The 144179-nt window shown below is 33.6% G+C and overlaps 9 protein-coding genes, 3 long non-coding RNA genes, 3 other non-coding genes and 1 pseudogene across 24 annotated transcripts; 10 read left to right on the top strand and 6 right to left on the bottom strand.

Moving 5' to 3' along the window:
• Positions 1-3498: 3498 nt before the first annotated feature.
• On the top strand, positions 3499-9308 carry LOC146908523 (agamous-like MADS-box protein MADS3). Its single transcript, XM_085731108.1, has 8 exons — positions 3499-3755; positions 7367-7445; positions 7624-7685; positions 8032-8131; positions 8269-8310; positions 8564-8605; positions 8740-8891; positions 9031-9308. Exons 1-8 carry the CDS (start codon positions 3568-3570, stop codon positions 9116-9118), a joined length of 753 nt encoding a protein of 250 aa, XP_085587234.1. The 5' UTR covers positions 3499-3567; the 3' UTR covers positions 9119-9308.
• A 664-nt stretch (positions 9309-9972) lies between these two features.
• Positions 9973-16872, top strand: LOC146908524 (putative fructokinase-7). 2 transcript variants are annotated; one of them, XM_085731107.1, is made up of 7 exons: positions 9973-10144; positions 10451-10650; positions 11433-11648; positions 13225-13275; positions 13541-13681; positions 13867-13983; positions 16467-16872. In XM_085731107.1, the coding sequence occupies exons 1-7, from the start codon at positions 10054-10056 to the stop codon at positions 16602-16604; spliced, it is 954 nt and encodes a 317-aa protein (XP_085587233.1). In that variant the 5' UTR covers positions 9973-10053; the 3' UTR covers positions 16605-16872. The 2 variants fall into 2 exon arrangements, with proteins under 2 accessions (XP_085587233.1, XP_085587232.1); XM_085731106.1 differs by having other exon boundaries at positions 9974-10144; positions 13078-13275.
• A 128-nt stretch (positions 16873-17000) lies between these two features.
• Positions 17001-34453, bottom strand: LOC146908525 (MADS-box protein SOC1-like). Of its 3 annotated transcripts, XM_085731110.1 has the most exons (9): positions 34341-34431; positions 34133-34233; positions 33580-33775; positions 23550-23631; positions 19338-19399; positions 19130-19229; positions 18998-19039; positions 17508-17549; positions 17001-17390 (listed from the first exon to the last, which is right to left on the bottom strand). In XM_085731110.1, the coding sequence occupies exons 3-9, from the start codon at positions 33759-33761 to the stop codon at positions 17262-17264; spliced, it is 639 nt and encodes a 212-aa protein (XP_085587236.1). In that variant the 5' UTR covers positions 33762-33775; positions 34133-34233; positions 34341-34431; the 3' UTR covers positions 17001-17261. The 3 variants fall into 3 exon arrangements, with proteins under 3 accessions (XP_085587236.1, XP_085587237.1, XP_085587235.1); XM_085731111.1 differs by lacking the exon at positions 34133-34233 and having other exon boundaries at positions 34341-34453; XM_085731109.1 differs by lacking the exon at positions 34341-34431 and having other exon boundaries at positions 34133-34332.
• Positions 34454-43154: 8701 nt separating this feature from the next.
• LOC146908526 (RNA-binding CRS1 / YhbY (CRM) domain-containing protein) lies at positions 43155-47442 on the bottom strand. The gene is made up of 5 exons (XM_085725762.1): positions 46817-47442; positions 45749-45876; positions 45425-45650; positions 45221-45348; positions 43155-43660 (listed from the first exon to the last, which is right to left on the bottom strand). Exons 1-5 carry the CDS (start codon positions 47361-47363, stop codon positions 43475-43477), a joined length of 1215 nt encoding a protein of 404 aa, XP_085581888.1. The 5' UTR covers positions 47364-47442; the 3' UTR covers positions 43155-43474.
• Positions 47443-49263: 1821 nt separating this feature from the next.
• On the top strand, positions 49264-53732 carry XSP1 (xylem serine peptidase 1). Its single transcript, XM_085727929.1, has 11 exons — positions 49264-49393; positions 49530-49621; positions 49725-49822; positions 49908-50051; positions 50162-50267; positions 50454-50967; positions 51234-51331; positions 51410-51631; positions 51950-52058; positions 52137-52350; positions 52932-53732. The coding sequence occupies exons 1-11, from the start codon at positions 49280-49282 to the stop codon at positions 53462-53464; spliced, it is 2244 nt and encodes a 747-aa protein (XP_085584055.1). The 5' UTR covers positions 49264-49279; the 3' UTR covers positions 53465-53732.
• A 2705-nt stretch (positions 53733-56437) lies between these two features.
• Positions 56438-59792, top strand: SBTI1.1 (subtilase family protein). 2 transcript variants are annotated; one of them, XM_085727931.1, is made up of 2 exons: positions 56438-56565; positions 57292-59792. In XM_085727931.1, exon 2 carries the CDS (start codon positions 57297-57299, stop codon positions 59604-59606), a length of 2310 nt encoding a protein of 769 aa, XP_085584057.1. In that variant the 5' UTR covers positions 56438-56565; positions 57292-57296; the 3' UTR covers positions 59607-59792. The 2 variants fall into 2 exon arrangements, with proteins under 2 accessions (XP_085584057.1, XP_085584056.1); XM_085727930.1 differs by lacking the exon at positions 56438-56565 and adding an exon at positions 56676-56730.
• A 23464-nt stretch (positions 59793-83256) lies between these two features.
• On the top strand, positions 83257-89538 carry LOC146908529 (phospholipase D gamma 1-like). The gene is made up of 10 exons (XM_085727932.1): positions 83257-85537; positions 85944-86060; positions 86416-86610; positions 87061-87306; positions 87414-87482; positions 87592-87739; positions 87900-88048; positions 88355-88534; positions 88667-88864; positions 89028-89538. Exons 1-10 carry the CDS (start codon positions 83792-83794, stop codon positions 89319-89321), a joined length of 3342 nt encoding a protein of 1113 aa, XP_085584058.1. The 5' UTR covers positions 83257-83791; the 3' UTR covers positions 89322-89538.
• Positions 89539-91608: 2070 nt separating this feature from the next.
• On the bottom strand, positions 91609-95139 carry MEE50 (ARM repeat superfamily protein). The gene is made up of 2 exons (XM_085727933.1): positions 94446-95139; positions 91609-92882 (listed from the first exon to the last, which is right to left on the bottom strand). Exons 1-2 carry the CDS (start codon positions 95047-95049, stop codon positions 92011-92013), a joined length of 1476 nt encoding a protein of 491 aa, XP_085584059.1. The 5' UTR covers positions 95050-95139; the 3' UTR covers positions 91609-92010.
• A 1662-nt stretch (positions 95140-96801) lies between these two features.
• On the top strand, positions 96802-100282 carry LOC146908531 (uncharacterized). 2 transcript variants are annotated; one of them, XR_015019214.1, is made up of 6 exons: positions 96802-97314; positions 97403-97472; positions 97643-97922; positions 98522-98713; positions 99248-99360; positions 99512-100058. It is a non-coding gene; the product is annotated as an uncharacterized LOC146908531 (long non-coding RNA). The 2 variants fall into 2 exon arrangements; XR_015019213.1 differs by lacking the exon at positions 97403-97472 and having other exon boundaries at positions 99512-100282.
• A 999-nt stretch (positions 100283-101281) lies between these two features.
• TRNAL-AAG (transfer RNA leucine (anticodon AAG)) lies at positions 101282-101362 on the top strand. The gene has a single exon. It is a non-coding gene; the product is annotated as a tRNA-Leu (tRNA).
• Positions 101363-101583: 221 nt separating this feature from the next.
• LOC146908533 (16 kDa phloem protein 2-like) lies at positions 101584-103855 on the bottom strand (annotated as a pseudogene).
• Positions 103856-108745: 4890 nt separating this feature from the next.
• On the top strand, positions 108746-108826 carry TRNAL-AAG (transfer RNA leucine (anticodon AAG)). The gene has a single exon. It is a non-coding gene; the product is annotated as a tRNA-Leu (tRNA).
• Positions 108827-110073: 1247 nt separating this feature from the next.
• Positions 110074-112213, bottom strand: LOC146908535 (F-box/LRR-repeat protein At3g48880-like). The gene is made up of 2 exons (XM_085725079.1): positions 111741-112213; positions 110074-110718 (listed from the first exon to the last, which is right to left on the bottom strand). Exons 1-2 carry the CDS (start codon positions 112082-112084, stop codon positions 110172-110174), a joined length of 891 nt encoding a protein of 296 aa, XP_085581205.1. The 5' UTR covers positions 112085-112213; the 3' UTR covers positions 110074-110171.
• Positions 112214-113488: 1275 nt separating this feature from the next.
• On the bottom strand, positions 113489-142887 carry LOC146908536 (uncharacterized). Its single transcript, XR_015018364.1, has 4 exons — positions 142834-142887; positions 142378-142442; positions 136999-137056; positions 113489-113767 (listed from the first exon to the last, which is right to left on the bottom strand). It is a non-coding gene; the product is annotated as an uncharacterized LOC146908536 (long non-coding RNA).
• On the top strand, positions 116820-116900 carry TRNAL-AAG (transfer RNA leucine (anticodon AAG)). The gene has a single exon. It is a non-coding gene; the product is annotated as a tRNA-Leu (tRNA).
• Positions 117828-136422, top strand: LOC146908538 (uncharacterized). Of its 5 annotated transcripts, XR_015018360.1 has the most exons (6): positions 117828-119133; positions 120721-120800; positions 134818-134921; positions 135064-135239; positions 135837-135999; positions 136161-136422. It is a non-coding gene; the product is annotated as an uncharacterized LOC146908538 (long non-coding RNA). The 5 variants fall into 5 exon arrangements; XR_015018361.1 differs by having other exon boundaries at positions 117828-120439; positions 134818-135239; XR_015018359.1 differs by having other exon boundaries at positions 134818-135239.
• Positions 142888-144179: the final 1292 nt, after the last annotated feature.

The following is a 144179-nucleotide window of genomic DNA, read 5'->3' on the forward strand; positions in this document are numbered from 1 at the left end:
CACACTCTATTACTTAGAGAAAAAGATATGTGGTTCTTTTATTTATGTTATGGTATTTATATATATTTCTCTTTCTATAGACGAAGAAAACTGATAGGTGTCTCTCAAAAAATAAAAATTCTCATCTAAAAAAATATAACTTCTCACATGAAGAATAAAAAAAGATACATTTAACAAATATATGGATATATCAATTGGAGCTTGAATAAAAATAGAAGGTAAGAGTGATGCACATGAAAGCCAAATAGAAAAAATGCTGAAGCCAGGGGGGTTGTACTTGCACCACTTTGTTGCTGAAATTAAAGACTTGTTGTTATGTGTATGGTTATATAATATTAGAGTTTAGCTTGTGTGGTTGGTCCCTCGAACCAAAAAGAAAATTACTCAAAACAGAACATGTGCTTTTCCTGATAAAGGGAAAAACATTATCCTCGTTTTCTTTCTGTTTTTTCTATTCACAAGGGCACACAAAGCTAATTTTGTGTTTCTAATTAATCAATACCTCTTGGTGGCTTTTAGGTGAGGTAATGTCTTATACCCTCTACTTCGACGACTACTCAAAACTTTTTCTTTTTTGAAGAACGACTACTCGAAACTTAAAAGCAGTTTAAAACAATTGTCATTCCTTCGCTTGTAAGTAGAGATTTATTGCATTATTATTCATTATAATTAAAACGGTGACCCAATCGATGTTGGTTCTACAATAAGATAAAGAAAATGATTATTTATAAGGACGAATCTTTTAAGAGACCATAGGTGCCATGGCACCTCCCAATTTTTCATTTTTCATTTTTTTATATAGAAAATTACTAAAATACTCTTGATATAATTTTATTTTACACACATAGTCTCTATGATATCCCCTCCATTTACACATGTAAACATTTAAGTAAAACTAGTTTTGATTCTCTAAGGTAAAGATAGGCATTTTAGTTGGTAGATAGTATATTTCGAGATTTAATTTTGCTTTGAAGTTGTTGCGGTAACATTTTTTGGATGAAATTATGTACGACTTTTATGGATTTCAATTATACTTTCTCCGTCCCATAATACATGACACAGTTGACCCTATTACGCATACCAATGCATAACTTTGAGCTTAAATATGTTGAATAATATATTAGAAAAAATTATGAAAATTTGGTATTTTAAAATACTCATCGAGACGAATCTAACGACATCTTATATGATACTCCCTCCGTTTCAAAATGAGTGTCGTTTTAGGTGTTTACACACATATTAAGAAATGCAATGATTAAGAGAAAGAGAATGGTTATTTTACCAAATTATCCTTATTACCTATTGGTTAGTTTTAAAAGTAATACTTTGGAAGTGGTGTGCAGAGTATTAATTGGAGGGTACAATTGAAAAGAAAAAGTTATTATTGCATCGGAAACTGAAAGCGACACTCATTTTGAAACAATTTTTTTTGGCTAAAGCGACACTCATTTTGAAACGGAGGGAGTATTATTTATCTTTGTATATAAGTAGAAAAATATGGTCAAAGTAAGTTAGGTCAAAATTGCACATTTTCAAATAGGTCATCTATTGCGGGACATAGGGAGTAATATTTTAGTTAATATTTGTCGCTCTCCCCAATATTTTGGACAAGATCCGCCACCATTCTAACTTATGTTAAATTAACACCGATCAAGTCACTATGGACTTAATGAAACTTCCTCTTAAAGTTGGCAAGTGACAATAATATATATTCGTTAAAGTTTTGAACGATTTTCAACCATTAGTCCACCATAGACCACATGACAAACTTTACCACACTACAAATTCCCATAATTCTAACTTCAAAAGCAAAAGATACTAACCATGATTTCAACAAACTTGACGTTATGGCTCTGAATACAATGATTATAAAATCTCAGTGATTTTCTCTCCAATTTCATAGTCAGCCTGCAAAGCTAGCTGTTCTAATCAATTTTGGGCTAAACCGTTTCAGCAGCAAGTGGTTTGTGAATTTCCAAAAATATTGCTCTATGGTATTATAGACTATAGAGTGTAGACCCCTTCCACATGGAAAGTGAAACTTCTCTTTCCTCACCCTCTCAACTCAAAGCAATTCAATTTATTCAAAGCATGTAGTAATTGTGAGAAGGGAAAAAAAAAAATGAGACATGGTAGGGGCCAATGATACCTACCAAAATTAAATTGGAAAAGAGAATGAAATTAAATTAAGAATAATTGGGTTTCCATTTTTTTGTTAAAGAAGATCAAATATACCTCTTTCTATGTGTTGCATTGTCTATTTCTATAAAATTAAACTCTTACTTCCACTTCTGTGAAACAAGCCATTTATATCAGTCACACTTTCTTCGAATATTATTGCATTGCACTCTCTCTCCCCTCAGCTACTTTTGTAAGTTATAGTTTTCACAATTGTTTCCATTCTACATGATAAGGATTTTGGAATCCATGATGATATGATGACATAAGGTTGAAACAATCCTTCAAATGGCAATTTATCTCTTTCGTGTTCGTTTTTTCTCACACCTGTTCCCGATGACTATATGATAGAGATGCTTTATGAAAGAAATAGACATAACCCTTAAACATTAGTTAGTAATTTCCATCAAGTTATATATATATCTATATAAACTCGCTTGTACTCATTCATAAATATTTAAATGCTTTGACACGAGTCATCATAAAATAATTATGTTTTTCATCAAAAAAAAAAAAATTAATAATTATGTTTAATTATTTTTACAAATTTTTTTACTTCTTTATAGTAGGTACAAAACTTGACCCCTCAAACCTTGATGTTAGTCTTATTGAAGGTTTTAAATTGTGGTCACCATAATGGCAGCACACTCACATTGCAAATATTTATATTTGTAAACGATTATGGTCTAATGTAGTTGATACGATCTTTATACCCCCTTCGGTTTTATTTATAAAAGACATTTAGGTCAACAAAAATTAATGTATCAGGTCCAAATTCTTAACCAGATACATCACATTTTGTTGACCTAAATGTTTCTTATAAATATGACCCTAAGGAGTATTTTTTGACAAATATTATGAGTTAATTTGTTAAAAGGAGGAAGACATGTCAGTAGCAAAATTTGAACCCTTGATATCCCACTTATAACTCATTCGATGTCCAACGAAAATCACCGGACTACTAGAGACATAATACGATTTATTCAGTCTTAATTGCCGTTGCAAATATATAAAATAAACAAACATCGATGTCACGAGCTAGATTGCGACCATTGACGTTTCTAATATCTCGATATTTTAATATCAAGGATGGTTTTAAATTACGGCTGCATTTACGCTATATTCCAACAAAATGCCGGGAAATGTGACCATTGCGATTGAAATTATATTGTGGTTACGATACATGTACGTCAAAATCCTTTAAAGTTTGTCGCAATTATGGTTGTAGACCGCAATTTAAAACAACACTATCTAATATATGGGGGGTAAGAGAGTAACTACTTAAACAATATCACACACACACACAATTTCGAATATAAATACAAACTATTTGATCAGTTACTGTTTTTTTTTCTAGGCTGAAAGCAGAAGAGAGACTGATAAGGAAAAATGGGTAGAGGGAGGGTTGAACTGAAGAGGATAGAAAACAAAATCAACCGGCAAGTTACTTTCTCAAAAAGGAGAAATGGTTTGCTGAAAAAAGCCTATGAACTCTCAGTTCTATGTGATGCTGAGATTGCTCTTATCATTTTCTCAAGTCGTGGAAAGCTTTCTGAATTTGCAAGCTCGACTTCAGGGTACCATTCTCTATCTTTTTCATTGATTTGCTTTGTGGAAGTTTCTTTTCAATTTTTTAATATATTTTTTATATGCATATTTTGTTGGTTCAAATCCCAATAGGCACACCTCTCTTAGCTTTAGATCTTTTCAATTTCTGATGCTTTTAACTTCTGCTTCTTTTCTCTCTGCACTTCACTTTCTTCATTGCATCAGTTTCTTTCACCAAAATGGTCACTGGTTTCTGCATTTGAACTATTTAAGATTTTACTTTTCACACACCCCTTTTAACTCATTTTTCACTTCTTCGCTTAAATCTGACACTTTCATATTTCTCTTATACTTGCTCCTTTATCTGTATTTATGTGTGTCTTCTATGATTTTCCTGTATTTTGGGGGGTTCCACACTGTTATGAAAGAAGCTTTCATCAGAATTCAGAGATCAGAGAGAAGAGAAACATGATATCAAATCAAATCATATATTACCCCACATACTTCCTATGTATATTCTCAGATAAATGTTTTCAGCTTTGTTCCCTTACTGATGAAACAGTACAATCTATTTTTTTTAGTTCTCACAAGAAAAAAGGTAAGAAATTAAGAAGTAACCAATCATATGATAATTAAATGGACATGGTAAGGTAAAGTCCTAGGATGTTCACTCTCTTGTACCATATTGTGCAAGATCTAGGGTTTCTTTTAACATTTTTCTATCCCTAAATGGAGAATGAAAATTAATTAATTAATTTTCCCTTTGTTTCACTAACCTTTTAAACCTTGGTTTCTTCTCATATATTCTTCATGAGGGTTTTCTAAGTGTCCTACAAATATTTGGCATCTACATCTAAGGAAGGTGGATCAATAAAAAAGTTGAATGTTTAAACATAACAATAATGTCAAAGTTTCTTCAAAAACAATAATGTCAAAGTTAAATGTTGTTCCCTTTTCCAATCTCAAAAGAATAACACGTTTTATAGTACAACTGTAGTTTATGTACTTTTTTTATTCCGAAGGAGCAATGCAATGGTTTATGTATGAAGCATGAAGCACTATACTCATTTGTTGATTAGATCTAAGGGGTTTTCATCCTCTCTCTCTCTCTCTCTCTCTCTCTCTCTCTCTCTCTCTCTCTCTCTCTCTCTTCGGTTGTATAATTACATTTCCTGCTTCATGCTGAAAAATTGGTAGGGTTGTAGCAAAAAAAAAAATTGGTTAAAAATAAAATGATTTTTTTTCACTCTTTTTGCTAATTATTATCATTTATATGTATATAGCAGCTGTCTTGTTCAAGGTATAAGGAAGGAAATGTGTTTCACTCTTTTGTATTATTTAACCTAATTATTCTTTAAAAAGTTGGAATGACAAGCAGATGAAGTGTTCAAGATTTGTGCAATTGAAATCTATATGTATATGTATTGTACAAAATTAAAATTAGGAGTGTTTGCGAGAGTTTTCATTTTCTTAGCCATTGTCCTTATTATATTTATTTCAGGATTTTTTTTTCAAAAATTAAGTAGTAAACTATGTTGAGCTAGTTTCAAATGATACTTGACACTTCATCTATAGGCTAAAAAAGTAGTAAACCATGGTTCGGGTAACATACATCAATTGGATAAGCTAATTTTGCCACATTATACTTTTCTCAATCATATCTCTCACACTTTCGTTGTCAAATTAATGACATCCATATTGTGATTTAGCATGTGTTGTTTATTAATTTACATGTGAACACATGTTTCAAACGTTCCAAATGTATTTTAGGTTCAACAATTTATTTATTTTAATTATCAAGTGCTTAATTATGTATATGAAAAAGTAATATCACGAAGAGATATATGATTAAGTACTTTTTTTTTAAAGAAATCATTAATTACTTATTATAGGATATAATCATTAAGCTCTCTTCTTCTTTTTCTTAAAAAAAAAAACATTAAACTCTCTTTTTGAATTTCTTCTCACTTTTCTTATCTCTTTTTATTTTACCATCATATCCTTTACTTTCTTTCTTCTTCATCTTCTTTCTTTCTTACCATCACACTCCCTCAATCAAATATACCATCACACTCCCTCCATCAAATATAAGTCGTTTAAAATTTTGACACATGAGTTACTTAAGAAATACAATTAATATCATATATTTTTTTTGTAAAAGAATCTTATATTTAATAAAAAGTATGATATATCTTTGTACCAAAAAAAAAAAGCATGATATATCTTTTCTATTGGAGAAAAATGACATGTTTTACTAAATTACCCTTTATTGTCTCATATTAATTACAAGAATTGACAGATAGATATTAATATGATTAAAGGTATAATAGAAAAATAATTATGATTTTTTTTTATAAAAGAAAAAATAATTATGATTTTTTTTGAAGGAATAATTATGATTTATTGATATGCAAAATGATATACGAGACAAAAAATTTGCTTTCTTTCTAAAATATTAAAGGGGAGCATATGGTATGCCTCTCATGTCCTATATTTTGGATGTGATAGTCGTTTTCATTTTTTTTTTTATGGAAGTTGTTTTCATTTATTAATGATCTTCGGTCAATATTTTTACCTCCATTTGTTATAGGGAGAAACACTTTCTTGTTTATTTGCTGTTGAACAAAAAGTAAAGGCAGCAAAATACAAATCTATATTATAGTAGAATCCAAAAGTCCTTTCAATTTTCTTTTTTGATAGAGTCTTTTCAATTCTTTTTCGAATTTTATATAAGAGATATGTTACATACATACATTTTTTTTTTTAAGGATGTTACATACATATTTGACATCAAACATTTATTTGATTTTAAAAATGTAATTTGAACATCATGTATATGCGAGCTCAACAACACCTAAGTATGTAAATTTTACATGATCACGAATAACATTTAATTTATACGGGTTTGCTGACAATTCTCTCAACAATAAATATAAATCATAAAATCTTTCAAAAAAAAGTTAAAATCATAAGATACATCTGAAACATGAGAGGGAAAAAGTAATTACAATCATTAATATAAAATAATAAAAAAGGGTATATTACTACTATAAATCACCCTTTGTCCTTTAAAAAAATAACCACACTTTGTGTAATAAAACAATCACTCCTACCATAAATTCTCTATCCCTGCACATATATGATATCTCTATTTCTCTAATATCACTTTTCTATTTATTTTTGTTTCAATGATTGCTAATTTTTTTTCCTAGTGTATATGAGGGAAAATAATTCATATTTTTATTTTTGTATCATTGTTAGTCTACTTTTAGTGGAGAGGATCCGAATGCTAGCATATAATAAACTGAAACTCAGAAAACAATAGATATATATTATTTTCCTTCGTATATACTACAAAAAAGCATTAGAATTCAAAGAAACAAAAATAAATAGAAAATGGTATTAGGAAAATAGAGAGAACATATGTATAAAAATGAAAAGAAGAAAATCAAAATGTAGTATATGCGCTAAATTAATGTGAGGTGATTGTTATTTTATTATTATTATTTTTATAATAATTGTTTGTCTTAACAAAAGAATTTGGAGTATTATTTGGCTTTATATATTATTTTCAACTAGTTGCTTTTGTTATATTTATATACATGACGACAACTAAAACTGAGTTTGTTTTAATTTGCAGCATTGACAAAACCTTGGAAAGATACCAGAGATGCTCTTTTACTTCTCAAAATGATAATGTTAATGAACATGAAACTCAGGTATGTGTGTACATTTTCTAAATTAAATTACACACCTTGTAATTAAAGGTACCTTCAAGTGCTAATTGTATATACTAGCTAATATTTAATTTTCCTATCAACTGATCTTATGGTATTTTTACATTGTTGATGAGATACTACTTAAATTATTTTCATGAATTTCTATTTTGTCTATTAGAACTGGTACCAAGAGATGTCAAAGCTAAAGGCAAAGTATGAGTCACTTCAAAAGTCACAAAGGTTATTAATTGTGTTCCTTATATAACTCTTCTAATATTTAACAATCTCTCACACACATTGACATCCATTTAAATCGGATTGCACTTGTGTTACATAATGTCGCATAACATTGACCAATTCAAGTGTGACACGTGACAATACAATTTTTTAAACACAAGTATGTGAAACAGAGAGAAAATAGTTGAATTAGTTTATGTGTTACAATTGGATTGGTCACTGTGAGTGACATTTCCGCCTTAATGTCACATAAATGGAGTCCCATTTAAATCACAGTATAGTATGGTCATTAATTAATAGAGATTAAGATAACAATTTCTTTGCATTAATATTGTGATGTTTATTACAGACACTTACTAGGGGAAGATCTTGGACCATTGAACATGAAAGAGCTACAAAATCTTGAGAAGCAACTTGAAGGAGCTTTAGCACAAGCTAGGCAGAGGAAGGTACCTTCAAATGATTACAACTCTTATGTACTTTTCTACCAATGATATCATGTGATGCTTTAATTTGCTTTTGGCTCTACATGTGTACAAGTTCTAAGAAACACATATAAATGAAATTTTGTTTTATTTGCTTGCAGACACAAATTATGATTGAACAAATGGAAGAGCTTAAGACAAAGGTAAGAAATGCTAACTCACATTGTCTTCGGAAATGAAATTTTGACAACACAAATATTTTCCGACACCGTATATTGATAATATTTTGTATTTTTTATTACATTGTTTTTTCTCATGATAGTTCTATTCGATGTATTTTTATACGTTGTCCATATAAGGAGTCGGGTTTGTGATGTTCAAATAACATTGCGTACTTGTAACCATTTGGAGCACTTGCATATACTATATGTTAGTTTTGTCTCATTAATGTTGCAGGAACGGCATCTTGGAGACATAAATAAGCAACTTAGGTTCAAGGTATTGAACTATGCAACCAAACAAGTCTAAAACAGCTTGCATTAATTTCAACTTAAGATTTTTTTCTTCTTTCAATAATACCAAATTTTCTATTTATAATTTATTAATTTGATTTGATGAAACTTCATTTTCAGCTTGAATCAGATGGATTTAATCTTAAAGCTATTGAAAGCTTGTGGAGCTCTACTCATTCTGCTACTGCTGTTGCTGGAGGAGGCAACTTTCCTTTTCAGCCTTCTGAAACCAATCCCATGGACTGCCAAACTGAACCTTTCTTGCAAATAGGGTATTCCAAATTTTCTTCTTTCATATGTTACCATATATACCTCAAAATTTTAATTACATGATTATATCATCTTTAATCATGTAACAATAAAATAATTTATATGGTCAGAAACACTAATGTAGTTACTTATTTTGTGCAGGTACCAAAACTATGTTCAAGCTGAAACATCTAGTGCTCCAAAGAACATGGTTGGTGAGACTAGCTTTATCCAAGGATGGATGCTATGATTAACTTTATAGAGTACATATATTTATTACCTTATTGTTTATAGACTTTTTAGAATGGAGTTTTTCATTTCTTCAGTTATTGACAAAATATATCTTAATGATATGTGTAATGGGATACTGAGATAGACCTTAATTTTACTCTTTGAAGCAATGGACTATTGTGTGAATGAACCATGTGTTAGTGTGTTGACTTGGATGCTTTGCTAATACTATCATTAATTAATGGAACCTCAAAATGAATGTCAATTTTCTTTGTTGTCCTAGCCAAGTTATTCAATTTTTTGACCTTCAACGGTTTAAATTATCTATTTGTTAGGTGAGGGAAAGACTAAAACACCCTAAAGGATAATGCAAATGTAGGAACCACACGAAAATTGAATGCATGGAATCCTATTTCATCTATTTCACATTATTTTTTTTGGTTAAGTAGTCCACCGATTAAAAATTCACCTCTTAAAGGTGAATACATGAGATGTATGGGGTACGAAGTCCGATCTCTGTATTTATAATGCAATATCCATGTCAACCATGCTAAGCTCACGCGAACCAATCTTGCACATTTTTACTAATTTTTTTTTATTATTATTAAGACTAGCTTGGTTTATTTTAATACTTTTGAAAAGGTTATGGTAACACACATGGAGACTTTTCTTATTTATAAAGTGTCACAAAGTGGAGCCAATTTCCATATGTGACATTGCCAAGGTACGCTTAAAAGAATGTAATTGGAAATTATGAGACCAAAATTAGCAAATGAAATCAATCAATCGTATAAATAGGAGAATATAATAAACTTTTAACATAAAAGAAATTGAGAGTTCCAACTATATCGGAGGAATGTTAAAAAATAGTAACAACTACACATGTTTTTTCTTTTTCTTCAACTTTTGTTTAAACCTCCATGTCCATGGTGAATTTGGTGATAGGGTTGTATCATGCCCAACATGACAGGATGTTGCTTCCATGTGGCCTTTGATAGGTCACGAAGAGGTAGCTTAAGGCGTCTAACAAGTTCATCATCATTAGGTAATTCTTTTGCCTCATTTTTTCTTTGATTTCATTCATGCCCATGTTTTTTATGTTCTTTTTTCACAAAATGTTTTCTATGGTTTTTTTACAAATGTTTTTTTTTTGGACAAAATGTTATCATGCCCAACATGACAAAATGTTTTTTTTAGTACCCATTATGGTTTCTTTAATAAATTTTACTTATGAAGAGAAAGAATTGTAAATATTTTCCATGAACCTACCAAATTTCTTAATTTGAAATTCAATTGTAATTTTGTGTTTTTCTATAAACTAGTAATGAATAATATTGTAATTTATTTATAGGTTCATCAAAACATGGGAGAAAAATTTGTAAAGGACCACTAGTTGTTTGCTTTGGAGAGATGATGATCAATTTAGTCCCCACAATAGATGGAGTGTCCCTTTCAGATGCAGAGGCTTATAAGAAATCTCCTGCTGGAGCTACTGCCATTGTTTCTGTTGCAATATCTAGACTTGGAGGCTCTTCAGCTTTTATTGGCAAGGTGAAATTTTTATGAATATATATTACTACTAAGCAATAATAAATCATTCAGCAAAATATTTGTGGCAAATGCTTGGATCAATCGGTACATTTGGCCATAGTTAAGAATTTTATTTTTGTCCATATAAAATATATTTTTATTTAAGATTTGAATCTCGCTGAGATATGTGTTCATATTTAATGTCTAACAATGTTGTATGCAAGATTACCTCCGGTGAAAGAAATTAGTGGGAAACAAAAACAATCCCTCCCCTAATAATTGAAATGCATATCAATTTCAATTATATTACGAAATTCTACCATGTTTTTATGTTTCATGTTTGCTTTGCCAATTTGGTAAGGATTGTCCAATATATTTAGAGGCCTATAGTAAATTTATAGTAAAATAAGTTTTGCAAAATATGAAGTCTTCATCTTAACTAATTGAGTTGAGGGAACATAAGTAATTTCCTTATCAAATTATATATTTACAACTAAATTTAATTTGTTGATACAATTATTTTTAGTCGAAAATTTTGAGGTCTAAAACCCTAATTTGAACGGCTTGTACGATGGGCCAGAAGTGTTAATACTTCGGATTTTATATATGTCATAATCTCAATAATGCTGTCTACATCTACATCTACATGAATTCATTTTGTACTTCTAATCTACCTTAGTACTTTTGCCTGACAACAATGTTTGAACACCTTCGTGCATGTGCAACATACTATTCCTTATTGTACTTCTAATCTACCTTAGTCCTTTTGCCTGACTACAATGTTTGTAACGTTTGAATGGAAGGTTGGAAATGATGAATTTGGCTATATGTTATCTGATATTCTAAAACAAAATGGTGTTGACAATTCTGGCTTGCTGTTTGATGAACATGCAAGGACATCATTGGCATTTCATTCACTTAAGAGTGATGACGGGAAACCTGAATTCATGTTTTATCGAAATCCTAGTGCTGACATACTTTTTCGTCCCGAAGAAATTGATAAGAGTCTCATAAAGAAGGTAATAGTTATATGGGTTAAATGTGTTTTTATTTCTTATAATGGGTTAAATGTGTTTTTATTTCTTATAAATATGTTAACTTTTGTTTAATCTTTTTAAAAACTTATAAATATGTTAACTTTTGTTTAATCTTTTTAAAAAATTTCTTCAACTTTTAATCCTCCAAAAGTTTTGTATCTTCACTTTTTGATCCCTCATTTAAAGTAAACTCATATGTAAAATTCACATTTTTGAATAAAATTTTGCAGAAAAATTTATAATATTATAAGGATCTCTCCACACAAAAAATTAGAATTTTTTTACCAAAACATGAATTAAATAACAATTTTTATATTTTTGAAGGTAAAAAAATTCATATTTAATTTATATTTTGTTAAAATATTCTAAATTTTATTGGGAGTGATGTTTACAATATATTCAATACATTTCTGCATAATTTCATTAAGAAATAAAAAAAATTAATTAAAAGTACTGATTGAAAATTTTATAAGGATTAAAAATTGAAGAAAAAATAAAAAAAGACTAAAATTAAAAGTATATGAAAAACGGGTGTCCTCTCCATTTTGATAAAAAAATGGCAATGTCAATTTCCTTTCCTAAATTCATGACACGTGGAAAAGTTAACATCAACGGTTCTGCTTTACTCATTATTTTATTTTATTTTAATAAAAAAATCATATCCCTCCCTCTTTCTCTCTCATTTGGAGTTCAGATCTGAAAAAATTACGGAGAACACATCGTTGTTGCACCGACTCGCCTCAATAGTTGTGTTGCCGTCCTAGGGTGTCAATTGTAGGTGTAATTTATGAATAATTTAACCCAAAACAAAACAAAACAAAGGTTACGAGACTGCAGACACAACATAAAAGAATTGAAAGAGATTGAACTTTGAAGGAAGAATTTTACAGTAAACACACAACAGTCGGAGAAAGATGAAAGAAGTTCGTTCGTTCGTTCGGACAGAGGCGGTGTTTACAGAAACTGCACATGATGGTTGTTTTTGATTCATTCTATTAATCAAACCCAGAGTGGTGTCAAAGAATCTGGAGCGAAGGTAGCGGTGTTGAAGACGGAGGGCATGGTTGCTGAACGTCAGGCAAGGAAGGGAGATGATGAAGAAGTCATCTTCCATTTTTGTTTCTGAAATAAATCTATCTTTTTTAATTGATATATAATAGATAAATGTGAGCCATTGATTTATTAATTTGCCACATGTCATACTTTTATGAAAGGAAATTCAGATTGCTATTTTAAGCTACAATTGAAATTGAAATACATTATCTAATTAATACATGAACTACATGAAACACGGAACTAATAATACACGGGTGCATATCCTCTCCACGAGGATCTGCACCCCAAAAGCTCTTAAATTGACTATAAGCTCAGTATTTTAATTTTTTTCCATAAAGTATCTAATGTCATGCAGGCCACAATATTTCATTATGGTTCAGTTAGCTTAATTAAGGAGCCTTCTAGGTCAACTCACATTGAAGCAATGAATTATGCCAAAATGTGTGGAAGTATACTTTCTTATGCCCCAAATTTAACAGTGCCACTATGGCCATCAACAGAGGCTGCTAGGGAAGGCATCATGAGTATTTGGAATTATGCAGACATTATTAAGGTAAATGTTTTGAATATTTTTGTCATATGTGTGTGGAAATACAAAGAGTAATCAAAGTGTATATTAGATCCTCTAAATATACAAGTACTATATCATAAACATTTCAAATTGCCTTCCTAAAAGGACCATTGATGCCGAAAAAAAAAATTGAAATTGGAGGATAAATTTGGTGTAAAAAATTAAAGGACATAACTAATTACACTTTTTTTTTTATAGATGAAAATAGGTATTAACTCTATCTATGTATTTACACTCCAAACTGCAGGTAAGTGTGGAAGAAATTCGAATTTTGACTGAAGGTAATGATCCTTATGATGACAAAATGATCATGAACAAGTTGTTCCACCATAATCTCAAACTTTTGTTGGTCACTGAAGGAATAAAGGGCTGTAGATACTACACCAAGGTTTGATCCATAAACAAAATCTTTCGTGAATTTTTCCTCCACAGTTTTCGCGCGCCCTTTATTTTTCTTAATTTTAGAATCCGAACGTGTAAAAAACATTTTTTGGGCCTAATTGATTTTTTTTTTTTTGGAAGTTTGTTCATTTGGTCATGGTTAATCTTTAACATGTTTTTATTGTTGCATAGGACTTTAAAGGTTGGGTTTACGGTTTTGAGGTGGAAGCAATTGACACAACTGGAGCTGGTGATTCTTTTGTTGGTGGGTTTTTGAGCATATTGTCTGCACATACACACATTTACAAGGTAGGTGACAGTATTCCTATTTTATATTGTTTTTGTTTAGGGTAGTTGTGGTCTATCTTTAGATGATGATGATTGCTTTATTGGCCCCCACATTGCTCAAAAGCCCGCCAAATTTATCGGATTATAACTTATAACTTCCGATGGTATAAAATCTATCTGAAGTTACGACTTGATCGTTTGTTTTTTAGATTAGATCATAGCATAACTCTATCAACTTATTTTGGAAGTTGAGCAATATGAGGGCCTATAGAGCAATAACCTTAGACGTTGCCCAGGCCCAAGTCATGACAACAAGTTTACGAAAATGACTATTCTCACTTCTGAAATTGCTAAAAAAACATACTCCAGCGGCGGTTAACAACCGTTCGACTTTTCAGTGGTAGTTAAGTGTCGTTGGGCACTTTTTGGAGCAGTTCAATCACGTTTTAAATTGCTTTAACCAATCTAAAAAGTGTCCAACGATATTTAACTGCCACTAGAAAGCCAAACGGTAGTTAAGTGCTGCTTAGCTAACGACAGTTGAAAAAAAAAATACAATTTAAGAAATGAGAAGAGTAATTTTCTAAATTTACAACATATATTCTTTCTAAGGAGCCCAACGGATTATTACACACATTTGAATAAAGACAACGAATATTCCTACCCACCTTCCCTACAAAGCTTGTGACAATAATACGTTGTAGGGGTGGGCATGGTTCGGTTAATCCAAAAAACCGAACCGAACCAAAATTTTGAAATGGTTCGGGAAAACCGAACCGAACCGAACCGTTTCAGGTTTGGAGCTAACCGAACTGAACCAAAGTTATGGTTTGGTTAACCATTTGCTTACCTATTAACCATACCGAACCGAACCAAAACAAATATTTTTTATCCAATGAATAAAACCACTTTTATTATAAAAATAACAAATTAAAATTAAAAGTTAGTTTATTTCTTCAAAAACAGCTTATCTTATGCAAAACAGTTTATTTTAAAAAACAGCTTATTCAAAAAATCTTATTTTATGAAAAACAATTTATTACGATCTCTTTTTAAAAATAGCTTATTCAAAAACCACTTATTTTATGCAAAACACCTTATTTTAAAAAACAACTGATTCAAAACAGCTTATTTTATGAAAATACCTTATTTTAAAAAAACAGCTTATTCAAAACAGCTTATTTGATAAACAACTTATTTTATGAAAAACAACTTATTTTAAAAACAACTTATTCAAAACAGCTTATTTTATGCAACACACCTTATTTTAAAAAACAACTTATTTTATGAAAAACAACTTATTTTTGAAAACAGCTTATTCAAAACAGCTTCTTTTATGAAAAACAACTTATTCAAAAAAGCTTATTTTATTAAAAATAGCTTGTTACGATCTCTTTTTTAAAAACAACTTAATCAAAACAGCTTATTTTATGCAAAACAACTTATTCAAAACAACTTATTTTATGCAAAACAACTTACTTAAAAAATAGCTTATTTTATGCAAAACACCTTATTTTAAAAAAACAGCTTATTCAAACAGTTTATTTTATGAAAACAACTTATTTTTAAAAAAATAGCTTATTTTAAAACAGCTTATTCAAAACAACTTATTTTATTTAAAACAACTTATTTTATTCAAAACTTTTTTGAAAATAAGCTGTTTTGAATAAGCTGTTTTTTTTAAAATAAGTTTTTTTTTTTTTTTAAAATAAGTTGTTTTGAATAAGTTGTTTTTTAAAATAAGGTGTTTTGCATAAAATAAGCTTTTTTTGAATAAGTTATTTTTTAAAATAAGCTATTTTGCATAAAATAAGATGTTTTGAATAAGCTGTTTTTCAAATAAGCTGTTTTTAAAAAATAAGTTGTTTTCATAAAATAAGCTGTTTTGAATAAGTTGTTTTTTAAAATAAGGTGTTTTGCATAAAATAAGCTGTTTTGAATAAGTTGTTTTTTTTTAAAATAAGCTATTTTGCATAAAATAAGTTGTTTTGAATAGGCTGTTTTTTTAAAATAAGTTGTTTTCATAAAATAAGTTGTTTTTAAAATAAGGTGTTTTGCATAAAATAAGCTTTTTAAAATAAGCTATTTTAAATAAGTTGTTTTTTTGGAAAGATCCAACAAAGAGTTCAAGTGGTTTCCTTAAAAAAAAAAAAAGTTCAAGTGGTTTGGTTCGGTTCAAGATGGTTCGGTTATGGTTCAAGAATTGTTAATAAATTAACGGTTCGGTTCGTGAACCATTATAATGGTTCGGTTATTTTTGGTTCGGTTCCGTTCCGTTCGCGTGGTTCGGTTCGGTTCATGGTTCTTTTTGCCCACCCCTAATATGTTGATTCTTGCTTGTTGTTACAATTTCTCCAATATATCTTATACGAAAACAATTTAACTTTATTTTATCTTTAATTAATCTTCTTATCACGATCATCATTTATGAATCACGATCTATTTAACATAGAGAAATTTGAACTTTGATGACTTTAGTGTGTCATCTGCTATGTGATTTTCAGGATGAGAAAATATTAAGGGAGGCCCTTGATTTTGCAAATGCTTGTGGTGCAGCAACCGTGACAGGGAAAGGGGCCATACCTTCACTTCCCACAAAGAGTTCGGTTCTTAGAGTTATGTTCACTTTATTGAACACATAAGGGCAACCCGGTGCACTGAAGCTCCCACATACGCAGGGTCCGGGAAGGGGTCCCACCATTTGGTGTATTGTACGCAGCCTTTGCCCTGTTTTTACACAAGAGGCTGTTTCCAGGACTTGAACCCGTGACCTTACAGTCACATGACAACAACTTTATTGAACACATAGAAGAGTTCAAAATCCATATGGTAGATAATTTGATAAGCTAAAAGGTGTGGGTTTAAATACTCATTAATTAGTGAAATTCTGAGGCATGTCCTATTTTTAAATATATAGTAGCTTTTTTTTCCATAATTGTGATAGAACAAATATGATGCATTTATAGGGCCACTATGCAAAGAATTTCAAAAAAAGAAAAACATATTTTTTCAAGTATTTTCTAAATGATGCTTATAAATAGGGGTGGAGAAAGTATTATAGTGATATATAAACTACAATTGTGCCAATATATATCCGGTGCATCACATTGATCATCATACTCGTTATACATTAGAGACAATTTGGGTTTTTTCCCACTTACTTTATACTAGCATACATATAAGCAAAGGATTAAGGATATGTTGTTCTATTTATAAAAAATATAGGATGTATTGGCAAAATGTTCATTTAACTGCATTGGAATGTAAAACCAAACAAACACTACATAATTAGATTATCTTCAACAAGACCTGTGTAGTCCAATGAACAATTCAGTCACTACATCTGAGCTTGGACTGCTTTCAGCATAGGGTTGTTGATTTTCTCTTTGATGATCCTTTGTTGTTGGCTGTGGCTGTGGCTGTGGTGGCTACACACCATGTTGCATGGGACATTTTGTTAGTATTAGATTTCAAACTAATTAAAGAATTTCTAAAATAACAAGCAAAACAAATTCTAGAAAATAGCAACTATAGTTGATTTTTACCTGCTTAGCGAGCCTGGCATTTTCAGCAAGTAGGGTTTTTTCCTGAATTGTATTCAAAACATCGAAGTAATTAAGCATCAAGCACATTAGGTATTTTTATAGCACAAAAGTTTGAAAGAAAAATTAGTCATAAAACTTTCAGAATTTCAGATAACACAAGGGTTTCGGTTATACAGTTAGTCAAACAACTTACATATTAATTTGGAAAAAAAAAATAGTTGAAAGTAAATCAACCTACACCCCCTCACACAATTTAATTGCCAAAATACTAGGGTCACATTCAATTTTCAAAATCTGTTCTCTTCTCTACTCTCTTTTCAGACGTTACCTGAACTAAATTGCCGTACGTATCATTAACTGAGTTTACGTATGTGTAAGCAGTTAGTTTGCATATGTATACGTGAACTCATCATGTACAATTCATCCAGTTTATAGCATACGTACGTATCACCCAATTATGTACGTGAACTCATCATGTATACGTATGCGGAAATTGAGTTCACGTACATAACTGAATGATGCCTCTCTTTTCACCTAATTCACCCAATTAACTAAATGATGCCTCTCTTTTCAGTACATCTGTGAAACAGTTTATGTACGTATGCGGAAATTGAGTTCACATACGTGTAAGCAGTTAGTTTGTATATGTATACGTGTTTGCATATGTATACGTGAACTCATCATGTACAATTCATCCAGTTTATAGTATATATCCATGAACTTGTTTCACATACATACGTATATGACAACTGAGTTCATGTATGTTTAAACAAAATTAGTTTGCACATATGTACACGGAAACTGAGTTCACGTATGTTTAAGCAAAATTAGTTTGCATATGTATACGTGAATTCATCACGGACAATTCATCCAGTTTATAGTATATTTGTGAACTTGTTTCACATAGGTACGTATAGGGAAACTGAGTTCATGTATGTTTAAGCAAAATTAGTTTGCATATGTATAAGTGAACTCATCACGTACAATTCATCCAGTTTATAGTATATTTGTGAACTTGTTTCACATGTTCATGTATGTTTAAGCAATATTAGTTTGCACATATGTATACGGAAACTGAGTTCACGTATGTTTATGCAAAATTAGTTTGTATATGTTTACGTGAACTCATTTCACGTATAATTCATCCAGTCTCTACTCTCTAGTATATATGTGAACTTGTTTCACATACCTACATATATATATAAACTGAGTTAACGTTTATTCCTTCTACATAGAAAAAATGCAAATGCACAGAAACTCAAGGACTCTAAAAAACCGAGAATTTTCATAAATGAGAGAAAGAAGAAGAGAATGGAAAAAGAAGTGGATAAAGGAAATAGTGTACTTTGTAAATTGATATAAGGTTAGGAATATTTTCAAAAGTTATGTCGTTACCGATTCTAGTTTCTTATTACACTGGATATTCTACAAATTAAAGTGCAAGATGGGTTCAATATTGTACCACCTTGTCAACTATATGAACAACATACCTTTTCTTTTAGTTGGTCAATTTGATTCTTGTATGCCTGATTCTGAAAAACATAAAGTTCGGAGTCAAATATTTATTAAATTCAAAATATTAAAAGTAACTAACAAATTCAACAGGTTTGTGAAACCCTAACCTTTCTTGCTCGAACAACGCTCACACTCTTTTCCAACTGTTGTTCTATCTGTTGTAGTTCTTCCAAAGAGCATGATCCCAAACCTTCTCCCATGAGTTTCCTGAAGGATGAATAGTACACATACAATATATTTTTTTTTTGTTTATTATTGTCATGAATATATATATAAACTGTTTGTCAAGATGAATAGAAATTCAAGATGTTGAACCGTTTCGAAGCTTCAAGAAGCTCAATCTTCTTCATCAAACTTGCTGTTTCATGCTTCAAATTCTGTCATACATTAAGCAAATTCATTCAGCCTTTAAAGTTCTAATAAATGTCTGTCATAAGAAGTACAAAATTAAATAGAGATCAACGGAGTACCAATAGACCAAATTTAAATGAAAATTGTGAAAATGAAAATGATATTCCAAATTATTGCAATTTATGTTGGTTACTTGCTGTTTTTGAAGAAAAGGAGAAAATATGTTTTTTATCTAGTGAACTTAACTTGATTGGCCCATACACATAGGCATGGCAATGGGGCGGGGTGGGGATGGGTTTTGCCTTCCCCATCCCCATCCCCTACTCCCATATACTTACCCGTTACCCTATCCATACCCAACGAGGATGAGAAATTGAATCCCATCCCCGTCCCCAATAGGTTTGGGTATTCCCGCCCCATCCCCGTCCCCGCAGTGAATCAATTTTTTTAATGAAAAAAAAGAGTTTTTTTTAAGATTCAATGGTAATATTGTAGTGCATTATCCAAGAATTCGCGCTCATTTTAACATTTCCTTACCGAATAATTCGGCTGCTCCTTTAACCATCAATGAAAGTTCTTCTATCATGATAGTTATCAAACCAAATAACATGACATGTCATTATTAACCCCCTCAACAAAAACAAAAACATGACCTTTCTACATTCGAGTAGGGTTTGGGTATGGGTTCGGGGTGGGTACATATATCCCCGTCACCCGTCCCATACTCGTATTATGAAATCGGGGAAAACCCAAACCCAGTCAAATCGGGGAAAACCCGTCAAATTGGGGTTGGTTTGGGCGGGTACCCATGGGCTCAGGTTTTGTTGACATGCCTACATACACATTAGCATGCATAAGCTCAAGCAATTTTTTTGGATCTTGAACTCGACTCCTTTGAAAGTCTTGCCATGAACTGCTTTCCAAGTAAGAATCCTTCACATAGTTTACAAGTGTGGTTGATTGTAACATCATCACAAACAACTTTCATGATTGCAGACTGGCCCCAAACATCAACACGAGTCTTTTCAACACATTTTGTCCTCCCTCGCACGTTTTTCGGGAAACTTCATAGAAGGTCATCCATCCTAAAATTGCTCCAAGTAAAACACGCCTAACTATGAAGTTCTTATGGATTGGGCTACCAAGAAGAAGACGCATCTTGTTGGTATAGATTGTACAAAACAATTCTTATAAGCCTTCCTTCAACCATGTAGTCTCATACCTGCACAACCTCAGGATCCCTCTCATTCCGATGTTATTCAGTTTTGCCTAGAAGTTGCCAAGAGCCGCACATTGTCATGCATTGTGCACCGGTGTCCACTCCCTGTCCTCATCAGCCTCGGGCGTAAATGCCCACCATCTTCCGTTTGGTTCGTCCCCGAACCACATCGTCCTGGGAGAGGTCTGCTCTAATATCACTTGTAACATTTCAAACGACTTCAGAATTGCTAACCAACCCCACAAACCAATATAAGTCTTTTCAACGTGTTTTTCCCTCACTCGCACGCTTTTTGAGAAACTTTCCAGAAGACCACACATCCCAAAATTGATCCAAATCAATTACGCTTAACTGTTAAGTTCTTATGGATTAAGCTACCGAAAATAAGATGTGTCTTGTTGGTATAGGTAGTACCAAACAATTCTTATAATTCTTCCTTCAACCATGCAGTCTCATACCTTCACGGCCTCAGGATTCCTCTCGTTCTGATATGATTCGGTTTTGCCTAGAAGCTGTCCGGAGCCGTACACTGTCATGCATTGTAGACCAGAGACCATTCACCGTCCTCATCAGCCTCATACATTACATTGATAGAGGGCGGTCCTCTACTCATATTCCCCATTGATAACAAGCTTAAGTCTCTAAAGTTTAAGCGTCCAAATTGAAGATGTCAAATTCATAATGCATTAACGTAGCAAGATAATTTGAGACACTTTGCAGTATTACTTTGGATATTCAACAAGAACATCCTATTACTAAACAATGATATATTCGTGATGAGCTTATTTCTTCCATCTTTGCTAGAAACTTAAATATTTCATGTGAATATTTATAAAAAAATTTCTAAAAGTTGTCTCATACTCAATTTTTTTTCTCACATGTGGGACGTAGTAAAAGTTATGACTTCCATCTTTAAAATATTACCTTTATCCTTCAACAGAGTCAAGGAATCATTGTCACTTACTAATTCATCAAGATCCACAAAATGCCCCTTTTTCACATAGATGATTACTTACACCAGTGTCAAACAACAACAACAACCAAGCCTTATCCCACTAAGTGGGATCGGCTACATGGATCAAATGACGCCATAGTGTTCTATCATATACCATATTTGGATCCAACTCATTGACCTTTAAATCATTTCTAATGGTTTCTCTAATAGTTTTCATAGGTCTTCCTCTACCTCTTTTAACCTAACTCTCCTCCATTTGATCTACTCTTCTTACAACGGCATCTACGGGTCTTCTCTCTACATGTCCAAACCATCCAAGTCTATTTTCTACCAACTTTTCTACTATAGTTGCTACCCCCACTCTCTCTCTCTAATGGTGTCATTCCTAATCTTTATCCTGTCTAGTCTCACCACTCATCCAACACAGCATCCTCATCTCCGCTACACTTACTCGACTCTCGTGTTGGCTCTTACCGCCCAACACTCCGTACCATACAACATTGCCGGTCTGACTGTTGTCCGATAGAACTTTCCTTTCAACTTAAGTGGTACTTTCTTATAACACAAAACACTTGAGGCTCTTCATGAGTTTATCAGTGATCTCTTGCTTATTCTCCTCCTTCTACTCATAAGCTTGCACTAATCCTTGAAGTTGTTTTATTGTCATGGTTCACAACAATATGATCAAACTTGGGATCCAACATGTATATTATCTTCTCCATAATGACAACATCTTCTAACTTCTACCCATTCCTTTAATTCATTGAAACAACAATAACTCTTGAAAAATATTCAAAAATAGATTCTGAATCTTTCATATCCAAAGACTCAAATTCACCTCTTAGAGTTAGGAGACACCTTATTTACTATGCCTTCTCATGTCGAAGAGGTTTGAAGCTTCTCCCATCCCTCTCCTTAGCATATGTAGTATTTGAATCCAGTGCTTGGCCGGTGAGGAAGAGAGATTTTTTCCGTCTCTCAATTGAATCCATCAAAATATATCGTTGTGCTTGAGTTAATGAATCTTTATTGCCCTTTTTTGAACAATCGCCAAATCATCATGTGCTTCAAGATTAGCCTTCATTTTAATACTCCAATTATGATAGATTCTTCCATTTAAAAGTTGACTTGGAAGGATGTCGCTCCATTGCTTGTCATGACTATATAATGATTTTGTTTAAAACGAGAAGGTTATGGTTTGCTTTTGGGAAGAATAGAGGAGACAATGTTTGAGAGAACGTAACAACTTTTCCTTGAGAGACTCCTTTGGTTTATAGTTTACTTGCTTACTTTCATTCTTGGTTTACAAGTGAACATCTCTCCCCTTTTTATATGTTCCAAGAGAGAGTTTTATAAAACATCAAAAATATGATTCTTCATACTTTAAGTGAGAGTTACACGAACTTCTCTCAACTATTTGCTTTTAATAATATACCTCTTAACTACTCCCTCTTTGTTCCTAATCGTTGGTCATTTTAGGTTTGGGCACAAGAAATAAATTTTTTTACAAGTGTAGACAATTTTACCTTTAATTCATTTAGTAAAAGTAAAATTCATTTAATAAATGCTTTTGATTATTCATAAAGGTAAAAAGGAAAAATATTATTAATTGTATTAGGGCTCAAAAGGGGCTGAAGTTCAATGAAAAGTTAGGGCTTAAAAGGGACCACAAATGGAACTTGCTTTTTTATTTTTCCAAAAATACATGGAAAACTTTTTTTTTTTGAGCAAAATACATGGAAACTAAAATTATGAAGAAAAAGCATGTTTGATATTATAAAGCACTTGTTAGAATATACAGAGAAATGAGAATGACTCATTATTTTTTGGAAACTCGGTATTTGATCTTATAAATAGTATTATGATTATATCCTTTTTTTTTTTTTTAAGAAAGTATTATGATTATATCCTGATATTTTAATATATACCATTTCAATTCTAGATGATGAATAGGAATGTTGAACAATGAAAGATATTTATAGGGGTGCTAAAGAATAATTACCTGCATATTTTGTTCATCTGATCTTTGCATTGGTTGAGCACTCCTGGTATTCCTACGGTAGCGTTCAATTGTGTCCTGCATGCTGTTACATAATACCCAATATTACTACAATCAACTACTAATCCAAGATCCAAATAATAAGAATTTACTTAAAAAATAAAAAATATAAACAAATTAACAAAAAAGAAAATAATCGATGTCTTCCAAAGGTTGTTGCATATAAAAATGGCTATCTTAGTACTCCTTCTTTTCCACAATATAAAAATAGTTCATTTATGTAAAAAAAAACATGGTTAATTTTGTTAATTTTATGAACCCTTCATGAATGGTATGAGAAAAATAATTACACAAATTGAAAAAAAGTATATCACATATCTTTGAATTAACAATGTGATTTGCTTCAAGTGATTAATGAGCTTCAATTATCTCTCTTTCAAACAACGGATTATCATGAATAATTTTTTTTAAGAACTGAAGGTTGTATTAAGACAAAAAAAACGTATATATCCTTGAATTTCACCTTCAAATAACTTTATCCAGGGCCATTTTTGGGATATAATTCACACTTTGTCCATTTTAATCTATTTATTTTATTGATGATTATTAAAATATCATTCTTTTTTCTTTACAAAATATCAGCTATTTTTTAGAAAGGAAATGTTAACGAGTGCACCCGAGGTACTCTTTAAGCACTTTAAATAGTCTTGTTACGACCAAAAAATACATATATATCTTTGAATTTCCTCTTCAAATAACTTTATCCAGAGCCATTTTTGGGATATAATTCACACTTTGTCCATTTTAATCTATTTGTTTTATTGATGATTATTAAAATATCATTTTTTTTCTTTACAAAACATCAGCTTTTTTTAGAAATACTTCAGCTTTTCTTTATAAATATTTTTATTTTCTTGCAAATAATATAAAATATTTTCATTTTACTTTTTTTATATTTATAAATATATCTATATCAAATAGCAAAAACAATGTAAAAACCAATATTTTTCTTTAAGGTTAATTTTTTTTTTTAAAAAATAAAGAGAATATTTTATTAGACTTATACCCCACACAAGCACAAGATTTAAAAGTGACTCTTTGTTAACAATTATTGAGAAATAGAAGTAAAAATAACATTATTTGGGATAAAGTAGTTTATTATGGAAAATACAAGAAAATAAGAAAAAGAAAACATATGATATGTTTCATTATAGTTTAAAAAAAAGTAGGAATAGGTGTTTTAAAATATATATATATTTTTTTTAAGAAGTTAAAATGAAATTTATTCAAACGCAAAGAATCCTAGCTAGCACGAGAAATGCTAAGCTAGGAGACTTAAATAGCAACATACAAAGGAAAAGTGATTCGTATATACGCGCAACACTCAAACAAACACTCATACATTAAATAAAAACGTCTACAAACAAACCAAAAACACCCTCCACTGAGGGCCCCCGAAACCAATAAAAACAAAACACCAAAACCACAAAATCATCTCGCAAAACCAAAGTCTAAACGCCCTCCAAAATAACCACCAAACCTACTAACAACCCGTGCAACCACACCTTGCTTCTTTTCTGCAGTTGAGCGCAATTAAGCACAAGATCACCACCTAGAAAACACATTGCTCAATTCTTGAAACAAGCTACACCGTCTAACATCCATGTATTTGAAAAACCCCATCAACAACAAACTCATAAGAGAAATCCCACAAAAAACATAACCACCACTAGCCACCATAAGCACAACCACAAAAACCAGCAGCAGCAACACCATCAAAACTACCATTAACCACCACAAAAACCACCATTACTCCTCACTAAAAACCAGCACCAGTCACCACGAGCATCACCACCCCACACCACTATATCCACCACCAGCCACCACACTAACTTACACCTCCATTATTATTTGTTCTGAATATATATTCTTGTATCATACTTTTCGTAAAAAGAAAGCATAAAACAAAAGCACAACATACCAACCATATTCTCTCATCTCTAATTTTCAGTTATTCCTCATCATGGATATTTTTTATTTTTATGGTTTCTTTGAAAAAATTGATTTCAACTATGACATCATACACAATTCCACAAGCACCACAGATAGAAAATTTTCTAGGTTAACCCACTTGGGTTGGCCTGATGGTACTTGTTTGGGATCTAGGAGTGTGTGCAAGCCTTACAGTGAGGGTGGGTAGGTGGTAAGAGACCATAAATTTGTGAAACTGAGTTTGCTAGCAAGTGGAGGTGGTCCTAGAAGCAAAGTATGCTTTCGCAACCATATTATTCCCCCTCTTTGGAAGGGGTCAACCTTACTTATTATTATTCTATGCCATGGAAGAATATCTAATTTCTTTGTGTATTCTAATTTGAATTCTTAGTGGTTTATTGAATTTTTGGGGAAATCCATTAGAGATGGGGAATCTAGTCTCTTTTGGTGGTAGTTGTGTGATTAAGCTTCTCTCCTTTGAGTTAGTTCTTTCGTAGATTATTTTCTGTTTCAAGGTAGAGGAATATTAGGGTTTCTCATCTTTAGAGTTGGGTTGGATTGTTTAGGAATTAGGAGGATATGTTTATTTGTTTGAGAAGATCTTCTATCCCTTATTATTGACTCAATTTTCCATGATGTCCTTCTCGGTGAATGAAGATAGAAAGATGTTAAAAGTTCTCCACAAACAAGGTCTTCTAAGTCAAGTTGTCTTGCTCTCTTTTATAGACCAAGTTTTTTTTAGTCAGGATCACCTATTTGTCTTGGATAGATAGTGGAAGAGCTTTGATCTATCCAAAGTATATGCCTTTTATTGGCAACTTCTTATAGAGTTCCTAAGTGGAATAATCTATATCTTAGGAATGTAATTCTTGACATTGTAGACTCTGTGTTATATGTCTCGGAAATCAAGAGAAAATGATTTATTTGTTTGTTTTATGTGAGATTACCATCAATGTCTAGTATGTGATTTACCCATGGCTCCTGCATAGTAGTGTTGTCAAATAATCTCTTTCCTCATATATGTTCTGGACTGGCTAGAAGCCCACAAAAGTAAACCCCATTCAGACAAAGCCCAAGGAAACTTCATACACGGAGAAGGAGCATATGAAACCATGTGCGGATCACCACACAGGAGCACGCCTTGACTCAATGTCAACCGTCAAGATCATAACAAACAACCTCCTAAGATGGCACCACATCTTAGGGAGATTGTTAAACACCCTCTAGGCCAATATAAGGGTGACTCAGCATCACTGTCAAGGTACACTTCACCTTTACTACTTTCGCACATAACCACATCTTTCAGATACTGACTTGAGCGTTGAAGAGTTAATGTGCCTGCAGGCATTTTTCTCCTCCACCGTGAAGACTCGAACTTCCGCCACACTAGATCGCCATGAACAACCACTCAGATTCATCGAACTTCACCGGATCAATCAATTGGTGCTAGAAGGAGGGGATCGTTCATTGATTCCATGCAATTCAAACGATTCTCCATCGTAACCGTTTTCAGTTACGCACCCCTCAGTCGTAACCATTTTCGGTTACATATTCCTCCACCATAACAGTTCAATAGTCACCTCTTTGTTTTTGAAATTATGGTCGGGACTCGAAAGAGAAACATCAGGAGCAAGCCTTCCTCCACCGCAGGAGTGCGATTTGCGATTCAGACCTTGCAAGATCGTTCTATTCCAATTCTCACACTGGTGGGACAAGACGAGGACGACACCGATGGTTCTCCAACGATGGCGAACAATGTGATTTCTGAAGTGGCGTCCCCTCCTATGGTAGGACCAATGTTGTCTACTCCAAACGGAAATCGAAATCAAACGATTGAACAAAATCCTCCATCACCTCCTTTAGATTCATACACACTCTTAACGAATCTTGCCAGCCTCATCCAGCAGTAGAACGACGGATTGAGGCGGGTAGAGGAGAACCAAGAGAAGATTCCTAATGAGATCACTAAACAGCAAAACGTTACACCGACGGCGGTTGATTTCGCCATATCCTTTTTGCCAAGCCACAAAGAAAGAAGACTCAAACTTCCGTCACACCAGAGCACCATGAACAACCACTCATATTCATCAATCGTCACCGGACCGATCAATATATATATTTTTTCCTCTAGATTTTCTTCTTTTAGGGTCAAGGATAGGCAGTAAAATGGGATTGGCTTTGATTTGGCATATAGTTGTATGGGTTTTGTGGTGTCTAAGAAGTGAAGTTATTTTTCATAGTAAGGTGGTCGTTAGTGCATAAGCAATATATCTATTTTATAATGTGTGTAGATCTTATGGAGTGGGTATGCATAAATTAGCTAGGGTACCTCCTCTTTAGGTGTTATTGGTTTAGTATTTTTTTTCATCTAGTAGGAATACCTCATGTACATTAACTCTACCATACAAACTAGTGAAACAAATAACTTGCTAGGTGTGAATCTTGATGTTTCCAACGTTTATTATAAAATAAAATGTGTTTGTTCTTGTGTAAATAGCTAGGTCTCTTGGTGAGGGCATACCTGAAGATGTTGTCTACTTAGTAATATAGGTATGACAATTTTTGTGGTAAAGTTGTTTTAATTAACTGATTCCTAAAGACTATTCTTACTTTTTACCCCTCATTTTTTCAATTGCCGATAAAGTCTGGAAGCTAATGATTCATATCCTAATGAACTTCTAGTGGGTAGGGGGTTGAGTGGTGGTAGCAAAATCCTTTGGATAAAGTGCTCAGATATTCCCTATTTGTTTAATAAGAGTTTTCTTGGTATGTGGTGGAGGCAATTATTAGAAGAGAAATATGCTTTCAGGAGAGATCTTGATTGGATAGGTATGGAGGTGAAGTAGGCCTAAACTCTAAACTTGAGTTCTTTTTTATCTTTTAGGAATTAGTTGAGATGTTTAATATGAAAATTTAAGCAAAGTGGAAATGGAGATTTATTGTGGCCGGAGAAGTTTGTTGGTGTGATTTGTTGTCATCTAAATATGATTCTCTATGATATTTATTTTTCAAGGCAATGAAACAATATGCTCATCGTTCTCTACATATTTGTTCATTTGGTGGAGGGATCTCAAGATAATGGACTCCAAAGATTCAACAACTAAATTTAGGTTCTTCAATTTGATTTCTTGCTGAGTGGAGCTTGGTGATGTTCAGTAAATGGTTGGGGAACTTTTCGGGTAAAGATTTTTCCTTAGGACATCATGTAATGAGTTGTGGTTTATGAGGGGAGTCCGATGATCATCCACATTGGCCAAAAAACAATCATAGAAGTTAGATGACAAACACATGTTTACTTAAAATCTTAAGGCATTAGGTTTATGGATCCTTTCATTAATATATTGTTCAACACTCACTTTTCCGTCCAATGTGCGACTTCTAACTCACATAATAATCTCCCCTAAAATGTGAATTTATTCCACTCATTTGGTTATGCTCTTCATCAAGCGGGAAGCTTTTTCATCCACATGCATTTGCACATCCGTTGCGGCTGTATCAATAGGACACACCCCCTGGGCATCATTGTTATGATGACTTTCGACACAAGGAGATGATCCTTTTAGTAATTATCACCTCTAATACCACTATTTGGTCATGAGGAGAGTTCAAAGGATCATCCACATTAGGCAAAGAGAAACCACACAAATGAGATTGGACATCACATCTCTTAACCAAAAACATTAAGGCATTGTATGGGTCCCCTCACTTAACACTAATTTTTCATCCAATGTGGGACTTCCAACTTACGATGCTACACAACAATCTTCTCCTCAAGCGTGATTTAGATGTCCATATTACTTGGAAAAACAAAGGTTGAGAAACATATAATTTGAAGACTTGTAAAGATGTGTTGTCCAACTCGCTTGATGTGTGGCTATTCTTGGTCTAATGAGATGATATCCCGAGCATCCCCTATGATCCAACAATGGTATCAAATTCAATGGTTACTAAAGGAACCGACTCCTTGTGTCCAAAGCCTTCTGGAAAATGGTGGTCAATCGGCATGTCAACAACGTTTGTGCAAATGTATGTTGATTGAAAAAGCTTCTCCTTAAGAGGGAGCAATATATCCAGATGAATGGAAGAAATCACACTTGAGGGGGAGATTGTTGATTGTGTGTAGCAAGTGTGAGTTAGAAGTTCCACATTGGAATATTGGTTGGAAAAGTGAGTGTTGAACAATAAATAAGTGAGAGGACAAATATGTCAAATGTCTTAACACTTTAGATTAAGATGTGGTTACGTTACACCTATAAATAAGTCGTTAGCTGAGAATGGCAAATAACCGAACTTAGAATCAATCGATTTCCTTTTAGCCAAAGGAACGTTAGTCAAATAAAAAACAGAAAAGCCCAACTTCGTACTTACACATGTTGAGGAACAAAGTTCCTTCCTTGATATAATCGTTTAAAACACAAAGGGAAATGCAATTGAGAACTATTAGCTAATCACTCGTTTAAATTTTAAGTTGGATGTCACATTAACAAAATTGTTTGCTTATATAATAAAAGTTACACTCTAATTATTTTCACCACATAATAAGTTTCTCTTGAGATTTGTTTTTTCATAAATGTTTAATAAGTTTCTCTTGAGATTTGTTTTTTCATAAGTGTTTTCTCAAGTGGGAGCATCAAAGTGATAGAACATGGCTATGACTTATTGGGTTGGGCTGGGCTGGGCTGCTTCCTGCAATAAGTTGGCTTGCCTGCTCCAAGCTGAGAGTTTCAGCCATGGGACTAAGGCGAAATCTGGGTCTCTTGACTCCTAGACAAGAGGGCACTGCGTGAGGTTGGTTTCACAGAACAACGAATACCTCTGGCTCTTGATAGTGGAGGGATTGTCCACTAAGCTTGGTGAGCCTAGCCTTTGAACCATCATTTTAATAAAACTGATAAAAAAAAAAGTTTTCCTAAGACTTGAAATATCTTTTCATCATTTTATTTAAAATCAATTCTCAGGCATCGGAATTTTCACAATCAATTCAAGTACTAATAAAGACAAAAGGTTTGCCGCAAAACTTGAGAGCACACGTCAGACTGCAGAAGGAAGCCATACATACCAAACCTCATCATCGCGTCATGTTTTTGTTTTATGTAAAATAAATAAATTAGTTAGGCTTTGGCCCTTGTGAAAATTAATCTTTAAACATGATTATCAAACAATCTTTGTCATTGGTTGAAACTATTTGAACTTTAGTGACATGATTATGCTTCCTTGTACTCTTTCAATAATTTTTTTATTCTTTTCTTGATAAAACGCACAAACAAATTGCAAAAAAAAAGTCATACAAGTAGATATTAATATTCAAAATATGAATCAATTTCAGCCAGAAAAACAGTTATAGCAAGATCAAAACTAAACCGAAGCCAAACGTACAGTATAATGCATATTCTGACGGCGATCACTACAACATGCATGCAACGTAAAAGCAAAATAGTGTCATGCTATGCTTCAAGTATTGAGTCATATTCATTACACTTATTCTTACCCATGAAACAGTATAAGATCTCTATGTACTTCTTTTTTTCTTTTGAGTACGAGTTTTTTTTTTTTTTTTTTACCAATGAAAAGTTTAGGTGAGTTGAGCTTCGGAGGGAGACTCATCAAGGTTGTGTCAGACCTCAAGGTTTAAAGAGCATATGTAAACAGATCATCTGTCAAATAAGTTTTCACATCAGCAGCGGAAGCTAAACTCCTGATCTTGTAGGTGAGTCAACTTCTTATCGACTGATTCACCTTCATTGACTGAACATGAGATTACGTCAAATATGCTAGAGCGACTACCCACTTATATCGATCTTGTAGGTGAGTCAACTTCTTATCGACTGATTCAACCTTCATTGACTGAACAGGAGATTACGTCAAATTTGCTAGAGCGACTACCCACTTATATCAGTAAATATGGGTCATATACTTAACAATTTTAATCATACTTTTTTTATAAAAGAAAATATTTTTGCTCTCATAGGGAAAAGAAATGACATCTATAAGGTGTAACAGGTTAGTTTAATTCACTTTTTGGAAGAAAATAAATCTAAACCAATAAAAAGTTATTGTTTAGATTTGAATTTTATGATCTTTTGTCAGGAAACTCGAACCAAATCGATGAAGAATGAGTTGATTTGGTAGTAAATAGGACTATCTGATATGGAACCGACCCAAATGTGGACCTATAATTTAAATAAATTTAATAAATTAAATATTATTTTTTTTGGGGAAGTTAAATATTATTTTTGTTCATCATTTTTAATAATATTATAAAATATATTTTTTACTGAAAATAGTAAAGGTTTTCATTTTGATCACTTATAAGAGGTCCATATTAGACACACACAATAATAAGAGGTCCATATTAGATAACTCTTTTGAAACACTATTTTTATACTATTAAAACATGTACATAAGCTACAATGGAAAAAGGTAGTATATAATGATTGAAAAATATATGAACACAAGATAAAACGACCAATATAATGTGAACTAATAATAATATATAACTGTTTGGTTTGAGTCTCATGTGTTAAGTTTTGAATGATGTGAAACTTATATCCAAACCAATCGAAACCGGTTTTGATTGGTTTGGTTCGGTTTATAAACCAAACATATATATGAAGAAGAAGAAAAAAGAAACAAATTTAGTTGGTTTGAATTGAATATTCGGTTTAATGGAATCATTGGTTTAGTTCTTACTCCCTTAGACATCTCAATATATAGATAGTTATGCTTTTGATCTTGTTTTGAATGTAGTCAAGGCTGCACCACTACTCTCACATCGTACACTCATATTGATACTAGATATTTCCTATTATTATAATTAAATATAAACAAATAGTACTTTTTTTTTTGACACAATAAACAAATAGTACTTTAGACACTAATTAAATAACATGTTATAGTTTTGATCATAAGTAATGAAAAGTTTATTGTAATTGCTATAATAATAAGGAAAATATAATCTTAAGTCTTTAAGTTATATATCAGTTTTGTAGGTATTTGATTTTTAAACATTAACAAAATAATAATAATAATAATAATAATAATAATAATCATTTCATTGGTGGGAAGAGGATATACTACTGATGTAAAACCCTTTCTCTTACGTCTCTCATAACATATAATACACCTCTATATATAACCCACTACTCAAGAAATCAAGTACAACTCCTTTTCACTATATATTTTTGCTTATTAATGAGTATCAGGATTGGAAGGTCACCCCTTGATTAGATTCCAAACGTTGAAACCCTTAACCCCACCCTAGTAAAGAAATTAAGGCCGAAAAACTTCACTTGTTTACATCCCACTCGTTAAATGCGTCTATGAAGTTCGTAGTTATATTAGTTTTCAGAGTTTGATCTTTGAATTTTCTTCGTAAAATTTCTTTAGTGTCATTTAGTTAATCAACCGAACTACTTGAGACATATTCAATATTAGAGTTAAGATTTCAAATGATCGAACGTCAATATCATTGATATTGCGTAGCATAGTTAAATGTAACTGATACCACCTCAATCAATTAGAATATTGTATCAATTCTAAAAACATAAAAGTATAATGATATCACATACTTTTATAGTTTATGGCTAGGGTAAACTTGTATTATCCCTCTTAAAGTAATCAGGATTTTACAAAATATATTTAGTTGATATGATCTACACACCCCACTGTACTTTTGAGGTTACAGAAAAAGGTGAAAAATCATAACATCATGTAAACTCTTTCCTTCCTATCAAATCAACCACTGTGGTTAATTAATTATGATGAAAATCTTGAATATATTATACACTTATCTCTCTATTCCCTATTTTATATATTTATACACACATATGGTGCAAAAGCACCAATAAGTGTGCATGAAATTATTCTCTTAAAACAAATGATATAGCATGAAGAGGGAACTATAGCATATGCTATAGTTAAGATGCAATAATCATATATAATCATATATATAACTAATATATAAAATAAAATAAAATAAAAACAATTAATTTGTAACAGAGAAAAAAAATTAAAAAATAATTTAGGGTATTTAATTACTTACCAGGAGCTTGAAAATTCATAAAGTTTTCCTCTTGGAGAAAAGATGATAAGAGCAACTTCAGCATCACAGAGAACAGATAGCTCAAATGCTTTCTTCAGCAAACCATTTCTTCTTTTTGAGAATGTCACTTGTCTGCTTGTAGCATTCTCTATACGCTTCATTTGTGTCTTTCCTCTCACCATTTTGATTAATTTCTCTATCAACAAAATCACAAAACAAAAATCAAGAAAGAAAAAAAGCTAAGAAATTAATTAGAAAGTTAATGCTTTTAAAATCAATAAATATATGAGCTAGTTCATTACATGGTGTAAAATTGATTTTATTTTTTTTCCAAATCAAAGATGAAAAACATCAAAAGATAATTAAGAATCAAAGTTATCAAAAGTCAACAACCATTTGAAACTAAAATTATTTAAAACTTAAACTATAAATTAAAAACAAATCAAGAACACAGATTATCAAAGTAGCAATATAAATTATGGATCTAAATACAAATGAAATTATTTTCTTTTGTTTCTTATTTAGGAAAAAAAAAATGATTGTTGATTCTTACCTAACAGCAGCAGCAAAAACAAGTAAAGAAAATACTCAAGTAGTTGTTGAGAAGGGTTTTCTGATTTTACACACGAAATTGGCAAAAATCTGAGGTTGTGACTAGAAAAGGGCAGAAAGAAGGAGAAAGAGAAGCAATTAATAAGAGATTGAGATAAAGGAAGCACCCAAAAAGAGAGAAAAGAACTGCATAGCAGACACAGACTAACCTTTCCTTATTCAACCACCTATTATGCCTTTAGTTTCATTCAGCCCCACCATTTTAAGAAACTATTTTATGGTTTATACAATTTTCAAACCTCATCTTTTTTCTTGTTTTGGTAAAATCCAACCCCATGGGACCCAGATATGTATGTATAATTTTAGTTTAATAATAAAGGGATCTCGATTATTTAATTCATATTAACTAATTATAGTGGGTTTGTAAAAATAATAATAGTGAACCAATGTGATTTCCCAAAAGTTAAAAGAGCATAAATTTTATTAAATTTCGATGATTCATCGTGATTTCGACAAATTCATTAGGATACTAAACAAAGATTTCCATACAAATAAAATATGCTTGAAAGATTATTTATGTTGTTGTGTGTCGATACATTTTTTTTGTGGTTTCAATGTTTTGGATATATTTTAGTTTAACAAAAAATAAAGATACCATAAAGAGCGATATATATATATATATATATATATATATATATATATATATATATATATATATATATATATATATATATATACATGTGTGTGTGTGTGTCAATTCAAGATGTACCCATACATTTGATCTTTAAATTGTAATATCAAATGTTAAATAGAGAAAATTAATATAATAATTATAAACATAAACAATTAAATGACTTTTCTTTCCTATAAAATGATTTTTCTTGAAGTACAAAAGTTTATCAATAGATTTTGGATTCATAAAAATGATAATTAGTTTATTAGTCTAGAAAACAATCTTACCAAAAAAAATAATCCAATTTATCAATCTACCGTAGAAACCCTAAAGATATTTTACAAATATATCAAGATATATCTCATAGAATAGATTTTCAACTTTCCACAAAAGTCAGTATAAAGATATTATGCCAATAAATAATGATGAAATATCATCAAAATCAAACAATATTTTATATGAGATAAAATATGTGGTAGTTATCTTCGGTGAATCATTAATAAAAATAACTATGTCACAATTTATTAAACATCCATTCAATATAATTATTTATAATTTTGAATGTCATTAATCAAGACTTTCATATGCATATTTGAACGTTATCGTAAGCTTAACTCAGTTGGTAGGGATAATGCATAATATATGTAAAGTCTAGGGGTTCAAAACCCGACCACCATAAAAATTATGTATATTTGAACATCATAATTAATTGTGTATAAATAATAGTTAACGGGTTGCGACACATTATTATATTCATTAACCATAGCGTGGATAGATCGCATATTTAAACAATATTCAACCATCTAATTTATCATCAAATTATTTCATGTAATGTATACACTATACACTAACTTTATATTCATAATAGTAAGTAAATCCAACAGATATTTTTGAAGATATTTGAAATGTGATGTATAAAGTGACACTTAAGTGAAATATAATATATAATATTTGTGATGGAGAGAGGGGGAGAGGCATTGATTTGATTCATTGATGAATGAAATTTGGGAGTTGGAAGCATGAGAGCTGAGAGAGGGGGGAGAGTGGGGCTGAAATTGTAAGTGTGCGGGACAAGTGGGGTACAAGAACAGAAACATAGCTAAAAACAGAGTAAAATAGTGCAATATTACCAATTTTACAACCTTTTTTTTAAAAGAAAACTAATGTCCGTACATTGACGTACCCCATGAACCAATCACAACTCGAAAACACACCATCTTGTCATCATACTCTTTATGCTATAACACAATTTTTGTTTTCAACTTTTCATTTTATTTTATGCATATTTGTCTTTTTTGAATTAAATTAATACTATGTCCTTGTCTGCATAAACAGTGACTTTGGCATGTCAGGCTAGCTACGTTTTGGACTCCAATGGCAAGTAATGAATCACATCTAATCCACGTTCTTATTTTTACCTCGTTTGTTTTTCTCTTCTATAATTTTAGCATAGAAATGAATTAACTTATGCACATTTTTTAGATAATATTATACCCTTTGATAACATTTTAATTAATACAAATTTTATAAATTTAGTGTTGGATGAAAAGTTTATATTTAATAAGTGATATATTGAGATCAAATGATTAATGGACTTTTCTTAGAACAAATTGTCGAGAGAATCTAAATTTAATTTTTAATAAAAACAATTTTTTTGTTAGACTTTATTTATTTTATGACAAATTTCAGATTTGCAGATTATCTTTCTCCTATAAGAACTAATGAATTATCTATTTAATATATTGAAGCATCTCAATAATATATATAGAGAGAGATTTAGGTTAAATGTTACATGAAATAATCTATACAATATAAACTTTCAACTTCTAAACATGAATTTTGGAAAATTTGTATTTGTTAAACGTTAATGAGTAGTGTAATATTACACAAACATTAAACCAAATGTAATTTCATTTTTACTCATAATTTTTTTTCTGTGTTAACTCTCGAATTGTTACGGAAAAGAGCCTTAGTAATCGAGGGTTCTACCATAAGATAAATAAAATCCGACATGACTAATAAATAGGATTTTTACTAATTATATTGTTCTGGCTAGAAATCTTTCTTGTTATACATTATTTGGTCACTCTTTATTGTCTTGTAATGTGTATTCTCGTCGGCTCCTATTGCAACATCTTTCTCTTTTCAGATAAATATAACTGGAGCCACAAGTCTTCAGTTTGTTACTATTCGTCGTTGTTTCTTTTCTCTATATGTTGATGTTGACATTGATGTCAACCACTGATTTTATTTTCTTTGCCCAAGATGAAAAATATGCAACCTATTACGGTTAAATGAACTACCTAATATAATTTATTAATATTAGTATGAATGTAATAACAAATATTTCTGCAAGCTACCTAATATTGTAATTATAAATAGGAGGTATTATTATTTTGTAATACTTGTTGAAGTGAGTAATGACGACAAGGCTGATGAGCCCGGCAACGAAGGGTAGAAAAGTCTTGAAGATAGAGATATTTAGTGGCTCATCAAACTTTTTAACGAAGATATGAGGATAAAAAAATGATGGATGAATAGAGAAGAAACACTTTAATTCTGATCTATTTGAACAATGGGTATATAAAATTGTGTACACAATAAAGAAACTAAACTTATGAGTTATACCATGAAGTTATGAGAAATAGTGGTTAAACGGAGACTAAAAAAATATACTCGAATTACTAGTAACCAATTTGTATTTATGTTTAGGAGATCGACTATGGAATCAATTTACTAACTTAGATGTATGATGGAGTGATATTAGACATATACAAAAGACTTGCACTTAATTTTTATTGATTTGAAGAAGGCATATGAAAAAGTGTCTAGAGATATTTTGTGGAAAGAAGAAAGGAGTTAGGTTGCTTATATCGAGCTATCAGGCTTTAACTAGTGTAAGGATGCAGGATGAGGTCACCGACGATTTTTCCCATAACAATTTGAAATCTCCAAGGATCAACCTTAAACACATAACTTTTTTACCTTAGTTTCAGATGTACTTACGAAACGCGTCTAAGAGCTAACCCTAAGATGTACACCTTTTAAAATGGTGTAGTCCTGCTTGGAGAGTTAAGAGAGAAATTAAATGGGAGCTTGGAGACAAGCCTTAGAAGTGTATCACTTCCCCGATGAGTGGACAAAGTATATGAAATATAATTTTAGCAAAAAATATAGTAGTTCTACCTTGGAGGTGAAAGTTTGAGATCGTATTATACCACAAGTTACACAATTTAAATATTATGAGTTCATAGTACAAAATGATGGAGAAATAGAAGCAGATGCAAATCATCGAATTCTATCTAGGTTGTTGAAATGAAGAAGAGCCTCGTGTGTTTTATGTGATAAGAAAATATCACTCAAGTTGAAGAAATTTTTTTGTCAGACAACAGTAAGTCCACCAATGTTGTACGAAATAGAGTGTTGGACAATGTGTGGTAAAATTGGATGAAATAGAATTAGCGACAATATTAAAGAGCGAGAGTTGTGGTAGCACTTAAAGTAGAAAATATGATGGGAAATAGGCGTAGGTTGTTTGGAAACGTAGAGAGAATACATATAGATTTTTCATAAGGATAGTAGATAAGATGTAAGATAGTCAGATCATTAAAGATATAAGACTTCGGAAAACTACCAGAGAAACTATTGGAAAAGATTTGGAAATTAACGAGCTAGACTGAAATATGCTTTATTTTAAAATAACACGGTGTAATTTGATTCATGTAGCCGATTTCGGTTAGTGAAAAAATAGAATGAATTTTTATTTATTTACTTTTATTAACTATTGGTACATTTCTATTGTCATAAATGCAAAAGGGGGAATAATAGCTTGAAAATGACTTGGTAAAATATGATAATTTATGTTTACATAGGGATAATGGAGGTCTGGGGATCAGGAGGTTGAAGGAGTTTAATTTTTCCCTTCTTGGTAAATGGGTGTGGGGGATGTTGGAGGAAAGGGGGAGCTTGTGGTATAACGTGTTGTGTGCGAAGTATGGTGAGGAGGGGGCGGTTATGTGTTGGTGGAGAGGGGTTCCGTGTGATGGCAAAACGCGAACTATATTAGGAGGGGGGGCTGTTTGTTAGATGATCGGTGGATGTTGGATAATATTTCTAGACAAGTGGGGGACGGGGTTTCTTCGTTGTTGTGGAAGAATCCCTGGTTGGATGATGTTTCTTTAGATATTAGATGTGGTAGATTATTTGATCTTGTTGTAACAAATGTGCCACTGTTGCGGAGATGTTCTCTTTGGGTTTAGAGGTTAATGGTGAGGCGTGGTAGTGGAGAAGGAGACTGTTTGCGTGGGAGGAGGGGTTGTTGAGGGAGTGTGTGAAGCAACTTTCACTTGTGGTTTTGCAGGTTGATGTGTCTAACAGGTGGATTTGGAAGCTTCATTCTTCACATAGGTACATGGTTAAAAGTGCTTATAATTACTTGACTAGTTCGGATGTGGCAATTGATGACCGTTGCAATCATGTTTTATGGCTTAAGCAAATTTCGCTTAAGGTCAATATTTTTATTTGGCGTTTGTTCATGAATAGATTAGCAACTAAGATGAATCTGTTTAGGAGAAATATCTTGGATTATAATGATTCTTTTTGTTCGACCTCTTGCGAATTCCTTGAGGATCAGGATCATTTATTCCTTTCTTGTGCTTTTTTTTTGGTCAACTTTGACTTTTAATATCGGGATGATTAGGCATCTCAACGACTCTTCTATGTTCTTTATTTGAGCATTTTCTTCAGCTGGGAGGTCTTGGGGGTTTTCCAACAAGTCTTGTCTGACTTTTAATATTATTTGGATTTCAGCTCTTTTACTATTTGGAAGGACCACAATATGAGACATTTTCACAATAAATTGGAACAACTTCTATCTTTATGGGAAAAGGTTAAACTTCAAGCATTTTGGTGGTTTAAATCTTATTATGTTGCTTTTTTATTTTGAGTATTAGGTTTGGAGGTTAAATCCTTTATTATGTTTTAAGGTTGTAACATAATGTTATTTTTCTTGACTACTTTGTCGTTAATTTTTTAATACTTTAACTTCCTTTGATACACCTTATGTTAGAGGAGCTCATGTTAGTTTTTTAACATAATTTGTTTAGATAAATACATTGAAGATTGATAAATACATCTATTTTATAGCTTAACGAAAAGTTTCTAAATAATGGTAGAACAAAAAAAATCGTGAAGCAATAAAATGGATTGTATTTATCAAGCTATATTATCAAAAAAGTCTCTTTTCTGATAACAGGACGATTATTTCACTTAAGATGTAATGACCAAGTGATCTTCTATCAAACACATACAACGTTATCATCCGTTGCATAATGTTAGAACAAAAAATATCCTGGTTTCTATACTTTTCTCTCCGAATCCTCTAGAACCTAGAACAGATACAACGTACAAGATGAAGAAAATGACTTCATCATTCGATTCCAAAAATTGTTCTTCTACATTTGGTTTTTCTCATTTCCACCTCAAATTTTCTCATTCCCACCTCGAAATCGGAAGTATCCGTTCATTCTCTTTTTCGTGAAGTTCTGTGTCTGTTTCTACACGTGGTCAAAAGAAGACAAAATTGTACTCAGATCCTATGATGGAGACAACTATAGAAGACGACAAATCTGACGTGGAGTCTGGGTCCCTCAAGGTCTGTTGAGTATGTGGGTCTTCCAAGTCTTATGAGGTCTTCTGAGTCTGCTGAGGTTAATCTTCAACTTCTGAGAGGTGTCCTTTTCTTCTGATCCAAGATATTGACTTCTGATTGACCTTTCTTTAGATCTTCTACCATATTATTTTAGCTTCTCTTGTGCTTCTGGATCTCTAATACATTTTCAATACTTTCATAGATATATTCTATGATTCTGCACACTTGAACAAATATTAGCATATCCAATTGTTCTTCAATACTTTGTTATCATCAAAACCTTAGAGGAATTGTACAAACCAATTTTGTTCCAACATTCATTACTTTTTGTCGCAACTCATCTTATCTGTGGGAATTCGATGTGAGAACCTATATAGTTGATTCAGTAGAATACAAAATGTGTTCTCTTCTTTCATTTGAGTTTTCAAAGAGATTGACAAATTTTTACTATAAGTATAAGACACTTCAATGCCAACATTTTGAGCAAACAACCATGAAGTTAATCCTAATCCAACATCGTGATGATACAACATCTTTGGGGAGAATGTAATGTAACACAACAATTCATTTATTTCCTGATTTGAACGGACATGAAATTAAACAGTAAAAGTTAATTTTTTGTATTCTATTGTTTTGAAATTGATTTTGCGTACGTATGTATTTGTAGTTAAGATTTATTTTAGAAATGGATGAATTGGTCTTTCTAAGACATGCTTACCATTGAGCAAATGAATGTGTTTAAAAATGTAGTGAATGATTGAAAATAAAAAAAATGAACATAAGGTATTGTGAATGAATGAATGTGGCGAACATAATTGTGAATGAATAAATGTAGTGAATGAATGTAGTGGTAGACGATGATGAATATTGTGAAGAAAAAAAAATGCATGTTTAGGTGCTTAAAAAACAACAATTATGTCAAGAATTGATGTTCTGTTAGCATACCTAAAACCGATGCAAGTTAACTGCCGTTGAAAGTCAACGGTAGTTAACTCATGCTGGGTATCAACACAAGTTAACACACGCTGGGTATCGTGCAGCAGCTAATTGCCGCTTGGGTTAATTAGAGAAATTTGGAGTGGAAATGAGCAAAAACCAAAAGGAGAAGACCAATTTTCTTTGATTCCCTCAAAGCCCAAACTATTAGTATATTGGGGGCCCAACCCTACAGACTCCTTATGTTTCTTAAAAACTACCAAGATTCCAAAAACACACTTCAAGAAAAATATTTATTTTGTGGTTATAACAAATTTTAATAAATAAATAACTATGAATTTGAAGAAATTGTGAATAGTTATGGATATTTTAAGTGAAGAAAAAACATCATACCTAAGAAAATGCACCGATGTTTTGTCCAAAAATAAAACTGTTTCTTTATTAAAAAATATTAAATTTACAGAAACTTACAAGTTTTTTTTTTAAGGAAAAAAATAAAATAAAATAAAACAATCTATTTTCAAGTCAACCAGCAAACTACTAGTAAAAACACATTAATTAATAGAAAAGAAAACCACGATTTACTATCATGAGTATATTAGTGTTTGTACCATCTTATTATTGTGTTAAAAATAATCCATTTTTATTTTTCTTTTAATTTTGTCCCAAAAACTGTGCTAATCCAAACATCCATTATATATATAATCTAAGAATAATTTGTACACCATGTAGGCCTGTTTACTTTTGCCAGTTTTAGTAGTAAATGAGAAAAGAGACTCTTGAAGCAAAAAAATGTCTTACATTTCTTTTTTTTTGGTCAGGTAGCCTAGTGGCTAGAATTCACCTTATAAGGTGAATAAGTGGGGTGTCCGGGGTTCGAACCCCGGCCCCTGCATATAATAATGCATTGTCCTACCAACTGAGCTAAGCTCACGGGACGTCTTACATTTCTAAAACAATGAAAATGTCAAAATAACTATTTTTATGTTTTATTTCTCTAAATGCATCATCCCTAGCTAGCATCCTTCATCACAATGTTACCTTTTAAAACTCTTTTTTACTTTTTTTTTTTTTTTTTGAGAAAAAATAAATAAAACTAACGGAAATTTTAAGAAATAGAAATAAAAGATGTTTTCTCCAAGTAAACAAGACCTTCAACCAAAAAAAAAAAAAAGTAAACAAGACCTTAATTTCTCATATCAAATCTAGCACCGTGAGTTCAAATCTTGTAGTTACCACTCCAAAAAAGGCTGCAAAGTTACCACTTCCAATTTAAAGGATTTATCTCAAATCTGCAAGAGAAGATTCTGTGAATATACTGCCAATTGACAAACATGGTGCTGGACTTTTAACTGTTTCCCCTAGAAGCCATAACCGAGACTCTGATATGCAAAACACTCAATTCCATTCAAGGATTCTCTCATGGCATGACCTACAAATCCTTAGCTACTACATTTATACCAGCAACTATCAAAACTGACACCCTTCCAAGCTTGGTTGTGTCATTGAATTTAAGCATTAAAGTGATTCCAAATTGGCTATTGTGAATGTGACAAGATAATGGATTTAACTCATGATAAACAATTCTATCTGATTCCCACAAGAAAAGCTGAGTGCAATATTTGCAGATCACTGTAAATAGCCAATATATCAGCAGTTATAAGGACCCCGCGGAGACTGATCCGTTTGGGCCCCTGCAGAGACAGGAAGAAACACCCCCTGAAGGAAGTGAGGATGGGGATCATGCCTCTGTCCCCGAGAATATTACAATAATATTTATTTTTTATAGATGTACAAATGTGTTACAAATATGATCTTGTTTGGCCATTTTGTCATTCTTTAAAATAAAATAAAAAATTTAAGTAGATTGAAATTCATCCAAAAACTAACTTACAATTTACATTATTTATGTTGATGGATCCCCAAATGAACCCATGGGATGGGGACCGAGGACATTTGAGGCCCTGCTGACACCCCTATACAGAACAACAATAATAAAATCTTCAAGCAACTTCTGATATAAGGCTGCAATTCGAGCAAGGTAAGATTATACTAGATCATCACATTTGACTGCAGTGTTAGTTTCATAGGCTGGTGTTCTCAAGCTCTTCGTCCTCATCCGTAAGCAAGTCACCACCACCATCATCATCATCATCAAATGATTCTCGATCTTTATGAAAGTATCCATCCTTCGAGTACTTATAATCATTCCCCCTCCAAACTACAATTTGTTCTTTATCAAACGTCACCAGAACACAGGGGACCAGGTCCTGCATCGACACATGAGACAGTTGAAAATCAGCAATTTAAAGTGCCAAGCCCAAAGAAAAAGAACCTGGAAACTATAAATCATGAATCTGTGTAAAAAGTTTGAACGGTAGAACAAAATGCCACCAATTCTGCATTACAATCACCACTATTATAATTATTTACTTCACATTATTAAAAGGGTATATTGAACTTTACCCCTTAGGTTTGACTCACTCATCATGTGTTATAAAATTTGCCACATTATCCTCATGTGGATTGTTTTGTTATTACATAGCCACCTTGTACTATTTTCAATCAATTTTTTTGGAATATACATGTAAAAATAGCCAAAATATTTATAAAAAATATGTCAACTCATTTCTTATTATAATTATCTCTTGATCAAACAAATTGATATGTAGATTTGGCCAGTAACTTCATTTTAGTTGCTTGTGTAATCAACAATAAGCATAGTTTCTCCAGACAAGCTTTTGAGATGTGAATTTCAAATAAAGGGTGAAGTGAAACATTTAAGTTCAATATTCGTTTTCTTCAAAAATATTAAGAGTGGAAGAATTTAATACAATTTTCTCTTTGTACTATAATTCAACTAATAACCATATTAATAAGTTAGGCAGCCACACTGGGGGAAAAACTTTCACCAAGCTTCATTTTAGTCAAATTGTAGTTGACACTTGACAACATTGGCTACTTGTAAAAAAAGAGATAAAAATGACTGACAATGATACTTATTACATGGCAGAAGTTTTTCTCATGACACTGTGATGATAATTGATTACACAAGTAACTAAAAAGAGCTGGAAGACCAATGCTAACTTATTTTGCGATAGGGGCAGTTGATTTGTTCAAGGAAGAGACAGAAAATGAAATTAAGTGTCGACTTTTAAAATAATTGGCAATTTTAATATGTATATTTTGTTAAAAAAGGTGGATGAAAATAATCAATAATCAAAATATCACAATGTAGCTAAATATAAATGAGCAAACCTCAGGAGGGTATGTGTCAAATTTCAGATGGCATAAAGGCTGTTTTTTATCAACCAAGGACAGTAAGTTGTAAATTTCCCTTATTATGATAACCAAATGAGACAATGGTGCGGAGAATACATCTCTCATAAATTAGAAGGAAAAAGTGACAATGGTGCGGGGTTCTGATGGTGGTCTGGCTACCTCAGATTCTGACTATCAATGCAAAGTAAGATGATAATCATATTTTACAGAAATAGAATATATATAGTACATTGTTAAATTTCAAGAAGTAAAAAAAGAAAGAAAAAGAAGAACAAGTTATATTGATCGTCAACCAACCAAAAACATCACGTTGCTCACAATTCCAGGAAAAAAAATTCAAGTCGACAGAAGATATATCACTCATATCACAAATAAGTTCTTAGCCAGATTCTCTTATATTCTTTTTTCTGGTATCTAGTCTATTAAATTCTGGAGGGTCTATAATCACATTTGATTCACAAGGATTCGTTCTAAAACTTTTATATATTGTAAAGCTAGTTATTACAATAACCTAATTCAAAAAGCAAAAGAGATTTAATCGTCTTTACCCTGAGTTTGCAGCCTATTTTCTTGTAATCTTTCCTCTCGAGACCCTGGCAGTCTATCCGAACTAATTCACATGTGAGGAAAGCATCTCTGACCATGGTTACTAAATGAGCATAATAGCCATTTTTTGCTGCAATTCAATCATCAGTCAAAAACATTTACAAAAGTAAACTGGCAACCGAAATTATAAAGTATACTGAGCATACCAAGTTTTGTTAAAGCGGGAACAGCCAATCCTCTCTTCCTCATTGCTTTTGTTTCCTCAATACTTAAGCCATCAATCGTTGTCTTAATCAGTCTCGGATACACAGGTTCATGAGGTTTCCACAACATAACAGGAATTGCAGGCCTCTTTCTTGAATTATAATTCCTACCTCTGTATAATATAAGTGTACCCCCATGTCTGAAAATAACCTTTCCAAATGTTTTGTCCTGCAACAAAAACATGAGAGTTGCTTATGCTTGTGTTATTAGATAAGTTTGGACATAAAAATGACGCATAAGAAAGAGTACGAGTAGTTGGTATAAACCTCAAGCTGGGTGCAAACATTTTTCATATCAACAGTTGGAACACCCATGCATTTGATCCTAACAGCTTCAGTATATTTCCAATGGTTATGAATTTCAATCAACATGTTGTGAGTTAAACCGTCCCTCCCTGCAACCAAACCAAATCAAAATCAATCATGAACACAGACTCACAAACCTCACATGCGCATACGCATTGACACACATATGCAGTAGGGATTCCCACTTACTTTAGAAGTAATTCTTGTTGTATGCATTAAATATGATCAGTCCAACAGTTGAATCCATGATATTATCACAATGATCATGAAATAAATTAGACATTTCTAGTTATATTTAAAAAGCCTACTAAAAATTAAAGAAGTTATGTCATAATTAAAAAGTATCAAATAATTTTCAAAAACTTCATAAAAATTAGCAAAGTTAATCTACACAACAAGAAGACTTTCTAAGTTAGCAGTTGAAATGATAAAATTGACCAACTACAATCAGCGCTTAAACAAAAATGTCCACAACATCAAGTTTTTATGTCTCCACGACCACAATTGAGACCACATCACCTACGATTTGACCACATTTCTCCCCAGTATCAAGAATCACAATGTAGAAACAATTCAAAACCTTGATCACAAATAGTCATTAAACAGAACAAAACAGCAATATAGAAGCATGCTCTATAGCACTGACACTTAGGATCGAAGGTGTATCTGGTATCAATATGTGTCAGTCTTTGACACCGACATATGTGATTACAATGAATTATGCCATTTCTCAAATTATTATCAGTGTCGATGTGTTAGTGTCCGTGTCATGTTTGGTGTCCGTGTCTAAGCTTCATAGGAAGCAAGCTATATTATAGGGCATGTATGGCATGTCTATAAGGTCACCAACTCACCATGATAGTTTATGAAATCAACATATAACTTATTATATAAGAATTGACTTTATTTTATCTTTCGTCATAGAAATAACTTATACATAATCAATTCTACGAAAAGTGCTTAATTAAGCTGATTATCCAAACATAACCAAACTTAATAAAAAACAACAAAGTTATTAAATTTCAATACCCATATTAACTTGACGCTTAGTTTTCCCTCTTTCACATTGCAAAACAAGAGCTTTTCTTTCAGCATTGGTAAGAGCATCCCCTTGAACATGCTCTCTCTTCTTCTTCCTCTCTTCTTCCAGCTTCGGATCTTCCTCCCCATCCAACTCCTTCACCTTAGGATCCACCGCCGGTGCGCAAACCCCGGTCCATTCCCGATCAATCCGGTCCGGTCCAAATGGGGAATATTTCGGTTCTCTGAGTCCGATTGGTCTCACAGTTTGGCTGCTTTCCGTGTAGCTGAAGCGGAAATCGAAGGGAAGGGTGGAGCGAATCGGTTTTTTTCCGGTTCGGTCGAGGGAGGAGGGGGGTTTGTATCTGGGCTTGGGGGTTTTACGATGGGGTTTGGGTGGTGGTTCGTTGGGGTTTTGGGGGGTGGGAGAGAGGGATGGTGGGGGTTCGAAAGTGTAACGGTCGTGGAGTTTGGAGGAGGTGGTGGTGGTTGCGGCGGAGGAGAGGTGGCGCGTGAGGGAGAGATTTTGGCGGGTGAGGTTTTTGAGAAGGGACATTGGGGTTTAAGGTTGGACGTAGTGTTTGCAAAGGTTTTAGTTCAAAAAATGTAATGTTGAATTGAAAATCGGCCACCACATGTTACAATACATTTTTCTTTTATTATTTAAAATTCACACAAATTCCACTAAATCCTGGGTGTTTCTTTTAAATTTGGTGGGACCTACATGTATTTTAACCGATAAAAAAAAATTATAAAAAGTGTGTATTGCTTGCATTATTTTTACCTTAATATAGAAAGGGAAATACTAAATACCTTTTGTTTAATTTTTTTTTTATCCTTTCTCGGGTTCACACTTTTAAGTTAATTTTTTCAAATAATCAAATAAAATTTTACAATTTTTATTTTTATCGCTAATAGCAAAAAGAAGACTATTCGCCTGACGTTACAAATGTTTTGCAAATCATGTATATTTTAAAATACTAACTCTTGACTAAATTATACTTACTTCACGTTAGAATTTCGAATTATTAGGGTCCTATGTGAACCAAAATGTTAAAAAAATATATATTAACTATTGATATTTTTTTTATTAATGTTTGAAATTACAGATGTATCATAAGTGGTTGATTGATGGTAACTCTAATGATAGATGGATGACTTCAACTGGAAACTATGTACTACATATAGCTAAACAAGCATGATGATGATTGAGTAAGCATATATGTCGTAGTTTGGTAAAGGAGTAACCAACATTTGTACCCATGTTCTTGTTCCACTTGTGTATTCTCTTTCTCCCCTCGTATACCTATGGATAATTTTTTTTTCGAAATCCATATATTGATATATAAAATGCATACATGATTTTGAGTAGACTTTTTATCTTTCAATCATACTCTTCATTCAAACTATTTAAATTACGATTTTATCTTTTGTATAATATTATCTAAATCTTTAATTAAAAAAAATTAGTTAAATCTTAGTATAATAGAAACTACTCCCACCGGTCTCAAATGTAAGAAGAAAAAAAATGCACACATTAAGAAAGTGAATTGACCACATTTAAGTCATTATAAAAAGTATATTATTTTTTTAATTTTACCCTTGTCTTGGAGTAGTAAAGACATTTAATGAAGTGGTTTTAATGAGGATAAACTTGAAATAGTAGTATTTAATAGGTTCATTTTACTATACTTTTTCTTATATTTGAGACCATCAATTTTATTTTTTTGTTTCTTACATTTGAGACCGGAGGGAGTATTCCACTATAATAACAACAATATAAGTTAAATCTTCCATTTTTTTTAACCAAATACGATAAAATAAATATACAGTTAAATGCAATAAAAAACAAAAAGAGATACACGTTAGTGTCCATCTTGTCGCTAGTAATAATAATATGCTTTCTATTATACTAATAGATGATAAGATTGTGTTTGAGTAAAACATTTTTTATCCAAGTGTGTGTTTCATTTGGGTTATACTTGAAGCTAAGCCCATTATTAAGACTAAGTAGTCAATATTGTACGGCTAAAACGCTTGCATTGGAATTCAAGGAATAGGGTGTTCATAATATCAAGGGCTCTTTCTCTTAAAGCAATATCTCTACTATATTTGATAGTGATGTCTGTCTTGGAAATTGTAACATTAAAACTTCTCTAACTCTGCTACTTATTTTCAAACCAATGCAATTTATGTTTTTAATCACAAGAAGATAACAACAAACATAAAGAAAATGAAAATGTTAATGTAAGTTTCACTTGAAGAAGCAATCCTAGGCTCCATATGTGACATTGACTTATGTTATAGATAGACTTAGAAATTTTTAATCTTTCTTACAAAGCTTTCTCTACCAAAACCTTGATTATTTGTATGCTAGAAGCAAATAAGTTGCAAGTAGTCATTCATTTGGTAACTTTCAAATGGTATATATAAACTTCTTAGAGTCTGTTTTAGGCATGTTAAATTTCAAGAATGACATATCTAAATATGGTTTTACAGAAACTGACAAAATCCTTTCCTTTTCTTTTGCTTCAATTACTACTGATCTTGCTAAGCAATGCTTCAGTTGATGGAGTTGAGAAAAAGGCATTGAATTTCTTCCTTCCTTTTCTTTCCTTAATAAAATATCTATTTCATTTCTTTCATGTTTGAGCTAGCTTCTAACATTTCAGGTCTTGTTTTCTATATGAACTTGACCATATACTATTTGAATTGTCTACAGAACTTTTACATTGTTTTCTTGGAAGTTCAACCTGTAAGTAGAGACATTGCAATTGAGACTCATTTAAAGGTTCTATCTTCTGTGAAGGGAAGGTAACTTCATTAACTCACTCAAACATTTCCTTATTTTTCTTTCTTTCTCTCTTACTCTTTTGATGAAGCCATTTATATTTCCTATGTTTTTGTTTTTACTTAGCTATCATGAAGCCAAAGAATCCATTGTATATAGCTACACAAAGAGCTTCAATGCATTTGCTGCAAAACTATCTGAAGATGAAGCCAATAAGTTATCTGGTGTGTATCATTTTTCTCTAGCTTCAAATTTGTTTAAAAACAATAGATATTGTTTTTTTCTTCAAATATTTTTTTGTATGTGTAGCCATGGATGAAGTACTTTTGGTGTTTAAAAATCGCTATCGTAAGCTACACACGACAAGATCATGGAGCTTTATTGGTTTACCTCTGACTGCTAAGAGAAGATTGAAATTAGAACGCGACGTAGTTGTTGCTCTTTTGGACACAGGTTAATCTTAGCTTCATTTTCTTCTTTGTATATTATAGTACTTAAATATGAGAATAGTGATATATTGTATAATGGTAATTTGTCCTTTAATTGCAAAACAATGTGTGTAGGGATCACGCCCGAGTCGAAAAGCTTCAAGGATGATGGATTAGGTCCTCCACCAGCAAAATGGAAAGGAACTTGTAAACACTATGCTAATTTCTCAGGCTGCAACAAGTAAATTATCTTTGTTTTCTTACATTGTATCACTACATTCTTGGTAAAATTGTTAGCAATCACATGAATCTTAATATGTTTACAAAAGGATTAGATCTAAAGCTCAGAAGTAAATTACAAACCATACAATTCCAAATGTATGGCTTTAGCTCTAACTCATGTATTCCTCTTGCATGAAAACTCTAGCAAGATCATAGGAGCCAAATACTTCAAGGCTGATGGAAACCCTGACCCAGCCGACATATTATCGCCCATAGACGTTGATGGTCATGGAACTCATACCGCATCGACAGCTGCAGGTGATTTAGTCCAAAATGCAAGTCTCTTTGGATTGGCCAACGGAACTTCGCGTGGCGCCGTGCCATCGGCTAGGTTGGCAATTTACAAAGTCTGCTGGTCTTCAACTGGATGTGCAGACATGGACATACTTGCTGCATTTGAAGCTGCTATACATGATGGTGTGGACGTCATATCCATTTCCATAGGTGGAGGAAGTCCTGATTATGTTCATGACTCTATATCAATTGGTGCATTTCATGCCATGAGGAAAGGTATAATCACTGTTGCATCAGCGGGAAATGATGGTCCAAGTATGGGAACTGTAACAAATACTGCACCATGGATTGTGACTGCAGCAGCTAGTGGCATTGACAGAGCTTTCAAGAGCACTGTACAATTAGGAAGTGGAAAAAATGTTTCTGTAAGTTTAATATTTGAGCGAATTATGTTTTTGGTTCCTGTAAAATTTATGTTTTTTGTTTTTAGTCTATGTACGTACTTTTTAGTCCTACAAATTACAAAGCAGCATGATTTGAGTATCTTTTTAGGGACTAAAAACACGCCGTTTTTTAATTTGTACGAACTGAAAACTAAGTATATGGTCTAAAAACAAAATTTAACACGCCGTTTTATGATTGTTTTCAAGATGAATTTAACATGTATACATTCAACTATGTTGATATGAAGGGTGTAGGAATTAGCTGTTTCGATCCAAAACAAAACCGGTACCCTATTATTAATGGGGTTGATGCCGCGAAAGACTCGAAAAGCAAGGAAGATGCTAAGTAATTTTCCATTTGTTTTTCAATAAGAACTAGTAAATGGTTCAAAAAATAACAAAGAACAATTTAATGCATTTACAGATTCTGCAACTCAGGTTCCTTACAAGCAAATAAGGTGAAGGGAAAGCTTGTTTACTGCATAGGATCATGGGGCACTGAAGCTACTGTAAAAAAAATTGGAGGAATTGGTAGTGTAATAGAATATGACAATTATCCTGATGTTGCTCAAATTTCGATAGCTCCTGCTGCTATTGTCAATCATAGCATAGGTGAAACTATTATCAATTATATTAAATCTACAAGGTACAAAAACATGCTCTTGTTTGTTCTCTTAATGACTTCTGAGATTAATAATAGTTACCTAGGGTCTGTCTTTGGATTGACTTACTTTAGCTTATCGACAAGTATAAGCCCGTGTAAGACTGCTTAGGAGAACTTATGGAAACAACTTATGACACGTCTATAAGCTGTTTTCAGCTATTTTCCATAAGCTTGTCAGAATAACTTTACGAAAACAGGCTTATTATATAAAAACAGTTAACTTATACATAAACACTTGTCTGATATATATACATGCATGCACTAAGCGCTTAATTAAACTGAATTTCTTGTTCAACCAAGGTCACCATCAGCAGTGATATACAAGAGCCATGAAGAAAAAGTTCTAGCTCCATTTACTGCTACATTCTCATCTAGAGGACCAAATCCAGGATCCAAACATCTTCTCAAGGTACTAATATATAGTTGCAACTTGCAAGTTTTCAAACTTTTAATGAACTGAAGGTGTTTTATAATGTATATGATGCAGCCTGACATTGCAGCTCCAGGCATTGACATCTTGGCATCTTATACTCTTAGGAAATCACTCACTGGTTTGGCAGGGGATACACAATTTTCGGAATTTACTATAATATCCGGAACTTCCATGGCATGTCCTCATGTTGCTGGTGTAGCAGCATATGTGAAGTCATTTCACCCCAATTGGACTCCTGCTGCAATCAGATCTGCAATTATCACCACTGGTGAGATTAACATGTTTGTTTCATATTTCTTAAAATAATAAAAATCACTCTAAACCATTTTCAATTTTAAAAATAATCATATTAAAAAATTTCTTCAATCTAATTATAATGAAAAACTATTTTGAGTAGCACTTAAAAAATAAAATGACTATAATGAGTGTGAATGTGATGGATGACAAAGAAGATTAAGAATTGATTTTTGTGACCGTAAACAAACATAAATTAGCTTATGATCTACTTAAACAAAAATCAATTGTTTTTAAACCATATTGGTATGAAGTATATACCGACTTTGCCAATGGCTAATATCTGCTGCGGAATTTGGCTAGCCACATTAGTGAGGTCTCCCTTCTCAACCACGTTTTTTCATTGATAAGACTTGAAGAGACCTTGCTTAAGAGATATGAGTTCAGTTCCACTCAGACAAACATTATGTTGCTAAATAACTAAATATCACTTTTTTTTAATCTTGTACAAATTGATCCAAAGCTTATTTACACTTGTGTTAGTTGAATTGTTCGTGTCATAAACTCAAAAATTCACAATTTGACATGACTAACTTGTTTACAATCTTTGTGAAGCCAAACCTATGAGCAAAAGAATTAACAATGAAGCAGAATTTGCCTTTGGTTCTGGTCAACTAAACCCAACAAGAGCTGTGAGTCCTGGTTTAATCTATGACATGGATGACCTTGGCTATATCCAATTCCTATGCCATGAAGGTTTCAAAGGTTCAAGTTTATCAGCACTAGTTGGTTCTCATATAAATTGCTCCTCTTTAATTCCTGGACTTGGCTATGATGCTATCAACTATCCAACCATGCAACTTAGCTTGGAAAGCAAGAAAGACACACAAGTTGGAGTTTTTAGAAGAACAGTGACCAATGTAGGTCCTGTTCCAATTATCTACAATGCTACTATTAGATCACCAAAAGGAGTTGAAATCACAGTGAAGCCTAGTGTTCTTAGTTTTGATAAAAAAATGCAGAAGAGAAGCTTCAAAGTGATTGTGAAAGTTAAATCTATTGCAAGTATGGAGATTCTTTCAGGTTCACTTATATGGAGAAGTCCACGTTACATTGTTAGAAGTCCTATAGTTATTTACAAGCCATAAGGTTACATTTGTATAGTAACCTCTTCCATGTTTTGCAAAATGTTGACATTTTGTTAATAGAATGATTAGGTACATTTCATGATGAGATGTATGTATCTAATACAAGTATCAAATAAAAAAAATGTCTTTTTATAAGGTCCTTAAAACACTTTTTATAAATACTTGATTACATTAAATTTCAATGTACTTTTGTGAACACTATTTGCCCATTCCTTGTAACAACTATATTAATTTTAACACGTGAATGTGTCCTTGTTGTGAGAACAAAGTTGTTCATGAGTCTTATAAGCATTTATTGATTTATTTCTCCTTTCAACAAGAAACACCTCCTTCAGAAATAATTTGTACTTTATGGTTTACCATATATAAAGGGAGTGAAGAAAAGATAATATATTAACTAAATGTTTATTAATGGGGTCTATCAAAATTAGGGTTTTTAAAGAAGTTATGTGACCGAGATTTGAGCCACGGCATATAAAAATTGATGTATTAGTGTCCGCAATGCAAATACAATTGAGGCCGCATCAGTCTCACATTTGACTATTTTTTGTAGCATAATGCTAATTAGTACAAAGACACTTTCATCGCATAAACATATTTTTTGACAAAGAAAATGGTTTGTAATTTTATTTATTTTTTGTTAATAATTATTTGTTCAAAAAAAAAGGAAGATTAACCCGTATTACCTATCGTGTTTGGTGATAATTTTGTTTGATAAGATATAACTAATATATTTTGTCATATCAAGGATTGCAATTGATGTATATTATCTATATTATAAATTAGATACATTAATTATTCAATGAATTAAAAAAAAATGTTTATATATGTGACCGGGGAAATATGCATGTTGTTTCTTGTTTCTCTCACGCTTCAGCTTCATGAATAATACTTGGAAGGATTCGGATTGATTAATCTTTCTAACCTAAAAGCATTCATCATTTGTTATGTTTAATCGAAGTAATATGGTTCAGTCAAACTTTTTGATTTATTGGTGTGATCTAGTTGGAGTGTGTGATACATTAGTTTTCACGGATCTTATTGGTGAAAAATATCTTGTTCCTTCACATGATAAGGTTGCCTGTATTTACATTTTCTCGTACTTCATTATAATCAAAGTATATAATATGCCCCTCTTTTTACATACACTCATTTAAATTCAATTAGTTATAATTGATGTTTTTTTAACAAACTTGGATGGAATCATATGATATACACAATATTACAACGAGTAAATAAACTATTTTGGTCATTTGAGTGTATGATGTGCGGTTACTTGGATAAATCAAAATTAGAAAAATATTGTTAAATGAGTTTTTCATTAAGCAGATTAATCTCAAAATATGTCTATCGTTAGTGAGTAATTGGTACTTATAAGTTTTTTTTTTGAAGGAAAGTATTTTTTATTAGTCAATTCGCGGTCACTAAAATTATTAATAGAAAACACACTTGAGAATACTTTTGTAATTTTGATAAATTTAAAAATTATAGTCGACCATGTCTTCTATATTTGGAGATCAAAATAATTGTTTACCAATATTACAATTCTAGGCAATTCCAATAACGGTATACAATTTATGGACTGAGAAAACTTCAAATGAAGAAAAGCATATACAAAGAAAATAAAAGTGCCTTAAATTGGACTCAAAGTACAAACGTTTGAGATGTCACAAGTCACAATGTAATGATCATAGCATATGTGCACAAATGTGGTCTCAAAATCTCAATGAGTGCAGGAAATGATAAAATTGTTGGCAACCATGCCTTTAATGTCTCAAATTGGTGGTTCCTTAACAACAACGCCTCTTTCATAACTGACACAAAGCTCCTAAAAACATTGGCAATAATAATGTGAACATTATAGGTAGCTGTGTGTGTGACAAAGGACATTATAATGTGAACCCTAGCAATGAACATTGGCAACAATATTAATAAACACTAGCTAGCCCATGAAAGAAAAATGTGAACATTTTAATGAGAAAATATCAAATTTCAAAAACTTCAATTGTTTTATCTTCCAATCCACAAGTATTCTAAGCTCTTTGGCCCTACACCCCTTAGTTTGAAACAAACTTCCATGTGATTCAACTAACTTAGAATAAATTGGCAAGCTTGTCATATGAAGTCCCTTGATCCGTTAGCATCCCATACTGTTACAATCAATGTCCATAAAAAATTTCCATATGTTATTGGATATAGATTTAGGGTATGTTATCTTATATGGTACATTTATGTAAGTGATTGAATGAAATTATGAAAAAAATTGTTACGACATGTTTATAAGTTGTTTTCGACTTATTTTAATAAGCTCTTCATAATTAGTTTTTTAAAAAACAACTTATAGCGTAAATAAAAATATTAACCTTATTTCATTTATAAAAATAATATAAGTGTTTATTCAATAAATTTTTAATTAATTTATTTATTCAAATTTTCTAAATAAATGTTGTTTATCCAAACATAGCATTTGAAAAGAAAAAATAAAGATGTAATTAATACCATTTTTTATTGGAAGTTGTCGAATACTATTGATGGAGTTGTCGAATACTAACATCTTTCTTTAAAAATTCGAACTATGGTTCATCACATTGTAATAAATTGGTAGATCCAACCCCTATTTATAACAAAATTAGTACCAGTATGTCATCAAATGCTTACGTTAAGACAAGATCCCCACTTGGAGCATTAAGGGACCCAACAATTAATCCAAAACAAGGTGCTGACCAAATAAAATAAAGCTTACATGTAGGACATTATGAATGACATGTCACTTATTGCTATCTCAAGAGACACACTTCTATATTCTAATTAATCTTTTAGGTGTATACTAGTCCAAACAATCTTATAAATTATAATTACAAATTTACAATGTCATGATTAAAACTTAATAAAGGTTCTCAAAAAGGAAGCGTGATATAAAAGTAAAACTGGAAACAAGTGATTACTATAATTATTATTATGTACAAACTGGAGAAAAGTATTGCTATATTTGATAACCAATGCCATTATGCCACATAGTTAGACTTTCTATATATACACATTTTGAGATCTTTGAATTGCTGAGAAATGCAGTCTTGAAGTAGAAGAAAAGTAAAGAGAAGGTAACAACTAACAACTATTTTCTTTAATAGCAATGAGCATATGTAAAAAGTTAGTTTAAAACCTTCACTTTTTGAGCTTATTTAAGATTTGATGTTTTGGGATCATTAGCATTATTCCATATCCTGAAAACAGTGTTTCCTTGTCTTGTGCTAAGTCCAGCATAGGTACTAACCACTACTTCAATCTTTCTGTATAGTTTCTCTATCTCATTGCCTTGCATAGTTTGTCTGCATAGTTATACTAGTATGTGTTATACATGTAACAAGCAAAATTTGCTTCTTTTGAATTATTGCATATAGTACATTGTACATAATATGCTTTCCTTTAGTGACATTGTACTAACAAATCATTATTTAGCGAATGATTTAGTGAAAATTTAGCGACTGATTTTTCAAATCGGTCTCCAAATCAACTTTTAAATGAGTGTGTTAACGATCTAGAGAACGATTTAAAAAATGTCACTGAACTGCTTGTTGCTAATGTTAGCGATCGGTTTGACATTTTCAGTCTCTAAATCGGTCACTACTTTTATTTTAAGCTAAGTGATGTGTTTCTTGTAAAATATAACCAAAAACTGGTAAATAAAAGTAGTTTATAGAAGTTTTGAAATGGAATACCAATACTTTTTCCTATTCTATTTTTGTTGCATGAGAAGATTAATTCTTTTGCATATATTTAGATCCTAACACTAGCCATGAATTGTTCCTCTCTTCATTTTCTTGCAGGCATCATGATCTTCAGGATAGTCTTTCTATTCCTGGCTCTTGTGGTGACAAATTCAGTTGCTCTCACGGCGCAGCAAACATATATTGTACACATGGACAAGACCAAAATCAAATCCTCAATTCATTCTCAAGACAGCACAAAACCATGGTCAGAATCAATCATTGATTTCATTTCTCAAGCTTCAATAGAAGGTGAAGAAGAAGAAGAGGAGCTTTTATCACCTCAGCTTCTTTATGCCTATGAAACCAACATGTTTGGTTTTGCAGCCACACTTTCTGAGAAACAACTTAAACACTTAAACCAAGTTGATGGTTTTCTTTCAGCCATACCTGATGAACTATCCACCCTCCACACAACACACACACCACATTTTCTTGGCCTAACAAATGGAAAAGGACTTTGGAGTGCTCCAAGTTTGGCCTCAGATGTGATCATTGGTGTCCTTGATTCCGGAATATGGCCTGAACACATCAGTTTCAAAGACTCGGGTTTTTCTCCAGTACCTCCTCATTGGAAAGGTGTTTGTGAGCAAGGCACAAAATTCTCACCCTCAAATTGTAACAAGAAGCTTATTGGTGCAAGATACTATTTCAGAGGGTACGAAAAATTCATCGGAAAAATCAATGAAACAACTGATTATCGTTCCGCTAGAGACTCTCAAGGACATGGGACACACACTGCCTCGACCACAGCCGGTAATGTAGTGAAAAATGCTAACATTTTTGGACTTGCTAGAGGTGCAGCAAGTGGAATGAGGTATACTTCAAGAATTGCGGCGTATAAAGTATGTTGGCTTTCTGGTTGCGCGAATTCGGACGTATTAGCAGCTATGGATCAAGCAGTTTCTGATGGTGTTGATGTACTTTCACTATCTTTAGGAAGTATTCCAAAACCATTTTATAATGATAGTATTGCTATAGCTTCATTTGGAGCAACGAAAAACGGTGTTTTTGTTTCTTGCTCAGCAGGCAACTCAGGCCCTTTTGCATCAACGGTGGGAAACGGTGCACCATGGATCATGACAGTTGCTGCTAGCTACACTGACAGAACTTTTCCAACAAAAGTGAAACTTGGAAACTCAAAAACTTTTGAAGGCACATCTTTGTACCAAGGAAAAAACCAAACAAACAAACAATTTCCACTTGTGTATGGAAAAACAGCAGGTAAAAAGAGAGAAGCAATATTCTGCACAAAAAACTCACTTGATAAAAAGCTTGTTTTGGGAAAAATAGTTGTTTGTGAAAGAGGAATCAATGGTAGAACCGAAAAAGGAGCAGAAGTTAAAAATTCAGGTGGATACGGAATGATACTACTCAACTCCGCAAACCAAGGCGAAGAGCTTCTTTCTGATCCTCACATTTTGCCAGCTACTTCCTTAGGTGCTTCAGCAGGTAAAGCTATTAGAATCTACCTTAACACTACTAAAAAACCAACAGCTTCAATTTCATTTCTAGGAACAAGGTATGGTAACATTGCACCAATAGTAGCAGCATTTTCTTCTAGAGGACCAAACATAATAGCACAAGATATTATCAAACCAGATGTAACAGCACCTGGTGTTAACATCTTAGCTGCATGGCCATCAAAAACTAGTCCAAGTATGATCAAAAGTGACAAAAGAAGAGTACTATTCAACATTGTTTCTGGTACCTCAATGTCTTGTCCTCATGTAAGTGGCGTAGCCGCGTTGATTAAATCAGTTCATAAAGATTGGTCACCTGCAATGATCAAATCATCTCTTATGACAACAGCTTACACATTGAACAATAGAAAGCTTCCAATTTCTGACCTTGCTTTAAATAACTCAGCTCCTGCTAACCCTTTTGCATTTGGTTCAGGACATGTTAATCCAGAAAGTGCTTCTGATCCTGGATTAGTCTATGATATTAACACCAAAGACTACTTGAATTATTTTTGCAGCCTTAATTTTACCTCTTCAGAGATTACTATATTGACAAAAACCAATTTCAAATGTTCTAAGAAACCAGTTTTTCAAATTGGTGACTTGAACTATCCTTCATTTTCTGTTTTGTTTAGCAAAACAACACATAATGTGACATACAAAAGAGTTGTCACAAATGTTGGAAAATCACAAAGTGCTTATGCTGTTGAAGTTTTAGAACCACATGGAGTTATTGTTAATGTTGAACCAAGGAAATTGAAGTTTGAAAAATTTGGTCAGAAATTAAGCTATAAGGTTACATTTTTGGCAATTGGAAAAGCTAGAGTTATTGGTAGTTCATCATTTGGATCAATCATTTGGGTATCAGGCAAATATAAGGTTAGAAGTCCTATTGCAGTGACATGGCAATAGTGAAAAATCATTCTACTCAGAGAAGAAAGAATGAACTTTATTTGATCTTACATTACATTATTGTTGAAAATTGTAGTATCATAAGGGTAATTTATAATTTCTTCTTGCTAATTGTTTTCGTTATTGTTTGGAATGATTCATTTGTACACTTTATATTTATCATTTTATCAATTATAATTTTATTCAGACTAGAATTCACAAATTTTATCATCCATGTCGCACTACTCCAATGCATAAAAAATTAATTTTTATAAAATTCAAACTGAATAAAAAAAATTAAACTAAAATAAAATTATTTTTCACAAAATTAAATGAGGTTTTTAAGGATTAAATAAACCACAAGTATCCCATAAATAAATAAAAAATTATACATTGACATAAAAAAAAAATTAATGTCAAATATGGCCTTTGATTTTTACGTGTTTCGTGTAAGTTTTAGAAGATAAAAAACAAGAGAGGTAAATATAAACATATAGTGTTACAAACAATGTCACATTTTCCATGTTCTTTGTTTTTTTCTTCTGGTAATCTATATTTTAATATTCAAAAAACATAACTCTAAATATAACTTTTTTTTTATATAGAAAAATTTAGGACGAGAGAAGGGTGCATAAAGATTGAATTTGATAAAAAAAAAAATTGAATTTTAGGAAGAGGATGAATGGACAAATATAAAAAAATTAATAACTTTGAATTGATTTGCATTCATAAGTACATGTTATTCAAGTACTAGATACCTCTCGAAAAAAAAAAAAGTACTAGATAGATGACTTAAGCTAGGTATATTAGCTATTTCATTTCTTCAACAGGTAACAAAGGATAAAATCCAAAGGATGTATGAGTAACGTATAAACAAGAGAGGATAAAATTCCAAATTAGGAAAGGAAGAATTATCTGTAACGCCCGTCTTAATTATTTAATTAATTCAATGAGGTTTAGAATATATTTGTAAATATATGCTTATACGATTTATGATTTAAGTGATCTACATGATTTATATGTGTGAATTATATGATTCATGAAGTTGAGTGGTTTATATGAATTATAGATAATTTATGTGAAGAATATGTTTTGTGAAGTTATGATGTTGGTGTGACTTATTTTATTATTAAATAAAATAAGATATGAGAAATAAAATAAAAATATTAGAATTTGGGTTGTGATGTGAAAAGAGTATTCTTAGAGGTGTAAAAAGAAATTAGAAGTGAGGTTATAAATAAAAGGAGTTAGGTTGAGAAAAGTTTTAGGCAGAACGTACGTTTTTGGAGAAAAAGGGAGAAAAAGTCAGAAGAGAGGAGAACAAGAGGAGAGCTGCGATTTTCTGCAATAACCAGGTAAGGGTGAGACTAGCTTTCAATATAATTAAGGGTATGACTCTGAGAATTGAATTTAACATGATTAGGTTGAGAGTTGGTGAGAATTGGGATTAGGGTTAAATGACCGATTTGATGATTAAACCATGAAAAGATGTTAGATTGAATACAAAATTAGTGTACAGACCTTAGATATTGCCTAAGATGATAATTAGATGCTATTTGGATGAAAGAACCATGAGGATAGATGAAAAGTTGTGATTTTTAGGTTTCTGGCCGTACTGACATTCATCGCTCGCAACTGCGAGCAGAAACACTCGCAACTGCGAGCTACCCCAACACACTCGCAACTGCGAGTAACATCGCTCGCCACTGCGAGCCAGACCATTGAGCTCGCAACTGCGAGCAGGACCACTCGCCACTGCGAGTAACACTGTTAGTTGCCCAAAATTGTTCCGATGCGATCATTTCGCACGTGTAGTCATGAGTTGATCTTAGAAGTAAGAATGAGGGTTGTCTAAGATACTTTCAGAAGTTCCAGAAGTCTGTTTAGGTGACTGAGATTAGTAGTGATGATGTATAAGTATTATTTATGATGCTTTAAGATGATAAGTTGATATGATTCATTCCCTTTAATGATGATATGTTATTTAAGCACTGTTACATGCTGTAATTGTTGTTGTTTGCTGCTGTTGATTGTTAATGTCTTGAAGTTGCATGAGTCGGTCTAAGTTGCAAGAATTTAAGAAGTTGTCCATGATTATGGAGTTGTATAAGATGTTCGCATTGTTGTCTAAGTTGTAGGAAGATTGAGTCCATTGCATACGACTTTAGGCCCGGCAGCCTTTGTGCTCATTAAAGTTGGGGGCTTTAGGCCCGGCAGCCTTTGTGCTCATTAAAGTTGGGGGCTTTAGGCCCGGCAGCCTTTGTGCTCATTAAAGTTGGGGGTTTTAGGCCCGGCAGCCTTTGTGCTCATTAAAGTTGGGGGCTTTAGGCCCGGCAGCCTTTGTGCTCACACGTTGAAGAGCCTAATTACGCTCATTTATGTTGTTGGCTGGTACCACATGCATATGTACGATGTTAAGTTGAAGTTGTTGTCGTTGCATTTATCGTTGATGTTAAAGTTGTTGTTGTTGCATTTGTCGTTGATGATAAGTTGTTAAGAGTTGTTTTGTCAAGTTGGGTCGTGTTGTTGAGTCAAGTGTTAAGTTGAACATGATGTCTTATGATGATTATTAGGTGATAAATGATAATTGTTGTTGATGTTCATGATGCCCTGATGATGATATTTTGATGATGATGTTTGATTATGATTTAATGATGATTTTTGCTTATGAATTAGAGTTGATAATTGTTTACGAACTAATGATGATATCTGAAAATGATAATTGAATATGATTTGATATAATGCTAAATGATAAATGTTTTATATGTAAATGATGATTTATGTTGTTAAATGCACTTGATGAATTATATGTTTAATTTATTGACTGTGAAATCTCACCCCTTCTGCGTATATGTTGCCTCGACCGTGGGTAATGTGCAGGTATTAAAGACTAGAGGCGTTCGTGAGTGGACTCCTCACTTTGTGTCTAGGTGCTCTGATATGTAACGGGATGGGGCTTGTTTTCATGAACTTTTATGAATAAACATTAACTAAGACTTATGAGATTTCTGATAAGGCATGTGTGCCAAGACTTTTATTATGTTGGACTATTTTCCGCTGCAACAGTTTAAGATTTTTATGATGTTGAATTTGAATGATAATTATTATTATCCGTTTTTAAGACTTTTAAGTAGTATGTGACATTCCGTTATGAATTAATTACTCTGATTTAAATGAGATTTTCAAGTTGGGAAAAACGGGGTCTTACAATTAGTATCAGAGCAGGTCGGCCCGTCCGGCCAAGTAGATGAGTCGATGTGTCGTTTTACAGTTTTGCACTGTATTTGAGTTGTCTTGTTTGTTGTTTGTTGTGTAACCCTTTGTATGGACTGGTTGGAGTACAACCATGTCCATATTAATTGTTTTAGTAAGTCGGTGTATTTCTCTTCTGCCGAAGAAGAAAGTGGAGCAGAGTTTGGTCTATTAAGCAGTTGAAGCAATTAGCACGTGATGGAATTTTGATGGTTTCGTTGATGGCGTCATTATCTATTGAGAATCAAGCAGTGAGTGATAAGTTGCAAATTGTGTGAGGATTTCCCGAAGTTTTCCTGAAGAGATTGTTGTTGATCTTACCGTCACATCAGGAAGTGTCTGCCGCCAGAGAGAGGTTGAATTTTCCATTAATCTTATTCCGGGAACGAAGCCTGTGTCTATGACACCTTACCGTATGTCGGCATCTGAGTTAGCTGAGTTGAAGAAACAGTTGGAGGATTTACTTGATAAGAAGTTTATAAGACCAGGTGTTTCACCTTGGGGAGCGCCGGTATTGTTGGTTAAGAAGAAGGATGGTAGTATGAGGTTATGCATTGACTATCGACTGTAGAACAAAGTAACTATAAAGGATAGATATCCACTTCCAAGAATTGATGACTTGATGGACCAGCTAGGGGGTGCACGTGTGTTCAACAAGATTGACTTGAGGTCGGGTTATCACCAGATTAAAGTAAAAGATGAAGATATGCAGAAGACGGCCTTTAGGACGCGATATGGACATTATGAATATAAGGTGATGCCTTTTGGTGTTAGTAATGCACCTGGTGAGTTTATGGAGTATATGAATCGCGTTTTCCATGCATTTTTGGATCGCTTTGTGGTTGTGTTCATCGATGACATTTTGATTTACTCTAAGACAGACGAAGAACATGCGGAACATTTGAAGATTGTTTTGCAAGTGCTGAAAGAGGAGAAGTTGTATGCTAAATTGTCTAAGTGTGAATTCTGGTTGAATGAGGTTACTATCGAAGATTTATAGAAGGATTTTCTAAGTTAGCACTTCCGTTAACACAGTTGACGTGTAAAGGTAAAACCTTTGTGTGGGATGTTTATTGTGAGAACAGTTTTAATGGATTGAAGAAGCGGTTGACGACGGCTCCAGTTTTGATTTTGCCGAGACCTGATGAACCTCTTGTGGTGTATTGTGATGCGTCCAAGTTGGGCTTAGGCGGTGTGCTTATGCAAGATGGTAAAGTGGTTGCTTATGCATCAAGACAGTTGATAATTCATGAACGAAACTATCCTACTCATGATCTTGAATTAGCTGCAGTTGTATTTGTGCTTAAGATTTGGAGACATTACTTGTATGGTTCGAGATTTGAGGTGTTTAGTGATCACAAGAGCTTGAAGTATTTGTTTGATCAGAAGAAATTGAATATGAGACAGCGAAGGTAGCTCGAATTGTTGAAAGATTATGACTTTAGTTTGAATTACCATCCGGGTAAAGCCAATGTTATTGCTGATGCCTTAAGTAGGAAGACCTTACATATGTCTGCTATGATGGTTAAAGAGTTTGAATTGCTCGAACAGTTTAGAGATTTGAGCTTAGTTGGTGAAATGTCGTCTCAGAGTGTTAAGCTAGGAATGCTGAAAATTGATAATGATTTCTTGAAAAGTATTAGAGAGGCGCAGAAGTTGATGTTAAGTTGTGGACTTGTTGGTTGCTAGTAATCAAACTAAAGATGGTGACTTTAAGGTCGATGATCAAGGTGTGTTGAGGTTTCGAGGTAGGATTTGTATTCCAGACAATGATGAGATGAAGAAAATGATTCTTGAAGAGAGTCATAGGGGTAGATTGAGTATCCATCCGGGAGCTACAGAGATGTAACATGACTTAAAGAAGTTGTTTTGGTGGTCTGGATTGAAACGTGATGTAGCACAATTTGTGTATTCTTGTTTGATTTGTCAGAAGTCGAAGGTAGAACATCAGAAACCTGCTGGGTTGATAACACCGTTAGATGTACCAGAATGGAAATGGGATAGTATATCCATGGATTTTGTGACGAGTTTGTCTAATACTCCTAAAGGGAATGACGCTATTTGGGTAATTGTTGATAGATTGACGAAGTCAGCACACTTCATCCGATTAATATTAGTTTTCCTGTAGCTCAGTTGGCGGAGATTTATATTCGGGACATTGTGAAGCTGCATGGTGTTCCTTTACGCATCGTGTCAGATAGAGATCCAAGATTTACTTCTAGATTTGGAAGAGTTTGCAAGAGGCGTTAGGCTCTAAGTTGAGATTGAGTTCGGCTTATCATCCTCAAACAGATGGTCAGTCGGAAAGAACGATTCAGTCACTCGAAGACTTGTTGAGAGTTTGTGTACTTGAGCAAGGTGGAACTTAGGATAGTCATCTTCCGTTGATAGAGTTCACATATAATAATAGTTATCATTCAAGTATTGGGATGACACCTTTGGAGGCTTGGTATAGTCGGAGGTGTAGGACTCCGTTGTGTTGATTTGAAACAGGTGAAAGCTTGACGTGGAAACTAAAGAGTAAGATGTTGAAGTCTTATCCAGAGTTGTTTGCTTGAAGTAAATTTTCGAGGACGAAAATTCTATAAGTTGGGGAGAGTTGTAACGCCCGTCTTAATTATTTAATTAATTCAATGAGGTTTAGAATATATTTGTAAATATATGCTTATACGATTTATGATTTAAGTGATCTACATGATTTATATGTGTGAATTATATGATTCATGAAGTTGAGTGGTTTATATGAATTATAGATAATTTATGTGAAGAATATGTTTTATGAAGTTATGATGTTTGTGTGACTTATTTTATTATTAAATAAAATAAGATATGAGAAATAAAATAAAAAAATTAGAATTTGGGCTGTGATGTGAAAAGAGTATTCTTAGAGGTGTAAAAAGAAATTAGAAGTGAGGTTATAAATAAAAGGAGTTAGGTTGAGAAAAGTTTTAGGCAGAACGTACGTTTTTGGAGAAAAAGGGAGAAAAAGTCAGAAGAGAGGAGAACAAGAGGAGAGCTGCGATTTTCTGCAATAACCAGGTAAGGGTGAGACTAGCTTTCAATATAATTAATGGTATGGCTCTGAGAATTGAATTTAACATGATTAGGTTGAGAGTTGGTGAGAATTGGGATTAGGGTTAAATGACCGATTTGATGATTAAACCATGAAAAGATGTTAGATTGAATACAAAATTAGTGTACAGACCTTAGATATTGCCTAAGATGATAATTAGATGTTATTTGGATGAAAGAACCATGAGGATAGATGAAAAGTTGTGATTTTTAGGTTTCTGGCCGTACTGACATTCATCGCTCGCAACTGCGAGCAGAAACACTCGCAACTGCGAGCTACCCCAAGACACTCGCAACTGCGAGTAACATCGCTCGCCACTGCGAGCCAGACCTTGAGCTCGCTGATAAGTGTTTAAAAGTGATATATTTCATATAGGAGTTTAGGCATTTTAGTGACTTGTTTTGCAAGATTCTCTATGGAAAACTCCAATTATTGTGTAAATATGTCATTTATGCTTTTGAGCCTTATTCTACCCTTTTTGTGCAGGAAAATACAAGCAAGGAGCATGAAACGTCAAAGTTCAATGTCATACGCTATTAGAGTGTCCTACGCTATTAGCGTGATGAAGAAATGGCCAAGGTCAGAGAGTTACGCCATTAGCGTACCTGGGGCGTAGGATCTGGAGCACTCTTGAAGAGTACGCTAATAGCGTATTCTTAGCTATTAGCGTACAAGCTCCCGAGAGCTACGCCATAGGCGCACCTGAAGCGTGGCTGTCATGAAGAAACACGCTATTAGCGTGGATTACGCTATAAGCGTAGAAGCTCCAGAGGACCACGCTATTAGCGTAGCTGAAGCGTAGAAGCAGGGCAAGGCCAACGTGGCACAAGCCCATTGGCCAGATTATAGGCCGACTTACCACGCTATTAGCGTATCTTGCGCTATTGGCGTAGGTACAAAAACACAGGCCATTTAAATAGCATTCTTACCTCTCTTTTAGGTCATTCACTATTCCATTGAAACATTTTATACATTTCTAGAGAGAGGTTAGAGCTATTTCATAGAGAGAAACACAAAGCAAGTGATTAAGGAGTAGATTCAACCCTAGATTCATTGAGACATCAAGGATCTTGGCATGGAATCTTCATCTTTCCTTCATTCCTTGCATTAGTTTACATGTCTATATGTAACTATCACCTTCTTTGTAGTATTGAGGTAACAACCAAGCTATTATGTAATCTTTTGATCTTTTAATATATAAGGTTCTAGCTTAATGATTCAATATTATTGTTATTCTTGCTTTTAATGCTTTCAAAGAGATTCAAGATGATTTGGACACAAACTCTTGAATCTAGAACTAGAATAACAATCTATCTTATGTTATATCACTCTTGACAAGTTTGTAAACCTTTGATAATTACTTTTAATCAAGATTTTAATGCTTTTGGATACTTAATCAGGCTGGACACGGTCGATTAAGTTATACGATCGACTTTGTTATCGTTTAAGGAATTTGGACACGAATGTTTAAACGCTAACTTGGAAATAACGATGTCGCTTTGGACACGAAGGATGTTGTAGAAATGATTGTAATAATATTGGTTATAAAGCTAGAGTCTGTTAATCGATCGAGAGATTGCTGCTGTTATGCTTGCTCGTTATCTTATACCGCAAGCGAAATAGTTCAATCTCTTCTCGTTTTTACTTTTGTCATCTGTGGATATAGTGTTACAAACAAACAATTTATATCCAAACCCTTAATGTGAACTATTGTGAAAATGCTTATAATTAACGTAACTCCCTGTGGAAACGATCCTATATATACTCACGTGTACATAGTTATATGACATGTAGGAAAAACTTACATCAAAATGGCGCCGTTGCCGGGGAGAAGCGTATTTTATATTATAAGTTTTGAAACAATTTTGTCATGTTAAGTCAATTTTGCACAAAATTCTTTCATGCATATACTCATACATTTATATCATTCATTATTTTTGATGCTAACCACCTGGTATAGTCTTGGTAAACTTTGTATATGCGAGGTACCGTTTCTAAAGAAGACCTTCAATTTGATCCAGAAATAGAGAAAACTGCTAGGTTACTTAAGAAGCAAGCAAAGGAAGCTAAGAGATTAGCCAGGCTGGCTCAGCCGGAATCTTTACTTTTTATTCCTTCTCCGTCAGGTTCGGTGCATACTATATCACTTGGTGATTCTTCACATTCTTCTGCACATTCATCTCCGAAGAGTGAACCAGAAGTAGTCATGGCTCAGGAAGAAGATAATGATGCTCTACCTATGTGGGTTAGTCCGAGGAGGCTAGCTAACCTTGGTAATCAAAATGCCAAGCAAGTCGAGTTGAAATCTGGGTTGATAAATTTGATAACTCAGAATCAATTCACTGGAATGGATCATGAAGACCCTTACAAGCATCTCACAAATTTCTATGTTACCGCCGGTACTCTTGGTATGAAGGAAGATGAGGAAGAACCAATGTTTTGTAAATTATTTCCTCATTCTTTGATTGGTAAGGCTAAGGAGTGGTACTTAGATCAACCTACTTCTTTGATGAAAGATTGGCCTGCATTGGAGAAAATGTTTCAAGAGAGGTTCTTTCCGGAGGATAGGCATCTTGAAGCTAAAACATCACTCACAACTTTTTCTCAAGGCCAAAGTGAGTCTCTATGTGATGCTTGGGAGCGATACAAGTCTTTGCTTAGGAGCTGTCCTAAGCATGGTTATGATAGCCAGATGCAACTATATCTTTTTCGTCAAGGGCTTCAAGACATGTCCAAGACAATGCTAGATGCAAGTGCTGGAGGCTCTATTGCTTTGAAAAATCCAGCTGATGCTGTCAAAATCATTAACCAAATGGCTCTCAACACAAGAAAATCTTCTCACAACCGGAATCCTAATCAAAGGAAAGCCGGTATCCTTGAACTAGAAGCAAACGATGCAGTTTTGGCTCAAAATAAGCTTCTCACTCAACAAATGGAAGCCATGCAAAAGGAGATGAGAGCTATGCCAAAACAAATTCTTGAATCTCTCAAACAAGAAGGAGGAACATCTCAGGTAAATGCTTGTGAGCTTTGCACGGGAGATCATCCCACCGGCTTTTGTCCCACACCCGGTTCTTTTGAAGAGGAAGAGGTCAACTATGTGGGAAACCAACAAAGGCCTAACCAACCACAACAAGCCGGAACCTCACAACAATCCCAAAATCCGGGTACTTCCAACTTCCAAGGAAGATATCCGGCCAATCAAAACCAACAAAGACCTTGGAGAACACCTTACAACAATAACTACCAATATCCGCAATCAAACTTCTACCAACAACCTTTCCCTCAATTCCAACAACCATTCAATAATCAATACCAATTTCCACCACCAAATAACCCCCAACAACCTAATAATTCCCAAAGCACCGAGGAGGTCTTGAAGCAATTCATGCAAATGTCCATGGCTAACCAGAAAAACACCGACGCGTCCATCAAAGGCCTTGAGACGCAAGTTAGTCAGTTAGCACAACAAATGGCTCAAGGTCCTCCGCAAGTGGGAACTTTCACCGCAAACACTCAACCAAATCCTAAGGAGCATCACAAGGCATAGCAGTCAAAAGCTATTGCTACAAGGAGTGGTAGAGTAGTAGGTAAAGGGGTAGGTGTAGATATTGTTGTTGAAGAGAAGGATGATGAAGTTGTCATTGAGGAGGATAAAGAGAAGTTCTAGGAGGATAAGGAAGAGATAGAGAAGGAAGTGTATATAAAGAATAATGAAGAATTAGTTGAAAAAGAAAAAAATCAAAAAAGAGAACTAGTGGAACAAGAGGAGATGGAGAGGAAGAATAAAGATGTGGGGAAAGATAAAGGGAAGAAACAAGAAGTTGAGAAGCAAGTGGTGGCTCAACGCTTACCATACCCACATGCTCCATCGAAGAAAGACAAAGAGCGGCAATACGCAAGGTTTCTTGAACTCTTCAAGAAGTTGCAAATTGATATACCATTCTCAGAAGCCTTGGAGCAAATGCCGGTCTATGCGAAGTTCATGAAAGATATCCTTTCCAAGAAAAGAAGAGTCAACGATGAAGAGATAATCCAAATTGATGCCAATTGTAGTGCTATTATTCAAAGAACGTTGCCTAAGAAAGAGCAAGATCCGGGAAGAGTCACTCTACCGGTAGCTATTGGCACAACACATGTAGGTAAAGCACTACTTGATCTTGGATCAAGCATCAATCTCATGCCTTTGTCCGTTGCCAAAAGAGTTGGTGACCTTTGTATAAAGCGGACTAGGATGATGTTGCAATTGGCCGACAAATCCTTTGCAAAACCACTAGGTATGGCCGAAGATGTTCTTGTAAAAGTGGACAAATTTATTTTTCCGGCTGATTTTGTGGTTATGGATGTCGAAGAAGATGAGGATGTGCCTATCTTAATGGGAAAGAATTTCATGCAAACGGCTCGGATGATGATTAATCTTGATGATAATATCATGAAGGTCAAGGTAAATGATGAAGAGGTTACCTTCAACATCCGAGAAGCTTTAAAGTACTCGAAAGACAAGGGTGCGTGTTTCAAAATGGATGCAACCGAAGAAGTCATCTTGACTACTCGGAAGCAATTGCACAATAGAACACCCCTTGAGAGTGCTTTGGTGGACGCACTCAATGCTATTGATGAAGACGAAGCAAGTGCCATTGAAGAGTGTTTGAAGGAGCTAGATTCCTTGAAGGAGGTTCTTCCTAATCAAGCCATACTTGAAGATTTGAAAGAAGAATCCAAGGAAGAAGCAAAAGTTGATGACACCAAGGTAGAATTAAATGTTTTACCATCTAATTTGAAATATGTTTTTCTTGAGAAAGATGGTACAAAACCGGTGATCATTAGTAGCTCCTTGTCCATCGATGAAGAAACAAAGTTGGTAAAGGTCCTCAAGGCCAACAAGGAAGCGATAGGGTGGAAATTATCCGACTTAAAAGGGATAAGTCCATCTTATTGTATGCACAAGATTATGATGGAAGAAAATTTCAAGCCGGTAGCACAACCACAACGCCGCTTAAATCCAAACATGAAAGAGGTGGTGCGAAAGGAAGTAGTGAAGTTACTTGAAGCCGGCATGATCTATCCTATCTCGGATAGTGCTTGGGTAAGCCCGGTTCAAGTAGTCCCCAAGAAAGGAGGAATGACGGTGATCACTAATGATAAAGATGAGTTGATCCCAACTAGAACCGTCACCGGATGGAGGATGTGTATAGATTATAGAAGACTCAATCAAGCAACAAGGAAGGATCACTTCCCCTTGCCCTTCATGGATCAAATGCTTGAAAGACTCTCCGGTCAATCCTTTTATTGCTTCCTAGATGGTTACTCCGGTTACAATCAAATCGCCATGAATCCAGATGATCACGAGAAGACGGCTTTCACTTGCCCCTTTGGTATTTTTGCTTATCGAAGAATGCCATTTGGCTTGTGTAATGCACCCGCAACTTTTCAACGGTGTGTTCAAGCAATCTTCTCCAAACTTATTGGTAAATGCATGGAGGTGTTCATGGATGATTTCTCAGTTTTTGGTTCGTCATTTGATATGTGTTTGAATAGCTTGGATACCGTGCTGAAGCGGTGTATTGAAACTAGCTTGGTGCTCAATTGGGAGAAATGTCACTTCATGGTTACCGAGGGTATTGTCCTTGGTCATAAGATTTCTGCTAAGGGTATTGAGGTAGACCAAGCAAAGGTCGATGTTATTGGAAAGCTTCCACCACCGGTGAATGTCAAAGGTGTTCGGAGTTTTCTTGGTCATGCCGGATTCTACCGGAGGTTCATCAAAGACTTCTCAAAGATCGCAAAGCCTATGAGCAACTTTCTCAACAAAGATAAGTCTTTTGTTTTTGATAATGAATGTCTTGATGCATTTGAATCTTTAAAAGAAAAGTTGACCACCGCACCAATAATCATTGCTCCTAATTGGAACTTAAATTTTGAATTAATGTGTGATGCAAGTGATTATGCTGTTGGTGCGGTCTTGGGTCAACGTAAGGACAAAATTTTTCATGCTATTCACTATGCAAGTAAGGTCTTAAATGAGGCACAAATCAATTATGCCACAACTGAAAAAGAGTTACTTGCAATAGTTTATGCAATGGAGAAATTTTGTTCTTACTTTGTAGGTTCCAAAATTGTTGTTTATACTGACCATGCAGCTATCAAGTATCTCCTTACTAAGTCCGACTCAAAGCCAAGGCTCATCCGTTGGATGTTGTTGCTTCAAGAGTTTGACTTAGAGATCAAGGATAAGAAAGGCACGGAGAATCTTGTAGCTGATCACCTTTCAAGGTTGACAAACAATGAGGTAACCAAGAATGAACCGGAGGTTCGTGAAGAATTTCCAGATGAACGGTTGCTAGCAATCAATGTGAGACCGTGGTTTGACGACTTGGTGAACTACAAAGCAACCGGGTTCATTCCCAAAGATTTTGAATGGCAACAACGTAAGAAGTTCCTCCATGATGCTAACCACTTTGTGTGGGATGAGCCTTACTTGTTCAAAATTGGAGCGGACAATCTCTTGCGTAGATGTGTGGATGATGAAGAGGCAAAGAAGATCCTATGGCAATGTCATAATTCGCCCTATGGAGGTCACTTCAACGGGGAGAGAACAGCCGCAAAGGTACTTCAATCCGGGTTCTATTGGCCAACTCTTTTTAAAGATGCCAATTTACATTGCAAGCATTGTGATGAATGCCAAAGAACCGGATCAATGTCAAAGAGAAATGAGATGCCTCTACAACTCATCCTTGAAGTGGAAGTGTTTGATTGTTGGGGTATAGATTTTGTTGGCCTTTTTCCTTCATCATATTCAAATGAGTACATCTTGGTCGCTGTTGATTATGTGTCAAAGTGGGTGGAAGCCGTAGCATCGCCTAAAGCCGGTAGCAAGACGGTAGTGAAGTTCCTAAAGAAGAATATTTTCACCCGCTTTGGTACACCAAGAGTTCTTATTAGCGATGGGGGGTCACACTTTTGCAACACACAACTTGCCAAGGCCCAAGATCATTATGGAGTCAAGCACAAAGTAGCATCACCGTATCATCAGCAAACGAATGGACAAGCCGAAGTTTCCAACCGGGAGGTCAAACGAATACTTGAGAAGACGGTCTCTACATCTCGGAAGGATTGGTCGGCTAAACTTGATGAAGCTTTGTGGGCATATAGGACTGCATACAAGTCTCCTATAGGCCTCACTCCTTTCCAAATGGTCTATGGCAAATCTTGTCACTTACCGGTCGAGCTGTAGCATAAAGCATTTTGGGCGTTGAAGTTCCTAAACTTTGATCAAGAGAAGGCCGATGAAAGAAGAAAAGTTCAAATGCATGAGCTTGAAGAATTGAGAAATCAAGCTTATGAATCTTCAAAGCTCTACAAAGAAAGGACCAAGAAGTATCATGACAAGAAGATCATTCTGAGACAATTCATGCCGGGGCAAATGGTGTTACTTTTCAATTCAAGACTAAGACTGTTTCCGGGCAAATTGAAGTCTAAGTGGTCCGGACCTTTCATGGTTAAAGAGGTCAAACCATATGGAGCTGTTGAGCTTGAGGATCCAGTCACAAAAGCCAACTGGACTGTGAATGGGCAGAGACTTAAGCCCTACTTCGGTGGTGAAATTGATCGGTGTTTGACGACGGTTTCACTAATCGAGCCATGATTTCTTCAAAATGCGTCAAGCTAAGGACGTAAAACAAGCTCTTGCTGGGAGGCACACCCAGTTTTGTAAGTATTTTTATGTTTATTGCATATAGTAGTAGTACATAAGCATTTACAAGCAGAAATAAAAAACTTTGAAAAACTGATCCTGAAGCTTCACGCTATTAGCGTATTTTTCGCTATTAGCATGGGAGCTCCAGAGAGCCACGCTAATAGCGTGAGTTTGGCGTGGGAGAAAATTTTTTTGGTGGGCCCAGGGGATTAACTCCCCTTAACTTCCCACAACCCCCCATTCACTCCCTTTTTACGGTTTCTTTTCCCTTTTCTCACTCTCACACACAAAGAAACTTCTCTTACTCACATACAACCCTAATTCACAAACCCACTTTTCAATTCAAGTCAAGCATCCATTTCTCATTAATTCTTGTCTTGCACTTGCATCTTCTCACTGATTAACAGGTTTGTTTCTCCTCTCTTTCCTTGTTCTAAATTTAAAAAAATCCATGTTTTTGACATGATTAGAGATGGTTAGGTTAAGGTTAGATCTTTGCTTTGTGAATAGAGATTGTTCTTCATTGATTATAGTTTGAAAAGGAACAAGAATCATAACCCACATGCAACAAACATTCATCTTTTGATTTTGACCCATTTTGTAAAAATTGAAAAATAAGGGTTTTGAATGATTTGTGTGCCAATGTTGTGATTCTTATTCCTTTTCAAGATTATATTGTGTTTTAGAGACATAGGATGAAACCTAGGGTTGAAAATTGCTGGTTTGTGCTGTGAAATTGCAGGAACAAGAATTTTGAAAATTTGAAAATTGCAGGTACGAAGAAATACGCTAATAGCGAAATTTTTCCAGAAAATTTCGCTATTAGCGTGGCAGGCGCTAATAGCGTAGTTCTTCATACTTGCCCAGATTTTAAAATTTTTTGATGTTTTTAAATGACCAATTCTAGTTTGTGCTAATATTTTCTATGCAATATGTTGGTTTTTCCTTGTTTTGTTGCAGATGGCACCGAAAAATGTTGAAAAAACTACCGGGACCAAACGTCCAAGAGGCAAATCTGCCTCCACCTCAGCCCCACCAGTCAACCCTAACCGTTTTCCCACCACTGCCCACTCTGCCAGGTTTAAAAAGATGGCACAGTACAAAACCTGGCATGAGAGAACGTTTGACATTCAACCAGGTGGTGAATTCTCTGATTTGCTCCACATTTTCACTGGTCGCAAGTGGACCAAACTCCTTGTTCCCAGTACTGAAATTAACACTGACCTCATCAAGGAGTTCTATTGTGATGCTGTCCCTGATGCCTCACCAACCACCCTTGCTGATGCTTTCTCTTGGACTTCTTATGTCCGAGGGAAGCAAATCCCATTTGATAGGGATTCCATTAATGATTTCCTTGACAATGCTTTAAACCTTGAGCCTTCACCTGATCCCACTATGCCCACTTTATGTACTTATGCTAAGAGAAATGCTCAGGGGAACTGGAAGTTTGACCAAATTGAGCGGGATATCATGAACAAGGGTAGGTGCTTTGTAAAGAATGATAAGGGAGAGGTTAGACATGCTCTCACAAAGGAGATGACTGCTAAGGCCCGCTTAGTATTCCAGTTTCTTGTCCACAATGCCCTTCCTAGAGCCCATACATCCGATGCCCCAAAAGCCGTTCTGCCACTCATCTGGTGCATTATGAAAGAAGTGCCTGTTGATATTGCTCGCATCATAGCCAATGAGATGAAAGCTGTGGCTTTGAAGGTTGCCACAGGTGCTAAGAAGGTTGCTTTGTTCTACCCGGGACTTATCATGGGATTGCTGAAGGCCTATGGAGTGCCCATTTCTGGACCCTTTGATGAAGACATTGAGGGGACCATTACTGACACTTCTATCCGTACCTGGGTGAAAGCAGAGAATAGGGCAGCTCAGTACCATTTCTCTGATGATGAGGCTGGCCCATCTGAGGGCACTGGTGCTTTTGATTTTTCAGGTTTGCAGACCTTTATGCTGGAGCAGCAGATGCATAACCAGTACGTGAGGGACCAGAATAGCTTCTTAATGGATCAGAATGAGGCAATTTGGAGGAGCAACATGGGCATACACCAGGACCTCTACAATGCCCACATGCATCCGGGAAATGCTGATTACCCGGTAATGACACCTGACCAGTACCAGAGCTATGTTCATTGGCCTGAGGGCAGGCCAAGTCCTTATGTGGGGGTGGTAGATGCTGTGGATGATGAGGCTACTCCTGATGATGATGGAGTTGATGGTGATGATGTGTACCAGGATCTTGACATGGATGATGCTGGAGAGGATGATCAGTGATATCTTGGGTTTTTAGTGATGTTTTTCTTTTTGCTTTCAAACTCTATGTTTTTTTATTTCATGTTGGAACAATTGTTTATTTGGTTGTATTTTGTACTCTTCAAGCACTGTGGTTTTTAGTGCTTGATTTGTTACTTTGTTACTTTATATTTGGTTTAATAACTTAGCTTTTTGGTTTTTAACTTATGCTTTGGATGAAATTTTTGTTTACATCTTGCTTGTGTCTCTCAAAAGAAAATTGCTCATGAACAATAAATTTTAAAGTGCTCCATGGAGCCATGTTTGAGCAAAAGCAGGTGAGTGATAATGATATTACTTGTGAGAAAGCGTAAGGCCAAGGTATTGGTTTCCTGTTATTCTAGGTTTTTAATAAGAATTTGAAACTTGTACTTTGCACAAAACATATATCATTTAATTCTTTTCATAAACATAAATATTTTTGAACCACTTAGTACTTAACATAAATGTGAGGTAGCTTCAATTTGTTGTATATATGCTGGAGACCGATAATCACCGTCTAACTTGTTTTAGTTATGTTAAATCTGATAATTATTTTGAACTGTTTGAAAGCATGGAAAGGATCAAGGCACTTTTTGAATTGAGAGTAACCTACTTGACCACATAAAGCCTACCTGTGAGAAGAGCGAGTATTTGATACCCCAATCTGAGCCTAATGAATCAAGTCCTCAAACATGAACTGTCAATATTCATAAGCACAATGCTTAGTGAATTTGTCTGAAATTTTTCATAAATCCAGTTCATGCTTGTCTTTGAAAGGACTTTGATAATTTTTAATTTGTTGAACCCTTAACCTCTTTGTACTTTGTCCCTTGCCTTAGGATAGGGGAACATTCAATTAGAGTTTTGTTGTATTCAAGTTGGGTAGAAAAGGAGGCATTATATGTCAAGTTTATGGTGAAAGTGTTAACATAACCTGACAACATTGAATCAAAGAAAAAAATTGTACATTTGAAAAAGAAAAGAAAAGAAAAAGATAGAGAAAAATCAAAAATAGAATAAGTTGTCAAGGTTATAAGTTTGATTGTTAATCACCAAAGGTTGTAATTCTTGGTAGGGAAGTATATGGATTTCAAGTTGTGATACAAAAAAATGTTCCTCTTTGATAGGCTTGCTGATCAATTGCCCCACATATGACATTTCTTTTGTAGCCCGGCCAAGTTATAACCCTTGCAAGACCTTTTGATCCATGTTTTTATGCTGTTTGAGACGATATTTGGATGGACACCTAACTTAAATAGGATGTTAGCATGATTGTTGGATGTGTGTTCATTACCTTACTCATTGTTATCTTGGTATTCCATTTACTTTTAAAGAAGTGTGTTAGGTGTGGTTCATAGATAGTTATGTTTATGTTTTGAAGTTTATGATGTATAGTTTGTGCTTAGGACATATTTCGCATTCTTAGTTTGTACCTAGAGTATCGGAGGACTTCATGCTTGTCCACGCTATCATATTTGAATCACCATTTGTTTATTTTTGTTTTGAATTGTTTGACACCTTGTTGAAAACCTTGTCCAAAGCCTTGTTAGTTCCCTTTTCAATTGATTTGTTTGAGGACAAACAAAAAGCCAAGTTGGGGAGAGTTTGATAAGTGTTTAAAAGTGATATATTTCATATAGGAGTTTAGGCATTTTAGTGACTTGTTTTGCAAGATTCTCTATGGAAAACTCCAATTATTGTGTAAATATGTCATTTATGCTTTTGAGCCTTATTCTACCCTTTTTGTGCAGGAAAATACAAGCAAGGAGCAAGAAACGTCAAAGTTCAATGTCATACGCTATTAGCGTGTCCTACGCTATTAGCGTGATGAAGAAATGGCCAAGGTCAGAGAGTTACGCCATTAGCGTACCTGGGGCGTAGGATCTGGAGCACTCTTGAAGAGTACGCTAATAGCGTATTCTGAGCTATTAGCGTACAAGCTCCCGAGAGCTACGCCATAGGCGCACCTGGAGCGTGGCTGTCATGAAGAAACACGCTATTAGCGTGGATTACGCTATAAGCGTAGAAGCTCCAGAGGACCACGCTATTAGCGTAGCTGAAGCGTAGAAGCAGGGCAAGGCCAACGTGGCACCAGCCCATTGGCCAGATTATAGGCCGACTTACCACGCTATTAGCGTATCTTGCGCTATTGGCGTAGGTACAAAAACACAGGCCATTTAAATAGCATTCTTACCTCTCTTTTAGGTCATTCACTATTCCATTGAAACATTTTATACATTTCTAGAGAGAGGTTAGAGCTATTTCATAGAGAGAAACACAAAGCAAGTGATTAAGGAGTAGATTCAACCCTAGATTCATTGAGACATCAAGGATCTTGGCATGGAATCTTCATCTTTCCTTCATTCCTTGCATTAGTTTACATGTCTATATGTAACTATCACCTTCTTTGTAGTATTGAGGTAACAACCAAGCTATTATGTAATATTTTGATCTTTTAATATATAAGGTTCTAGCTTAATGATTCAATATTATTGTTATTCTTGCTTTTAATGCTTTCAAAGAGATTCAAGATGATTTGGACACAAACTCTTGAATCTAGAACTAGAATAACAATCTATCTTATGTTATATCACTCTTGACAAGTTTGTAAACCTTTGATAATTACTTTTAATCAAGATTTTAATGCTTTTGGATACTTAATCAGGCTGGACACGGTCGATTAAGTTATCCGATCGACTTTGTTATCGTTTAAGGAATTTGGACACGAATGTTTAAACGCTAACTTGGAAATAACGATGTCGCTTTGGACACGAAGGATGTTGTAGAAATGATTGTAATAATATTGGTTATAAAGCTAGAGTCTGTTAATCGATCGAGAGATTGCTGCTGTTATGCTTGCTCGTTATCTTATACCGCAAGCGAAATAGTTCAATCTCTTCTCGTTTTTACTTTTGTCATCTGTGGATATAGTGTTACAAACAAACAATTTATATCCAAACCCTTAATGTGAACTATTGTGAAAATGCTTATAATTAACGTAACTCCCTGTGGAAACGATCATATATATACTCACGTGTACATAGTTATATGACATGTAGGAAAAACTTACATCACTCGCAACTGCGAGCAGGACCACTCGCCACTGCGAGTAACACTGTTAGTTGCCCAAAATTGTTCCGATGCGATCATTTCGCACGTGTAGTCATGAGTTGATCTTAGAAGTAAGAATGAGGGTTGTCTAGGATACTTTCAGAAGTTCCAGAAGTCTGTTTAGGTGACTGAGATTAGTAGTGATGATGTATAAGTATTATTTATGATGCTTTAAGATGATAAGTTGATATGATTCATTCCCTTTAATGATGATATGTTATTTAAGCACTGTTACGTGCTGTAATTGTTGTTGTTTGCTGCTGTTGATTGTTAATGTCTTGAAGTTGCATGAGTCGGTCTAAGTTGCAAGAATTTAAGAAGTTGTCCATGATTATGGAGTTGTATAAGATGTTCGCATTGTTGTCTAAGTTGTAGGAAGATTGAGTCCATTGCATACTCATTAAAGTTGGGGGCTTTAGGCCCGGCAGCCTTTGTGCTCATTAAAGTTGGGGGCTTTAGGCCCGGCAGCCTTTGTGCTCATTAAAGTTGGGGGCTTTAGGCCCGGCAGCCTTTGTGCTCACACGTTGAAGAGCCTAATTACGCTCATTTATGTTGTTGGCTGGTACCACATGCATATGTACGATGTTAAGTTGAAGTTGTTGTCGTTGCATTTGTCGTTGATGTTAAAGTTGTTGTTGTTGCATTTGTCGTTGATGATAAGTTGTTAAGTTGATAAGAGTTGTTTTGTCAAGTTGGGTCGTGTTGTTGAGTCAAGTGTTAAGTTGAACATGATGTCTTATGATGATTATTAGGTGATAAATGATAATTGTTGTTGATGTTCATGATGCCCTGATGATGATATTTTGATGATGATGTTTGATTATGATTTAATGATGATTTTTGCTTATGAATTAGAGTTGATAATTGTTTACGAACTAATGATGATATCTGAAAATGATAATTGAATATGATTTGATATAATGCTAAATGATAAATGTTTTATATGTAAATGATGATTTATGTTGTTAAATGCACTTGATGAATTATATGTTTAATTTATTGACTGTGAAATCTTACCCCTTCTGCGTATATGTTGCCTCGACCGTGGGTAATGTGCAGGTATTAAAGACTAGAGGCGTTCGTGAGTGGACTCCTCACTTTGTGTCTAGGTGCTCTGATATGTAACGGGATGGGGCTTGTTTTCATGAACTTTTATGAATAAACATTAAGTAAGAGTTATGAGATTTCTGATAAGGCCTGTGTGCCAAGACTTTTATTATGTTGGACTATTTTCCGCTGCAACAGTTTAAGATTTTTTTGATGTTGAATTTGAAGGATAATTATTATTATCCGTTTTTAAGACTTTTAAGTAGTATGTGACATTCCGTTATGAATTAATTACTCTGATTTAAATGAGATTTTCAAGTTGGGAAAAACGGGGTCTTACATTATCACTCATTGCTAACTATTGGATTCTTTCTATGATGTCACACACTCCCATTTTCAATCATGATGTTTTAGTTTAAAGCAAATAAGACTTTTAGACTCAACTTTTTTTATAAAAGAATTTATTTTTACTTTTTTTAAGGACAACTAGATTTTAATAAGAAATTAACTTTAAAAAAAGCTTAGTACATTGACCAAAAAAATAATAAAATAAAACCTAGTACATCGCAAAGTCAAAAGTATGACAATGCTAATTTAACAAAAAAAATTCTAAAAAAACCTGTCAATAATTTCTTAAAAAAAAATTATTTAAACGTAACATAAAAAAAATCCGTCTTTGAAAAAATAATTCTTTTGTTATGAATATCATAAGTAGATGTTCACAAACTCTTGCACTTATCTCTTAAATGACACCATTTTACTTATCTTCTGAATCACACATTTTTATACTTATCATTTAAGTACTTAAGTGTTAAGTTATAGGCTTAAATGCACTTTTGGCCCCCTATGTTTCAAATAGTTGCGATTTTGGCCCCCTAAGAAAAAAAATGGATATTTTGACCCCCTAACTTTTGTGCCTCTTTTGATTTGCTGATTTTGACCAGTCAACGCCATGTGTCAGGTGAGGTGGCATGCCACATGTGTAAATACTGAATTAAAAAATAAAAAAAGCCACTTAATCATTTTTTAATTAAATAAATAAAAAATCTAATAAAAAATATTTAAAAAATAGAAAAAAATATTAAAAAAATTTGAAAAAATGAAAAATAATAAAAAATTGAAAAAAATCTGAAAATTAATAAAAAAAATTTAAAACAAATTCTGAAAATATTAAAAAATTCTGGAAAAATTAATAAAAAATTGAAAAAAAATATAAAAAATTCTGTAAAATTGAAAAATTAATAAAAATACTTAAAAAATTTAAAAATTCTGGAAAAATTAATAAAAACAAAAATTGATTAAAAAAATAAAATAATCTAATAAAATGAAAAATAATGAAAAATTCTAAAAAAATAAAATTTCAAAATTTTCTGAAAAAATTAAAATTCTGGAAAAATGAAATTTTCGAAATTTTAATGAAAAATTTTAATATGCATATTTCGAAATTTTCATTGTAAAATTCCCGGTTTATAAATACACAAAAATTCCCGGAAAAAATACTAATAAAAATTTTGAAATTTCGAAAAATACACAAAAAACCTAACCTAAGGTTAGGTTTTTTGTGTATATTTCAAAATTTCAAAATTCTGGAAAATACACATATTTCGAAATTTTCCTTAAACCGAGCTTAGGTTTTTTGTGTATTTTTTCGAAATTTTTATTAGTGTTTTTTCCGGGAATTTTTGTGTATTTATAAACCGGGAATTTTACAATGAAAATTTCGAAATTTTTGTGTATTTAAGGTTAGGTTTTTAGTGTATTTTTCGAAATTTTGAAATTCTGGTAAATACACATATTTCGAAATTTTCCTTAAACCGAGCTTAGGTTTTTTGTGTATTTTTCGAAATTTCAAAATTTTTATTAGTATTTTTTCGGGAATTTTTGTGTGTTTATAAACCGGGAATTTTACAATGAAAATTTCGAAATATGCATATTACAATGAAAATTTTGAAATTTTTTTAAATATTTTCCAGAATTTTAATTAAAATTTCGAAATATGCATATTAAAATTTTTCATTAAAATTTCGAAAATTTCATTTTTCCAGAATTTTAATTTTTTCAGAAAATTTTGAAATTTTATTTTTTTAGAATTTTTCATTATTTTTCATTTTATTAGATTATTTTATTTTTTAATCAATTTTTGTTTTTATTAATTTTTCCAGAATTTTTAAATTTTTTAAGTATTTTTATTAATTTTTCAATTTTACAGAATTTTTTATATTTTTTTTCAATTTTTTATTAATTTTTCCAGAATTTTTTAATATTTTCAGAATTTGTTTTAAATTTTTTTTATTAATTTTCAGATTTTTTTCAATTTTTTATTATTTTTCATTTTTTCAAATTTTTTTAATATTTTTTTCTATTTTTTAAAATATTTTTTATTAGATTTTTTATTTATTTAATTAAAAAATGATTAAGTGGCTTTTTTTATTTTTTAATTCAGTATTTACACATGTGGCATGCCACCTCACCTGACACATGGCGTTGACTGGTCAAAATCAGCAAATCAAAAGAGGCACAAAAGTTAGGGGGTCAAAATATCCATTTTTTTCTTAGGGGGCCAAAATCGCAACTATTTGAAACATAGGGGGCCAAAAGTGCATTTAAGCCTAAGTTATATGATTGTACTTCTTTATAAATAAAGATTATGTGTAACATAATTGTATATCTCATAAGAATAATATAATTTTTTTCTCTTCTTTTAACAAGGGTTAAATATGCTTTTGATCCTTATAAATATACCAACTTTTTGTTTTAGTCCCTCTAAAATTTTACTTCAACTTTTAGTTTCTATAAAATTTTCAATCACTACTTTTGGTCCCTATTTTAAATTTAATTTTTTTAATGAAATTGTGCAGAAATTTGTAAAATATTCTAGAAAAAATTCCCCAAAAAAATTAGATTTTTTTAACAAAACGCAAATTAATATGAATTTTTAACCTTAAAAAATATAAAAATTCATATTAAATTCAAGCTTTGTAAAAAAATTCTAATTCTTTTTAGAAGAGATATAGATAAAATTATATATGTTTTGAAATTTTTAACGAGATTAAAACAAAAAATTAACATATTTATAGGAATAAAAAAACATATTTAAGGCTTCAAATAAAAAGCCCAAAAAAAAATTGTTCTAACAAAAAAACATAAAAACGTAGTATTTCAGACAAAAGCATAAAAACATAACATTTAATGCAATGTAACGTGTCATTCGGGGTAGTCCACGTGGGACCTCGTACACGTTGTCAACTGCTGACAGAAACAAAGCTGCTTCTTCCTTCCTTCCTTCCTTCCTTCGTTCTTCCTCTGTTTCAACGAATCTTGTTCTTCTTCATCTCAATTGGGTAAAATTCTCATTTTTCAGCTAAATCCCTTCATTTTATTCAACACCCACTATTTTCATATTCATTTTCAATCTTCAAAATATACTGTACAATTTCTATCTCAAATTCAACACAATTTCTTTTATACCAATTCATATCCGAATTACATCATTCTTGCTTGTATTATTCCAATTTGATCATTTCTTCTATGACCCTTTTCATTGAATATCAAATTTTCTACCTTGTTTTATAGTATATTTGATCATCAAGGATTGAGAATAGTGTTTAATTCAAATCCAATTACCATTGTTCTTGCTTGTATTGTTCCAATCTGATGATCTTTTCAATGTCCCTTATGTCTTAAGAATCAAAATTTCAGTTTTTTATTATTAGTAAATTTCATCATCAAGGATTGAGAATATAGTGTTTAATGGATAATAACTATGGTTATCCATATAGGTATCCAAACCCTTATATGTATCCCCCTAACCCTAACCCTCACCCTCACCCTCATCCTCATCCACCATATCCACCTCAAGATCCATATGCACATTCTCATACTCATCATGCTCCTCCTTATCCATATCCTTACATTTCTTCACATTCCTTAAACTATTCTTCCTATCCTAGATCACCACCACCACCATCATCATCATCATCAAATTCTACTGCACCATTTGATTATGCATACCCTCCACCTGCTCCTCTTCATCAATTAGTACCCTCAGCCCCACCCTCTTACCCCTACCATGTTCCTCCAGGGAGTCATCATAGTCCTCCTCAACATTCCCTTTCACACTCACACCATGCTAGCTTATTACAACATGGATCATCCTCTCAGTATTATTATTATCAACAAAATACTACTCATGAAGACCGTCCTGATCTTCATTCGCGTCATAATAGCTTCTCTGGTCCTTACTGGCCAGATACATCAAGTTCAACAGCAGGTGGTGGAGTATCACAAACTAGTGGTGGTGATAATTCCAAGCCGTCTGCTTATCCGCGTTTGGATGATCTAATGAACAATGTTAGGTTGTCTGATAACCAGCCAACTCCTCCTGCATCGCCTCCAGCTCCTGCAGCTGCAGGTCAACCTTTTATGCATTCGATTTCTGTATCAAAGTTGCAACAGAAGAAGGAGGATTTTTATGGACATTCGAATAACTCCTTCTCCGGTTGGGGATCATCGTACCCGAGTCGGGTGAACTCAGGTAGACTTTCGGTTTCGGATTATTCTGGCTCATTTAACGGATCAATGCATAGTCAGAGCATGCAGATTGTTCCGGTGCAGAATAAAGGGTCCTTGAGAGTTTTGCTCCTTCATGGAAATTTAGATATATGGGTTCATGAAGCCAAGAATCTTCCAAATATGGACATGTTCCACAAAACATTGGGGGATATGTTTGGAAAATTACCTGGTAGTGTGAGCAATAAAATTGAAGGAACAATGAATAAGAAGATTACCAGTGATCCTTATGTTTCGATTTCAGTGGCAAATGCGGTAATTGGGAGGACTTTTGTGATTAGCAATTCTGAAAACCCTGTTTGGAGTCAACACTTCTATGTTCCTGTTGCACATAACGCTGCTGAAGTGCACTTTTATGTTAAAGACAGTGATGTTGTGGGTTCACAGCTCATTGGTACTGTGGCAATTCCAGTGGAACAAATATACTCAGGGGCAATAGTTCAGGGAACTTACCCTATACTGAATAATAATGGGAAGCCTTATAAGCAAGGTGCTGCACTGAGCCTATCCATTCAGTACATCCCAATGGAGCAATTGAGCTTTTATCATCAAGGAGTTGGAGCAGGGCCTGAATATATTGGCGTTCCTGCCACTTATTTTCCTTTGAGGAAAGGGGGAAATGTTACTCTATATCAAGATGCTCATGTTCCAGATGGTACCCTCCCTAATGTGTTGCTTGATAGTGGGATGTTTTATGTGCATGGAAAGTGTTGGCATGACATATTTGATGCCATAAGTCAAGCTCGCCGCTTGATATATATTACAGGATGGTCGGTGTGGCACAAAGTTAGGTTGATAAGGGATGCCGGTTACCCATCCGATTATACCTTAGGTGATCTTCTGAAGACAAAGTCACAAGAAGGAGTAAGAGTGCTTCTCCTTATTTGGGATGATCCTACATCAAGAAGTATTTTGGGTTATAAAACAGTAAGTCATGCAATTTTTTTGTTATATATGCTTTCATTTCTGTGCTTGGAATTGCTGGTAGGATTTGGTTGGCAATTTCATGCAGTGTGCTCATTTTTGCTTCACATTGTTGTCACCAGTACATTATTTATCTCTTTTTTGAACTTTGTTGATCTTATTGACGGCTGTCCTTACTATACCTGAGCTCGATATCTTGAAAACCTGTTCACGTTTAGACTTGAGACATTTAATAACTTTGGCTTGTAATATTCATAATATAACAATGCACTTGTTCTTGCCCTTATAACTTTGTGTAAGATCTATGTGATTGATTGCTTCTTTTAGTTTTTTTTTTTAACATAAGTATACTATTTATGATTTTCTCTTTTAGTTCTAATTATGTGAAAATCTTTGGCTATACATAAAGGATGGTGTCATGGCAACTCATGATGAGGAAACTAGGCGGTTTTTCAAGCATTCATCAGTCCATGTGCTGCTTTGTCCTCGTAGTGCGGGAAAACGACATAGCTGGGTCAAGCAAAGGGTTAGATTTGACGGCTTTTTTACTAATTGAAGTATATATTATTAATCATGCTCAATTGTCAACAAATTTTGATGAAATGCTGGTTTTTGTTATTCATTTATTCTTTAAAACCTTGCATATCATTTATATTTGGCAGTTGCATATGCTCATCATGTATAAATGTGTGTTCATGCATTCATGTATATGTACACTATGTCTAATAATTAAGAGTATACATTTAGGTATAAACTCTGACTTCTAAGTTTACATTAACATAAATATTTGTTCTTGCATTTCTGTACATGTACACTATGTCTAATATTTCTACAGTTTTGGTTTCAGAGTCCAATATTGAATTTCTTTGTCTTCTTGTCAGGAAGTTGGAACTATATATACACATCATCAGAAAACTGTAATTGTGGATGCTGATGCTGGAAATAACAGAAGAAAAATTGTAGCATTTGTTGGTGGACTTGATTTATGTGATGGCCGATATGATACTCCTCACCATCCTCTCTTTAAGACATTACAAACAATACATAAGGATGATTATCACAACCCAACTTTCACGGTAATCTCTTATTTCAGACTCCACATTGTAGCACGATAAGACTAATTTCAGTTATCCATCTGATTATCTGGTAAACTAGGTATTGATGGAATAACTTGTGAAAAAATAGCAAAAAAATAAATGATTCTACGTTTTAGTAGCTCCTGAGGAAGTCAAAGCATAAGGAATAATATGATTATTGCATTCTTATGTGGGGGAAGATTAAAGAGATTTTTTGAGCATATGTTGTTGTGTGCGTTAGTCTAACATGCATTGAATTTAAAAAAAAAAAAAAAAAAACTAGTGCTGCTATGATATTTTAACCCTATTATAAAGAAACTATCTATATTCACCTGTCCGAAATTGTATATCTAAATGCAATTTAAATCAATGTTAAATCTGTATCGCGGAACCAGTAAGCAGAAAAAGAAGACCAATTATTCTGTTGATACAAGTTATTTTTCATACCAGGGTAACACTGGTGGTTGTCCAAGGGAGCCGTGGCATGATTTGCATTCTAAAATTGATGGTCCGGCAGCTTATGATGTCTTAACTAACTTTGAGGAGCGCTGGTTAAAAGCTTCAAAACCACAGGGGATAAAGAAGTTGAAAATTTCATATGATGATGCTTTACTCAGACTGGAAAGAATTCCAGATGTTATTGGCATTAACGACACTCCTAGTGGTGAGAATGATCCTGAATCATGGCATGTTCAGGTAATTACCTATTTCATATTCAATAGATATTTTGATTTTCTAGAAGTATTATTTCCTCTTTTTTTCTCGAAAACGAAATTATTGATTATGTTTACTTTGGAATGTAGATATTTCGCTCAATTGATTCAAGTTCTGTTAAGGGATTTCCAAAAGATCCAAGAGAGGCGACTGGCAAGGTAAACAAAAGCTTTTTGTTTTAATTTTTCTTATTCGTGTTTGATTTCAATTCATCAAACATGAACCAACTTGTGTATGAGAAGGTTATTTGTTATTGGATATTTGTAGAACCTTGTATGTGGGAAGAACGTGCTGATTGACATGAGCATACATACAGCATACGTGAAGGCTATTCGTGCTGCACAGCATTACATTTATATAGAGAATCAATATTTCATCGGCTCTTCTTACAATTGGAGTCAACATAAGGACCTTGGTATGATACTCCTATTTTTGCATACAAAAGCTGCTTATACTTGACCATTTGCATCTGGTGCTATACTAATATTTTTAAAAGTATACGAGCTTTGGTATGGATACATAACCCAAAGCCTGTATCCAATATGTTTAATTTATGCTAGATTCTGTTTTGGCAGGCGCTAATAATTTAATTCCAATGGAAATTGCTCTAAAGATTGCGGAAAAGATTAAAGCAAATGAAAGGTTTGCAGTTTATATAGTAATTCCAATGTGGCCAGAAGGTGTTCCAACAGGCGCTGCCACACAAAGGATTCTATTCTGGCAGGTACGGTTCAAATTGAATCCCAATATGAATATCAAAAACTTGGCAAGGATTTGATTTGATTTTTGAATTGTTTGGCATTTAATTATTATTATGTCATCATCCCAAACTACTGTGAATTTTGGAAGAAAAATGAAATTGGACTCTTAATTTTCATAAACTATCTTTTTGGCATTACAAATGATTGGTAGGGCTTAACTGTTAAATTGTTTTGGCTGCGTAATGTCAAAGAAAGGTTATGCTACCGCTACTCAGTACTTGTTCAATAATGCACATGTTAATCTGGAATTATTTTTAAATTTTTTGCAGAACAAAACAATGCAAATGATGTATGAGACAATTTCAAAGGCTTTGGTTGAAGCTGGGCTTGAAGCCGCATTCTCTGTGCAAGACTATTTGAACTTTTTCTGTCTTGGTAATCGAGAGGCCATAAATATCTACGAAAATATCAGTGTGTCGGGAAATCCTCCCCCAGCAAATAGTCCACAAGTATGTCACTAACACCCTAGAAAATATTCCTTACGCTCTTTATGAAATCATGATTTTGTTTTTCACGGCATACAATCATTACTATTGGGTGAATCGACTGGTAATTGTTGTGTGGTGGTGCTTTCTTTCCAGGCAAATAGTCGAAATAGTCGACGTTTTATGATATATGTTCATTCAAAAGGCATGATAGTTGATGATGAATATGTCATAGTGGGCTCCGCGAACATTAACCAACGCTCTATGGAAGGAACAAGGGACAGTGAGATTGCAATGGGAGCATACCAACCTCATCATACCTGGGCAAGAAAACATTCCTATCCACTTGGACAAGTAAGAATATTGTTTTACCTCTAAATCATTCTTAAAGATTTGGCCATATAGTTTCCATTGGCATCTCTTTGATTTTTATTTCTCTGCATATATATTTTGAAGTTTGAGTCCATCAACATGTACTATAATCTGACAGAAATTCTTTGGGAACTATACTATGTAGATCCATGGATATAGGATGTCACTTTGGGCAGAACATACTGGAACAATTGATGACTGCTTCTTGCAACCTGAGAGCCTTGAATGCGTGCGAAAGGTTAGAGCAATTGGTGAAATGAACTGGAAGCAATTTGCAGCAAATGATGTGACAGAGATGAGAGGGCATCTATTAAAATACCCTGTAGAAGTTGATCGAAAGGGGAAAGTCAGATCACTTCCCAGTCATGAAGAGTTCCCTGATGTCGGAGGAAAAATTGTTGGATCATTTCTTGCCATGAAGGAGAATCTTACCATTTGAGGAACTGATGATTACTTTGAGTCTGTCACATTCTACTAGCCATTAGGATGAGATGTAAATTAAAAAATAGAAAATTTTGAAATGGTTGATAGTTACAGAAACACATTGTGTATAGTCAAACACCTTTACAGGTTATTCTTTTTCCTTTCTTAGGATTAACTCACAAAACTACAGACCAATTCTTGATTATTATACAAGCAAACTTTTCCTATAAAAAGTGTTGTTGTTGTTGTTGTGTATATTTAATACTTAATGTGGAATGCACTTGTTTTGTAATTCATGATGCTACAAGTATGACATGATTATATGACAACATTGCCTTGCAAATTTGGAAAGGTTATATTCTATGTTTTGAGAGATTTTGTCTTTCATTTTAACTATTTTTTTCACGAGAAATGATATTTGTACAATTTTTTTTTTTTTTTTGACAACTTTTGGAATAACATTTTATTCCCTCTTCTTTTAGGACAAAAACAAGAGAGAGAAAGAGAGAGGGAGAGAGAGAAAGAGAGTAGGAACACAATTTGAGTATGAGAGAGAAAAAGAATTGTCCCAAAAATTGTTCATAAATAGTTGTACAAATATCATTTCTCTTTTTCACCTCTATCTGAGGCTGCTCGATAAATCATCGCAAGAATGGACAGGAACCCAAACTATTTTTTTTTACAAGAACACAAACTGCTATTATGAAATCTTAAATTTTCTATTCTAAATATGGTTTTTCTTCTGAGCTTCCATTGACAATAGAAATAAGAAATTTAATCCTAACCTAAAATCCATCCAAGTAAAGACTAAAAGTGTGTTTGAATTGGGTAATTGAAAATCATGGGAATTAAAATATCATATAATTCTAATTCCTTCAAATTTGTTGTTTGAGTCACAACTTAATGAATTCCTTTCATTCGTAAAATTTGTTGTTTGCAAAAAGTAATTGAATTTCTTCCATTAATTAAATTTCTTGTCTCATGATTTCTTTAATTTTTGTGGTAATTAATTTAAATTTCTTCTCTCATTATTTCTTTTAATTTTTTAAGTAATTAATTTTTCTTCTCTGGTAATTTCTTTTACTTTGTAGATTATACATTTTAATATTATAAAAATTACATAAGAGTGTTCCCGTGATACTAGCTCAGTTGGTAGGGATATTGCAGAAGGTCTGGATTCGAACCCTAGCATTCAAACCTTATAACATGCAAATTGTATTAAAAAAAAAAAATTAACATGCTCTTGTAACATAAGAGCATGCTGCTTCTGTTTCTCCAACCTTTCCCTCTCCCATCTCTGCTTCATGTGCATGCAAAATGAGTAATGCCGTATAGGCAAATCCAAATTAATTAATGTAGGCACCATGAATTTGAGTATAAGTCAAGACATAGTGCAAAAGGTTTGATAAACAATTGTTCCAAACTTTGATTATCAGCAAAGTATTCATGGAGTTGCAAAGTGAAAAAAATTGGTCTAGATTGCAATGGTGAAGCAAGATTCAATACTCAAGAGATGTGTTGAACTTGAAATTTTAGTAAATGAACTAACAAATATTAATCTGACAACAAAAATGAAGTATATCTGTTTTAGATCATGTTGAATTGTTGATGTGTTATGTCTAATTCCAGATGCATGATTATGACAGTAAGCTTATGTGATGAACAGTGAAGGAAAAAATAGTCAAAACTCGGCGATGCCAAGGACAAATATCCAAAGCCTCAGCAACTTTCTGCATGTTCGTGTGGATTCCAATTGGAATTACTTTAGCCATTTATAGAACCCTTCTAGGTATTTTCCTTCCTTACAAATTGGTACTTGCATTAAAAGTTTGAAGTGGTACAGATTTGAATATCAAAGGCTGTGTCTCAGAAAAATCAGAACCTAACAAAGGAGTTATCTTTGTATATCCACACATAGGACACTTTTGGATGGGGATCCAGTTTTCCTATGCACATTCTGACTCCAGTAACATACAGTTTAAGGCTTTAGGCAAAGTTTTCGTGTTCATAACACCTAACCTATTAGGACAGTGAGATTAACAAAAGGACAGAAAACAAAATGCTAAGATTGTGAAACAATGCAAAAGCTACTTAGAGAAAGTGATTTTAAAAAACAGAAAGTGTTCCATGCTCATGACCTCCATATATTTCACCTAACATCCTTGAAACCATCCTATTTAAATTATCAACTATCTATGCACAATAGATACAACTATTGCTTTATGCTGGGCACCTGACTGATTATCAGGCATTAAGATTTTGCATAGCACAAAAACATTCATCATTAAGAAAAAGGAAAATGCTAACTAGAATGAAAGTTAAATTTGCAAGTCACCTAACATCAATTACAACGTGAAAAACATTCAATTGAGGTCACAACTCACAATAGAATAAGCACCAGCCTTATTAACAAGTGGAGGCTTAAGTTGAAAACATACCAACTCAGGTTCAAACAATCAAAATCGTTGTTCCATTCCATGTGGCATAGGAAAAAAAGAACACAATGAACCATTACAAAGAGCAGAAAAGAAACAAACTCCACAAGAAGTGAGAAACAGTCAAATTTACATTTTGAGATGTAAATATTGACCAAGAGGGTGTTTAATATCTAAAATATGAACTTGAACTCAATGTTGAATTCATAAAGTCAAGTTATAGTATTATTTCATGGGGCATTTACGAGCTTAGGGCGCCGAGTTTTCTAATTAATTTCCACTCACGTTTACAAGCTTAGCGCGCCGAGTTTTCTGATCAACTTCCACCCGTAGACCAAGAGCAGAAATTTCAGGCACATCAGCAGATCCCTGCAGCTGCAATTCAGAAACTTCCTTTTGATTTTCCTCATTGCCCTCCAACATATTCCTAACACACCATAAGCCCCATTCTCTCAGGTAAGGATTATCTTCATCAGTAACACACTGCTGCAATAGCAGTAAAATTCCATCCCTACTCCTGATTTCATCTTGTACATGCTTCCTTCTATACACACAATTGCCAATAAGTGCAACTATGTCTCTCCTAAAGCCCTTGTAAGGACATGGTTTTGAGGAACAACCAACACCGTCATGATTCTCAGAATGTTTCATTCCTTTCCTGATTATTGCTGGAGGTTCAAGGTCCCCAAGCAGAATAAAGACCAACTCAAGGAGGCCATATGACAATAACATATCAACAACTTCTGTATCCTCTGCATTACCTCTCACACTATCATGAGCACAGATGTCCCTCAACATAGTAAGGGAGTAGCCAAGAACATCAACTTCAGTAATGCCACTGGGAAGACCAGACTTGCCTCTAACTGCATGCTCAAGAACCCCAATAGATTTCTTGAATATTCCATAAACAAACGATGCAACATCCAGAGAAATAGTAACATCTCCAATTCGCTCGTTCAAAATTTCCGATATGATTTGCAGAAGATACGCTTGTTCAGATGAAAACTGATCATCTTTTGTCTTGGTATCTTCACCGTCAGGAATATCCATAAACCGTAATTTAGAAAAAAGTACAAGCAATTGAGAGTCTTCAAGGCATATTCTTGAAAGAAGCAACTTTATCCAATCCTCGCCAAAACTAGCTGGTTTCAGTTGAAGAAGTAAAAGTCAGTTTTACAACTTAAAAACCATAAGAAACAAATATGACACTCATGTCATGAAACATGGCAGCATAGCAAATTACAGAAGCAACTCATAGTTCACGACAGCATAGCAAAATACAGAAACAGTGTGCAGAAGCAACAACAAGCATTGTCCCATTAGGTTAGTCTACTGCAACAATCATGTAATGCCATTGTGTTTTGCTAAAATGTGTAAATTTTCAAATGGGATAATTTTTTTTGTTTTAACCATCTGGTTCTCAGGGTACCCTGGAAATCCAGAGTTCGGTCGAGAGGTAAGTAAAATCATGCCAATGAATGTTCTAACCAGGGTTCAAACTCTGCTACTCCCGATCGATTCAGCATTAACTAAAGCTCATCTACCACTTGTAATTTTTTTTTTTTTACAAACTGGAAAAGAATAAATAAACCAATTGATAAGGAAAGCAAATAAATATATAAATAAAATCATAGCTACGAAATAAGAATGACCTCAGAAGACATCGTAGAGGAAACAAACAAAAAAATACACAAGAAAATACATAACTACAAACTAACCAGAAGCATATTGTTCCTTTGCTATGATTTGTCTCTTCTAAGAAAATACTGTCTATCCTAATTTTACAGTAAGCCAAAGTATTTTATACCTCAATTTTGGTTTCCATTATTGGGTTATAAAATTTTGAAACTTCTCCTAAATCCATATATTCTTATTATCAAAGGAACTTAAAGCAGCACAAATGATCATAAACTTTTCCTTACTTTGGTACTCATCTCAATTGTATGCGTCACTTTCAAGGCAAACATTGAAGTTGATAATAAAAAATGGTTACAACAATGATCCAACTCTTACCACCTCAGAATTTTCAAAGAATGCCAAAAGTCGAGAATCAACTGGTTTAACTAAGGAACACGACGGAGATGCTTCTAAGTCAGCAAAGCTACACCTAAAGAGATTGCCATTTAACCATGGAAATGAGCCTAGAACACATGTATTGGACTCTACAATCAAGGATTTAGTTAGAATTCAGACTCTACATATACAACAACAACCAAGCCTTATTCAACTAAGTGGGGGTCGGCTACACGGATAAAACTATGCCATAATGTTCTATCATAAACCATATTCCAGTCCAACTCATTAATCTCTAAAGCTTTCTTAATAGTTTTTCTAGGTCTTCATATGCCTCTAGTGATCTGATTATCCTTCATCTGATATACTTTCCTTACTACAAAATCTACAAGTCTTCTCTCTACATTCCCAAACCACCTAAGACTATTTTCCACCATCCTTTCTATGATAGGTGCTCCCCAACTTTCTAATATCGCCATTTCTAATACTATCCCACTAGTCTTACTTACCACACATCCAACGCAACACCCTCATCTCCGCTACACTTATTTTATGCTCGTGTTGGTTCTACACCTCCCAACACTCTGTTCCATACAAGAATTCAAACATAGCTACAACATAAGAATGATCCTAGACAAAAACATAGAGAAAACAAACATAGAAAAGCACAAAAACAAAAAACATAAACTAACCAGAAGAAGCAGTTCTAACAATTTCCACCAAAACAGACCAACCACCATCACTACAAACCTCACCAAACCATTGATCATTTCCATCACAACAAGTATAAATCACCATACACAATGGATCATTAACCTCCTTCTTTCCAATTCTCGCAAGCGACAAAAAACCAGCAGGAAACATCTCATCCCAAACAGCTTTCTGATGTTCCTTCCCAGCTAAACAAACATTTGCCAAAACCTGCAAACCCCACCTAACCAACATATAATCAGAACCAACAACCTCAGACCTCAAAATACTCGAAACAACGATATAAACACCGTCATTCTCAAGAAACATATTCTGGTTTAGAATTTCACCAGCACATAGGTTTCTGAGAAGCTTGAAACAGAGAGATAGAATGTGAAGCGATGGTGGTGAGTGGAGTATGGTGAGGATTGTGGGGAGGATTTTTTTGTAAGCGAAGAGGGAACGATTGGAAGGGGATTTGGAAGATTCAATGAGAGTTTCTAAGGAGGTTTGTAAGGTGGTGGAGTTGGAAAGATCGAAGAGCGAGTTAAGGGATTGTTCCGAAATAGGGTGGTTTGAAAAGGGTGCATCGGTGCCACCACCCATTGTTTTGTTCAAACGAAAGAGAAGGAGACGATGGTTAGAAGCGAAACAACGGCGGCGGCCAGGGATTAGCTCAACCAACGCGGTGGAGACGGTTACAAACTTTATAGAAAATAGGGTTAAATATGTTTCGGATATTAGTCGTGGTCATTTTAGTCTACGACTGCAAGTAAATTGCAAAATAGTCCTGGATTGGTTAGTTAATTTAGTTCCTAAATGCAGACTATGTTAGTCAATTTAGTCTCTGAATAGACTCTGTTAGTCACTTTAGTCCCTAAAAACGACCAACAAAGTCTACATTTAAAGACTGTTTTGTAATTTCTTTGCATTCAGGAACTAAAGTGACTACTCATTTTCCATTAAAGGACTAAAGTGACTAATTCCCCAATATGTTTTTGTTTCCTATAAATATGTCAACTTTTCATTTTAGTCCCTTAAAAATTTTCATCAACTTTTAGTTTCTAAAACTTTTTCATCCTCACTTTTGATCCATTCTTTAGAGCAAACTCATATAAAGATTTCATATTTTTGAATAAAATTTTAGATTATTATAACAATCTCTAAAACAAAAAATAGATGTTTTAAAACATAAGTTCAAACTCTTCACCATCTTTCATCAATTAAAGAATCTTTTTAAATGAGAGAGAAAATTATATACATGCAAAGTTAATCTTGCGGCGCGGACTTCTAGTTTTGGTCAACCTTGACTCAGTCCGAAACAAATTGTGAGGGACTAATTTTCAGAAATCAGAGCAATATGATGGTTGTTTAAGTGTCAATCGATTCATGTTTTGTTGACAAAAGTCCCCTAGATTGTTTTGCTAAAAAAAATTTTAGGGATTTTTTTACTCAAAGATGTACAATAGATGTTTAAGTGTCTATAGACTATTTTCCTCAAAGATGCACAATGGGCGTTTAAGTGTCCATATACTATTTTTCTTTGATTTTATACTACTTTTTATGTTTTTAAGGCTGAATTGTTATTGATTATAATAAAAATTTGCTTAAATATGTTTTAATCCCTACAAAATTCTAACCTTTTAAGTTTAGTTTTATAAAAAAAATTAATTCAATTTTAGTCCCTATTTGTATTTTACAAGGACAATTTTGGAGGACTAAAAGTTACATTTTTGTAAAAAAATTTTAAAATAGAGATTATTCTAACAAACTAAAATATTATAAGGACTAAAATTACCATTAAAATTTTACAGGGACTATACTTAACAACTTGTGATTTTATAGGGACTAAAAACATATTTAATTAAGGTCAATTTGGAATAAATATTTTAAAGATTATTTTTTTAACAAAAAATGTAAAAAAAGATATTTTCATTAATCATCATTCTATATATAAAAGTTAACCTGAAGCTAACTTTTGCCCTAATTTTAACATAACCCTAAAGCTTGCTTTTACTGTATTACCCCTGTTTAAAATATCAAATTGCAGAAATCTCCTATTTCCCCAAAACAAGGTCACGCGTTTCTTCTTCTTCTTCCTCTTATCATCATCACCACCACCAACCCTCTCCCCCCATCCATCGGCGGCGACCACCAAACCTCTCCATCAGTCCACCGACGTTTCCCCCTTCTGCTCCACACACGTCCTCACACAACTTAACCACTCTCTTCTTCCCACTTTTCACCTCCCACCGCAACAACAACCTCATCCTCTCGGCATGCCGCCTCCACTTATGGCAACAGTACTACCGTCTCCTCCCTCCACTCTCTTTTCACCATTGTTGTTTCTAGAACTGATATCATTCTATATATAAAAGTTAACCCGAAGCTAACTTTTGCCCTAATTTTAACATAACCCTAAAGCTTGCTTTTACTGTATTACCCCTGTTTAAAATATCAAATTGCAGAAATCTCCTATTTCCCCAAAACAAGGTCACGCGTTTCTTCTTCTTCTTCCTCTTATCATCATCACCACCACCAACCCTCTCCCCCCATCCATCGGCGGCGACCACCAAACCTCTCCATCAGTCCACCGACGTTTCCCCCTTCTGCTCCACACACGTCCTCACACAACTTAACCACTCTCTTCTTCCCACTTTTCACCTCCCACCGCAACAACAACCTCATCCTCTCGGCATGCCGCCTCCACTTATGGCAACAGTACTACCGTCTCCTCCCTCCACTCTCTTTTCACCATTGTTGTTTCTAGAACTGATAGGGTTTAAAGTTGTTGAAAAGATAGGGCTTAAACGGCCGCGACAAAGGTCACAACCGCGATACTGGTTGTCGGAGCAGAAGGGGAGAACGCCGGTACATGAATGAATTTTGTGATTAGTTTTGAATGAATTTTTTGTTTGTTTTCTTAATTAGGCATGATTGAAATTTGCTTCTTTATCAGGTTCTCTTGAATTGGATCGGTTCAATTTTGCAAAAAAAAAATGATTTATCAGTTTGTTCTCTGAATTAGGGTATGCTTGAATTTTGGGTCTTTTTCATATTCTTGCAATTATGGGAAGGTACAACCAAATCATTTGTATAAAAAACAAAAATTGCTTTTTGGTTGACTTTTATGAAGATGGTATAATCGTGATGAACCTGTAAATTTTAAATGCTCATGTTACACTCATTTTGTGTTCAGATCCAGATGGTTGAGTGCGCTGATTCATCCAAGTCTGCCCTTAATCAAAAAGCAGGTGTTGTTAACCAAGTGAATGAGAATGAGGATGAACAGACAGACACCTTCAGCAAAGTTGTGGGGAAAATATCCACTGAGAAAGGAATTTCTGAACTGACGGTCTATGAGCTGGATGGCGAGGAATCCGCCACGAAGCCGGTCAAGCTAAAATGTGTGAAGATTGAGCCTAAGGATTCTGCAATGGTTCACCTACTGTTTTGTTAATCGCCGTTTCAGGTGTATGGTAATTCGTCGAACGGGTCAATCATTTCCAATATATATTTTTTATATTTCTTCTATTATTCTTCTCTTGATATTTTAGATCGATTTTATCATTGGAATTTGAAAACCTATCACATTGAATTTTACTCTCCATATGTTGGTTTCAATCTGTGGTAGCACATTGAATTTTTCTCTACAAGTACTCAATCTATCAACCCTTTTTGTTTTGTTAATCAAGTGTAATTAATTTGTTTTAGTTTTAATTCAATGGCTCGAGGTTTTGTTTGACGTCCCTGTTTGTTTGTTTGTTTGGGTTAGCCACATTCCTCTAATCCCCAGTCGTGTAAGCCATCTTCCCCTTTAGCTATCCTATCTATTTCAATTTTCATTTTTTTTCCACTTTCCACTTATATTTGTTGTGAACTTTGGGGTTTAATTAAATTTTTTATTATTGTTACTTCAAAATTCAACAATCAATAGGTTATTATAGAAGTAAACTGTTTATTGTTTATTTGTTTAACTATCATTGGAATTGTATATTGTGTGTATCTATCATTGGTATTTTATTTTATGCATTAGTCTCTGTTACTAATTCTTTGTTACTTTATATAACTGATGCAGCTAGATTGGTCATAAATTCATTGCATTTGGGTTGCATTTTTCTGCGATTTGATATCAACTATCACTTCTTGATTTGATCTTAGTCATATAAGCTAATTGATCTATAGTTTATGAGAATTTTGATTTGGGGCTGGTGGCATAAATAAGGTGTTTTCACACAGAAAATTGTCAATGGACTTTCATACGTTGAAGGTAATACGTCTTCTTTGACTTTGTTGTCTCTGATTTTCTATCCTTTAAGTTTATGTTATCTTCGACTGTGTTGTCTCTGTGATTTGTTCACCCTTAACATATAAGCAAAGGTTTTACAAGGATGTTATATGTTCACCCTCAACATTAAAATTTGAGCTTTTGATTTCTAAATGTTTTTCACACTTTCGATTTCACAATTATATGTGTTATTGCACGTTTTGTTTTTAAGTACTTTCATGATCTATGTGAAATTTTTTCCTTCAAATGTTCTTCTTACTTAGGTATTGATGAAGAGCACAAGCACATCTAATAGGTTTACAGCTGACAACAAATGGTTTACTTATTGGATTATTTAATAGTTAAGTTTACTATTTGTTGTTATTCTCATTCTAGATGGCATTCACCTTTTAGTTAGTCTGCATTGTTAATATTTGAAACACATGTATAATTTCTATAGTTAGTATCACTTTTAGGTCACTGCTTTAGGCATTTATCTTCTAATGCAAATTAGGACAATAATGGTGAGCATTTCAGGGTCTATCTTGGTTCTTCGTCAAGATGTTTGAAGGCATATGATAATTTGGCTCTGCATTAAGGTTACTTGCTTACCAAAATTCTAAATAGTTTACAGCAGAACTAGGATGAAGGTCGTTTTTCACATTCTCTACTTTGTGTTTTTTGGACCAACTATTCTTTACTTTGTGTTTTAAGATAGTTCATAATGAAAAATGAACATCTCTAAGAGACAATTGTAACAACTTGCTACTGCAAGAGAATAATAGACAAGGCAATGTGCAGAAAATTTCAGAAACTGAACCTTTGACCATCAGCGATTCAGCCAATAACAAAACCAAGGAAAGCTGTTATGGTAAGTCAGAATCTGTGAGCTAATGTGTCAATAAAGGAAAGACAAAATGGTTGATTTGATCAAAGCTGTTGAAGACAACGACACTATCATCAAATACTCACTTCAAGAGCAATCATACGAGATGTCTCCATATTGATCAGATGATGATGAAGATGAAGATGTACCAAATAATAAGTTTATGCCATCATGGGCAAGTAAGCATAGCCTCTCAATGATTATTTCTTCCCAAAAAATGGACTAGAAAACTATTTCCTCGGCAAAGTTTTTGCGATATTGCAAAAGTTCTTTTGCCTCGGAGGCTTCTATTATAGTACCAACTCAGGAATCAGGATGTAGTGATTCTCCCATTCATTTCACAGTAAGGGATTTTGTGTTAAGACACTTTGAAGACATGCTGTGGATATGGATTGAGATTGGCTAACTTTGAAGACATGTTGTTAATATAAAACTTATATATATTATTGTTTCTCACCTTAACTACTTACTATTTCATCTTTATCTCTCATGAAACACTAAAGTCACCGTGATTAATCCCAATTCACGTGGATAGTGTTCCAACTCTTAGCCACCACTTCAATTTTGTTGGACATTAAAAAGAGACATGGATGATACCAATTTTTTTTTATTTTTTGCAGTTCATCTGGCATAAAAAAAATTGTAGCGTATTTTGAAAATTCAAAATAAGATGTCAAATTACAACATGTTGTTTATTATATTTTCTTTGTGTATTATATTTTTTGTTTACAACATGCTGCATGTTTGTATAGCAGACATGCACATCACTCTTTACAAAGCTTATTAAAATTTATATCATCGGTCTAAAATATATGTAATGAAAACGGAGACAGTTTCCTACATCTGTATGTTTTGTAATGACTTAAAAAAGTCAAGGACATTCATTCAAACAAGTTGGTATATATCTTCCACAATTAGTGTTCTTGCATGGCCAACTGAATGTTGCGATATCAAGAGTTACATCAAGACATGGTCTGAAAATTTTGTTAACTGATGAAGATGGTGTTTGCATTGACAATACCTCAAATGTAGTATATAAAGAAGCTTCCTGAAATGTTTAATTATAAAAATGACATCACATCGTCATTGTTTTTTGTTTTTGTTACATATCACATCGTCGTCATTGTTACTGTAACTTTCTTATTGTCAATTGTGTTTGTTTATTATAATTTTGAAGTTATTTATTATTATCCAAGTGTCCTTAAAGGGTGTATTAGGAAGATTTTGATTGCAACATCGTCAAGGACAGACACTAAAACAAGTCAGCATATACCTTCTACAACCAGTGTTCTCGCATGGCCAATTTTTTTGTATCAATATCAAGGGTTACCTCAAGAAATTGACTAATAGTTTTGCTAATATATGAAGAAAGTGTTTGCATTGATAGTACTTTGAATGTAGTGCTTAAAGAAATTTTCAGAAATGTGTAGACACGGAAAACTTCCATTATTCTTAAATTTAAAGTTATGACATTTGAATATTAAGTTGGAATTATACCATGTATTTTTGTTTTTTCAAAATATATTTACATTGTATATGACCCGTGCGGCAGCACGGGTGAAAAGTCTAGTCCGATTGAAAAAACACATGAATTATAAATTAGGTTTTCTTCAAAAGCTATAAAAAATTATTTTAACAAACATGTCAGTTGTATTTATATATGTAACGCAAAACCACATCAACAAGTTGATATGGCCGAGTTGGTCTAAGGCGCCAGATTAAGGTTCTGGTCCGAAAGGGCGTGGGTTCGAATCCCACTGTCAACAATTCTTATTTTTGTAACAATTCTTATTTTTCTTCTTTTACAATTCTTTTTTTTCTTTTTGCTATATTTGCATGTTAATTGGTCGCTTATATTATCATGCGAAAATTGGTATGCTATAATGTATTGATCCTTATTTGATTACTTTCATTCACATATTTGATCCCCAGGCTCTAATGATATTTGAATGACTCATTCTATCAAGACTTTCTTCTTGACCATAGTTTAGTTCTTTGCCTCCTGCAATCATAAAAGACATTATTTTTGATTGTGCAAAGTAAATTGAAAATACATGTATATATAGCAGAGGAGTTGGTTAACATAAAAACTTCTGAAGAAAAGCTAGTTATTATGATGACCATAGACAGATTTACCACTGGCCTAACAGTGAGGGCCACTTTAACCTCCCCGCAGTAATTCTTCTCCTTCACAACACTATAAGAAGTTTCTGCAATGCTCACATTAACAAACACTTGTTCTAAATGGATTCTGTATATGTATGACAAATTAATTTAAGTTTCAAACATCATAGCTTGATTACATCACATGATGATTGAGAAAGCAAATTACAAATTAAATGCACAAAAAATTTAACAAAATTCTTTTTAAGTCACATGTGGTTTCTCATTTCAAAGACATTTTACCCATTTTGTTTAACAATAAAACAAGTAGAAAACTTAAAATGGTTATTATCTCAAGCCTTATCCCACTAATTGGGGTTGATTACGTCATGAATCGAATTACACCATAGTGTTCTATCATAAACTACATTTGAATCAAATTCATTAACATCTAAATCTTTCATAATAGTTTCTCTTATAGTCTTTATTTACCCTTTTGATCCGACTTCCCTCCCTTCGTTCTACTCTTCGTACTAGGACATTTACATGTCTTCTCTTTACATGCTCAAATCACCTAAACCTATTTTCTACCATCTCTTTACTATAGGTGCTACTCCAACTCTTTTCAATAGTGTCATTCCTAATCATATCTCGTATAGTCTTACTACTGATCCACGTTAAGAAAATGTAAATTTTTTTTGTTTCCTCTTTTTTCAAGAATTCATTATTGAGCAAGAAAATGTTAATTTTTAACAATAAGTTTTTTTTTTTGGGTCAAGTAGCCTAGTGGCTAGATTCACACACATTATGTGTGGAGAAGTGGGGAATCTGGGGTTCAAACTCTGCACAAATTATCCTGGTAGCTACCAACTGAGCTACACTTACGGGACAACAATAAGTTTTTAATCAAGCAAGGAAAAATGATTTAAGTTCCCTTGCATTTTTTTGTATAAATAAAAATAATTTAAAAGATTTGTAATAATTAATCTGTAAAGTTTCTTAAAGTAAAAAGAAATTATATTGAAGTTACTCAATTATTGAAAGTGAAAGTTTTAAAAAATAAAAAAACACATCATACAACTTTATTTCGAACAAGAAGATACTTGTATTTAATTAATTACTCACATGTACACCAAAAAAAAAAAATTAATTACTCACATTGCCTTCCCAAGGAAGTCATCCTTAGTATATGTATCTTCATCCATTAGTCTCAGATGAAGTGTATAACTACTGTCTGAAATTGTGAAAAGGAAGATCTCATTAATGAGGATGAGATCCTGAACCTATGGGACATAGCACATCTTAATTAAGTTAATTAATTTAGTAATATTGATATATTACATTCATATTCAAGAGAGATCAATGGATGTTTAATTTGATAAAAACTTACTTTTATATACAAAATTGCCAATTCATTTTAATCTACTTTTTAATTTCAAGTATTTGTACTGAAAAGCAATTGAAAAATAATGGGACAGTTTTGGAATGAAAAAAATAAATACATAACCTAAAAAATAAATCCATAATTGAAACATACCTATAGCCACACTACTTCTATGCTCCTGTGATCTATAAGTGAGGATCACATAAGGATCCATTTTCTCTGCTCATAAAAAATGATATATAAAATCAAACCCTTTGCATTGATTACTATTTTTCACAATTTTTAATATATATATATATATATATATATATGGGTTATGATAGAAGACACCTTTTGTGAAGGTGTCTTTTATCAAGTTACTCTATGAGCTTTTGCGAAAAGACACCAACTTACTTTTATGAAGGTGTCTTTTAGCAAAGTTATAACTAAAAAGTGAAAATCACACCTTAAGGTGTTGCTTGATAAAAGACACCACCAAAGGGTGTCTTGTAACAAAACCCTATATATATATATGTGTGTGTGTGTGTGTGTGTTGTAATTCTAGAAAGAAAAGGCCTTGTTGATATACTTAAGCCAAAAAATTATAAATCATACTTTGAATTTCTATGAAACAGAAATATTTGCATATACACATACTCATGTTTCAATCAACAAATTTAGAGCATAAAATAATATATCATCAACCATTGAAGTAGTATTACTCACTGAGAAAATCACTATTATGAAGACCTTTTGCACTAATAAGAATAACTTCAAGCATCCCACGAGGCATCTTTGACTACAATCTCTCTTAGATGTTAGAAATCGTTGTGTCAAAAAAAGAAGTTAGAATCATACTTATTATAAAAGCCAGTTAGGTCAAGCAAATGCTTAACCCTAATTGCTTTTGTGTTTTCCCTCCCAAACACATCTCCTAGGTGTGTTATGCAAGCTTTGGTACCATCATTTAATGATGCATTTAATGTTGATTTCAAGTTTTCAAATTTGAATTTCCCTCCCAAGTGTGGACATGTCATCATTAATGTCTCCTTGGTGTGTTATGCAAGCTTTGGTACCATCATTTAATGTTGATTTCAAGTAAATATTTTTTAGTAAAAAAGTTTCGGTAAAATATTTTTTTACTTTAAAAAAAAAATTCGGTAAAAAAAATTCCCGGTAAAAATTTTTTTTCATATTTTTTTCAAGTAAAAAAAAATCCCGGTAATTTTTTTCCATATTTTTTTCCAATAATTTTTTTTTAAAAATAGTTTTTTTCGGTAAAAAAATTTATTTGTAGAAATTTTGGGGCTTAGGGCCTTTTAGATTGATTCACATATGAAGGTCATATGCTAATGCTCTCCATTAGTTTCTGTGGTGTTTTTGTTTATTGATGCACTTCCTTTACATTGCTCTTTTTTGCCGTTGTTTAGAAAAGTTTAATTGACGTGTTTTTTTTAAGCAATAAATTTATTTAGATCGATTCACAAACTAAGGTCATAAGATATTGTTGTTAGTTTCTGTGCTTTTATTGTTTATTGATGCACTTTGTTTACAATGCTCTTTTTGCCGCTATTTATAGAAGTTTAATTGACATTGCATTTTTTTGTTATGCAATATGTGTCGCATGATTATATGTTTTTGGGTACACACCATACAAAAGACATTGGTTATGAGTTGTACCGTTATGTAACTTTGGTGGATCCAAAATGCAATCATGCATAAAACGAAGAGTTGTTATTGTATTGAGATACACAAAGCACGTATATATCAGCAAGCATGCACTGGTTTTACATCTATAATTGTGCAGTACTTATGATATGAGCCGCATGTGTATGGGAGGACTCCACACGTGTGTGTGTGTGTATACCTAACTGATGGACAACTAATCAGCATTGCAAAAAATGAACCATTGACTTTGTTATCTAAAGCATAGAAGGAAAAAAAACCAAACTGAGCATGAAATGGGCAACAAGTTTCACAAGAATCCTCTAAAGAGAATCATTGTATTCATATGAGGTAAAAAAGTCGTAATATAAGTTCGCGCACTCCTTTTGCCGATATCACTAATGGAAAGCAATAATAATACTATAAGTTATAATGAACACAAAGAATTCTAGTGCGATTATTGTCAAGATCACCTATCCAAATATATTAGATAGCATGACTGATATAGCTTATTTTCAAGACAAGTCCATATTAACTCCAAAGCATTCAATTGTCAAACAAATAAACGATTATATATTGGATTTGATTCCAGGCGAAGCAAAAATGTATCTGAGTTAAGATTCGCCGTTAGCAACAAACCCGAATGGCGATGCAATTGATGTTGTCCACACTCCTGAATTTCTCAACACAATTAATACACCTGGTCTTCCAAATCACAAACTCAGGTTAAAGGTTGGTGTTCCAGTGATGTTGTTAAGGAATACAGATCAAAGATCAGGATTATGCAATGGCACAAGACTAATCATAACTAGAATGGGTAAATTTGTGCCTGAAGGAAAGGTCATATTTCGAAGCAATATATGCAAGAAAATTTTTTATACCAAGATTATCTCTTACTCCTTCTGATGTCATGATACCTTTCAAATTTCAACGGAGACAGTTTCCGATAGTTGTTTCTTTCGCAATGACTATTAACAAAAGTCAAGAACAATCTCTGAAGAAAGTTGAGATATATTTGCCAAGTCATGTGTTTTCACATGGTCAGTTATATGTTGCAATATCAAGAGTTACCTCAAGAGATGGATTGAAGATGCTTACAATGGATGAAAATGTTCAAGATGCCAATGTGACTTCAAATGTAGTATATCCAAAAGTATTTCGTAATGTAAGATAAGTTGTGCTAAAAATCAATGATTTTTGTACGATATTTTGATTTATTGCATTCCAATGGTAGCAACAAATTATATTACTAAAGTCACCATTATGAGACTAATATTTATCGTAATTGGAATTTTATAAAATATTACTTACATATTGATTTAGTTATAACCAATTAATATAGGAAGAGACTAATAATCGTAACTTCAAACGCGCATGTGTAAGCTGGTAGGACCCGTGCGGAGCACGGGTCGATGGTCTAGTTTGAAGTAAACCTATGATGGTTATATATCAAAACTCCTCGAGCAATTTAATTAGGAGCTGTTTGTTTTTTTGATTTTGAATGCTTTTAAATGAAACATAAATATGCTAAAATCGTTATAATAATAAATAAGTTTTCAGATAATAAAAGTAGGTAAAAAAACTATGTGGTTAAATGCACTTTTATACTATACCATTTGAAAGAATTCCGGTTTAACTCCTTGTTTTTTTTTAGATTTCAATGTTGTAATTTAAAGGTTCTTTGCTTTTAAACCTTGTAATTCAAGAAACTGAAATTTACTCAAATTATATGGGTAAAAGTACATTTAACCTAGAAATAGTTAATACAACTCTGTATATCCGACTTAAGTAGAACCCTTTCTATGTCATACTTTAGTTTTAAATTCTATGTTTCATCATTTTACTTGATTCTAACATTTGATATGCTTGGCCCCCTTAAGGATTTATCTTTTTCAATGTCCTATTATAAATTGAGCTTCCTTTTCTTCTAGCTTTGTTTTTTTTTTTTTTTCATTTGTATTAGTAAATGCATTTTCAAGATAATTTATGGTATCAAATACAGTTCGTATTCCACTCTCACATATTTTGGTGGTCTGTTTTTAATTTATCTTAAAAAGTTGATTTTGCCTATGAAAAGGTAGAATATTTTTCTTGACAAAAAAAAAAAAAAGGTAAAATATTTTGTTTTGGTCAATTATGCAACTTAGGAAGGATCATAACTGCATATGAGTTTCAGTAACTTATATGGCTTTACAATTTGGTCAATATGGATGTATAAAAATAAAATCTAATTAAATTCTTCTTGCAGTAAAATATTATGCTTCAAGTTAATGATTTAAAAAAGGATCAGACCATTAAGATTAAAATTTTAGAAATTGACTTCCTGAAATTTAGGAAAGTTTAAGGAGTAGAGAATAAAGATTTTGGAAGATTGCTTGCACTTGTCCTATCTTTACTAACTACATTGCAAGTCCAACTAATAAGTCTAAATTCACTAGAATAGAACTACTCTTTCTTCTAGAAGCAATTTGCATTTGGTTGGCTTTCCACATTCAATTCATTACTACCTGGGTTGAAAGGGACTTGTCCTCAAGATCAAAAGAGGGATAAGCTATTATAACTCCATGTCCTGCCGTGTTTCCCAAATATCTTTAATTGGATTAGGAATTCCTATTGATATCTCCAAAAGAGGATAAGATGTCGCCGATCAAGGTACCAACGATATGATTCGAATTTTTCGATTGATAGTGGAAGAGCTTGTCTCTCCTAGAGATGTAGGTCTTCTTTTTTGGACCGAACTCTATAATCAATTTGTATATAAAATTCCTCTCATATCTTTCCTGTTATTTTCATGTTGCATTTTTGGACACAATCAATGTTTTAATTGCTGCTATTACATTATCGTTTTAGCATTAGAGGAAAAAAAATACGCAAAAAGAAAGACTCTTTCTAGTTTCACCCCATATAATTCTAGTTACACCCAAATTTATTTAAAATTTTACAATAATACAAAAATTGCCCTCTTCATGTAAATTTCTAAAAACCCTTTTCATTATCATTCTGAACCCTCACCCCCTTTCATCCACAAATCACCATAGTTGTGCTATCAAGATCAAAGATTGAATCAACATCTTTTTCATTGATCTGTACTCTATTCATATAGGTTAGTGAATTTCATTAATTTCATTTTCTAAGAGTTTCTATTTGTTTATTGTTTGTTTTGGTATGAGATATGCCTCTGTTAACGGTAATTTGATTTTACGTAGTGAGAGGTTAGTGTAAACTCATTTTACGTATGTATATAAGAAGTTTATGTAAAATGAGTTTACATATGTATATAAGAGGTTAGTGTAAACTTAGTTTACGTAGTTAATGTAAATTCAGTTTACGTATGTATATAAGAGGTTAGCGTAAACTTAGTTTACGTATGTATATAAGAGGTTAGTGTAAACTCAGTTTACGTAGTTAATGTAAATTCAGTTTACGTATGTATATAAGAGGTTAGTGTAAACTCAATTTACGTATATATATAATGTATATAAGAGGTTAGTGTAAACTCAATTTACGTATGTATATAACAGGTTAGTGTAAACTCAGTTTACGTAGTTAATGTAAACTCAATTTACGTATGTATATAAGAGGTTAGTGTAAACTCAGTTTACGTAAATACAATTAGGTTATTGTAAATTTAGTTTACATATATAAGAGGTTAATGTAAATTTAGTTAATGGGTATATTAGTCATTCTGGAGTGTAACTTGGGTTTTTTAAGGTGTAAGTAATATCTGTCAAAAAGAAAACTTTTCCACTGTTTGGTTGGTTTTCAAAAAAGAAGTATCATAGAAAATAAGGGAGAAAATTATATGATGAGTAACAAACATTAAAAGAAAAACTACGAGACCCAGAAAATACAATCTTCCCAAATTGAGAAGAAAATGTGAAGGTGGAAGGAGAGCTCATAAAAAATAACATTTTTTTAAATGTACCAAACAAAGCATTAATATCAAGCAGCTTAAACTTAAAGCATTTGGAACTAACCTTTCTTATATTAATCGAAAAATGGAATTCTCTATCAACAAGTTGAGATGGCCGAGTTGGTCTAAGGCGCCAGATTAAGGTTCTGGTCCGAAAGGGCGTGGGTTCAAATCCCACTCTCAACATTCTCAACATATAATTCTCTTTTTTTTCTTCTTTTCTTGTGCTAGCTTGCTTTGCGCGGTTATATTTTCAACTCAAATCAATCACATTCGAAAGTGGTGGAATATTAATAGCTTGAAAAGTTTCTCAGAACTTAAATTAATGGCTTTAATGGCAGTTAATTTTATGCAAAAATTACAGGCTGCCATCTCACTTTCCATCGTTGAGGTATTCCTGATATTAGTGAACCCTAAATAGTGTGGCTGGCAGATTTTCAATCTTAGCTTATGCTTAATTTCTTAGATTTTCTTTTATCATTACCAATTCAATCATTTATCATATATGGGGTATGATCATATGACACCAATGTATCGTAATGTATATTGATAGTGACCATTAAAAAATATTAGTGTGGTGGACGATTGGATGAATATTGATTTGGTGTATCAAATTACCACCCCTGTTTGGTACGATGTTTTGTGTGAGTCCATCAATTCATTATGCTCCTCTTCAAGCCGAAGCTTTTTCACCCACTCACACTTGCACTTGTACCGTCATTGCCAATCCTCAAAGAATCTGCCGTTTGAACGCTTTGTTAGGAAGACTTTCGACGCAAGAAGCCGGTCGAACCCTTATCGAATCACATTTTGATACCATTGGTTAATCACGAAATTCACGTTCGATGTAAAGCTACCATGCAAGTGAATTGGACACTAAACTTTAACCCAAAACCTTATTGCATGGATTTATAGGTATCCCACTTATATGGTACTCAACCTCCACTTTTTCAAGCAATGTAAGACTTCCAACTCACACTTGCTACCGTTACTATCATATTGAATGGGTATGTTGTTAGTTTTTGGTGCGGATATGGTTCCTGCAGCTGTTTTGTGTCTAGCTTTTGGTAAGGTAAGGGAGTAAAGGGGTTTTGGTTTCTGTTGGTATTAGCAGAGGAGTTACTTTTGGTGTCCCTTTGCACTACTAGGTGCTGGTGTATTACTTTTTTGCTTTAACCTCTTAATGCAGTTTTGCAGTGGTTTTCATGCATATTGGATTACTGCTCTAAACTGAAAACTTAATTAGTACAAGAATTTCTACTCTCTTTCCAACTAAATCATTACCATGATAATTGTTTAACACAAAACACCATATAATTATAATTTACTGCAATACTTTAAAAGACTATTATACTTCTTAATAGTCTTTATGAAACTGTAAGCCATACAATGTCTCCAAACATGTTTTTAAATTTAACTCAATGACCAAAGTGTTTATGAAACTGTCCCAACAAAAAGGAAAGTGAAGTTTTATTGATGTTTAAAAATCACAAGGTTCATGCCATATTAAACTTATTTCAATAGAACTGAATTAATGTGCTAGAGACTCTATCTCATCTTCACGCCAATTGCGAATTTCCTCTAAGATCCCAGGTGGTTGTCTTGTTGGATCGTTCGTAGACTCATTCTTGCAGATACGACATGATCTCTTTTCACAGGTGATAATCTTATACGAGATATTCATACGGTTCAATACATTATGATCAATCGAGTATAATTTAAGCCCATAATCTATAATATCAGTGTGCCATAAATTTACCACCTCCAAATGTTTCAAGTTATTAAGTACACGACATAAAGCTCTATGGTTTATAGGCATGTCCCGAAAACTCAAGAACTTTAGGTTTGGTGTGTATTTAACCAAAGATTCAGCTTCTTCTTGTCCAAAAAAACATGCGAACTTTAAGCTAGTGATGTTTTTGCAATGTTTTCCAATCGCATCAAAAAATTTAAAATCATAGACAACTGTGGTAATCGTAATGGATTCAAGGCATCTCCATGATCTCATTGCGATTTCTAAACCATTTTTTGATATCTCACCGGACATAGGTAGCACTAACCTTTTGAGATTTGGAGTCCTACACATTAAAAAAAACATACTTTAACATCATATAAAATAAGTACTAGTTTGCTCATGGTTTTGGTTTAGAAGGTTAGGGTAACTTTGATTTAAATTTAAAAGGAAAAGATATTTTACTTATCATATTTTTGAACAAGAAAGATGATTTAGTTAAGATAATACAAGTGATATTCAAACCTAAAACAACTAGAGAGAATAGAAAAGAACATATCATCACTTAAAAAAGTTTTTTGAAAAGACCATATACAACTACAATGACAAAAATACATGATACAATATTCCACTCATTGCATACCTAAATAGGATAAAAAAAAACATAAATTTAGTCGCATCATTACGAAATAAACCAAAATCAAGATATAAAATAAGTTTATATTGATGGTGAGTTGGACAAAATCACAACAAGTCATCGACTCTAGAGATTCACTCTGAAACATTAAAAACTAAATGTGTGTATGCGCTTGCATTTATCATTACATTATAAGCAACCTCACAAATGAATTGGTAACGACCTATGTGTGTTTATATATATATATATATATATATATATATATATATATATATATATATGTCGGTTATCATCTAATTTTCCATCTAGTGCGAGACTTCAAACTTACTTAACAAACCAACAAATAATACAAAAATACCCCAATATACAATAATGCAGCAACCCAATCATAAAATTTAAAGGTTAAGAAAGTAAATCCACCAAGTTGCGAGCTAGTTACTCAACATACAATAAGTGATTTCAATCCTATGTTACGTTATATATATATATATATATATATATATATATATATATATATATATATATATATATATACATATATATATACACACACACACACACACACACACGAGGGTAAGTTTTTATTTTTTTTATAATTAAGAAAAATATATTAAAATTAGTAGAATGGATACTACAACTCGTACACCAATAGTTAAGTGTTTCTCAAGCACAACAAATAATTTAGCCATCTATCAAGAAAAAAAACACAAGAATAAGTAAAAAAATGTTACCTTTCAGCAATCGATATTAAGTGCACATCTCTCAAATAGACACGATAGTTAAATATTAGGCAACTTATGTTTTCACCACTTAAACTTGAAGCATACTTATAGAATTGAGTCAGTGTATTACTTGACCGTTCATCGATCCAAGCTACATTCACACTTCTTAAGCTCAAAGTACTTAGATCAAGTTTTCTCCAAAGTTCAGGAGCACGAGATGCTAAATTCCAAGATTTGCAAACCATTGAAGCTACAACAAGGTCTGCAACATTGAGCATTGTGAAAATTTTCACCAGAATCTCATAGAACATGCGATCATTCGAATAGGTGCAATACATATTATTTTTTGTCATGTTTCCTGCATAAATTATTATGAAGAAATTAATTTCACATGAATTTTTTCATTAATTAAACAATCTAATTTAGAATATATCATGGATATGATATCTCTAAAAAATTAAATTAAAGAAATCGATCAATTAAATTAGGACTCAACAAATATTCTATAAAGTCGCCTCTTGATTTTTGGACATGCCAATTTACAAGCACAAAATGTAAGAAAAACATGTAGAAAACGGAACGTAAAAGGAAAACAAAACATGTACCAAGTTTTAAAAAATATGAACATACCTCTTACTCTTACACTCAGATCCCAACGAAGGTGTTTGTCTCTCTCAAACAGTCTGACTGAAGACTGGAATATATAGAAGCCAAGACCTTAAAATGAAATATATAAGGCTTATTTTTTTCGATAAAATAACATAAATGCAATTATATATTCAAATTATTCCTTAAAAAAATGTGGCATTTTAATATAGTGCACTGAACTAGCTCATTAGTCATTAGTCAACTACAATAAAATATATAAAAGATAGTTTTGGGTCAAAAACCATTAAAATAAAAATATAAAAAGATAGTTTGACAACTTTAAATGAATTTTACATATAGTCAATTATATTTCATTTTTTTACACTATGGTTGAATAATAAAATATAATTGAATACATTCGATGAATCCGGCGTGTCTGTTTGACCATCTTCTTCAATTTGGCCAATTAGGTGATCTTTCTAAAAATATTTGGTCGTCGTTTTATCTGATATGGTTATCGTGTGTTTGGGTTATATGGAAAGAATGAAACTGCCATATTTTTCAGCATAAAGAGGAATATTTGTACCATATGCTCGACAAAGTTAAGCTTCTGTCTTTTTCATTTTTGATGTTCATTGTTGGTGTCTTAATCTCCTCCTATGCTTGGGAGTAGTAACTTAACTCTACAACTTTGTTGTTTCGATTTATTTTTTTGGCTACTTAGACCGAGTGCACTTTCCGAGTTCTTCTTAGGCGATACTTGTGCTGATGCAGTCAAACTAGCCCATCAAAAGCAAGTAGATAACTGCATATAGGACATACATGGGGTTTCAGCTGCAGCTAAGGATTCTGAAAGGCACCTAAATCCACCACCTTCGATGATTTATCAACTAAGGTTTCTTCCTGCTCTTCGCCACCAACCTAGCTCGGTCTACCCCCTCCATCTTGGCATAACATATGTAGAAAACAAACAAGGCCTCCAAACATGAGATACCACTGATGGGGAGATCACATAAGGTCTTCGTTCTATCTCCATATAGTTACGAGCAATAACATTCCCAGCTGATAACATACATAGTTTCAGTTACAAAACCTACTGTTAATAGCAAATTGTATCTTTAAATCAATTCATTGTTGACTAGAAAATAAATACCATTAAACACAATATATAATGAATAAACATAGGTTCAAATTGAATTAAAGAGAACTAGTAGATTGCATGGTTCCAAATAGTATCATAAAGGCTCATCATTCAATCATAATCTAATGAGTTTAGCTACTCATAATATATAATAACAAAATACATAATCGAAGGTTAAAGGAATAATACATGCAAATAGTGTGACAATAATCTTCAATCTTGTTGACATGGGTTGAAAATCGCCACTTCAGGTAGTTGGGATCGCGCCTTATGTCTTTTTGTCTTCAAAATTCAGAATCAGTTGCATCTGGATGAAATTTTGAAATTATAGAGAATATTTCAGTACCGCGTCGCGTAGGACTCTACGCGCATCACACGGTTTAGTTGAATTGGCTTCACAGTTATAGGCATCAAATGTATATCTAGCGTAGATTAACATTGTGCAATAGTATAATCTGAATCCATGCTTAGGGAGTTCTGATTAGGGGAGGCATTGTTATATATTAGTACGTAGTCTAATTAGATGATTAGTAAAGTTTTTGGCTTAAGTCTTCGCAGATTACTTGGAATACAAGCAATCTAGGCCTTGCATCTAATACTTGTACTTGGCTATAAATAAGCCTCTATTCTATCATTGTGGAATTGAATGAAACACTCCTTAAATCTCCCAAAAATAGTTTGGATTTACAGTGTTAGGCATTGTCATATTAGTCTCTGACCATAATAAACCTACAAATAAATCTTTCAATATTTATTTCACCAATCACTTTAGTCACTTTTAGTAATGTGTGATGGTTTTTTTCCGCCATGGATATTGATGTGTGATGTATGCTTGTCAAAACATTGTGCTGTAGATAATATTTACATATTTCTCTATCAACCATGTTTATCAAATTCACCATGTTGTATCTACCGAATCAACCTTAAACCCAAATTCATAACATTGAAGTAGAACCGTAAAATCCTTGACATTTCCTTAGTTTTGGCAATAGGATTAAGGCTCTATTTTTCCTTTGTTTGGGGAAGCACCATTAGTGAGAGAAACAAATATCATAGATGGAGAGATCATGAATTTAGGAGAAAATAAAGTACATAAATCTTTTCTAATTGTTTTATCTTGATCATTGAACAGGAACAAGAACCAAGGGGTTCTCTATTTGTAGCTTGTCTCTCCTAGAGATGTAGGACCGAACTCAATAATCAATTTGTATATATAATTCCTCTACTCTCTTTCCTATTATTTTTCTGTTGCATTTTTCGACACAATCAGTGATTTAACTGTTGCTACAACATAATAATAATAATAATAATAATAATAATAATAATAATAATAATAATAATAATAATAATAATAATAATAATAATAATAATAATTGCTTTAGCATAGCTTCTTCAAAATAACTTGTCAAAAAAAAAAGCTTCTTCAAAATAAATAAATAATTGTTTTAGCATTAAAAGGAAATAAAATACACAAATAGAAAACTTTTCCACTATTTGGTTTTCAAAAAGAAGTATCACAGAAAAGAAGAAAAAAAAATTAGGGTTAAATATATTTTTTATCTCTGTAAATATACCAAATTTTCGTTTTAGTATCTTTAAATTTTTTCTTTGATTTTTAGTCCTTAAAAAAATGTTCATCATCACTTTTGGTTCCTACTTTTAAGTCAACTTATGTGTACTCTTCATATTTTTGAATGAAAATTTTCAGAAATGTTTATAACATTATAAATATTATTCTCTCCCAAAAAAATTATAATTTTTTTAACAAAATATGAATTAAATATAAATTTTTTATGTTTTTGCCGCTTAAAGTTTTATATTTAATTCATGTTTTGTTAAAAAATTCTAATTTTTTTTAGAGATTCTTATAATGTTATAAACATTCCTGAAAAATTTCATTAAAAAATGTGAAGGATACAAAAGAGTTGATTTAAAAGTAGGGAGCAAAAGTGGTGATCGGAAACTTTTGGGGACTACAAAAAGTTTTGGGGACTACTTTTTAGAGAGATTAAAACAAAAAATTGATATATTTATAGAGACCAAAAATATATTTGACCCAAAAAATTATATGGTGAGTAACAAACATTAAACGAAAAACTATATGAGACCTGCGAAATACAATCTTCTCGAATTTACAAGAAAATGTGAAGGTGGAAAGAGAACACATAAAAAGATAACATTTTTTCTTTGTTTTCAATTTAGTCATTCTATTTCACCTTTTTAAAAGTTTTTTTCTTTTTTATTTGGGTTAGATATGTTTTAGGTCTTTATAAATATATCAATTATTCATTTTAGTTTTCTAAAAAAAAAAAATTAGACTTTTATTCCCTCAAAGTTTTACATCACTACTTTTGGTCCTAACTTTTTAGTCAACTCATGTTTAGCTTTCATATTTATAAGGAAATTTTCCAGATATTGGTAGAATATTATAACAATATCTCTAAAAAAAATTAGATTTTTTTTAACAAAACATGAATTAAATATGAATTTTTATGTTTCTGGTGCTTAAAAATTCATATTTAATTCATGTTTTATTAAAAAACCTCTAATTATTTTTTGTAGAGATTGTCAAAATATTCTACAAATTTTTGAAATATTTCACTAAAAAATATGATGGTTAGACAAAAGTTGACTAAAAAGGATGATAAAAAACTTTTGGGAGACAAATAGTCTAACAAAAATTTTAGGGGGACTAAAACAAAAAGTAAATATATTTATAGGGACCAAAAACATATTTAACCATTTTTATTTTTTGGGTTAAATATGTTTTTAGTCCCTACAAAATCATGATTATTTAAGTTTAGTCCATATAAAATTTTAACGGTAAATTTTAGCCGCTTTTGAATTTTTTTTCCAAAAAATTGATACTTTTGGTCCTAAAAAATAGTTTCTAATGTATACTTTTGTTTGGTCCTCCAAAATAGTTCCTATAAAATACAAATAGGACTAAAAGTGAATTTTTTTTTTTAGAGCTAAACTTAAAATTAGCTTATAATTTTGTAAGGACTATAAACATTTTTTTTTTAAGGAGTAAGGACTAGAAACATGTGTAACCCTTTATTTGTTATTTTCTCTCTTGTTTTCTATGCAACCAAATTAGAGAAGAAAATATATATACCTTTCCTTTCTTCTATTTTTTTCTTTTATCAAGTAACCGAAAATTCATCTCACTTTCTACTATAGTATATTCTTTCCTTTTTTTTTTGGTTTCCACTTTCTTCTCTTTTACCCTCACTTTCTTTTTCTAAACCAAATAAAGTATTAATATCAAGCAAGCTTAAACTAAAAAAAAAGTTTGAGAAATTTGGAACCAACTTTATTATTTTATTAAAATCTAAAAACGTAATTTCTTGCAAAAAGTTGAGATGGCCGAGTTGGTCTAAGGCGCCAGATTAAGGTTCTGGTCCGAAAGGGCGTGGGTTCAAATCCCACTCTCAACATATTTCCTTTTTTTGTTTTTGCTATATTAACATATTAATAGCTTGCTTTATTATGCAAAAATTCCATCATTGAGGTATGAATTTTAGTAAACCTGAATAATTGTGTCAAAAAAAAAAAAGTAAACCTGAATAATGTGGCACGTCTTCAATCTTTTCTCTTTTTTTGACAAATCTTCAATCTTTTCGTATTCTTAATTTCTTAGACTTTCTTTTATCATTAATAATAGTCACAGACGCATTCCGTAGAATAGAACAAAAGAATATTTAAGCACAACGGCAATTGTCAGCACCAATGAATTTAATCATTATTGAAATTGTAATAGTGTTTCCTTTGCGGGTTTGTTCAATTTATCTACATTTTATTTATTGTCTATTTATGAAATATGTTTAAAAGAGAGGAAATATGTTTTTTTAAGCAAAAATACATGTGCGTTTGATTTGCTAAGAAATGAAGGACAGGAGAGAACAACTTCAGTTGTCCAGTATTTGATTTGTAAAACTGTTTCAGGTACAGAACATAACAATACAAGACATAACAACACAACATAAGGTGGAACAGCACATGACAAATTTTTATAGCATTGAATTTTTTTTTGTTTTATACCATTTTTGGGGGATGAAATGCCATTTTGGTATTTTAGACAACTTGTACGTGGGACAAAAAGTTGTGCTGTGGTTTGGTGAGGGACAAAAATATCAGTTTTTGTCCTGTCCCTTGCCTCTAGTTTGTCCCGTACCTGAAACAGTTTTATAAATCAAACACTGGACAACTGGAGTTTTTCTGTCATGTCCTTCATTTTTTAGCAAATCAAACGCACCCAGCGTATCATGGAGTTATCACAAACGGTATGACAGTGGGAATGTTGAAACAACTTCACATTGTTAGAAATTTAGGTTTAAATAAAAACAGATTTCATAAAACACTACAAGAAAAACTGCATTTTGCGACACTTCAACTGCGACCCTTACCTTATAACTGCCTCAAAATGCACATTTGCGACGGTTGTTGCGACTGTTCTGGTCAACAGTCGCAGGTTTTATTAGTTAAATTAGAAGGAGCTTGTAATTGGTCATTCTGGCAAAAAATTTCATCTCACGCTAACACTAACTTTCATCTCCCGCTTTCTCCCTCACTATCCCAAACCCTAAGACCCAAATTTTCATCTCACTCTCAAACCTCCAATTTCTCTAAACCTAACCTCCAATTTCATCCCAATTCCTTCTCACTTACATTCAATCTTTGTTCTCTGAATCTTCTCACTCTCAATCATACGTTCACCCCCAAAACCTAACCTCACTCAATCGTAACTCAACCTCTCTCAATCGGCTCAATCTCACTCTCAATGCGCCAATTTCAGCTGTGTTATAGTCTGAATCGGAACTCAACCTCTCTCAATCAGCTGTGTTGTGCTCTGAATCGGTCGCCACCGCTCCTCCGCCTCTTTACGAACGTCCCGTCCGCCGTGTCGCCGCTAAAGCCGCCAAGAATCTCGAACGCGCTTTAACTTTAATTCGTAAGTGTAAACGCCGGAGTATTCTTCATCGTGTTGTTACCATCGTCACCGCCGCTGATTTTCATAAATTTCTTGTTTACCTTGATGTCTCCGTCGGAGATATGAAGTGGCTTTTAAGTATCCTCGACGTCGACGGCTCCGGCGGCGGAGGTGGTGGGATTAACTTACCCCTTCCACCGATTGCGAGTAATGATCCAATTCTGTCATGGGTATGGTCTTTTATAGCTTCAATTCAAATGGGTCAATTGAATGATAAAATTGAAGGTACAAATGAACTTGCTTCATTAGCACAAGGTAATGATAGGAATAAGAAGATTATTATTGAAGAAGGTGGTGTTCCACCTCTTTCGAAGCTTTTGAAAGAAGCTTCTTCGCCTGCCGCGCAAATTGCGGCTGCGACTTGTTTGTGTTATTTGGCTAGTGATTTCCATGAGGCTTGTTAGGTGTGATGGCTTGTTCAACTCAATTCACTCTGTTATTCACTGTTGCAGGAACATTTAATGTACTTTTCTTGCTCCGTTAATGTCTTCGAGATTCTTACCAACGAGTTTTCTCGTGTTTCTGTTGATTTGAGTGTTTTTTTGTTAATTTCTGATTTTTTAATCATGTGTGATTCCTTGATTTCAGATTTGCTTTTGTTATTTCAGTTAGTGGATTTGGGTATAGCGGTCGGTGTCACCGTCGTCCACACTTAAGCTCTCTTGCTGCACCTTCTTAAGGTAAACCCTTCTCTTGACATTTAGTTGTGATTTTGATGAATTTTTGAATTGAAATGTAGTTCTTAATATGATCTCATGATGAATTTATCACTTAGACATTGAAGTGTTGAGCATCTGCTTAGGGGTAATGTGAGATTTGAGTAGGGGTCAAAGATTTATCACTTAAACCACATAAGCAATATTATACATAAACCTGAAATCATCCCAAGCAACAAGCACAAAACAATACTAGTTGTGAATCTTGTGGTTACTGCAAAACATGTGAATATGAGGTGTGGCTACACAACTCTGCCCGTAAAGAAACCATTCTAGAGTGCGCAAACATGTCACCGATGACATAGTTAATTCTGATAAGCTCTGTGCTATGTGATATATAGTTGAACATAATCTAATCAGTTACGAGAGTTCCTTGATTAGTTATCGTACTAGTCTCCTGACCGTGAACAGAAAGTAGTCTTTAACTGTCCAAAAGGATATTATCACAATAAAAGAATCTAATTATGATAAGCTTTGTTCTATGTGATACATAGTAATGCAGTTACTCTAATACTGACCTTAATCAGTTAGTCTAATACTGAACCTAATTGCCTATGCTGGAATGTTTCAAACACTATTTTGTCACTATTTTAATTTATTTATTTCCAACATACATATTCTATGTTTTATTATAATAAACATACATATTAAATTTTTTGTCGTATTGTTTAAGGATCATTAGGCTAGTATGTTTATATGTCAAGGAGTGTTTTGGACTTATATTCAACTTGTGAGAAAATTGAACTCACGCACAACGTTAGGACCAAGTAATGTAGTTGAATAGCTCGACATACATATTTGAGAAGAGCTCGACACATTAACTGCAACAGATCTATTTTCAGAAGGAATGTAGTTGAATAATGTAATAGTGTTTTATTAAACAAAAAGTGTTATTGTTTTTTATCATTGATCAAACAATTTTTTCTCTCTAATATATGATCCAGTTCCTGTTAATTGACACATACATAAATAACCAGGAATACTTCTTCAATCTTCAAAATCTTTTTAAATTTTGTAGCTCAATTCAACTTACCTGATCTTATAGTGCATCGATTAGGTCACCGTCACTGTTTTTTAATTAACTTGTGAAATTTGCATTTGTAATATTGGTTGAACTTCAATTGTCGTGAGATTCGTGATTTGATTGGTTTCTGATCTGCATTTTGCGTGAGTTCATGGTAATTTGACGGGGAGGCTTTGATGTTCTGATTGTGTCTCCAAGCGACCCTTAATGATGACACCAACAGCAACTATGGTGGATACAACTATGGTGGATACAATTCTCATCACCATTAATATTTAATGAATTGGGACCATTGTCATCTACGTACTTGATATTGCAATATTACTTTGTTTTTCTGTTTGTGGTTAACAAAACACATACATTGAACTCCACCTTGTACATTAGCTTGCTGCTATTTAAATTGAATTTTCCATGTTTAGCATATGCAATCATTCAGCTAGGTGTGTGTATTACATGTTTAGCATCAAAATAGGAGTACAAGGTTTTGGAAACACTAGTGATGAGGAGTGGTATGTAACATGTTACAGGTTAAAAATGTATCTACTCTAAATGATGAACCTCGAAAACTAGTCGGCAAGTAGCCAAGTCTCTAACAATAAGGCTCTAGGTATGTCACTTGAACCTTTGTTCTAGAAATTGAGAGTCTTTGTGATCAACTTCATCAAATATATTTACTTGGTTATAATATTCATGTTCAACAATAGTCTATATATTGGAACCTGTACCTAGTAAGTAGTAACTTATCAATCAATTAATAATATTCAAATTATTAATTTTATTTAATTCTACATATTGGCGCTGTGTTATACCCTAATTTTGGACCTAAAAATACTTGTTTAATTCTTCTTTTCTTGCATTATAAGTCATTTGATATGTCTCTGATCAATTGCATCTTTCTCTGCATTTTATTTCAATTTTATTTGCAAAATTCACATAAAAGGGTATTTTAGTCATTTCCTGCATTCAACTCATTTTTATCCTTGAAAATTGTGTGAGTCTTTTAAATTGGTTTGTATAAGTCCTCGTTTCAACCTCATGTCAAATTCATTTCAAAAAATATCAGTTAGGTCATTTTTAGTCAATTTAGCCCCTAGGGGCATTTTAGTCATTTTCTGTGTTAAAATTTCTTTCAGTCTTTTAAAAATTTGTTTGAGTCTTGTCAAGTAGTTAGAATAAGTCTCTGTTTCATTCCATGTCAAAATCCATTTTAAAATTGCGTTTGAAGTCATTTTGAGTCAGTTTTGCCCTTAGGGGCATTTTAGTCTTTTCACGTGTTAAAACCCTGTTTAAATTTTAAAAATTGTCTCTGAGTCTTTTAATTCGCCTGTATAAACTCTTGCTTTAATCCCTTGTTAGAAAAATCATTTTAAAATTGCATTTGAGTCGTTTCGAGTCATTTTAGTCCCTAGGGGCGTTTTGGTCATTTCACATAAAATTTCTGATTCGTTTTAATCTGCTTTGTTGTTTTTAATCGTCTCATTTTACGTTAATTTTCAATTTACTTTTTCAATTCAATTTTAGTTTTAATTTTCATTTTAGTCCGCGCACTTTTGTTATTTACGTTTTAACCCCTTTTAAGTTTGTTAGAGTCCAAGTGCCATGTGTCCAAATGTTATTGGTCTTTAAAAGTTTGTTACAAGTCAAGTCCATGTGGCATTTCCTCATTGGTCCAAGCACACCCACATCACCTATAAATAAGTCAAGGTCATGGTCAAATAGAATTAACTAATCATTTTTACACAAAAATTCCCAAAAATTCCAAAACCATTTTTCTAATTATTTTCACTCCCACTTTCTCTCTCCTCTAACCAACTTCATCTTCAACCTCTAACAAACCACCATAACAACTTTCCTCCACCACCTTCAACCACCCTAACAACCTCTAACCGCCACTTCCACCACCCTAACTAACTCAATTCTTCACCAAAACAGTCCAAAATTCAACGAATTCATCGCCATTTCCATCATAACCAACCTATTCCTCCACATTCAAACTCCAATTCTGTCCAAGATTATCACAACGTTGCTGTCCTCTTCGAAGCTGCTGCAACCGTAAGCTCACAATCTCACACAAATCCTCACGCATCAGAATTCACAAATCAACTATTGGATGCACCAATCGGAGCTCAAATTCAAACATGAAGGAGGAGATTTAGAACCGAAACTGATCTGGACCAAAGGTAAAAAGAGCCGTCTCCGAAGCTACACCAACAAACTGTGCAAAAAAACATTTCGGTGTGAAGAATAAAGAAGCATTTCACATCCTATTTTCCCTCTATTTTCTTGCAATTTAATTTGTACCAAGACTTAGAATGTAATATTTAGGAGCTTTTGTAATATTTTACTTCATGCAACTTTTAATTTCTTGGCAAAGAGGCCATAGAATGTATCTAGGGTATGATGTAAAGGACAATGGACTCTAAAGATGTACACCGACACAAGCACCGACACATGCACACACATCACTATATAGTTAGAATATGCATGTTTAGATGTATGTTTAGGATTGTATGTTTAGATGAATGCCTAGGCTTTTATACTTAGAAAAATCATTTTCCAAAAAACATGAACAAACTTCACTCAAAATCATTTTCATAATAAACCTTGGGGTCAAAACCCCATTGTATTTTCCTTTCCTTTTTCTTAATCAAATTTCAATGAAAATAATCATACTTAGACCACACTTTGCAAATGATTAATTCAACCTCACAATTTCATAATCTCATGCCCTTGAGGCCTCTTTCTCTCATTCTTCAAAATTCCATTTTCAAACTTAAAATCAACCAACAAAAACAAAAACATTTTTTGAGAGAGAACTACGGTGGATTTGATCCCTTAAACGGGTACGTAGGCAAGGAACAAAATTCCTTCAATTCAACTAAAATAAAAATTCAAACACATTCTTCTCCCTCCAATTCTTCACTTAGCAAATTTTAGGTGTAAATAACATTTTCAAATAGCATTTAAAAATAAAGCGCGCGCGTAGAAATTAAAGACGGTTCCTATAGGTTACTATAGTCGTTATGGGTGCCTAACACCTTCCCGTAGCGAAAACAACTCCCGGACCCCGATTCTCAAGGGTTTTGCTTACTTTTTCCCTTCCCAAGAAAAAATAAGATATCATCGGTTTAAAAGGTTCAAACGTAATCAATGTTTGACACCCGAAAACCAAGATAAAACAGCTGGCGACTTCACTGGGGAGATTCGAGAGTTACGCCTAGTCTTTATTTCCACGCTTGCGCTTGTATTTTTACTTGTTTCTTTTACTTGCTTTCCTATGTGAATAAATGTTTAAATTCTTGCAAACGTGTGGGGTGAGAATATCAAAAGTCCTGCACCCGGGCTGAGTGAACTTAGGATTTAGGAGGGATATAATCGACAATTCATTCCGGGGGTTGCCTCGTGTTTTGGATTATGCGATCAATCCCACATAGCTGAGGCATTTTGGAGGTGATGTTGTCGGCGCGGGTTGTCGCGTTTAGGCACTTCGCTTCTAATTGTTCTATGACGCTATGAACCGTAGATAACCAAACCCATCCATGGCCATTTTCTAGGATGTAGTGCGGAGGCTAAACCGGGTGTTGTCTCGAGTTTTAGTCGTCACGCGATACTACACTCAGGTTAGACCTTCCACGTATAATCATGGAGCGAGTGTTGTCTCGTGACACCATGAGATACGTCGGAGAGGTTGCAACTTGGGAACCTTTTTAGAACCCGGTTACTATTATCCTAAAGCCCTAGATTCACCGGACACCGTGTCCACCCATGACTCCTCGACTTTGAACTTCAAACCCACCATGTTTTCTCCGAACTTGAACATAATCATGCGTTCATGCGTACATGCATACATGCATAAACTTTTTTCCATGCATTTATCGGAGGACTTAGACAAGTCATCTTTTGAACATCACAGATGTGAACACCAAGTGATACCATCTCAACTAAACTTCTAGTTTTGCTCAAGATCTTCAAATAAAACCGTGTTTCTCCGTGATGTTCACAACCACTTTGACAAAGTCCTCTGACAAAAAAGAGTCTTTTCGCATTTGCATATCATGCATCATATGCATCATTCATCGGTCACAAATGGCTTCCCGTGCTCATCGTCTCCTGGTTTTGTCCGCCGCAGTCTGAAAAGTGGCTCGTGCTCGCAAGATTTACCAACCAGATAGAGTTCATCAGACAAGATTGTACAAGAGAAGAAACATGGCTAACCTTGAGGAAGAGAAGGCCAGCCCCTCGGGCCAGCCCATTAAAGAGTCTAATCTGGATGAAATTCTGAGGCTTATCAAAAAGAGCGATTATAAGATTGTTGACCAGCTGCTGCAAACTCCGTCAAAGATATCCATCCTGTCTCTGCTCATGAGCTCTGAGGCTCATAGGAAAGTGTTAATGAAGATACTCGAGCAAGCTTATGTTGACCACGAGGTCTCTGTGGATCAGTTTGATGGGATAGTGAGTAATATTACTGCCTGCAACAACTTGGGGTTCGGTGACGATGAGCTCCCCGAAGCAGGGAAACGCCACAACTTGGCTCTACATATTTCAGTACATTGTGGATCTGACCTGATATCCAACGTATTGGTAGACACTGGATCATCTCTGAATGTAATGCCCGAATCCACGCTAAGGCAATTGAGCCATCATGGAATTTCTCTGAGGGGTAGCAGTTATCTGGTTAAAGCTTTTGATGGATCCCGCAAGGATGTTCTCGGGGAAGTGGACTTGCCAATTACCATTGGTCCTGAAACATTTCAGATTACTTTCCAAGTCATGGACATCAACGCTTCTTACAGCTGTCTCCTCGGAAGGCCATGGATCCATGACGCTGGAGCAGTCACGTCCACATTGCATCAGAAGCTCAAGTTCATGAGGAATGGTAAGATTGTCACTGTGCACGGTGAGGAAGCATATTTAGTTAGCCAGGTATCATCGTTCTCTTGTGTTGAAGCAGGGTCCGCTGAAGGGACATCGTTTCAAGGCTTGACTGTCGAGGGCGCAGAGCCCCGGAGGGCTGGTACTAGCATGGCTTCACTGAAAGACGCCCAGAAGGCTGTTCAAGCAGGACAAGCTGCTGGCTGGGGCAAAGTGATTCAGATTCTGGAAAACAAGCGTAAAGAGGGCCTTGGATTCTCTCCAACATCTGCTGTTTCAAAGGGAACCTTTTACAGTGCTGGGTTCATCAATGCCATTGCTGAAGACGCTGCTGGAAGTGGTCACGTGCCTGCATTTGTTATACCAGGAGGCACTGTGAGAAATTGGGAAGCCATTGATGTTCCTTTAGTCATGCATGCTTCCATGTAATGTGTTTTGTTGCTCATGTCTTTTGTTTTCAAAATAACAATCCTTTCGCTCTGCCCAAGGCGAAAGTGATATCATTGTAAGGGCGTGTTTGTTTCGGCATTTCCGTTATCAATAAAAGTTGTCGTTTTTCTCACGACTCTTTGTTTTTTACTTTTTAGTGCCTTTTTCTTGGAAACAATGGTAATGCCAGAAAAAACCAAAACATCTGTATTTTTCTTATTAATTTCAAAAATCTGCATGAAAAACTTTTTCTAAAATCATCCCAATCATATTATGCAGATTGAACCATAATAAACCCGTTGAACACAGTGACCCTATGGTTCCTCCAAATTTTGAATTCCCTGTATATGAAGCTGAAGATGAGGATGATGATTATGAAGAGATACCGTATGAGATCACTCGACTGCTTGAGCAAGAAAGAAGAGCCATTCAGCCTCACCAGGAAGAGATTGAGCTTATCAACCTGGGTACTGAAGAGAACAAGCGAGAGATCAAGATCGGTGCTGCACTTGAGCCAAAGGTGAAAAAGAAGATCATTCAGCTTCTCCATGATTATCCAGATGTCTTTGCATGGTCCTATGAAGATATGCCGGGTCTAGATCCTAAGATTGTGGAACATCGGATACCGACAAGGCCTGAATGTCCTCCTGTCAAGCAGAAGTTGAGAAGGTCTCGTCCAGACATGGCTCTTAAGATCAAGGCTGAGGTGCAGAAGCAAATTGATGCGGGTTTCCTCGTGACAGCTGAATACCCTGAGTGGATTGCCAACATCGTACCGGTACCAAAGAAAGATGGGAAAGTACGAATGTGTGTTGATTATAGAGATCTGAATAAAGCCAGTCCAAAAGATAACTTCCCATTGCCTCATATTGATGTGCTTGTTGACAGTACTGCTCAATCCAAAGTATTCTCTTTCATGGATGGTTTCTCTGGTTATAATCAGATACGAATGTCTCCTGAAGATAGAGAAAAGACGTCCTTCATCACTCCGTGGGGAACGTTCTGTTATAAAGTAATGCCGTTTGGCTTGATAAATGCTGGTGCTACCTATCAAAGAGGTATGACAACTCTGTTTCATGATATGATTCACAAAGAGATTGAGGTATATGTTGATGACATGATTGTGAAGTCAAGTGATGAAGAGCAGCATGTTGTGTATTTGAAAAAGATGTTTGAAAGACTGAGAAAGTACAAGCTGCGGTTGAATCCTAACAAGTGCACATTTGGTGTAAGATCTGGAAAATTGCTAGGCTTCATTGTCAGTCAAAGAGGCATTGAAGTTGATCCTGACAAAGTCCGAGCCATCAGAGAAATGCCGGCCCCTCAAACTGAGAAGCAAGTCAGAGGTTTCCTCGGACGTCTGAATTATATTTCAAGATTCATATCTCACATGACTACTACTTGTGGACCAATTTTCAAATTGCTCAGAAAGAACCAGCCTGTTGTATGGAATGACGAATGTCAGGAAGCTTTTGATAGCATTAAAGAATACCTGTTGGAACCACCTATCCTTGTCCCGCCAGTGGAAGGAAGGCCTTTGATTATGTATCTGTCAGTGTTAGATGATTCAGTGGGTTGTGTTCTCGGTCAGCAAGATGAGACTGGTAAGAAAGAACATGCTATCTACTATCTGAGCAAGAAGTTCACCGACTGCGAGACTCGGTATACGATGCTTGAAAAGACTTGTTGTGCTTTAGCTTGGGCTGCCAAACGCCTGCGTCATTATATGGTGAATCATACAACTTGGTTGATATCCCGAATGGATCCAACCAAGTACATCTTTGAAAAGCCTGCTGTTATTGGAAAGATTGCGCGTTGGCAAATGTTGTTGTCTGAATATGATATTGTGTACAAAGCTCAGAAAGCAATCAAAGGAAGCATCCTTGCTGAGCATCTTGCTTGTCAACCTCTTGATGATTACCAGCCAATTAAGTTTGACTTCCCCGATGAAGAGATTATGTATCTGAAATCGAAAGACTGTGAAGAACCACTGATCAATGAAGGGCCGGACCCCAATAGCAAATGGGGATTGGTGTTTGATGGTGCTGTTAATGCTTATGGTAAAGGAATTGGGGCCATCATTGTAACACCGCAGGGGCACCACATTCCTTTCACCGCTCGAATAACTTTTGAATGCACAAACAACATAGCTGAATATGAAGCATGCATCTTGGGCATTGAAGAAGCCCTTGATCTGAGAATTAAGCACCTCGACATCTATGGAGATTCTGCACTTGTTATAAATCAGATAAAAGGTGAATGGGAGACTCATCATGAGAAGCTGATCCCATACCGTGACTATGCAAGACGTCTATTGACATACTTTACCAAGGTTGAGCTGCACCACATCCCTCGGGATGAAAATCAAATGGCTGACGCTCTTGCTACTCTGTCTTCCATGTTTCGGGTGAACCATTGGAATGATGTGCCTGTAATCAAAGTGCAGCGTCTTGATAGACCCGCTCATGTGTTTACTATTGAAAATATGCCAGATCAAGCGGATAAGGATGTGAATGACAAAAAGCCTTGGTACTACAACATCAAGCAATTCTTGCAAAAGCGTGAATATCCATCCGGTGCTTCCAACAGGGATAAAAAGACTTTGAGACGATGGGCTAGCAGATTCCTTCTGGACGGAGAAATCCTATACAAGAGGAACTATGACATGGTCTTGTTGAGATGTGTTGATAAACAAGAAGCTGAGAAGTTGATGCATGATGTACATGATGGTACCTTTGGGACCCACGCTTCGGGTCACACTATGTCAAGAAAACTGTTAAGAGCCGGCTATTACTGGATAACTATGGAGCGTGACTGCCACAAACATGCTAAGAGATGCCACAAATGTCAAATTTATGCTGACAAGATTCATGTGCCTCCACATGCTCTCAATGTTATCTCTTCCCCATGGCCTTTCTCTATGTGGGGCATTGACATGATCGGAAGAATTGAACCAAAAGCTTCCAATGGACATCGTTTCATCCTAGTGGCAATTGACTATTTCACCAAGTGGGTTGAAGCTGCCTCCTATGCAAATGTGACCAAGCAAGTGGTTGTCAAGTTTATCAAGAATAACATCATCTGCCGATATGGTGTTCCCAACAAGATCATCACTGACAATGGTTCCAATCTGAACAATAGCATGGTGCAAGCTTTATGTGAAGAATTCAAGATTGAACATCACAACTCTTCTCCTTACAGACCTCAGATGAATGGTGCAGTTGAGGCCGCTAACAAAAACATCAAGAAGATTGTTCAGAAGATGGTCACTACTTACAAAGACTGGCATGAAATGCTACCTTTTGCCTTGCATGGTTACCGTACTACGGTGCGCAGTTCAACCGGGGCAACTCCTTTCTCTCTGGTATATGGCATGGAAGCAGTTCTCCCCCTGGAAGTGGAGATTCCATCTCTTCGAGTGATCATGGAAGCAAAGTTAACTGAGGCTGAATGGTGTCAAAGTCGGTATGATCAATTGAATCTGATTGAAGAGAAACGTATGGATGCTATGACTCGTGGACAGTTGTATCAAGTGCGAATGAAGAATGCTTTTGACAAGAAAGTCCGACCTCGAGAATTCAAGGAAGGCGAACTTGTATTGAAAAGAAGGATAAGTCAGCAACCCGACCCAAGGGGCAAGTGGACACCTAACTATGAAGGTCCTTATGTTGTCAAGAAGGCTTTCTCTGGTGGTGCTTTGATTCTTACGCACATGGATGGTGTTGAACTCCCAAATCCTGTTAATGCCGATATAGTCAAGAAATACTTTGTCTAGAAAGAAAAGAACAGCGTGGTAGGTCGAAAACCCAAAAGGGCGGCCTAGGCAAAAATGCGCTTCCCGGTGGATCGAAAACCCGAAAGGGCGATCCAGGCAAAAGTTAGGGACAAAAAAAAATGAATATGAAAGAGCTCGCTGAGATTGTACGCAACTCAGGCAAGAATGAGCGCCTCGATGAGCCGAAAACCCGAAAGGGCGGTTCATGCAAAAATGAGGTCAATAAAAGACAAGTAACTATATCTGGCAAATCACCATCACCCCTTGGGGCATCTGCAACTGTCAATGATTTTCTTCATCAGAGGCTTCTGTACTTGTGAATTCAAAATTTCTATGAAATGTAGCGGTCATCGTGTTCAATGTATCACCAACCAATAAAATTACCATTTTCCAAGCTTTGTAAATCCGTGAAGCCATGCCTTTGGCTGACTTTCACTCTTCTACATCAATTTGAGCCTTTCTATTGTTTGAAACTCTATTTTTCTTTCTACTTTCAATGCTATATACAAAACATCTTCTTTCCATTTGATAATGTCAATGTCTGAAACAAACATCTTTGAAAATCGAAAAATCTTTTTCTGTCTATTTTGAAAGCAAACCTGAGCAACAGGGTACATTTCAATGAAACATGCATGAATAAATAAATATCAATGTCTATTTCAATACATGTTACAAGCAGGTTACTCCCCAGGATGATCTGTGGTCAATGGCAAGAATGAAAAAACAGAATGAAAAATGAAAAATGAAAATGAAAATGAAAAGCTCGCTAAGTTGAAAACCCGAAAGGGCGGCTTAGGCAAAAATGAGCACCCCACTGATTGACAACCTATGAAGGCAATTCAGGCAAAAATAGGGCAATGAAAAGAATCTTTACTCCCCGGTGAATCGAAAACCCGAAAGGGCGGTTCAGGCAAAAGTGGGATTGAAAAATGAAAAGAATGAAAAGAATATAAAAGCATTGACCACAGATGCGAACATCCAATGTTTACCCAGCACTGACACGCCTAGCAACGGCGACCTGTATCCAAGAACCTTCCAAGGGTCCCTTCTTTACAAGTTTTACTGCCCTCAGCCATGGTTTTGATACGTCTCTCAACGACGGTCTCTCCAAAGAGGTTTTCCCCCTGGGAATATGTCACAGCACGAGCCACTACGTGCCCAATCTTCCAATGTCTTGTCTGCCTTTGTGAAACTTCTCTGTCAAGTTACAAGCCAATCATGCATTTCAAGCATTCATACATGCATAATCATGCATTTTATGTGCTCATACATCCAATAATCTTGCTATACCATACATACATGTTGCATATCCAACTGTCAACTGTCAAATTCAATGCCAATTTCAATTTCAATTTCAAATGTCAAATTCGAAGCAATCTCAATGTCAATGTCAATGTCAATATTAATGTCAATATCCAATGTCAATGTCAATGTCAATGTCAATGTCAATGTTAATGTCAAATGTCAATGTCAATGTCAATGTTAATGTCAAATGCCAATGTCAATGCCAATGTCAATATTAATGTCAAATGCCAATGTCAATGTTAATGTCAAATGCCAATGTCAATGTCAATGTCAATGTCAATGTCAATGTCAATGTCAATGCCAATGTCAATGTCAATGTCAATGTCAAATGTCAATGTCAATGTTAATGTCAAATGCCAATGTCAATGTCAATGTCAATGTTAATGTCAAATGTCAATGTCAATGTCAATGTTAATGTCAAATGCCAATGTCAATGCCAATGTCAATGTTAATGTCAAATGCCAATGTCAATGTTAATGTCAAATGCCAATGTCAATGTCAATGTCAATGTCAATGCCAATGTCAATGTCAATGTCAATGTCAATGCCAATGTCAATGCCAATGCCAATATCCAATGCCAATGTCAATGTCAATGCCAATGTCAATGTCAATGTCAATTTCAATTTCCAAGCCAATGTCAATGTCGATGTCAATTCTCAATTCAGATCAATGTCAATTTACTCTTGGGCCAACAAAAATGGTCATGTCTACTTTCAAATTAAGTCAATGACAATTTACCCTCAATTGGTATCTTGTTAAACCAGACTTTCAATTTGTATCTTGTTACTGGTCAAGCGCCAGGTTCGATCCAAAAAAGAACCACTTGTACCTGCTTATATGTCTATGTTTCCGGTCAAACGGCAAGTTCGATAGAACAGTTTGTACCCAGCTTATGCTTTGTTATCAGTCAGACGGCAAGTTCAATCTGAAGAACAGTTTGTACCCAGCTTATGCTTTGTTATCGGTCAAACGACAAGTTCGATCTAAGAGAACAGTCTGCACTCTCCCACATGACGTGGTGATAATCCAACAAGCAAGTTCGATCCAAAGAACAGCTTGTATCAACCCTTTTTGTCTATAGCTCCAGCCAAACGGCCAGTTCGATCCGAAGAACAGTTTGTGTCTGTCTATCTGTTTGTATTTTCAATCAAGTGTCAAGTTCGATCCAAAGAACAGCTTGTATCTGCCTATATGTCTATGTTTCCGATCAAGTGTCAAGTTCGATCCAAAGAACAGCTTGTATCTGCCTATATGTCTATGTTTCCGGTCAAGTGCCAAGTTCGATCCCAAGAGCAGCTTGTACCCATCTCTTGTTTGTATCTCTCGGTCAAGTGGCAAGTTCGATCCAAAGAACAGCTTGTACCTGTCTAGTTGTTGCCCGTTCTTTCTACCTTGATGTCTATAAATCCCTTGGTGGTGTGACACAGCCCGTAGATTCCGGTTCGATTGTCTTGCATTCATAAATGAAATGTTGCATGGCATTCGTGTTTGTTTGAAAATCTGTACCTGTCTATTTGTTGCCCGTTCTTTCTACCTTGATGTCTATAAATCCCTTGGTGGTGTGACACAGCCCGTAGATTCCGGTTTGATTGTCTTGCATTCATAAATGAAATGTTGCATGGCATTCATGTTTTTGAAAATCTGCAAACGTATTTTTATGTCCAAAAGCAGTGCAAATGTTAATATTTAAGTATCTTCGTCCCGTCAATTCTAAGACTTCGTCTCTTGACTCCCCGGACAAAGAAACTTAAATAGGGGCAGCTGTTATACCCTAATTTTGGACCTAAAAATACTTGTTTAATTCTTCTTTTCTTGCATTATAAGTCATTTGATATGTCTCTGATCAATTGCATCTTTCTCTGCATTTTATTTCAATTTTATTTGCAAAATTCACATAAAAGGGTATTTTAGTCATTTCCTGCATTCAACTCATTTTTATCCTTGAAAATTGTGTGAGTCTTTTAAATTGGTTTGTATAAGTCCTCGTTTCAACCTCATGTCAAATTCATTTCAAAAAATATCAGTTAGGTCATTTTTAGTCAATTTAGCCCCTAGGGGCATTTTAGTCATTTTCTGTGTTAAAATTTCTTTCAGTCTTTTAAAAATTTGTTTGAGTCTTGTCAAGTAGTTAGAATAAGTCTCTGTTTCATTCCATGTCAAAATCCATTTTAAAATTGCGTTTGAAGTCATTTTGAGTCAGTTTTGCCCTTAGGGGCATTTTAGTCTTTTCACGTGTTAAAACCCTGTTTAAATTTTAAAAATTGTCTCTGAGTCTTTTAATTCGCCTGTATAAACTCTTGCTTTAATCCCTTGTTAGAAAAATCATTTTAAAATTGCATTTGAGTCGTTTCGAGTCATTTTAGTCCCTAGGGGCGTTTTGGTCATTTCACATAAAATTTCTGATTCGTTTTAATCTGCTTTGTTGTTTTTAATCGTCTCATTTTACGTTAATTTTCAATTTACTTTTTCAATTCAATTTTAGTTTTAATTTTCATTTTAGTCCGCGCACTTTTGTTATTTACGTTTTAACCCCTTTTAAGTTTGTTAGAGTCCAAGTGCCATGTGTCCAAATGTTATTGGTCTTTAAAAGTTTGTTACAAGTCAAGTCCATGTGGCATTTCCTCATTGGTCCAAGCACACCCACATCACCTATAAATAAGTCAAGGTCATGGTCAAATAGAATTAACTAATCATTTTTACACAAAAATTCCCAAAAATTCCAAAACCATTTTTCTAATTATTTTCACTCCCACTTTCTCTCTCCTCTAACCAACTTCATCTTCAACCTCTAACAAACCACCATAACAACTTTCCTCCACCACCTTCAACCACCCTAACAACCTCTAACCGCCACTTCCACCACCCTAACTAACTCAATTCTTCACCAAAACAGTCCAAAATTCAACGAATTCATCGCCATTTCCATCATAACCAACCTATTCCTCCACATTCAAACTCCAATTCTGTCCAAGATTATCACAACGTTGCTGTCCTCTTCGAAGCTGCTGCAACCGTAAGCTCACAATCTCACACAAATCCTCACGCATCAGAATTCACAAATCAACTATTGGATGCACCAATCGGAGCTCAAATTCAAACATGAAGGAGGAGATTTAGAACCGAAACTGATCTGGACCAAAGGTAAAAAGAGCCGTCTCCGAAGCTACACCAACAAACTGTGCAAAAAAACATTTCGGTGTGAAGAATAAAGAAGCATTTCACATCCTATTTTCCCTCTATTTTCTTGCAATTTAATTTGTACCAAGACTTAGAATGTAATATTTAGGAGCTTTTGTAATATTTTACTTCATGCAACTTTTAATTTCTTGGCAAAGAGGCCATAGAATGTATCTAGGGTATGATGTAAAGGACAATGGACTCTAAAGATGTACACCGACACAAGCACCGACACATGCACACACATCACTATATAGTTAGAATATGCATGTTTAGATGTATGTTTAGGATTGTATGTTTAGATGAATGCCTAGGCTTTTATACTTAGAAAAATCATTTTCCAAAAAACATGAACAAACTTCACTCAAAATCATTTTCATAATAAACCTTGGGGTCAAAACCCCATTGTATTTTCCTTTCCTTTTTCTTAATCAAATTTCAATGAAAATAATCATACTTAGACCACACTTTGCAAATGATTAATTCAACCTCACAATTTCATAATCTCATGCCCTTGAGGCCTCTTTCTCTCATTCTTCAAAATTCCATTTTCAAACTTAAAATCAACCAACAAAAACAAAAACATTTTTTGAGAGAGAACTACGGTGGATTTGATCCCTTAAACGGGTACGTAGGCAAGGAACAAAATTCCTTCAATTCAACTAAAATAAAAATTCAAACACATTCTTCTCCCTCCAATTCTTCACTTAGCAAATTTTAGGTGTAAATAACATTTTCAAATAGCATTTAAAAATAAAGCGCGCGCGTAGAAATTAAAGACGGTTCCTATAGGTTACTATAGTCGTTATGGGTGCCTAACACCTTCCCGTAGCGAAAACAACTCCCGGACCCCGATTCTCAAGGGTTTTGCTTACTTTTTCCCTTCCCAAGAAAAAATAAGATATCACCGGTTTAAAAGGTTCAAACGTAATCAATGTTTGACACCCGAAAACCAAGATAAAACACGCTGAAATTTAGTTAACGTTAATTATTTGATGTGGCAAGAACTTTATGAAAATGTTATTTCTTTGTATATTTGATTAGTGCGCAATACTTGTCCCAGAATCATTTACTTGGAAAACAAAGGGCCTTGAAGTTTGTTATGGGTGCTGGTACTAGCACAACACCAGTTGGTGTAGGACTTGCAGTTGCAGCGCTTTACTTAAGGTGTGGTTCAGTTTGCAGCATGCTAATTTTGTTTTTAAAATACTTTTTAACTATTTTACTACTACAATTCATATTGGGATTTTAACCATAATATAAAAAGCTATATGAAATCTTAGTAATCTTATTTGTTGCTTCCGTGCAGACTCCCATGGGAGGTATATGCAGTTATATGCTGGCTGATAAAATTGATGGGTAATGAAAACAGGAAAAGTGCTTGATTTCTGAATTCAATGAGCATATTATTGTTGAGTTAATTGACCACAATGTAAACAGAGATGCTGGGATTGTGCATAGGGTGGAACATGACCATTCAAGAAAGTAAGATGTTATAGTGTTTTTTTTTTTTTTTGTGTTGAAGGATTGTTGAATGTCCCTTCTCCATTTGATTAGTTTTTTATGATCAGCTAGGATGCTAGGTGTTCATTTTTATATTTATATTTACTTCCTCTCACAGAAGTTATCATAGTACCTTTAATGAAATAAGATGAAGTGTATAACTGTCAGCATATTACAATTTTAAACAAAGCTTGAAATTCTTTTTCAAGAGAGACAACAGTGTTCGAATAGTCATGCATCGTGATCTAGGAAGCATGTCTCACTTACTCTAGAGGAAAGTGGAAGAGACGAGGTTGGTAGGTGACGAGAAAAGAAAGAAAAAACTTAGTTATAAATTTACAATCACTTAAGTTCCTTCATATTAAGTGTGTTTAAGGTGTCACCCATCAGTTGCTTAGGCAAAAGATGATAGTTGTGGGCTTAGCTGCTTAAGAAATAGATGGAACTGTTTTTGTTTTTCCATGCTATTTGTAATGCCCAGCTATTTTCTGATTCTTCTCTCTATTGGTTTTACATGTTTGGTTTTAGATAAGGAACTTATACATACCTAATAATATTATATCATATATTCTGGTTCAGGGACTGCTTGAGGCCATCGGATCTAGTGGATCATTTGCACAGGAAGCAGTTGCAAATGCAGAAATAAGTGTGGCTATTTTGACAGCAAGAGCCGGTGCCCGGGATCCGTCGGCAATTCCATCAATATGCTGGGTTTCAGCTCCACTTCAGTATGCTGCTGGTGGTGAGTATACTATTATTGTTCATGTCTTTGGTGGTGCACGGTCGAGTGCTACCATATATGTCTGATATGGGAGGGATGGAAGTTATTGTTCTTGGATGAAATAGATTTTTCTGAAACTTATTTATATAAGATCTATTCTTACATTGCAATTTCTTCTGCAGCTTGATGAGTGGTGGGAGCAACCATTGTCGACTGGGTGACAGTGGATGGGGCAAAATGTATCTGTCTGGTATAATCATGCGAAAAAGCTTCTCACACGTTATGATCAGGAGCTACTATTGTGATTAGAATTGTAATGCACCTACAGTGACTTAAATTTCCACTAGTGTTTTGATTTTTGAATGTTTAAACTATGTATTTTATCTATTGTTTTGATTGTTACTATTGAAAGAATTATATTTATGGGATTTAGATATTTTTAGTAATATATTTATGTATTTTAAGTCTATTAATTTATTTATTTAAATTGTCAATAAAAATGCCCCCATTCAATTTTTTTTTTTAAAAAAAACTTAACATTTGCGACTGTTGGTGAAGGGTCGCAAGCCCCTTTATTTTAAAAAAACTTAACATTTGCGACTGTTGGTGAAGGGTCGCAAGCCCCTTTTTTTTTAAAAAAACTAACATTTGCGACTGTTGGTGAAGGGTCGCAAGCCCCTTCAAAACCAAGTGAAAACTCATCATTTGCGACAGTTGGGAACTGTCGCAACACCTTTTGCGGCAGTTGGAGCGGCTGTTCCACGAAGGGTCGCAAAAGACAGTTGCGACCCCAACAAACGTGACTGTTGGGGAACAGTCGCAAATGTACATTTGCGACCCTTCTAACAGTCGCAATCAGCATTTTTAAAAGTCGCAAAATGCAGTTTTTCTTGTAGTGAAACATGTTTAATCATTATGAATCAATAGCAGAAACAATCAAAGCATTGAACATGATTATGATCTGATCTACAACCTATTTGATTTATAAAGGATATTAATAATTAAAGATAATAGGAATACCTGATCAAGCTTTGATGACAGCTCTCTCATCGACAATGATAACCAAAGTGGAGATGATCTGAAACACACAATAGAGTTAGCGGCGACTGATTTGGTTCTTTCTCAACCAGTACCTTTATGCCTCAAATTCTCCTCAAATGGGGAGAAGAGAATGTTTGTTGTGTATGGTGTATTAGAGACAATAACCTCTTTTATATTGGAGTATTAGAGACAATAACCTCTTTTATATTGGATGACCATTAGGGTTTCCCATTATTCTATTAATGGGTCATCCAGACATTCACCCATGTTGAGTCCATATCAACTAATTAAATATTTAATTAATTATCAAATTAGAAATCTAATAGCCTTATTACTTAATTTGATCACTAATCAATCAAGGCTCGCAATTGGTAAATATGTAATATAATTATCATTATTATTACGATATTTGCCCACATAATGATATCAGAATATATTTAAATAATAAAATATTCCAACACACATATGTTTCTTTCTTATGATTTTGCATCTTCCGTTTGGTACGTTGTTTTGTATGAGTCCATTAATTTATTATGTTTCCTTTTAAGCGAATTTTTTTTCACCCACTCAAATTTGCACTTGCAGCGCTGTTGCTGCTCAACGGAACTTGCCGTCTAAACACCTTGTTAGAAAGTCTTTCGACATAGGAAGAGGGTCGACCACAGTTGGGTTACAAGGGAAGCTCATGGATCTTCCACATTGGACCCAAAGCAACCATGCACGTGAGTTGGACACTACACTTTAGCCCAAAACCTTAAGCCATGGATTTGTAGGTCTCTCACTTATAAGGTACTCAACTTCCACTTTTTCAAGCAATGTAGGACTTTCAAGTCACACTTAAATGGAGCATTTGTGGTTGCCTAACAAATCGTCACACGATTTGAACCATGTAATTGTATAAATTCTATTCAACCCAATTACAATTGTAGTTTTTCTTCAGAATTACTTGTGTTTAATGCTTTTTGTATCTTGATCAAATATGAAATGAACTTAAATTTCAACTGACTACTAGCCCTAGATGTTGAATTTGATCTAGTAAATTTGTTCGATGTAATGGATCACTTTAAATGAATTTTAGGTCGTGACTTAAAAGTTAATGTTCAAGTAAAAGGCTAAATTACATAGGGGGCACTTTAAATCTGAGGTTTGTAATAGATGAGTCCTTTAAGTTATTTTTGTTACACATAAGTCCTTTAAGTTTGTAAACGTTTTTAACTAAGTCCTTCTGCAAACCTAACGTTACAAAAACGCTGAACTGGCAGTTAAGTGAATGACATGCCATGTTGATGGGTTAATAGCATGCCATGTCATTCACCTAACTACTAATGACACTAAGTCCCTGCTTTATGCACCCCCCCCCCCCCCCAATGATAATGACATTACCAAGTTGGAATTAAAACAAACATTCATCATGGATACAAATTTAATTTATTACTTGGATAGTTTCAGCACACTTGCTAAAGATTTATCAAGTTTTTAGCGTCGTTGCTGAAAACTGTTGAATTATTTCAAATTGGCAATATCATTGTTATTTAGGATTTATCTTACTTTCTTTTACATTCATTTGATTGTTTTCCATAAAAAAAATTATGATTTATGCTCTTCATGTATTTTTTTTTATTGTACTTTGCTGGTAAAACGTTTCTCTAAGTTTTGCAAGACCCACCTAGTAAATACGGAAGAGGTCATTATCATGGACTATGATAAGTATCTTTTATCTCACGAGATAAAATATTGGGATGACAAAATCTCAAGATTAAATGTGAGATGCGATTTTTATGGGGGGGGGGGGGGGGGGGGGGGGGGGGGGGGGATCAACAAAATAACTATTGTGAAGGGCATCATATAAAGAAAGAAGAGAAACAAGTGCTAAAAATCGATTACTACTCTCCACATAAAATTATTTTGGATGATTTCTTGATGTTCAATCAAGCCTCATTTGATAAAATTCAAGTTCAGTTTGGTAATCGTGATAAGAAAACATTTGAGTATGAGGAGAAGTTTCTTGATATGGAGTCTGAGTGTCATACTGTGAGGCATGTCGATCTCTACCCAAAAAGTGAGACTCAACCAATGGGGATTAAAGAGATGATTGATTCACAAAAAGATACATGTTCTTCTCTATGGTGGGAGAGCTCAAATTCCAAAGGTCTAGAAACTAGAGCATGGGAGCATGTACTTCTTTGTATGAAGTTCATGAAATTCTTACCAAATAAGAGGAAGAAGAAATATGATGTGTTTTTCCGTCATATATGCCACCCTAATCATTGGTTAAAATGTTAAGCTTAATGATGTAAAAGAAAATGCTTGAAATATTTGAAACTAAATATGTGTAATGGTGTATATGTTTTCAGATGGAAATTATGTTGGATTAGGGAACTCAGAGATTTAGTTATTAGACTTTCCGCAACCACACAAATGAATTAAAAATCAGTTACTCACCCAAAACCTTATATGTGTGAGTTATGTTTCATGTTTCATGCACCAGTGATAAAGAAGAAATTAATTTTGTTTGTTCAAAAATAAAAAAGAAGAAATTAATTTTGCATGAATTTTTTGATTGAATCAAACAATCTAATTGAGAATATATATCATGAATGATTTCTCTAAAATATTAAATTAATGTAATTGATCAATTATATTTGAACTTAGCAAATATAGATGTAGATATGTACTGCTATGTAACTAAGTGCTACAATTTTGATTGAAAAATTAGATCCTATGAGGCAAATGTTGGGTATGACAATAAAACCCATAATGCAAATATTAGATCTAGATTGCTTGTAAATTTCTTTTAAACACTTTACATCCAATGGTATATGTTAGTGATGTGAACAATATTTTTTGTGAACAATTCAACATTTAACTCAATCGGTATATCTTTCATATATTTAGCTGCTCTGAAGATCAATGAAATGAATAATCTTATATGTCCAATTAAGTAAAGAAAGCTCTCAATTTTATGTCCAACATGTAGGGTTTTATGACTAAAAATATTCATATACTATTTGTTCTACCAATTTTTTTTATTCATTTATGAATTAGATTCACCTCGATTGTGCAAAATTCATAGTATATGTCAATTCGAGCACAAAATTTAAGAAAAATATGTAAGAGAAGTGGAATCTTAAAGGAAAAGGAAATGTACTAAGTTTAAAGAAAATATTGACCTACCTCTTGCTCTTATTCTCAGATCCTAACAAATGTATCTGACTTCTCTAATACAATGATTGACTAGAGATTGAAATATAGAGAAGCCAAGACATCAAAGTGAAATATATAGGACAAAAGATCTTAATTATCCTCGATTAGCTAAAAGAAATTTAAATGTTTTAAGCAAAAAAAAAAAATTAAATGCAATTCCAAAATTCAAAGAAACATTTGACTTACTTAGCTAACATTTATTTCTCTCAATGTTTAGTCTCCATCTCTTTCATGAACGTCAAAGTCACACTATATTTCTATCATTTACTTTATACTCCCTCCGGTCCTAAATATAAGCAAATTTAACTTTTTAAGTTCATTCAATTAATGATGTATGTGGTCCATAATAATATTATGAACCACATACATCATTAATTGAATGAACCTAAAAAGTCAAATTTGCTTATATTTAGGACCGGAGGGAGTACCCTATATCCAAAAAAATTGACGATACAAATGTCCTAGTTTGGAAAACAAAAATTGATGCATATGTCCTAATTCTCATCTCCAAGTTCCCTAAGACAACTTTAATTCCATCTTAAAACACAAAAAACAAAACACATATTTAGTTTCATTTTTTTTCTGAGTGAATCTCTAAAACTATTTGTCAAAATATGATAACTTTCTTGATTTTGTCAAACTCACCATCAATATAAAATTAATTTATATCGTTTGATCTGAGTTTTTTTTTATATTTCTTCATCCAATTCAAAATCATTAGCTCACAACAGAGCTTTAGAAAAACATATGTATGATGAAATTTAGTATATGATTTAGTACTTTGATATTATTGAAAAGTCACCAGATATGCAACTAATTTTAATGAAGCATCTTAATGTACCAAGCTTATGCCCACATAGAACAGCACCACAATGATAATATTGATTTGCATCAAATTGGAAGTCATAAGTCAGATGCTGACCCTTATGTATGTCACAAGTTGCAAATATATGAATTCTTGTTTAACTGTCTATTATCCATTTCCACATCTCAATATTCAAACATAAACTATGATTGATATATCTTGATTTATTTCCCTTATATGTCTTATATAACATCGTATCTCGATTGACTTCTCCAACATATTCAATGGCAAACTCTCCACGCTTGATATCTTCATATGTCACAATTCCAGCACTACATATCTCAATCTTAACCATTTCATCTTTGTCACAGGATGATTCTGAAAAGCCTTGTTGAGACATGCATGATGCTTCCAAATTTATGTTTTCGATTCCATTTATGTATGCATTCATTTTGTTTTTTTGAATGAGAAATATTAGTAATTACTTTACTCCCAACATTAAAAAAATGGATGTATTGGCAAATCGGATCGAAAACTAAAGTTTATAAGCATCATGTCTATCTCAATAAGGCTTTTCATCATCATCATCCTGTAAAAAAGATGAAATTGGTTAAGACTGGAAAATGTGGTTCTGGAATTGTGGCAGACGAAGATATCAAGCTTGGAGAGTTTGTCATTGAATATGTTGGAGAAGTTAATTGAGATATGGTGTTATATAAGACATGTAAGGGAAACAAATCAAGATACATCAATCATAGTTTACGCCCGAATATTGAGATGCGGAAATGGATATGTTGTTCTATTGAGGCATAAGCTAGCTACACTAAGATGATGCAATAAAATTAGTTGCATATCAGATGATTTTTCAATAATATAAAAGTATTATAAATTAAACTTCATTAATATATATTTTTTCCAATGCTCTGTTGTGAGCTAATGCTTTTGAATTAATATACAACAAACTAAAACCAAAATATATAAATTAAGTTTATATTGATGGTGAGTTTGACAAAACCGAGACGGTTATTGTGATTTTGAAAAAAAAAATTATTTTAGAGATTCACTTAGAAAAATTTGAATTGAAATATGTGTAATTGTGTATGTGTTTTGAGATAGAAATTACATTGGATTAGGGAACTCAGATAGAAATTAGACTTTGCGCAACCACAAAAATGAATAATTGACCAACTCAAACATAAAATTTAAAGGTTAAGGAAGTAAATCTACCAAAGTGCAAAATAGTTGGAGAAAACATACAACACAAGTGATTTCAATCATATGTTCCAAGATACACAAACAATTGAAGCTACCACAAGGTCTGCAACACTAAGGGTTGTGAAGATTCTCACCAGAATCTCGTAGACCATGCGATCTTTCAAATCAATGCAATCCAAATTATTTTTCGCCATGTTTCCTGCATCAATGGTAAATAAGAAATTAATTTTGCATGATTTTTTTTTTTTAAATGAAACAATCTAATTGAGAATATATATCATGAATGATGTCTCTAAAATATTAAAGTAAGGAAATTGATTAATTATATTTGAACTTAGAAAATATAGATGAACAGAGTCAAAAATTAGATCCTATGAGAAAAATGTGAGGTATGACAATAAAATCCCTAATGCAAATAGTAGATCTAGATTGCTTGTAAGAAAATGTGAGGTATGAGTTAGATTCAATTCGATTGTACAAAATTCATATATCTCAATTCGAGCACAAAATTAAATGCAAGAAAAATATGTAAGAGAAGTGGAATCTGGAAAACAAAACATGTACTAAGTTTAAAGAAAATATTGACATACCTCTTACTCTTATTCTCATATCCTAACGAATATATATGAGCTCTCTAATACAATGATTGACCGAAGATTGGAATATAGAGAACCCAATACTTTGAAATATATAGGACTTTTTTTTCAATATAATAATTGAAATAAAAATATACATTCAAATCATTCGGTCAAAGAAAGCTGGCATGTTGACACCATTAAAAATAGTCCTCAAATAAAAAAAATTACCATAAAAATATATAAAAGATAATTTTGAGTCAAAAACATTAAAAGAAAAACATAAAGATAAACCAAGTTATTGAACTCAGATCGTTAATGATCTCACAAAGGATCAACTCTTTCGGAGAATTGAGTTCAATTCTTGGGTATAACAACTCCTGGATACTAAGACCTGCTTCCCCTGAGAACCAAAGGGTTAAGAAAAACATTAAAAATAGTTTGGAATCTGTAAATGAGTTTTTATGTGAGGATTCCTTTGAATTCTGCTTAAGGATTAAAGATCTTAATTATCCTCATTGGCCAAAAAATATTTAAATCCTTTGACCAAAAAATATATTTAAATGCAATTCCAAAATTCAACGCAATATTTGACTACATTTATGGCTTCCTTAGTTAACGTGTGTGTATATATATATATATATATATATATATATATATATATATATATATTCCTAATACTTCCTCCGTCCCTTAATAAGTTAGCCTTTTGTAAAAAATATTGTACTAAAATATTTGACCCATTTCATTTTTCAATGCAATATTAATTACTTTTTTCTCATTATAACTCTAATTAATACTACTTCCATCACTCTCAATTCAATATATTCTACTTTGCATTTATAATGAGGGTAAATGCACCAAAATTTGACAAAAGCATTTAAAAAAAAAATTCTCTCTCCTACACTAATACATTTTCCTTAATAATTGTGAAATGAGCAAAAAACTCACTTAAATTGGAACGAAGGGAGTACCATATATCCCCAAAAATTGATGCAAATGTCATAGTTTAAAAAAAAATTATGCATATGCCCATGTTTGCAGTGACATACAGACATAGGGCTACCTCTCCATTCAAAGTGTCGAGTTTGACCAACTTCTTTCAATTATTTTGTTTTTATTTATTTACTGTATATAATTCCTCAAAAAAAAATAATAATTTATCTACTGTATATAAAGAAAATAGTCTTTTTTTGGCTCTTTTGGATTGTGAAGACCACATTTGAAACCAACTTTGCGTTCTTTATTTTTCTTAGATGGATATTTATGTACTCTATTCAATGTCCATAGTTTTTTTTTCTTCTCTTTTTCCTAAAAGGCACAATGTCCATAGCTATTAAGTACTACCTCAACTCTTATGA

Source organism: Medicago sativa, chromosome 7 (genome assembly GCF_051527215.1).
Source record: "Medicago sativa cultivar Bolivia chromosome 7, Bolivia_mono, whole genome shotgun sequence".
In the NCBI taxonomy this organism is placed as follows: Eukaryota; Viridiplantae; Streptophyta; class Magnoliopsida; order Fabales; family Fabaceae; genus Medicago; species Medicago sativa.

Excerpts from the sequence above, each read along its gene's own strand:
- LOC146908523 (XM_085731108.1), top strand. The coding sequence starts at position 3,568 with ATGGGTAGAGGGAGGGTTGAACTGAAGAGGATAGAAAACAAAATCAAC. Across the intron at positions 3,756-7,366 it reads TTTGCAAGCTCGACTTCAGG|CATTGACAAAACCTTGGAAA; the intron begins GTACCATTCTCT and ends TTTAATTTGCAG. Across the intron at positions 8,132-8,268 it reads CACAAGCTAGGCAGAGGAAG|ACACAAATTATGATTGAACA; the intron begins GTACCTTCAAAT and ends ATTTGCTTGCAG.
- LOC146908524 (XM_085731106.1), top strand. The coding sequence starts at position 10,054 with ATGCCCAACATGACAGGATGTTGCTTCCATGTGGCCTTTGATAGGTCA. Across the intron at positions 10,145-10,450 it reads AACAAGTTCATCATCATTAG|GTTCATCAAAACATGGGAGA; the intron begins GTAATTCTTTTG and ends ATTTATTTATAG. Across the intron at positions 10,651-11,432 it reads CTTCAGCTTTTATTGGCAAG|GTTGGAAATGATGAATTTGG; the intron begins GTGAAATTTTTA and ends TTTGAATGGAAG.
- LOC146908525 (XM_085731111.1), bottom strand. The coding sequence starts at position 33,761 with ATGGTGAGAGGAAAGACACAAATGAAGCGTATAGAGAATGCTACAAGC. Across the intron at positions 23,632-33,579 it reads TATGAATTTTCAAGCTCCTG|CATGCAGGACACAATTGAAC; the intron begins GTAAGTAATTAA and ends ATTATGTAACAG. Across the intron at positions 19,040-19,129 it reads GCGTTGTTCGAGCAAGAAAG|AATCAGGCATACAAGAATCA; the intron begins GTTAGGGTTTCA and ends TATGTTTTTCAG.
- LOC146908526 (XM_085725762.1), bottom strand. The coding sequence starts at position 47,363 with ATGTCCCTTCTCAAAAACCTCACCCGCCAAAATCTCTCCCTCACGCGC. Across the intron at positions 45,877-46,816 it reads TAAGCGTCAAGTTAATATGG|GGAGGGACGGTTTAACTCAC; the intron begins GTATTGAAATTT and ends GTTTGGTTGCAG. Across the intron at positions 45,651-45,748 it reads ATGTTTGCACCCAGCTTGAG|GACAAAACATTTGGAAAGGT; the intron begins GTTTATACCAAC and ends TTTTTGTTGCAG.
- XSP1 (XM_085727929.1), top strand. The coding sequence starts at position 49,280 with ATGACATATCTAAATATGGTTTTACAGAAACTGACAAAATCCTTTCCT. Across the intron at positions 49,394-49,529 it reads TTGATGGAGTTGAGAAAAAG|AACTTTTACATTGTTTTCTT; the intron begins GCATTGAATTTC and ends AATTGTCTACAG. Across the intron at positions 51,632-51,949 it reads AATTATATTAAATCTACAAG|GTCACCATCAGCAGTGATAT; the intron begins GTACAAAAACAT and ends TGTTCAACCAAG.
- SBTI1.1 (XM_085727931.1), top strand. The coding sequence starts at position 57,297 with ATGATCTTCAGGATAGTCTTTCTATTCCTGGCTCTTGTGGTGACAAAT.
- LOC146908529 (XM_085727932.1), top strand. The coding sequence starts at position 83,792 with ATGGATAATAACTATGGTTATCCATATAGGTATCCAAACCCTTATATG. Across the intron at positions 87,740-87,899 it reads GAGTCAACATAAGGACCTTG|GCGCTAATAATTTAATTCCA; the intron begins GTATGATACTCC and ends CTGTTTTGGCAG. Across the intron at positions 88,535-88,666 it reads CCCCAGCAAATAGTCCACAA|GCAAATAGTCGAAATAGTCG; the intron begins GTATGTCACTAA and ends CTTTCTTTCCAG.
- MEE50 (XM_085727933.1), bottom strand. The coding sequence starts at position 95,049 with ATGGGTGGTGGCACCGATGCACCCTTTTCAAACCACCCTATTTCGGAA. Across the intron at positions 92,883-94,445 it reads TGTTAGAACTGCTTCTTCTG|CTAGTTTTGGCGAGGATTGG; the intron begins GTTAGTTTATGT and ends AACTGAAACCAG.
- LOC146908535 (XM_085725079.1), bottom strand. The coding sequence starts at position 112,084 with ATGACAAAAAATAATATGTATTGCACCTATTCGAATGATCGCATGTTC. Across the intron at positions 110,719-111,740 it reads TTAATATCGATTGCTGAAAG|GACTCCAAATCTCAAAAGGT; the intron begins GTAACATTTTTT and ends TTTAATGTGTAG.